This window comes from Drosophila eugracilis, unplaced genomic scaffold (genome assembly GCF_018153835.1).
Source record: "Drosophila eugracilis isolate 14026-0451.02 unplaced genomic scaffold, ASM1815383v1 contig_367, whole genome shotgun sequence".
Classification (NCBI taxonomy): Eukaryota; Metazoa; Arthropoda; class Insecta; order Diptera; family Drosophilidae; genus Drosophila; species Drosophila eugracilis.
This window is the reverse complement of record NW_024573224.1, coordinates 2,976,428-3,120,606: the sequence shown is the minus strand read 5'-3', so window position 1 is coordinate 3,120,606 and position 144,179 is coordinate 2,976,428. Positions and strand designations below refer to the sequence as shown.

At 39.8% G+C, this 144,179-nt stretch overlaps 1 protein-coding gene and 1 pseudogene across 2 annotated transcripts; both read right to left on the bottom strand.

Moving 5' to 3' along the window:
• Window positions 1-2,521: 2,521 nt before the first annotated feature.
• Window positions 2,522-3,458, bottom strand: LOC108113712 (annotated as a pseudogene).
• A 23,213-nt stretch (window positions 3,459-26,671) lies between these two features.
• LOC108113722 (homeobox protein homothorax) lies at window positions 26,672-133,849 on the bottom strand. Of its 2 annotated transcripts, none has more exons than XM_041818729.1 (14): window positions 132,378-133,849; window positions 124,188-124,468; window positions 121,871-122,012; window positions 112,558-112,608; window positions 110,250-110,300; window positions 104,669-104,854; window positions 79,724-79,847; window positions 72,344-72,346; window positions 49,767-49,862; window positions 45,166-45,189; window positions 36,569-36,717; window positions 29,589-29,665; window positions 27,095-27,153; window positions 26,672-26,893 (listed from the first exon to the last, which is right to left on the bottom strand). In XM_041818729.1, the coding sequence occupies exons 1-14, from the start codon at window positions 132,390-132,392 to the stop codon at window positions 26,733-26,735; spliced, it is 1,419 nt and encodes a 472-aa protein (XP_041674663.1). In that variant the 5' UTR covers window positions 132,393-133,849; the 3' UTR covers window positions 26,672-26,732. The 2 variants fall into 2 exon arrangements, with proteins under 2 accessions (XP_041674663.1, XP_041674661.1); XM_041818727.1 differs by lacking the exon at window positions 72,344-72,346 and adding an exon at window positions 65,850-65,897.
• Between the last annotated feature and the right edge of the window lie 10,330 nt (window positions 133,850-144,179).

The window sequence follows — 144,179 nt, the reverse complement described above, 5'->3', positions numbered from 1 at the left end:
TTATACAAAGCGTTCGCTTAATGAACCAGCCTGATCTCCGGTTCCCGCCCTAGAATGCTCTTGAAATCTGTTAGAGGAGCTTCGCTGAGAACTGGAACTCAAGGCACTTAGGAGAAATTATATCAAGAACTGATGGGTTTACTCTTAAGAAGATATATCCCTATCTTAAATGCTTTAATCATAGCAATTATTTCCTTACAAAATAATCAAAAATCTAATCAAAAGTTGCAAAAAAAACTAGTAAAGTCTTAACCTCTTTACAGAAATCACAGATTTTCTTTCCGTGTCTGATCTGGTTCAGTTAGTCTTGGGGTCTTGGTTCTCAGCTCTTGGGTCTCGGATCGCCGCTCTAATCACGATCATCAGTCAAACGGCAAATCCGCCGCCGCTCCAGCCGCTTCATTTGGGCGCCCTGACACTTTGACTCGCCTGTCTCAGAGTCGCCGCGGATGCCAGTCTTCCTGGGGTCTTGCAATGCCCAAGCCCAAAAATAGTCGCCTGGGATCGGTGGCAACAGCAACAGCAACAGCAACAGCATATCGCAAACGGCGATCGGTCACGTAGCTTTCGAGAGAGTTGGAGAGGTGTCCGTGGTACGCAAGGGGACGGGGGGAGTGCCCGCTTGAAGGTGCCAGTGGCTCAGATCCGTGGCCAAATGTAGCGCCAATTGCTACGCATTTGCGAGCAACGAGGCGCCTATAACAAATGCCAATCGTGTCGTGGACGACGCCAGCGATATTTAATTGTTTCTGCGGCGACAACTTATCGGGGAATTCCGATCGGAATTTTTAATTTCTGCAAGGTCTGCAATCCCCTGGACTCGACATCCCCATACCCATACCCATACCGATACCTCCTTCAATCCCATGATGAGTGTCACTGCAGAATGCATAAAAGGCGGCGCGATGTTGCTGCTGTGCCTGCAATATTGCTACCGCTGCTGCTTTATGCAAATATGAGAGACGGACAAAGAGCGAGGCTGGGCTTTTCTGAAAAGTTGGCCAACTGTAATTACCGGACCGCCCCTGCCCCGTCCCCTTTCCCGCTGACAACTTTTTCACACCTGTTCAAACAAGTTAATTAACAGCTCGCAAAACTACTTATTAAAACTAAAAAAAAAAAAATAATAATAATAAAAAACAGCGGGAGAGAGAAAAGAAAAGGCAACAGCAGAGCAGCGAGCAGCCTATGGGAAAGTTTCTAATTAAATGATTGTCATCTCTCGGCTGGACAGTGGACAAATGGACGCTGACCACCGAGGAGCTATGTATTTTCCGAGCTTGGAGTCGGTCTAGGCCGGGCCAACTGTTGGCTAAAACTCACCAGATTGTAGTGCAAACTTTTGTCATTATGCAGGCAAAATGCGCGAAACAAAACAAACAAAAAGGTGGCACAAAATAAAAAAATAAAAACAAAAAACTGAGGTAAAAGGAAAACATAGTAGACAAGCAGCTGAAATTATTAGCAAATATGAGGGGCAGATGGTCAGCAAAGACCAGGTTTTAACATAATCCCAACAGAGAGAGAAATGTGAAAAAAACAATAACTTAAAGATTTTTTATAACAATTTCAAGATATTAAACTTAAGTTAACGAAAATAAAAAGCTTTTTGGCTTTTAAACGCCTTAAAAAACTTAAATTAATTTGATTTTCCCATTAAATAAGCTTATTATCAAAGACTATCTCCCATCTAAGTAAATATATTTTCCCTCAGTGAACTTTGGGGTCCAGCAATGAGGTCATCAGCAGCTATATCCCATATATCATCTGCAATAAAGCGATTTCCCCAACTCCCCCACACACCAGCCATAATAACCACTCCAAAAACAGTGAGTGTGAAAAAAAAACGTGGCTTTGCCTTGGTGGTTGGTTGGCCACCAATTTGGCGACAAAAAATTAACGGATTTCTCTCGAGTTTTTTTTTCTCTGTTGCCGTGTGTTTGCCATTCAATTAATATAACTAATGAAAAAGCTGGTAACTTTGGCCAGGCAACTGGCAACTGCCAGACGAACTGCGTCTCAATTAAGCCGAATCTCTCGGATCTGCCGTGTAATGAAGTTGCTCAACCAGCAGTGGTTTTTTCTTCTTTTCCATTGGCAGTGCTGCTACTGCTGCTGCTTCTGCTCTTTAAGGATTGCCAATTTATGATGTGTGTGGGGAAAAATGTCAATCTTGTAGATGTAGATTAGCCACTCGGCCAGCTGGGAGCCTTGACCACTTCTCTTGATTGGAACAAACACCGCAAATGCCAGACGAAAAATACCTAAATGTCAACATAATTCTGTAATCTTCGAACATTGTACAAAAAAACTGTCAAAATAATAGATTTCGCTGACCTTAACGTTTGGTGTTGTGAGTTGACCTCTTGGAAGTGGGATACTAGAGAGGTTTATGGACTGAAATTAATTAAAAATCTCATTTAGATAAATCAAATGAGACTGTGACTCTGGGCTTTTGCATAGATTAACACTTTTAAGAAGCCATTTTTGTAATCAAAACAAAACAGATTTCTCAGAAACTGCCCCCTAATCTACCAAGCAAGACTTCCAATTGACCTTTATCCTTATAGCCTCTTCTCTGCTACTAGGCTTATGCAAATTCCCCAGCTCTGGAGTTCACTTTCTTTTCATTAGGATAAAAGCGTAGACCAGGAAATCAATGCATTTCGAATGGACTTGGCCGAGACTTCATTAGGCGGCCGTTCGATTGCAGTTTGCGTGCTGCAAAAGCGAAACTTTTCGAGTGGGCGGAAAGGTTGCTTCGATTTCATTTTTGGTGAAAAGTACGCAGAGGGTGGGCGGTGGAAAATCGAGAAAAACAAGCAACGGCGAGTCGAAGAGTCCCAGCGAAAAAAAAAGGTTAAAAAAGCAATAAATAAAACAAGTGGCAGCCACGGCGACAGCAACGATATTTGGTGAGTTAGGAGAATTGGAGTTGGGTGGAAGGAAGGGAAAGGGGCGGGAAAAGGGCGAGTGGAGATTCTGTGACAGGCAAATCGCCAAACGAATACCGTTGGGGATGCTGGCTTTTATCCCCAGCCCGGGCCTGCCCCCCACTTGTGTGGCATTTTCATTTTGTAAATTTGTTTTTCTTGTTCCGTTTGGCTTCATTTCCGTTTCCGCCAGCAAGTCTTCTCGTTTTCCATTTGCCAGAAAGTGAATGTCCTGCCAGGCTCCATCACTACCACCCAATCGACTCGCTGTCGATAAGAAAGTGCGTGTGAAAAGGGTTCCTTCTTCGTGGCTGCATAAATTTGAATTATAATATTGCAATCCTACGAAGCTGGGGATACGGACTCTGGTCAGGTATCCCCCGGACTCCTTGACTCCTTGGCGGCTGCAATTTGTGTGTGCGGAATATGTTCCGGCATATATTATGGAGATTTCTTTAGCTCCCCTTCCCTCCCTTCGTATCCGATCCGCTGACTTCTGCCAATGCATGATATACTCTCACATATCCGAGTGGGGATTTGCCTAAACCAAAAGTGCGTGCTCTTGAATTTATCAAAGGTGGATGGACCAGCCAGCCAGTCAAGGATTCATTCTTGGTTGGTCCTTTGGACTTTTATTTTCTACACTGATTCCCATTTTTTTCTTTGTTTGCCCCGTCTGCGGTTGCGGTCTTGTTTGTTTGGCAAGAGCCGTGATTTATGGCTCAAAGTTTTAGCAGCGCGTGCCAAGTCCCTCGGATTAGGAAAACTGCCCTGGAAAACGGCCATTAGAATCCGCACAATTTGCTACTCCAATGTTATAATACTCGAGAAGGGAGAAGAAAACTATGCTTAGGACTTAGAAAAGTGCAATACATGACACTTGGCGTTTATGTTAATCACCTGCCCGAAAGCCTGAACAGCTGCAGTCTTCTTCGAATCCCAATCCGAATGTTCTACAGCCATGTTGACAATGACAAATACGCTCACGACTCCGCAAACCATGTCCATATATAGTATATATATATATATATAGTATTCAGGAGACACATTTGCACTTTTTGGCTAGGAGGAAAAGTGCAGCTAATGAGTTGGATTGAACATCGCTCGGGAACTCATTAAACCAGCCGAAGTTGTTGTTGCCAAAGAGCTGCGAACTGTTAGCTCCGAGATAATGATGAATTTCCATAAGTCGCCGCAACAGAACGCAACTCGCCCATTAATCTTGGCCAGCTAGACATGGTATGGGTACGGCTGTGGTATAGTGTCTGGGATGCTACTCCTGCTCTTGCTTGGCTTTAGAGGATGAGGATGAGGATGCGAATGAGGATGAGGCTGCCCGCTGTTGTGTTGACATGCGTATGCGTTGTTAATTGCGAAAAAAAAAGGATTACCAAACAGACGGCGACTCTGACTCGGGGGATTACATGTCAGCGTTTAGAAAGTTTAATTTTGCCAATAGCTCTTGAGATTTGCATACGAGATGTGCGAACCGTCTGGGCTAGGTGGCCAGTGGGAAAGTCATTGAAAGATGGTCGGGGAGAAGGATTTCTAAGAGATCTTTAAAGGTAAAAGGAAAATATCTTCTAGCTTAAGTAAAAGTTTGGAAATCAAATAGGGAAATGGGTTTGTTGCTAAGACAATGCCCTATAAATCTTCCATCTTTCCAAGCAATAATTACATTTTATAAATTATTTCCGTTTATAACACTGACAGCTGGTGGAAATGTGACCTTTGGAGGACCATCACCCTCATAGTACCATCATGGGTTATGCCTTTAATTACTACCAATATGAATGGGATTATCGGTCAGTTCCCAGCAACTTTTACCGATCAACCAACCCCCCCGGCACTTACACAGCGCAACCCACATAATCCTCTGCATATTGGCCACAACGAGTGTAATCAGGTTTCGGGTAACCCTAGCCAATTCCATCGATAACACTCCAATGGACTTCTCTTCTAATCCTACCCCGAACCAACCAACGACTTGGGTTTAAATTTCCTCGAACGAGGCCAAAGCATTGCGATGGCCCGAAAAACCAAACAACCTTTTTTTTTCCTTTTCAGATAGACAGTCTGACAGTCTCGGAAGCACAAATACAATGCAGCACGCCCTGCGATAATTAGTAGACATGCCCATTTAGAGGTTGCCCTTTTTGGCAAAGTACGGGCAGGGGAAGGGAAGGGAGGAATGTGGCACTACTGCTGCGATGACCATTTCGGTCACGACATAAATCGTGCGTCGGAGCGTCGTTTGCAATTAGCAGCGTTACGTTGCCGAACTCTTAATCAAAAGTATTGAGAACCAAACACTCTGGTTCCTTTATGGCTTACACACACACACACATACGTACTTACACCCACACACAACAACAACAACAACAACAACAACAAACATGCGGATGTCCTCTGACACTTCCTGTTTTTCTTATTCACTGATTTTTATTCGCTGTTTGAGGATACGCAAATGACCCATTTGGGGGATGTTATTACAACAGCGACGGCGTCGTTGATGTTGCTTCTTGCCACCAACCTCCCCTTTGCCACGCCCCCACGCCCTTCTTCCACCATTCTTCTTTGGAAACCATTGAGCTTGAGTTTTGGGCTTGGCATAACGGCACATGCCAAATGGGCACATAAAAAGGATAAAGAAATTATTTTCACATTGAATCCAAGTTCCTTTTGGCATCCGATAAGAATGAGCGAGAGAGAGAGAGAGAGGGGAGCTATGGATAAGAAGAGAGATGGCTATATAGAAGAGGAATATCTCTGGTAAATCCATTTATGTAATTTTTACAACGGCTTCCTAACTGCTTGATGGCGCCTTTTAACATTTTTCCTCCTTTAAACAAGAATAACAGCTTATTTTTTAGATTAAATCCTTAAATTTAAATGAAAAAATAGAAGAATTGTTTTATAATTTAAGATCTTTATAGATTCTAATTAAGATTTTAAGCACCTTTTTTAATAAATTTTTTTAAAAACCCAAAAAAGTAACCAAAATTTATCTTTTTTGCTTATAAAATTTGAAATATTTTATCAAAGTACTTTCCCTTTTCTTAATTTTCTTTAAAATTTCTCTTTTTAACCTTGCCAAAGCTGTCTTCATAATGTTTATTGTTGTTCCTGGCATTGTTGCGGTCAAAGGTTGCGCATACGTCACGTGGCGCCTTGAAAGTCAAGGCGAAAAATTGCAACGCGTGCCAATAATTAAGTTGTCTTCGTCAAAGTTCTTTCACGGAGTCTGTGAAATTCAGTAGAGAAAACCCTAAAAGGGGTTCAAACCCTTTTTCAGTGGCATCAAATTGCAGGCTGGCTTGCAGTTGGTGTCCTTTTGTTAGATGACAGCCAACAACAAGGAGAAGGAGAAGGGGAAGGAGATGAAGATGAAGAAGGGGAAACGGCAAACGACCAGGTTATTCACAGAGTGTCCTTCTGGCCATTGTGAATTTAGTGGCATTGTTGTGGGTGAGGTTGTTTGCGTTAAATTTTTGGATACGCCCTTTGTTGTTGCCTGCGCTTTTGTCTGGGGCATTCTAAAAATTAAATGCACAAAAGGCGGATTTTATTTCATCAACAAAACGGGAAACGGCAGCTTCTGTTGTTTGTTAAAGCATTTCGCCCACGCAACAGCAGCAGCAGCAGCAGCAGCAGCAACAACAATGCCTGGGCAGCAGAAGCAGCAACAGCAACAAGGAGCGGCAGGAGGAGACATTTTTTTATGCTCAGTGCTCAGTGAGCAGAGCGCACCTCAACCCCAGTCCTGCAGTCTTCTCTATATCATTTGAAACACTGAAAAAGAGTTTTCTGAGATTGTTTGGTTATAAATAAAAGTTTGAGAGCTGAGAAAGTTAAGCATTTTCCTTTCTTAAACTGCCATTTAGAGATAAAAATGGCTGTTTTCTGAGTTATTTTTTTAAAAATATTTTACAGATTTTTAGTAAAATTTATCCGTTAACTTTTTCCTTTAACATTCCTCTCAGTGTCCTAGTCTTCCTGCCAACAGCCAGAGGCAGAACCGAGAACCCAGAGAACCCTGAGCCTCAACCTCCGCCTCAGCCTCTGCCACCGCTTGCAACAACAATTCTAGAAACAGACGTTCCACTCATCGCAGCTGAGTCCGTTTGCCCCCTCTCCTCTCGGCACCTCTCCCCTTAGACTTTCCCATCGACCTTTCACAAAGGTAGAGAACTGGAAACTGAAAACTGCAAAACTGAAAACTGAAAACTGAAAACAAAACTGCTGCGCTTTGCATTGTTTTCATTTCGGACCTTAGTGGCAAGGGGATTTTCCAGTGGGTTTATTTATTTTTCCTTCCCCTCGCCATCAGCCATCAGCTATAGCCTTGTGAAGTGCATTCGCTCCTTTTGTGTTATCCTGGAGGGGGAATTTGAATTCCGTTTGGGCATGCCTTTGGGCAAACATACGCTAAATGTGCCTGGACCGGTGATAAATCGCTGCTTATGCAATCGAGTGTTGGCAGATTGGCTTGAGTGGCCTAAAGAAGCTGCTTGTGGGCCACTTCTTCAAGTATTGTATTTCCGGCACCTGGTAGAGCTATTTAATATACCAAATAGTGTGAAAAATTGTTATATAATTGGATATTGTTATAAGGTTTAGATTAGAGGAGAAAGTTATTAAGTTGGAAATATCTTTGGCAATTTGACTGACAAACTGATTTAGAAACTTCTCTTCTAAATACAACTTCCTTTTAAGAATATGTTTATGATTAAAAACTATTTTCTATATCCCAAACTATATATATCCCTACGTAACCTTCCTCTATAGCCTAACCTCCTCTCAAGGCCTTCGTCCCAACTGGTACCACTTTGCCAAACTGAAACTTTCGGCTGCCGGGAGCACTTAAGTAATTGTAACTACTTGCCCTGACTGATATTGCCTATTTCACAAATTATTATGAGGCCCATTTGGAGGCACATTTACCACCGCCCCCTGTTCACTTTTCCGCCACTCGGAAAATCCCCAAAGCATTGGTGATGTTACGCCTGTTGTTTAACGGCTTGATGCCAAAAAACGACGACAACGACGGCCATGAGCCTCATCGCATTCAATTATTTCGGCATTGTGCGCCATCTCTCCGACTTTCAGTCTGTCTGTTATCCAACTTTCAGATGAAGAAGGAAAAAAAAAACAACATCCCAAACCCTCCAGGCAGAGTGGGTGTAGTGGGTGGAGTGGGTAGTAAGAGCCAAAGGTTGAATTGGTGTTTTGGTGCGTACGCCGGAGTTTAATCTTATCGGCCAGCTAAGATCGCCTGGGTACCCCCTCTAGAACTACTTCATTTGACTCTGGGATTCTCACCCCCCTCCCCCACCCTCTCTGCTCCGGCGGATATCTTTTCCCCGTGAGTGCGAGAGCGTATTGCATAATTTCACAATTTTCCATTTGATGCTCGTTTTGCGCCGCCGCCACCGCCACCGCCGTCGAGATGTTTGTCTAATCAACTGTCATTTGTTTGACGTTTCCCTCAGGGAAGACGACAACGACAACGACTACTTTGAAGAGGATGGGAAGGCTGGGAATCAGAATGGGAATGGGCATGGGAATGGTTAGGGGTACACGGTGGGAAAATGTCTTTGAGTTAAGAAAATCTTAGAAAAAGGTAAGAATAACCTAAGTTTTATGAGGATTTTTCAGTATTTTTGGTGAAAGGTTTCTGTAGAGTCAAACAGTCTGACTTATATGAGAATGTCTCTCAAATTTGTTTTAGAAATTAATTTTTAAATATTTTATCTTAAGAAACTTCCTCTTAGAAAGGTTATGATTAAGAAAGTAAGTTAAGAAAATTAAAAACAAGGTACCCTTGAAGTTAAGGAAGTAAAAAACTTGAGTTGAAGAAGTCTTCCCGCTCTTTTCTTGTTTAAAAAATATTCTTAAAATTCCAAATCATCTTAAACAAGTTCAAAGGCTTTCTTCTCAGTGCATAGCTTTTGAGGATGACTATTCGAGGATGAGTATTCCGGATGAGTCTGAGACCCAAAACGCACCAGGACGCAATGCACGGCCTGAGCCTGAGCATGAGCCTTAGCATGAGACTGAGCCTGGGCATCGGCACTCTTGTTGATTGCTGCGGGGTGAATCAAACCCCGTGCGGCGGCAAGCGGCCTTAGCTGTCGAGGGTTAAAGGGGGTGCGGCCAAAAAGGCTACAGAAACAAAAAAAACAAAAAAAGTTAAAAGCCAAATGTGTGCGCTGTGTTCGGCCTGTCCCCCTTGTGACAAGTGCCCCGCTCCAGCTTCCACAATCCACAATCCCGTGACAATGACGGCAAAACGTAAACGCAAAGCCAAATGTTGTTTTCAGTGAATTTGATGACTTTTATGTGCGCTGAGACAAGAGATCAGGCGTTTAAGATGGCCACGGGGTTGCCCATTCAGAGGTTGTTAGCTGATGTTGTTGTTGCTTTTTGTGTACCGCTTTTACTGTTTGTTTGACGACCGTTTTAGATGTGTTTGCCATTGTTTGTTTGGCTTGTTCGCTGGCCCAGGCAATTGGCTTAAGGCGCTTAAAATGATTTCTAATTAGCCGGAAGTATGCATAAAAATGGGGGAAAGTACTAGAAGGTGATTTTTAACTACTTAATAAGCTATTAGCTTATACTTTTCTTTGTAATTTTTATAAGTTATAACCCTAAGAAGACTTTTCCCCACCAAATAAATCAAAAAGCATAGCTTTCCCCATGATTATTTTACCAATTTATTGATCTCAATCAAATTTTATGTGACATTTCCACACACTTGACTTTATAAATGATATATTTTTAGCATTTACATGACGGGCATTTGTTGCTGCTCTTCACAGCGCCTCTGCTCATTAGCCGTTGGAACGTGATGAGATCTGCGTTTCGGTCCTCGAACCCCCTGCCACATAAATTCCAATTATGTCAAATGTAATATTTTAATAAACACTTTCGCGAAGGCCAAAAACAGCGAGGAAAGAGTACAGAAAAACAAGAACGAGGAGGAAAAGTGGTAGAGAACCATAAATCTCGGCGCTCTCGACGACGTCAGAACGGGCAAGCGGAGCAATTAATTAACGCCTCATTAAAACCCAACCGACCCAGACTTGCCCAAAACAAAAAAAAAAGCAAGAAAAATAAAAACCCAGAAAGAGTTTCCCTCCGAACGAATGTGGGAAAATGCTGGGCCATGAGCTTTGTTTGCCCAGCCATCCCGGACAAAATCTCTATATCTCTGCTGCCGCTCACCTGCCAGGTGGCTGGTGACTGGAACACTGGCTAATGGTAACGGCCAGATCACTCCATTTCACCAGGCCAAAACTCTGGACTTATCGATGGCTCAATCAGTCGGGCTGACTGGCTCACATAATGGCTTGATAAAGAGGAGCCCAAAGCCAACTCCCAGTAGTAACATTGAAAATCAGCTCAAATTGCCATTAAGATTTTTCGGGCTGGCAAAAGGTAGATAGTAGAGTTGAGCGGCAGGATAATGCAAAATGAAGTTGTTTGGTGCCAGGATTGGTTCACAGTTTTGGCCACCATCAAAAGGGTTGCGCTGCCAGACCCATTCCTATACCTCGGCATTCCCAGGGGCGACATTTTGCGTTTTGGTTTATGCGTCAAAGCCAAAGCCAAAGCAAAAGAAGCCGTCATTGTCTTGGGTTTCCTTTCCCCATTTGCCAGTTTTCCGCCAGTCCGCTTCTTGAAGGGTTTGTTTCCCTTCCAGTTTTGTTTTCTCTTTATATATATTTTTTTATGATTTTTTTTTTATATAAAAAATTGCATTTTTAATTATCAGCTACGCGCCCGCAGGTTAGAAAACTAATTCCAAAGCAACCCCGAGATGCGAAAGGCTGTCCTTCGGTTTGCATTATGCCAGAGATCTTGGTGGGTAAAGGAAAGGGGGTAAGGGGGTAAGGAAGGTTTCATCCGAAAAGGATGTCTGAGAAGATGGGTCCTTAATGGCGGGTTGCCTGACTTACCTGCCTGCATTGATTTGGCTTGTAGAACATCGCCAATTATTGAACTTTCAACGGGAAAATTTGCATAAAAAGGTGCTCTAATTGAATCCGCCCAGCACACAGGGATTTTGCTTTCCGCTTGCCGGTTAAAAGGAAATGCCGGAAAATTACTGAAAAAAAGAAAAAACGGGAAAATAGAAAAGCTGCTGCCTTCTCTGCCCTCGAAGATTCGGGGCTGTTTCTCCACCATAATAAGAAATTCAAATAAACCGCGCGCGCTGTCATCTTAAGCTATGCCACGCCCCCGACCAAAGCACGCCCCAAAGTGCCAACCCCTGTCGAAAGCACCCCCCTACCTCCCTCTACCACCCTTCTCCATCCAGAACCTCCTTTTCTCTCTCACCCCCAACGCCAGCATAGTTGGTTTGGCTAAACTCAAGCTTAGCTGCTTCGGCATGGCCACACTGAGAGAAAAAGTGGGGAATACTTATAAAATTTATGATTTATTGTTATTTTATAAGTTAAAGATTATAAATCTTCGGATGAAAAGGTGTTAAAAAAAGGGTTAAAAGGGTTTTCTTTTACCAAATTTAACTTTAATTTTTCTTAAAGTGCAGCCCGCATTGGTCCTGTCTCCTGGCTCCGTTCTCGTTTTCGTCCTGGTTCTGGTTGAGCTTCAGCTTTAGCTTCAGCTTCTGGTCCTGCTCTCGTCGTCCTTGCGCACTTTCCAGTCGACAGGATTTCTCAAAGATAAGGGAATTGCTCTGTCAAGTAAAGTGATATATGGTCCGAAAGGACTTCAATTTATACAATTTCTCTTATTTTTTCGCTACTTTTTGCGTTTGCTTTTTTCCCAGACCCTCCCAAGCTTCCCCCTGTTCCCTCTGTTTGTTGCCCTTTTCCCGCAGTGTTGATATTGGGTTCAGCTTGGAGAATGGAATGGTATGGAATTGGTAGTAAGCTGGATTCTGGGACCGTAGCTAAACTTCCTCGTCCTCGTCCTCGTCGTCGTCCTCTTCCTCAACTCACTCCAACTTCGACTTTTTGGGGTCTGCTGCGTGCTCGACAAAAATGCGAATTTGCGAGTTTAGTTTATTTTTCTGCTTTTAGACAATTTTCATTTATTTGTTGTTGGGTTTTCATGAGGGAGAGGGAGCGGGGTGGACGGGCTTTGAGGGGGTTAAGGAAAAGCAATACGTAAAATGGGGAAAATAGGAATTCATGACCTTCGGTGTGTGCTATAATTTAATACACTACGTCCAGCCCCAGCCAATGGTTATTCTTTTTTTCATTTTTTTTCCCCTTACAATTTTCAGCCTTGCAGGAAAATGGAAGTGGATAAAGTCTCGATTTTGGAGATTAACTGGGAAAGTGCAGCCATAAAACAAAGCCATGGAAAGTCATTAACTAGAAAAAGAGTTAGTAGTGAGGAGAAACTAGAAATTATTTCATAAAAGGATTGATGGTTGGGATTGAGTTTTGATGGTGGTTAAGGATTAATTTCTAGTTTTTTGAAAGATATCCTCTTTTTGACTTTTAATATATATTTTAGCTTATTATTTAGCCTTTAGTTAGCTTATTCATATACTCCCCTAAGTCATTTTCCGATCAACAAATTGGCAAATGAAAAACCTACACCCTCAGACCTCTTGTGCTCCTCTAATGGATGTTTACAAAAATCCTCAAAAATGACAAACAAATAAAGCCAAGCTGGCAGAACAAAAAAACCAAGCTGTCAGCCTAGGCCAATAGAACAGAAAATGCCTAAAAATATATACATATATATTTTAATTTTAATAAATAAGCAAAATGGCGACTAGCAGATTTATGCGGCTCAGCCGCCGTCGCCAATAAATGGGAGTAGACGACCATAAAGACTTTTTCCGCTGGCAAGGATGTGGGCTATGGAACCAATTTACGAAACGAAGCGTTCACAACAATCGTCGGCGGGGAAAAAAAACAAAACAACAAGTCGCGACTCGTCTGCAAATATGAACTTCAAATCGGGCGAAAAAATGAATAACTCTAGCTGACTGGCTGAGTGAATGGAAACCGGAATCCAGGGATCTGAGGCACCCATGGTCTTTCGGGCACATCCTCTCGGCGATTTTGGTGGAAAGGAAAGGATCTGTCAGCTGCAGGCCAACGAGCTTGCTAGCCTGCAATTGACGGACGCATTGTGCGGCGGACTGTTTTAGGACTCAGCCAACAAAGGCGCCAGTGCTTGCGCAACAGGGGACGCTCTGGCAAAACCCGCGCCCATAGCCAACCACCCAACCACCCAACCGAAAAACCCATACCCCCAATACGGTTAGCACAGCTCACATTCTGGGGTGGCTTATGCAGAATTTCGGCCAAACCTCAAAAGCAGTCGATTGCCTTAAACGCAAAAATAAACCAGTCAGCCATGAGGATGGGCACTTGGAGGAAAAGTGTGTGTTTAAGAAGTTGTTAAAATAAAGATTAAAACTTAAATAAAACTTAAAAATAAATCTTAAAACTGTTTTTATTAATGTTTAATGATATGAAAGGTGATAAATTTTGGTTAAAAATAACTTAAAAATTCAGAATTTTTCGTTGAAAAATATTTTTAAGCCATAAGATTTCTCCGTCCTAAACATCTTCTTTTTTCTTCACAAAAAATTAAAAATTTACCTTAAAAATATTGCCAAAAACCTTCTAAAAGTTGTTTTTAAGTAGAAAACAAAGTCCGAAGAACAATTTTCTTAGCATCTAAGACTAAAACCTTTTTCTCTCAGTGTAAAAGTATTTCGGAATCTATATATATGATGCAAAGGATATTGTCGATGGCGCAGACAACGAATTTGCGTTAAATTATAATTAGAATTTCTTTTTTATAGGCAATCATCTGCTGGTTGAGTGAATGAGAGTGTGTGTGTGTGTGGGTTGCTATGTGTGTGTGTTAGTGTGTGTGTGTGTGCCTGTTGTGTTTGTCTGCCTTTGTTGCTGTTGCTGCTGCTGCTGCTGTAATGTGTCCTTGGGGCGTCGTTTAATTGCTTTTACCAATTTGATTTTCAAGTGCCATTAAGCCGGGCACGCCCCACATGCCACGCCTCCGCCTCCGCAACCCCCACCGCATGTGGCATGCGGAAAATGAAAGCGAACACAACGTTGGAGTATGAGAAGTGAAAGTATCGCGCGTGCCTCAATTAATTGGAAAATGAATGAAGCTCTCGAATGTCTGAAGGGAAATCTCTTCCCGAAAATAGGGAAAACCCGAAAAGTGCAAAACTGAAATACCAAACAGAATGACAGTTGCAGTGCCGCTGCCGTGAAATTCCTTTAGCTGGGCATAATTAATGGCGCACGGTGGTGGGTCGCCCAAGGGGGGTGGTAGGGGGAGAGGAAAATTATTAATTGCCACAACTGGCAACTGTCGCCATGTTTGCCGAACAGCGAACTTTGGCAACCTGACGCTGTCGTCGCGTTGTATTTTCAACTGAAATCCGACAGCCGTCTGGTCTGGTCCCCCCATATATATATATATATATTCCAATTTCAAGATTCCCCAATCCTCGATCCATCTGCAATCTGCAATCCGCAATCCTCATGCCTCATGTCATAAGTCGCATGCAACACAGCGGCTAATTGTTAGCAGCTTCCTTTTGCCGCTTATTAATAGAAAATTAAAGCAATTATCAGCGCGCAGGGAAATATTTGTATGGCGAAAAAGAGATCGACTGGCATGAGTAATTCCACCAGCCACATGGGCAACACACACAGTCATACTTACAACATGCAACATACGAAATACAAATGACAAAAAGAACAGCAACAGGGGCTGGCATCGCTCCGTTGCATTTCGCATGAAATTAATTACTTTTGGCACTTTTCATTGAGCAAACACATTCTTGTTTTCTGCTCCTTCGACTGCCACTTGGCTGCTGTTGTTTCATTCAGCGCAGCGAAATGAAAAATTGTTGTAAGAATTAATTACGCGCCAAACGCAGCAGCAGCAGCAGCAGCAGCAAGCAGAAAAAACCCAAAAAAAAAAAAATTAAGGAAAAGAAAAGAAAAACTACAAGAAACTGCAATCAGAAGTCGGGGAACAAATCATCATTGGCCCGCTTCAAATGCTCGCCGAGCACTCAGGAATTCATTCATTTATCCAGTGGCACATCCATCGATATCCACATCCACCCAGTTACTTTTTTCTACACAGAGAGAAAAAGGTATAGAATACGATTTTATAGATGAAAAGTTTACAAGTTTTCTGCCTTTCTCTGAAGTTCTTCCATCATACGTACTTTTCCTATAACCTTTAAGATTCTTTTCTTTCAGTGCTTCTGACCCCCTGATTCTGACCATCTATCCTATCCATCTCAGTGCTCTGGTCGGCACTTTCAATGCCATCTCGAACGCAGGCTAATTAAAGTGGTGTCCACCCACCGAAAGCTCCAACTCCGAACAACTTGGTCAAGAGTCCAGTCCAGCGCTGCGAAGGTTTCTGTCCATCTGTCTGTCAGCGCCTGACACTAACTCTGGACCCATCGGGCCAACGGGCCATCGGGCAATGGATCTGCTGATGGTAGTGGAGATGCAGATGAATGTGGATGAGGATGAGGATGAAGACTGGGTGATGGAGCTGGCAATGACGAGTGAAGCCTTTCGCGGCGGCACTTTTGTTGCGACTGCTTTCAATTTGCGATTTTTATGCGATTTTTGTTGCCCATCTGGACTTAACAATGGCAATAGGTTTCCAAAGTGCGCTACAGTTTTTGGGGCTTTTAAAATTTTTCATTTGGATTTAAGGAAATGCTGAAGGAATAAAATTATAATCAAAATTTGAAAGTCTTAGTAAGGCATTTCTATTCTTTCCTTAAAACCAAAAAAGTTTCTTTAACTTAAGGATTCTGATCTATGGAAATTCCTTTATTAACTTGACTTAATCTCATGTTCTCTCTAATATATAATTTTATAAATATAAAAACTTATTTTTAAGCTTCTTTTGAACCCACTTCAGGGTATCTTAACTGCCTTAAGAACCCAGTTATTCCCAACTATAGTACTAACCCTATACCTTTTTAACGACTCGCGGCGGCTGACGCTTCTCATATATTTATTAAGACTTAAGGCCGCACTTGAAGACTTTCTTCCCGTTTTGTTCCCTTCAAAGTCCTCCTTCGTTTTCGTAGAGTGCAAACCCTCGTCATAATTATATTTTTGTTTTACGGCCTGCAAAAGTGACCAGCCCACCGAAAACGTCTTTGGCCGTGTTGGCCATAAAACAGAAACTGTTGCATAAATGACACCTAGGCAGGATTATGATGATGACTCTGGCGGAGGATGAGGGTATGGGTATTAAAAGCGTTTTCCGTTTTGCCGACTGTTTTGTTTTGTTTTTTTTTTTTTTGTGAATGAGTGTTGGTAGGTAGTAGTAGGGGGAGGGGAGGGAGTGTGTGGCCACAGACTGAAAGGGTGGCATATTTGGGGGCTTGGGTTCGGAAATAATTCAAATAAATTGACAGCCGCACATTACGCAATGGCCAATGGCCACGTTGCAGCAGCAGCAGTTGCAACGTTGCACTTTTCCGAATGACCACAAAAACACAATGACAACAACAGCAACACACACCCATTTTTGTGTGTGTGAAGGGGGGTGGAGAAGGGGAGAGGCGGGTGAGAGAGAGACAAAGAACGAGAGCAACATGCACTGAGAATGCAGAGACAAATCTAATTGCCGAATGCAGTCGATGCGAAAGTGCAAAATCATGTCAACAGCAATTTTCCATTGTTAACTGTGTGTTGTTTGGCGACACCGAGATATGGCCAAGAGAAAGGGAGGGCCAAGATATTGAGAGAAAGAGATGGCTAAGTGCAATGTACGCATACTTGATTATGGTTTTATTATCATCATCATCATGCCATCTCCTCTTAGCCATTTCTTTGGCTAATTTCGTTGCGAATCCCTGGCACTTAAATTTGAAAACTAAATCCAATCCCCCAAAGGGGCGACACTCAACTATCCAGCATCCTTGTGGCATATCCTTAGCAGCATCGTATCGGTGGCAAGCACAGATTGCCACGTACAACTTAATGCGGTCTAAGTGCAATAATATTACTTTACTTCATTTATTTTGCGCAAAAATATAACAAAGATGTGACAGCGCCGAAGAGGAAGAATGGGTTTTATACTACAAGAGTTTCTCTCTCTCCTTTGGTGGAGAAGGAGAAGGAGGAGGAGGAGAGGATGTGCTAGTGGATGTGGTTGTGGATGCGGATGAGGACCCAGAAAATAAGAAGACGTTGGCAAACAAGGAAGTTGCTGATGTCGATGTTGCTGCTGCTGCTGCTGTTGCTGTTTGAAACTGGAAGCTGAGTATGCCATAATGATGATGTCATTGTCAATGGTAAGGCAACAACAGCTACAACAACAACAACAACAAACAGCAGGAACAATGTCACTACGCCAAGCATAACAACAACAATGTCAAAGCAGAGCAGCTGTAACTGAATTAAGCATTAAGTGCGGATATATAAACAACCCCACCGAAAAATCCATCCATGTGTGTCTCTCTCAACTCATTCTGTGTGGGTTGATATCTTCAGTCTCCAACTATATATATAGTTCTGTATATATCTATATATCTATATAGTAGAAGGGGTTCTTTAAAAGGAAGGAAGCATAAAATAAAATACATGCCACATCTCAACATCATCATCATCATCTTTGGTTGCAGTCAAAAATATGCAAAGATTTTATGAAATTATTATTGTGACTTTTATAATATGGCTAACACACACACACAAACACTATTGTTAAAGTAAAATTTTTGGTAAATTTGTTGACATGCGCACAGTTTTTGGCCACAGACATTCGCAATTGTTGTAAAGTGTCTTGTTCTTACTCGACTGCAACATTTTCCTTAGTTTTCAATATAAATTTTATTGCAGCTACATCTGCAGTATGAAACTTTTCCATGACCGAGAACATGTTTTAGTTTTCCATGCTGGGGAAATTATACACTAACCCAAAAATGCAAAGCAAATAAACTTTAATTTAGTGGAAATTTAGAAAATTTGTTGATATTTTTAGATATTTTTTAAGGTGACTTAAAGTGGCTGATAAAGTTCTTTAGCAGAGACTTAAAAATCCAACTTAAGTTTTCATACTTTTAAGGCAACTTTGAGAGGATTTTATATATATTTTATCAAAACTTTATGAGTCTCTTATATTTATTTAATCTTAAATTAACTTAAGCTTAAGTAACTTGCTAAAAATTAATTCCCATTTTTAACATTCAAATCACAAAAGAAAACCCGTAAAAATTCCTTTCTGTGCACTTTCATTCAAATGTATTTTTCGCTTTGCCTGCCATAACCGACAGTGGGCGTGGGAGTGGGCGTGGCAGGGCGGCCCTGCATTGACAGCATTTATATAAATTCTGTTGAAAGATTTTTGTGCCAAAGCGAGAGGGAGAGAGAGAGAGAGAAAGAGAGGGAGATGGCAATTGTGTGGGCTTGCAACTTGGGGGAAATGCAAAGAACAGCCATTTTTGATTGCAGTTAAATGCATTAAACTTAATTGATTGTACATAAAAGTACTTGGCACATATGTAAAATTATTTATCAGCACATAAGTAGACTGTCTTAGCGACTAATTCTAAATTAAATTGCTTTTTGTTTGCGGGATAAAGAAAGAGAGATAGAGAGAGAAAGAGTAAATAAATAACTGATTTGCTTAGACAAAGTGAAAAGCTGACTAAATTATTAAAGGCAAAATGAAATGAAAATGAAATTTCCTTTACGAGACAGCAAATAAACTTAAATTCTACCCGCAGGCCATCCTCCACTCCAATCCAAAAACCCAAAAAGAAAAAGATCTCTCTGCAGAACTCGAGTGGTCCATAATCTGATCATTTAATCTGCATTGGAAATCATTATACGCATTAAAGTCAAGCATCCCCGTATCGAAATCGCAGACAAGCCCGCAGATGGAAGCCACCATCAGAGGCATAACCGCAGAAGCCACCGCATCGCACCACTGAGAGCTGGAGATCAGAACAGCATCAATCCAGCCTCCACATATATGGACCATAATTTATGCCCGCCGATTGTTTCGAGAGAGAGAGCACATTCGCACACTTCACAATCTGTTCGAGTTACATTTTTATTGACAAATTGCGTTGATTTTTGCGCCGGCGGATGAGGGCCCTTTTCACAGATTTTGTATCTGCCCCCCTCCCGAGAGTCCGAGAGGCATGCTCTGCCGGCATCGATGGCACTTCAAACTGCAAACGACCGGAACTAGCAATTGTCAATTTGATGATGCTCTCTCCTCCTCCTCCTCCACAGCTACCGCCTGGAAAAACCCATCCAAATATACCCAACCATCCATCGACAGCTCGACAATCAAGCAAACAAATTCAATTATGTAAATGCAGACATCAGCAGCATGAAGTGAGATACAGATACAGATACTATACCATGCCATATAGATACAACTCTCTGTCTACGAAAGATATATACAGAGATACAGGGTAAAATTATGCCAGTATAGTAAGTGGGACAAGTACACGCGACATGCCGCGATGAAAGTGCAAAGGCAATCGAGACAAAAGTCAGCTTCATGACATATTGAAGCTGTCCAGTTTTCCAGTTGTCCATGGTTCGCGTGGGCGGACAACGGACAACGGACAACAGACAACGGACTTCCCAGCATCACAGCTATAACACAGCTATCCAGCAGAGTATTTCCAACTGGCGGTGCACTAAATTTTTCATTGAATCAATTGTCAAAACAAAGTTTTTGGATTGTCGCCACATGGATCTCAGATCGGAGAATGCCAGCCAGGCGGAGGTTCGTGGTGTTACTTTCAATTGAGCTTAATTAAATTTGTAAGTGAATCTAGTGCGGGCCTGCCACGATAACGTCTGGGTTGCCGGTTGCCTGTTTGCCGGTTGCCTGTTTTGCCGACGTACCCCCACTACCACAAAATGCATTGTCTGGGGCGACAATTTACATAATTCAAGTCATTTAAATTATCCGAAAACATTTCAATTCCCATTCTTACAGCAGTTGACACCAACCAACGCCCCCGCCGCAACCAACCGACCATTGTCTGTCGTCTGAATGATTTTGCGATTATGCAAAGTGCATTAATGAGCCTCGGACTTGGTAGTTCTCCAGATCCTAGCTCCAGGCTATCATAGCTATTGAATGGACCCCATGAATGACTGAATGAATGAATGAATGAAGAGAGAGACTGTGACTGGGGGGGGGGTTTAGGGCTTTTGACAAACGCGTGTCTTGAATGGATGGCTTTAGCTGGTATATCACATTACCAGGCCAAAGACAATGGCTAATGCTGCTAAATAGATTTGGAAACGAGCTGAGCTGAGGCCAATGAATGCTAAAATTAGTGGGGCTTGGCAGGCACAAAAGGAAATCTATATCTATTGTTGAGTTGAAGCCTCTGAAAACATGATTTACCATTATCTTATTTCAAGGGAAAGATGTTTTAGAGTAACTTGAAATAATGTTTGGAATGTTTTTAGACTTTGTTAAGTGAATTTGTTAGAAAATCGATTTGTTTATGCAAACTTTAAAACTAAATAAAATCTAGTTAAAGTTCTCTTTTTATGATTAATCTCAAAACTCCTCTTTGACCCCCTTAAACTGCCTTTCTTTCCCACCCCTTGGCTGGAACTCCCCCTTAACAAAAACCAAATCGAAGTCGCAACGAACTTCTCCCCCCCTCTGTAGTCAGAAATTGCTCATAATACGCTCGCACCTGCTTTGATCTGGCCGGGCATTTAACCCAATGCCGATGCTGATCCCACTTAAACCCCCGTCTGAACCCGCACTGAGCCCGCTCTGAACCCCTGGGCTCAAATGGGTCGCACTTTCCATAGAGCGTAGATGCGACGATGATGCCATAAAGGAGATAAACCCGTCGCATAAAATGGTGTCACATATGCGCAACATTAATCTGTTTTGAAATTATAAAAGTGGCAAGAGAGAACGGATGGGGTGTGCAACAGCAGCAGCAACAGAACGGAAAAAAAAAAGAGAAACGAAATTAAAATAGCAACCACTGTGGGGAAGAGGGAGGGTTGAGATGAAGGTCTAAGGGCTGTGTGGCCATGTAAGCGGAGTTTACAATGTTTTCCCTACCAAATCATATTCATATGCAAAACGAGAGCAGCGGCACAATGGCAGTAGTAATGATGCCAACACCGAGCGTGACATTATAACACTCGGGAATGGGAATGGGATGAAGAAAACAAGGAAGAGGGCTACGCAGGAAGGGGATTCAGGAGGCAACAATAACGAGGGAATTACGAGCATCAAAATGCGCAATGAAAATAAATTAAAGTTTCAAAACGAAAAAAAAAAAGAAAAACAAGAGCCGCAAGGGCGGGAAACCCGAAATGTCTGTCCTCTGCAATTGTTAAGAGACAATTTAAAGAACTTTCTGTGTAGGTGGACATGGAATGGAAACTTTTTTTCAGGTTTTTCCAACTTGGTGGGGGGTTTATAAGAAATTTGCATAAATTGACAGAAGAAAATATTCTTTTTATACGCCACCACCGCCGCCACATAATGACCACTCGGAGCAGCTGTAAACAGCTCGTAAAAGTAATTACAGTCGCCCGTTGATGGGCCAAATGGTAAGTGGGTTGGGGAGGTCCTATTAAGAAGGGGACTGCCATGACTGCCCACTAATTATAGGCAACTTAAACGCACAACTAATTTTCACACTTGGAAAATGATTAAAACTCCATTTATCTATGTACGAGTACGAGTCTATATGCGTGCCAGTATTTGGGTATTGGCCAAGGAGCAACAGCGTGAGATTGTGAAGATCCAGCGGGAGAGCCACCAGCTCGACACCTTGGCTAATTAATATTAATTGAATTTCTTTTCGGCCAAAGCCAAAGGCACTCTCGGGGCGAGTGCGTGGAAATCCAAGCAGCTGTTGTCGGGTGCCACTCGATTGGCATTAGCAGCGCCTGCCAAAAAATAACAAACCAATGAAGTGGAGAATACCCTGGTATTTTGGAAAGGCAGTGAGAGAAAATATAGAAAATTTTGAAATAAAATAATGACAAGAAAATCTGAAGAAAAACTTTACTCTTAAATTATTTTTTAGTCCTAAAATGAATCTTTGAAAAGAGAGATAGGGCAGACCTTCAAAAGACATCAGTTTGTTTAAGTAAAATATTTTAAAATTAAGGTAGCTATAGCTTAAAATATATTTTAAGGTTTAATATGTATTTTATATCTAGTTAAAATATTAAAATATTTTTCTAATAATTTATACAGAAATTTACTTCTAAAATGTAAAAACTGAATATCAAAATTCCTCTTTTAAAATCTAAAAAAAAATCCAAAGAAAATTCTTTCGACATTCTCACTTAAAACTTATATCTTACAACATATTTAAGATTTACCTAGTATTTTTTTGAAGTGCCTTGACCCCAAGAAGTGCATTTAGTTCACACCAACTCACTAGTCGGCACTCAGCTAATGCCGCTTCTAAACGATCACGAAAGCCGGGCGGAAGTGGAGCAGATGAAGCGTGCCCTGCACGAACATTTTCGGGGCAATTATAGTTCAATTATATTGGAGAAGAGAGAGAAAAGATATAGAGGATATATATATATATATATTGGCCAGGGCACGCAATGGTCAAGAGCGGGTCGAAAGCAGGGTCAGTTGGTGCTGGACATAGGGTTAAAGGGCCAGCTAACTGACAGCTGGCAAATTGCAAGAGGACCCATGTCAGTTGTCAGAAGAGGCAGGACGACAGCCAAGAATTTTGGCTGGACTTTCCAAACAGAGGTCAAGCAGTGAACCCGTTAATATGCCAGCCAAGCCAATTTAAAAATATATTTTCGATTGGTTTTCATAATCTTTTATTTCATAATTTATTACAATTGAAAATTATGTTCAATATTTCCTCATATTTTTTTTTGTTTTTCATCCTTGTTGAGTTTTTTTTTTTGTCTTGCGATTTTTCTTTTCTTTTGGGCTTGCAACAGGAATTCAGGAATTCGTTAATTGGTTTTTTTTTTTTAGTTCTTTACATAGAAGCTTCAATTAGTTAATTAATTTAATGATACTGTTTCCTTTCAATATATTTATATTTAATTCATTCTGGCCTTTAAGTCTAGCAATTTAGTTAAATTTAATTTTTACACGCACAAACATTTATTTAATTCAATTCTCCATAGAAATATATTTATAGTTTTGACTTCATAGAGTGTGTGTTTTCTTTCTGTTCTTTTTTTATTGATTTTTTTATTTTTCGCAACTAATGAGTTAGCTCTCCCTTTCTAACTCTGGTGCTGTGCTCGCTCGCTGCTAGCTCTCTCTGTTTTTCGCTCGTCGTGTCTTTCATTCTTTTGGTTTTACTTTGATGCTGTCGCGTGGGTAAGTTGTATAAATTGTTCATCTTTTTTTCATATTTTTTCATCATTTTTCATATTTTTTATTTATTTTCTGGTGCACTTTAGTCTATGCTCAGGGTTTGAATTTCTTCGCCTAAACCTTGTCCCTTACCATTTACCGCTAGAGTCTAGCATTAGATTAGATTTAAGCTTAAAACTAAAATTAGTATTATAAACTTAAGTGTGTGTCTGTGTCGGTGATCTATGCAAATGTTGCGATTTATATTTACAGTGTAGTGTCTAGAGGGGGGGATGCTTACTAGGAAGTTATAAAAAAATTTACAATATTTATTACATACATTACAATCGAATATGTTAATTTATAATATTTATAATCGTATTTATCAATCGTAATAATCATAATCGTTTAATAATAATAATAATAATTCCTTGCTGTAGCATTTAATTAATCATATTCATAATATTTACGGCGTATACATTAAAGTTTCGAGAAAAATCACATTTGAATTTAAATTCTGACAATGGAAATGATTTCGAACGTAAAAAGCCTTTCTTTCATATACAATGCGTATCATATAAATCGTATAGCTCATTATTTGTGGATATATATTAACCACATCGATCCGATATATATATATCTATATATATTGCCATATCCCATATCAAAATCAATTTACAAGCTTAGCAGCAAAGATATCCCCCTTACACTTCTTCTCCAGCAGATACTTTAGATATCCCAAAGATCGAATATAGAATTGAGATTTATATATAAAAGAAGCTCATACAAAATACTTGAAAACTCTGCTGGGATATCATTTGCCATCGACTGCATTTTTGGTTCCCTTTTCTTAAGCCATAATCTGTATGATCTGTATATATATATATATTATATATACTATTCAAGATTTTATTATTAAAATTTAGTTAGGTATAACTAGGTATAGTTTATGTTCTGTATATAGACTCGTATACATCATTCATTCATTCAATGCTTCCACTTTGGTTTCTCATTTAAGGCGTTCTGTACAATTTGCGTTTAAACGTTTCTCAAGTCAATTTCTGTGTCGATTAATTAACTACTTTCTATATATATATATATATAGTCTAATAAATTACTAGCGATGCGTACTCGTACTCGTATATCGTATAGTTCTGGTTGTATAATTGTGAAAATGTTCATGTTTTCGCCATCAATTTTGCAATTTAATTTCAATTTCAATTACAGTTTTATTTTTTTTTTTTGTAAATAAATTTGATCGCATTAAAGGGGGATTCTTAGAGAAGTTCGTATACATTTTGAGTGATTGTTTCGAGTGTAGTCGGTAAGTAATTGTTGTTTGATGATAAGTTTCTTTTTGTAACTGCCAATTAAAGTTAGATTTTTCCCAGCAAAAGAAGCTCAAGAGCAGGCTAAACAAATCATCTTTTTGTATTTTTTTTCAAAATAGGTACTCGCTTTCCACACACCGTTTTTTCAATCTATTTAATAGTTAGTTAATAATTCACAAAACTAAATACTTAAAGTTCGATTTGTTGCCCACTGCATTTACGTATATTCGTTACCATTTTAAGATTAATCAGATTCACAAGCAATCTAAATTCAATTCAGTTCCTTAGCATGTCAGGCGTCTGCCAAAAGATCCAACAGGAATATAAAATAAATTTGTTTTTTTTTTTTTGATGAGAAAATAACACTCTTGGAGTATATATCCCTTCTCATCTCATTATAGAAATCATAGGCCCACGCTGTAAGAAAAAAGGAAAAGCCAACAAACGAAAATCAAAACACAAACAAAGGTTATTTTTTCAAATATTTTTCTCATATATGCATTTGTTGTTTTCATCAATAAATCGTCTCTCTCTTTCGTACAATTATCTTCGTTCATTTCTTGAATTAGTTAAATTTAAATCATTAATTAAGTAAATGTAATAATAATAATAATAATAATAATAATAGTTAACTAAGGATTAACGCATACAAATTAGAATACATAAATAAAAGTAAAGTAAGCATAATTTATTATTAATATTACGTATACATATTCAGAGTTATGTATATGCCTATGCCATTATTTGTATCGTATTGTTTTTGTATCTCGCATTAAATCTTTTCTCTTTATATATATATATATATATGTATATATTAAAATCTGTTCATGTGCTTCAGTTGGAAAATAATACTACAAGATCCGCACATGCAGTTTAAAGGAAAATCTAAAAACAAATTCCATTAGCAAATCATAAAAGTTTCTCTTTCGTTTTTTTTTTTTTTGTAAAAATTAAATTCCATTTCGTTTTTACTTAAGTTGTTGCAAGGCGTAAAATTAGAAAACAATTCAATTTATTTAAATTAAACGTAGGATATATATATATATAATCGTATATATATATATATATAGTAGGTTGTCTATCGCCTAAAACATAGATGTACGTCTGTAACTATTTAGTTTGTTAATCGATTTGTTTTGTATGTACATATACGTTATATATAGAAAACAAAGCGTTACTACAACTGACTTGTTACATAATAACTAAAATGAAACTAAGAACTAGCAAAGTTTTTATCCTTTCATTCCGCAAAATGATATATATACTATATATATATATATCTTCAAACTTTATCAAATTTCGTGCTGCAAATTGTTGGTTTTTTTTTCTTTTTTTTTTCTCCTCTTGATTTTCTGGTGGGGCGGGGCATTTTCTAAATTCAAACTAAAATCTATAACAATTTCGAACGAAATGTCGTTTAAATTTTGTATGTATGTATGTGTGTGTGTGTGTGTTTGTCTGTGTTTTTAAGTTTTCCTTTCTGGACAGCGCCTAAATTCATGCTTTAAAAATTTTTGTGTGTTTTCCGCAGCTTTGAACATAAAAATTTGCATTTCAAATTGTTGTTGTTGTCTGTGTCTGTGTCTGTGTGAGTGTGATTTCTGGTTTTATTTTGTTTATTTAACTTATAGCTAAGCGTTTCATTTTTGTTTATGCATAAATATCTTTTTTCTTTGTTTTTGTTTTTCCCATTTTTCTCTGGCTTTTTTTGTTGTTATTTATGTTTAAGGTATACACAAATAGTTTCTTTAAAATTTCTGGATGTTTTCCCTTTGAAGTGATTTGTTTGTTGCTGGTGCCTTTTGTTGTTGTTGTTGTTGTTGTTGTTCTGGATTCTGCAGTTGTTGTTGTTGTTGTTGTTGCTTAGCTAATATCATTTTATATAGATTTTACTACGTTTGTTGTTGTTCTTTGCTTGTTTCTTTTTTTGTTTGCTATTTACTTGACTGATATTGCCACGCGGTATGCTAGTTTTGGGATCGGATCTTTGCCTTCTCCTCTTTCTACATCTCCAGTTCATGTTGTTGTTGTTGTTCTTCTTCTTCTTGTTGTTATTATTGTGGTGGTGAAAAATTTAAGCTAGGATTTTGGCTTGATCGCTTCCGTAGAGCTCTCTGGTTTCCATTACCGGTTCCTGGCCGGTTTACGAGGATTACAAGTGCTGGCCATAATATTCAGCTGGCGGGTAATGGGGATAGCCCTGATGGAAGCCCGGATCACCGGGCGGACGATGCATCATATGCGCCTGGCTGTCCATCATATAGCCCATGGCATCATGTCCATAGCCGGAGGGACCTGGATGCGGTGTATAGACTGTTGTTAGGTCACCAAAAAAAGAAAAGCATGGAAAAAAAAAAGAAAAAAATGCACATAATTAGAAATTGCGTTATAAAAGTAAGCAAGGCGATCCTTAAACGGTTCACCGCACTTAATTCTTAACTAGATCAGCGCTCTTTCATAGTTATGGAGATTTTTTTTTGGTTTATCTTTAAGAAAAATCTAAACAATAGTTACCTGCACGATTCGATTGATCGATCATTGGCTGGACGATTCTCCGCCGCGCATTGATGAACCTGCAAGAACAAAAACAAACACAAAGATATCGTTTTAGTGGCATTCCCTTAATTAAACACAAACTTGCAACAAACAACATACAACACACACGAACACAAACACACAACCAAAATGGAGGCATGAATTATGCATGAATTGGTCAACGGATTTGCTGGTTTGGGACCATTGGTGCTTGGTGCTTTATGTGCCCAACTTAGCCATAAACCAAACCAAATCTCTGCCAGAGTCACACTTTTTGCTGCCCTCAAACACGGCCACAGATCAATGGGCATTGCCGACTTTGGTTATGATTGTCGTTTAATAAATGCAATAAGAAATAATAAGCAGTCCGGGCCATATAGCCCCGTTGATCCGAAGGATCAGTGGCGACACAAAAAGCGCAAAAAGAGCCAAATGATTAAAGCAAAAAGCCGCCGCGGCCGAGTGACAGTCACTTGGCCAAGACGATGTTACCCGCAAGCTTTGACACGGCCTCAGTAAGAGCAGAACAAAAAAAACAGCAAGAAAAAAAGGAAACCCAAACAGGGAAAACAACTGAGGAATCACTTACAGCTGCACTGAGAAAAGTTAGGGGAAAATCTTGAAAGAAGTCTCTGAAGTTAAGGTTTCTTTAAGGAAGATTTAAGTTTAAAGTTGTAAGCTTTTCTCTCAGTGCTTAGATACAGCTACTCGCATTAGCCAAAAAGCAAGTTAGCCAAGGTTAATGCACTTGGCAACTCCTCCTCAAACGGATTGAAGAAGGGAACGCTCGCCCCTTCCCTTCCCTTTGACTTTTCAATTTGCAGTTCGTTTCGCCGATCTGCCCCTGATTTTTGCTCATTTTGGGGCGGAAATTGTTGCAACGCCCTGAAATCGTTTATCAAAACGACAAAATGGAATTGAGTTCCGTTCTGCCATATAGATATTTGTTCTTATTTTTTTTCGTTATTTTTTCCCATTTCCAAGATGCAGCCAAAGATTCCACGAGTGTTGTTGTAAGCTGCAAATCGATTTGCCCGCTGGCCTCGCACTTGATTGGAATGATTGGAGTTAAGAGAGGGGAAACATATATATATATATATATATATCTTTAGGATAACTCACAGAAGTAAAGCAAACATTTGCCGAGTTATTTATGTACTTAGGCCATAATTATAACTTTTCCTTCTGCAGCTGTAACTAAGCGTTAATATTTAAAACTTGAGGCAGCAGCAGCAGCAGCAGCAGAAAAAAAAGCGAAACTTTTTCGATTACGAAAGTTACTTTTGCTGTCTGGCCATCTTATTGGGTGTTAATGGACTCTTCAGGATCTCTCCTGGTCATTTGAATGGCTTCTTATGCTGAGTTCTTTTTCCCAGCTCAAATTGCGCAAAATAAATACACATTTGCCGAGGCGGGGTGGGTGGTTAGTCTATTCCCCCAGGATTAGTGTCCTGCCTGCTTGGACCAACTTGGCTCAGCGAAAAGGTGTTGCCCGCCTGCCCATAAATAACCAAAAGTGTCAACATTTTATTTTGCTATTTTCTGCCAAGGTTTTTCTTTCTTTCTATCTTCTGTTTTCTTTTTTTTTTTCCTCCTTTCTGCCTCTTACCCATCAGGACCTTGCTTGCTACGCAGTGTTGCGTGCCTAAGCGAATCGGAAGGGCAGGGTCCTGGGGTCCTTTGGCTACTATTTGTTAATTTGCTGTGTGCTTCGGTGAGCGCGAAATTCAATTTAATTGAGCTGAGTGCCTGCCAGGCGGCCGGGCTCTCACACATTTCTCGCCGGATTTTATTGTGGCCTGTCGCAGCTTAAAAGCATTCCAAACTCTTGCCCCCCACAACCCCTCCCGCCCCTTCTATAGTGAACTGCATAAAAGATTCAGCAGCGCTTTTAACTTGGCTCTCTCTATCTCTATCTATCTATCTCTCTCTCTTTCTATGTAGCTTTTCCATCTCTTTTTTTCCACTTTTTCGCATCTTGTAGTTTTCTGCATTTTGCAATTTTCAACTTTGCCGAGTGTCAAGTTCTACCAGGCTGTCGCATAATGTGCAAAATTTGATGAAGTTGCCGTCTCCCAGAGACGTTTCCTCTGTAGCCCTCTTCTCTCTAATGCACTTTGTGAGCTCTATAGGATTTCCAGTTTTATTCCCCCCCCCCTCCCACCGCCTTCTTTCCATTCATGGCCCATAATTTTGTTTGCCACATTCCATTTTGCACCTCTTTTTGCCTGTCGGCCTGTGTGGCAGGTTCTATTTCCTTGGCGTGGGCTGCCTTATAAATTTGGTTTTAGCCAGCTATGTAGTTTTATTTTAGCCTCTGCTCTGGTTTTTGGTTTCGGGTTTAATCTTATGGCCAGGTTGGTGTGTAAAGCGTGTGAGTAATGGACAAGCCACAGCATCCTTTACCATATTATGTTGTCTTTTTTGCAATGATATCTGAGACGATCCGATCGGATCTCAAGCGGATACTTACCAATTATTCACTTGCAGTATCGTTAGGCCGGTGTCCTGGGCCAATTGTTTCTTCTGGTCCTCGGATGGGTAGGGATGCTGGAAGGAGACGAGAAAGAAACACGTTTAAGTTTATAATTTTTAAGGTTTTTAAAGTAAATTTATGAGTTTTTTGATGTAATAAAAGTATTATAACCCCCAACTTAACACCTTAGCATAACGAACAGGAGGTGGGTAAGCTGTTGCAGTGCCCAAAATTTACAATCTATCTGCCGAACTGGCCAAACAATCGATCAATCATGGCGGCAATAAAACCGAATGGGAACCTGTCAGCCCGCCTCGATGGCTGCACTTGAAAAGCGGGAATTTTCGGGTGTTTTTTTGTTTTATGTTTATCAGTGTGCCTGGGTTGCAGTGCCAATGCCTCGGTTCTTATCAGCAGTGCCACTCAAAGTGTCCTCAATTGGCCCGCTACCTCAATGGGTTAAGGGATCTAGAGGGGGTTAGGGGTTAAGGGGTGGCAGAGGAGGGCAATGCAATTGGAACGCGTGTCTAGCGCCAAATGGGCAAACAAAAAGCCAACGAATAGTCCACTTCCCATAAATCTTGCAGTCGAACCGCCGACACAGTGGCGTCAGTGGGTAAATAGTGCTAGTAAAGTGAAAGTGCCACACCCCTTTAAGGGAGTACAGCCTACCAAATGCCCAGCAGCAGCAGCGGCTAGCGGCTATTCTAATCACTTGGCCTGGCCTGGTCTGGCCTGGCGCTTATTACAATTTGTTTTATTTGCCTAGTTGTTGTGCACTTTTTGTTGATTCAATGATTTCGATCGCAGCACAAATTCACTTTATTAATGCTGGTAGAGGTGTTACACTGAGAGAAAAGTTTGGAATACTTTTAAAGGAGTCAAAATGAGAGAAAATTATGCCTTTTTGGTATATAAAAAGCTTAAAAAGTATGGAAAAAGTGAAGAAACTTTTAAGATTTCAATTTCGATTTCAACCCACTTTTCTCTGTGTAAGCATTGAATGGGTTCAACCAGTCACCTGGCGGCTGTCAAAAAATGTATTTCTAAGGATCTCCGTTCAGCGGAAGTTTCCGTCAAATGATTTTGGCTTTGTTTCGCCCTCGACAAAAATCGGGAATAAACTTGTGCGCGTGCCCCGACGAGGACGACGAAGAAGGAGTCCTTTGTGTTTTAACCCTCGGACTGGCACTGCGCCACAATCGTTTCCGGCAGCTGTGGGCGGTTCCTTCTGCTTATTTTTCTTTTTTCAGCCACTCGTCACCAGTCGATAATTGTGATTCGAGTAGATCCCTTATAGCCCCCATACCATATAAGCCAAAGTAAATGCAATTTTGTCCTTGGCTCCTGTGGCTAAGAAATTGTTTTGGCAATTTACGATGGCCAACCGAAAAATATATGAACTGTCAACCAAACACACAGTCAGAGCGAGAGGAGAGAGCACACACAGACCCGACCCGTGGGGTTAAAACCTATAAGGCGGGGCCATTGCAATCGAAATGTGCAACGCTGCACATCCTTGTCTTTGTCTGTATTTGTATAGCTGTGTGTGTGTGTGTGTGTGTGAATGTCTCGGCATGTCCTGTAATGCAATTTAGTTGCCGTTGTTGTTATCCTGCAGAGAAATAGTAGGAGAAGGACTAGTAGTTGCGGCTCCTTAAATGCATTTTCCTTATTGTTTGTGTTTAATAAATTTTACGTGTTGTCTTGCTCTGCCTGTCCCAATGTCCAAATAGGACATTGCCTGCCCGGCAGCAATAGTTGTTTGCTGTCCTGTCGAGGCCAGGACTTTCTAGCCTGACACGCCCGCACTTTGGACTAACAACAACAAACAAGAAGAAGAACAACAACAATAAGAACAAACAGCAGATACCAAATACTATATGAAATTTGCGTATTGACAAATAAACGTAGAAGCCATGTAAATACAATGGACATGCCAATGGCAATGTTAACCCATTCCAAGATGACTGCACCTCGTCTTCTCTCCTCCCCCCCTCTCTCTCTCTCTCTCTCTCACTCGTTGTCCATAACAAAATGTTCAAGAAGTCAGAAGGCATAAATTACATGCAGGTAAATTAAAACGGAATTTATAGCATACTTTGTGGCGCACATCTATTTGCCAAGAGATGGCTTTCTCAAAAGGAAATGTATGGTAGGTGTGGGTGTTGTGGGTCGGTTTTTAGATGCAGGTGGAGCCTGGTTATTGATTTGATGTTGTGGCCAACACAAGCCGAGACATCTGGCAATAGCAGGAACAACTTTGTGGTTGTCAATGAGCAAAAGGAATGGTGTCTGGCCAAAGTTACGAATAATTAAGAGAGAGAGAGTCTAAAATATATTTCGAATTTTATTACCAGCAAAAGGAATGTTTATACCTGCTAGTTTCAAGGTAAACAGCCTTAAGCAACTTGGTAGTTGGAAATTAACATTAGTTTTGAGTAAGAAAAAGAGATCATAGGAAACTCCCTTATAAGCTTTTTCTTCTCATCTAAAATCTTGCAAGAGCAGTAACAAACCCACAAAGACAAAGATTTCTTTAGCAACTATAAATACGACTGACTTGCCCTAACTGCATATAATCCTTGATATATATATATATATATAGTAACTGGCAGGTCAAGTTCGTTGACTTGGGGGATCAGAAGTGGATATAATTCATTTGCAAAAGCTTTTCTTTCAACGCCTACTCTTCAGCTATGTGTGTGTGTTTGTGTTTGTACTCCCAAGAGCTTAGTACTATCTCTCCACAACACTCTTCTGCCTCTGTCTGCTTAAGCGTTTTTCTTTCAGCTGCATTTTGTTGCACCAATTAGACTAATGAAAGCAATTATGCATTTCGCACTCACACAGAGATAGAGAAAGAGAGTGCATAACATGTCAAGTAGAAACAAAGTCCATTTGGTTTATTAATTTACCATACGACAAAATAATTAATTACTGTCACGCCTTTAAGTTGTCGCCCCAACCCAGCCTGTGCTCTGTCTTTGTCTGTCCCAGAGCTGGCCGTCTCTTTCCTTCTGATTTCTGCCTTCTGTCTGCTGTGGCAACTTAACTCGCTCCACTTTAGCTTCTCTTTTTTTGTATTTTTTACCAACATATTTTCACTTTGTTGTGTGTTTATTTAAACTTGGCAAATGAATTTAAAACAATCATCGCACACAGATGAGTCTTAGGGGTAGGGAGAAGAGTGTGCAGGGAAGGGGGAGGGCTCCCCCTGCTGACAAGTGGGGGGTTGCCCAAGGCAACCAAAGAGAGGCCCCCTTTTCATTGGACCTGGGCCCAATGATGTCAACATGACTGCAACGCCGTGACACATGGCACAACAAGCCCAAGAAGTCTGCACTCACCGCCACCAGCCCCCTTTCATGATACCCGCCCATGTCCGCCTATCCATGGCACACATGAAGCACCAACAACAGCAACAACAACAACAACGAGCAACCAAGCGATGCCGACGCCATTAACAACGCCAAATGCGACGCCATTTGTGAAACAAGCCAACGGCAATAGCAACAACTTCTGCTGCCGCTGCAACAGCAACAACAACACCAACAACAACGTTGGCTGCAAATTGCCGCGGTGAAAATTGCATTGCCACAGCGAAGAAAAGGCGACTGTTGGCCATTATGAAGATTTTTTCCAGTCTAAACAAAGCCAAATGAGTGTTTTTCCCTCGCTTTTTCCCCGCCTTTTGCGGAAAGCCCCCAATGATAAGGTTAGCTAGAAGGCCCAGCTGTAATCGCAATGTTGCCCCTTTCCCCTAACTTTGTGGGGCAAGGAAAAAAAATCATAATAATATGCAAGATGAGTGGGGGAGTAGAGGGTTATATAGTTATGAAGATGCTCTATGATTAAGAGGTCATGAAAGGGATTAGAAAATAAATAGAAAAGAGATTTTAGTTTGTTTTAAAGGGAATAAACGAGAGATTTTGTTTAAGATTTAATTAGAAAATCCTTAAAGGGGGGAATTAATAAGAAAACTTGAAAGGAATTTAGAATTCTTATAGATAGTTTTCTATAGTTTAATGCCTAATAACTTCTCTTAACTTTCCGCAGCGCATTAGAGCTTCGTTTTCAGCCGACACCTTCAGCCATGCCACACACTAAGCGCCGTTGCAACATGACTCGCTGACAACAATGCAACTCTTTCACCGCTACGGCACCTAATTCCCCTGCTTCTCGAAAGCAACCCATCGTCGTTTTGTGAAAAACCCCTTTCGACCTCCTCCTCCTCGCCCCCTCCTCCCTGTATGGCTTCCTTTGGCCATTTTGCCATGGCTTAACATTTCGCGCTCTGTGCAAATTTTTTTCTTGTTTTTTTTTTCGGGGTTGCAAGTTGCAACGGCAACGGCAACGGCAACGTCAGAACGTAGGCCCAAAAGCAGAACAGCAGAACATACAGACAGCCGGAAGAAAATTGCCGGCGAGGGAGGGTTTCGGTTTTTATTCGGTGCGGTGGGGGGCAGAAGGGGAAAATCGAGAATGGGAACGGACCTGGGGCATATGGGCAAACTGCATACACATGTGGCTAACTGCTCGAGTAGGCGGAGCACGCGAAATGAGAGTTTTTTTTTTTCGCCTGGTGTTGTTGTTGCTGTTGCTGTTGCCTTGGTATTGCTGTTGTTGTTGGCTGTCTGCAATGCGCGCCAAATGTAAACAAAATATTCGCGCGCCTGCCATAATTATGGCAACCAAGCAACAACAACAACAACAACTGCAACAGCAACTACAAATACATTTTTGCAACAACGGCAATCAGCCCATAAGCAACAACAAGGCAGCCATGCAATGCCCTCAATGTTGCTGTTGTTGCTGCCAACGTCTGCGTCTGCCTTTTGTTTTTTGGTTGGCCAGTCAGTTAACCCGGCCCCAAGCACCCCGCCCCCTCTGTTTTGTTTTTTTTGTATATATCCAGAATGCAATGCACTTCATTAGCACCATCATTGCGGTCTTATTTGGGGTCTGTCTTATACGGATTTCGATGGCTTTTCGCGGGACATCTCGGTAAGGGAGTTTGTAGTTGGCAAAAATGGGACAGTTTTTGGTTTACTAGATAAGTTATTAGTGGGAAATATTAACTATTTATGATTTTAGATTTTAGTTTTAAGTGTCAAAAACCTTTCTTTCACAGACTTCTTGTTCCAGCTTCTTTCATATTAAGCTAATTCCCAGACCTTTCAAAGCCTCTCTCCTCCCTTTAAACTTAATTATTCGAAAAGTCCAATAAATCAAATTGGCAATCATTGCATTATGCCAAATCGAACGCCTTTGAATACGAAATTAAAGTTTCAAACGCATGTCGTTGGCGTAAAAGAAAAACAATTTCCCTAATGCGTTGAAAAACTGTTAATGGCATTAAGCAGGGACGGGCCCGAGTCAGTCAAGGATGTGCAGGCTCTGGTTGAAAGTCGAGACGCTGCCGCTGCCGCTGGGCAAACATGAGTGATGCGCTGATTTAAACGGCAATTCATCAATGTCATTGAGGGTTTGGGGGGGAAATGGGGGTGGTTGGGCTAATGCTTCTTCCGTTTACTTTACTTTACGCCTTAGGGGGTGGCTGACTAGCTGGCTGGCTGGCATTTTAAAACGTTTTCATTTTCGGGGGCTACATTTTGGGCCAGAAACGCAGCCTCAACTTTAATTTCCGATTCGCTGGCTTATCGTTTTGGTCAGCTTTTGGTCGTTAACATTGGCCACACACACACTCTGCCAGTCGCTTACCAAATTCCATTAAGATTTCTATCATTTTACATACGCAGCAGCAGTGGCAGTAGCAGACTTACAAAAAATCCCCCCCCAAAAACTAATGGGCAAAAAACGTAGTTGGTACTTCCTTGACCCGCGTCCAGCATAAAATCTTATAGTTTTGTTTGGCTCTTTCTTGGCTCGACCGCATATTCAACCCTTGGCCACCTTTCCCCCTTTTTCACCCCCTTTTCTCCCCCTTTTTCTTGCTTGCTTAACATAAAGTGGCGCATAACAAATCTGTTTATTTGTATTACACATCCGTTGGCTTGGACTCTGGACTTCCGTTTGGCATCTCCGAAAGAACCGAGAAAAAGGAACTTTGAACTGCAGTTTCTGTGCTTTGAATAGTTATTGCCATTGCCATTGGCAATTTGTTTTTAGTGCCGCATTTCGAGGCCGTTTAGCCAAGCTCTTTGATGGCCCCAAAAATGGAAATCTAATTGGACTCGATGACCGGTCAAAGAAGCTCTACAAGATGATCCCAAAAAAAAAGAGAGAAAAAAGGGTAAATGGCTAAATGGTTGCTTAGGCCGAGTGAGTGGTCTGCGATTGGACTTGGCCAAGCTGATTTAAGGGGTTAGAAAGGCGGGGGAAAGCTCTTCAGTTCTGATCAAGTACAGCACACACACACGGACAATCTTGTTTGCATTTCCCACCCTAATGGCCATATAATCAAGGTTCCAAATGGCGCCTACCCTGGCTGTGCTATCGTTTACATCATCGTGCAGGCTTTCCCCCTCTTTTTGCCTTTACTTGCTAGCCTTTCCCTAACCACCCACTGTGCCTCCGCCGCCGCCGCCCATTGACGCAGGCCATTCATTGGAGCCCAGGCGGTAATCTTATCAACCTGCCACACGTTTGGAAAAAACAAACGAAAATAAAACAATAGCTGCACTGAGAGAAAGATGGGGGGAAGTTAAAGTTGTCTTTTTGCTTAAATTTCCTAAATTGTTTTTTAAATATTGAAAAAATTTGAAATTTTAAGAATTTAAGTTTAATATTTTTAGTTTTTATGCAGTTTAAACTTCAAATACTTTCCCCTTGGTGTGGCTTAACCATATTCTTATCAGACTTTTGGGGGTTTGGTTTAGTTTCTAGTGGGTGGGGCCAGGCCCACAGCCAGTCAGAGAGATTTCCATTGAGATCGCGATAACATCTCTGACGTGCCGTTAAGCTATTGGCCAGAAATCTGAGGTGGAAAACGGTAAGGTAATGCTGCTACTCACCGTTAAATGCTGAAACAGCCACGCTCTCAAAATGTTGGTTGCTACTTTTGGGAAAATGCCACGTTTCTTTTGGTTCTTTTTGCCGCTCGCATCGTCGTCCTCCTCGCCGGTGCCCTCACCACTTCCTATGCTGGCATTGCTGGCATCACCTGGAAAATTATAAAAAGAGATGGTTAGGTTAGAAGAGTGTGTGGTAAAAGGGGGGTAGGGGGTAAGGGGGTTTATTTCTACTTCTTCCTAGGCCTATGTCAATATTATCATACACTATCCTATGTAGCTGCTAGCCCCCAAAGACTGCCACTACTACTACTGCTCGAAGACAAGACTTCTGTGTTTGCTGTTCTGGTTTATGGCTGTTTGTGAAGTGGGCATAAAATTACTCAGCTCCGGTCGTAACGACGATAATCATATGGATGACATTGTTTGTGACTGCAGGTCAGTAGACTGGGTTCTCTCTCTCTTTAGGCTCTATGGCAAGTACTTGTTTATAAACAAAATTAATATTTGTCAGAGGCTGTGGCTCTGGCTGCTTTGGTAATGTTCCTGCATAATTTTTGGTTAATTTAAACTCCCCCCAGAAATGGCTTTTATCTTTTGTGTTTGCCTTGTTGGCCCCAAAAATCTTTTGGCCAGGCATTTCCTGTGTGTATGCTTTCCTTTTCATCATTATAATCATCATCATCATCATCATCATCTAGATGACTGGATCTCTCTCTCTCTACCCCTAGTCTTATGTATATTTTTGTTTAATATTAAGTATGTTATTTGTGTGTTTACTTAAAGTTTTAGTTACACTTAAGTAACTCAAATGCCAGCAAACAGGAAGCCCCCAAACGCTGCGCACATGCAAACAAAATAAACCAGACCAACCGACGGACCCCTCTAACCTCAAGAAAAACCATCCATGGATTGCATAATTTCACGCTCCTTCCTCAATGATGATGATTTTTTGGTAGAGTGGAGGAGAGTGAAGGAAGATAGAGAGAGGGGGGGCGGGGCAATAAACCAAAACAAATATTGGCCAACAAGCAAAGGCAGGCAAATGTCTAACTTGGTAGCCTTCGCTTAATTCCTTCATAAATTTTCCATGCTTTATCTTTTGCACAACACCTTTGGCATTTGCTTTCGCTCCACCTTCACTTTGGCTGCTTTTCATTAATTTTTCAGTTAACTCATTCATTAATTTTCACAAACACCCAAACACACACATAGCCACACCTTAAATCCAAAACACTCAAACATTTCAATGGGGTGGCAGACTTCACGCCATTTTGCGTAAACCGGAAGTTCGTTTTGATTAATTTAGTCGCCGATGGAGACGTTCGCTTGTCGAGTGGTCAGAAAAGTGCAGAGGTAGAGGGCTTTCGTTTCCAAATAGGCCATAAAACAAAACCCGATGGCAGCAGACCAAATAAAAAACATAAAAAAACCAAACAGAAAACTGGCCTTCTCTTTGAGTGAGAAAAGGCAGACCTAGCTATACCCTCTTTGGAGATAGGGGAAATCTGGGAAATGAAGAACTTTACATTTTGTTTAGTTTATATTTACAAATTATTATAATTTTATAACTTAATATTCAATAGGGAAAAACCTAAGGAAAACCAAGGCCCTTCCAATCAAGAAAAGCAGAAAATTGTTAGCTACAAAAACAGAGTCACTAACCAAATCAGTGGAGCCCCACAAGCCGGAAAAGTTATAAAATTAATTTACCAGAAAGAAGAAGAAGAAAAAACCAAAAAAAAAACAAAGGAAAAGCCGAAAAACGTAAACAAAAGAAGTTTCCCAAAAAAAAAACAATCACTTGTTGGAACCTTTCTAGCGCCTTTCGCCCACGTCCATTGTTTGCATAATTTAGCAATTATGGAAATGGAAATGCGTTTCAGCCTGGTCTATATAGTAAGAGTGTGTTTATATATATATACATATATATATATATAGTAAGAGATTCCAACGGAATCTGGCCAAATGAGTGGGGAGAGGCCAAGAAGAAGGCGACGTCCATTACACAAAGCTTATCGAGCACTGTGAGCTGCACTTTAGTTGCCAAGAGCCGAGCAGAAAGCTAGCTGCTGGCACTTAACAACTTCATTAAAAGTTGTTTATGATCCTCGAAATTGATTATTCCACTCATTTGGTTGTAGGGAGGGGGCGGTGGGTAAAGGGGGTGCATCACCAAAACCCCGCACACCTCTCAAAGAGTTGGTGGGGCACTCAAATCGCGACGGGCGCGCGCTTAAGAAAACATGAAATTGATTAATGCATTTGCCTGCAACATGGGATGGTCAGGAGTTGGAGATGCAGATGGGTCGTCGTCGTCGTCGTCTGGCGGGGATCTGGCCTGGCCCTGGCTGTGGCCCTGGCTCTGGCCTGGGTATCTGTTGGTGATATGTAAATTCCTTCAAGTGGATTGCACTTTACGCCGACTGCAAGTTCGGTTTGCGGTGTTTGGTGTATGTGCTCCCATTTCCATTTTCTTTACTTGGTTTTTTACCCCTACCCCCTCTTTTTCCCTCTCTTTTTACCCCCTTTTTCCCCCCTTTTTCCCTTTTTTTCTCTTTACTTTTTCTGAGAGACTGAAACACAATTAATCTTTGGCCAGAGCCGCATCTTCTGGCTCGCTTATTATTGTTATAATAACGATGTGCAAAAGCACTTGTGCCACTTGAAAGGGCACTCGTGTTCTCAAGAGGTATGGATGGGGGGGTGAGTAGGGAGGGAGGGGGAAAACCGATTAGGACGCGGTGCGTTTTCGTAGCTTTTTCCCAAAGTGCTTTTCGCTGTAGAGCGATAAAGGCGCTTGCATTTTTGCTTTTAATTGAATTGTTAAGCGCAGCGCAAAACTTAATTAATTTTCACTATAACTTTGTGGACTTTATGGTGCCCGCTCAATACCCAATAAGTTTGCTTTTGCTAGGAAGAGAGGGAAAGGCTAAAGAGGAGGGAAATAAATTTGATGGCAGGGCAATTTTCGTGGGTGGCTAACAAACACAAACACAAACTTACACACACACACGCTGAACTCCAGCTTCTGCAAGCATTTTTATTTATTATTGGCTTAAAGGACGAAGGATGCAGGAGCCAAAGACGCAAAAGCAGACAGATATATATATATATATATGTATATATATATATATATAGACGATGTGTGTGTTGTTATTATGGCAAAAAAAAAAAGTTGCCAAAAAAAAAGAAGGAAACTACAGTTGGTCTGCCTTGCTGGCCACATTTTCATGTTTGTTTTTGGTACGCTCTCGTTTTTTCTCTTTTTTTCCTGCCTTCTACAATTGCGCAAAATTCCAATTTGCAGTAAATTTTGCGATTTTTCCTTTATACGGGCATACAAAACATTTTTAGTTTCCTGCTGGCTTTTCCTTTTCCTTTTCCTTCCGTCTTGCCACCCCACAGAATGCAATTATAGAGTAAAGCTGACAAAAACCCAAATGCTACGAGATGCGACTTGCGGAAACTTGGCCCGATTGATTAAGATTTTAGCAGAGACCAGCAGACTCCAATAAATTCCACTTTTCTGTGACTAGTTTTGGTGTTAAAAAACTAAAAGAAAGTAAGGATTAAACAGGCTCCTTTAAGCTAGAATATTTCCATAGAAAAGTTTCCTTTTTTCTTTTTGGGTTTGTACAAAATTCTAAAATTCTATTTGAATAAAGACCAGCACAGGAATGGCATTTCTTGTATAGCCTGCATAAAATTCAATAACAAAATGCACTTTTCCACCCGTCAAGTTGCAGCAGGAAAAACAAACAAAATTGCTTTTTCTCCTAGCAGACAAGAAGCGAATGGAGAAAGACAGTGAGGGCTATAGATATTTTCCCTCTCTAGCTGGCTGGCTGGCTGGCTGGCTGGCTGGCAAAATATTTCCAAACTACTTGACTGGGGTAGGTGGTGGGGGTGGGTGAAAATCGTAGCAGTTTTCAATTAGTTTTTAAATAAACTTTTCCACCGCACCAACTGAGAAACGCCAAATGCTACCGCAGAAGAAAACTTTCCATTTTCCAATTGGCGTTGGCGATGGGTGTAGAGCCAGCAGAGCCAGCAGAGCTCTGGCAGAGTTTTTTCCAAGTTTGTTTATACAAATCCATGCCAATCGTCTGTCAATCATTTTCCAATGGGAACGAGGTACGAGTTTAACATGGCGGAAGTCTGCTTAAGCTCATCGGCTTGTAGAGTATTTTGTGTTTTTCTTTTCTCCACCCCCTATACTCCTCCGCCTTCTCCAACCTCCAACCTCCTCCCTCTTCTTCTCCTTCATCTCCTAGCTAACTAATTGAGTTTGGCCCGAAATGATAATAAACAGCATCGGCGGTCTAGGCCCGGTTAATTGAATTCAAAACATGTCAGAAAGAAATCAGCCATTCAGCAGCCGCCTGGGTGGCCAAAAAGAGACGCCCTTAAGCGGCATTTTTGTCATCAGCTGCAGCTTGGCAAACACACACACACACACACATATACACTCTACCAAAACCCTGGCTCAAGTGTTGGCCAAGAAGCTGTGCTTGAGCCAAGTACTTCAAAAGAAGAAAAAGAAGAAGTAAAAACAGAAGCGCCTGACAAAAGCCCTGGAAAGGGCGTCATCATCATCACGTTCATCTTGTTTATGCCTTGTCAAGTGGGTGGCAGCGGCTATGTACAGTAAACACTCGAGTTCTGGGCAAACCAAAATGATGAGTGAATGAGACCTCCGAGGTGTTAGCCGCCCGCTTATTAGCCAACTTGATGCCAGAGATTTATGGCCTGGCATTTATTGTTTATGAAACGCGTTATTGAATCTCCAACGAACCCAGTGATAAACATGGCCAATTCATTTTGGTTTAGACATTGACCAGTTAAGTGATATGCATACGATCGGCAAATTAATAAGGCTTAAGTGCCAATGGCAAATGGCTTAATTAAACATGCCATAGTTTGGCTTTGCTTGGTTTGGCAATCGCCTATGAGTTATGGTTAGTGGTAGAGGGGGGAAAAACTGGGAAATTAATGGAAAATTTTTGAGACTCTTTAAAGAGGGAAAGCTGACTCTATAGTTAAGAAGTTAAAATATTTTCTTTAACTAGGAAAATAGAAGTCTTTTCTTCCTTTTTTCATAATCACTTTTAAGTTCTAGATTAGGAAATCCCTTTCCCATTTCCCTTGCAATTTTCATAGGCCATTGCCAAAGGGGGAAAGAACTGCAAATTATCGGAGCCCGCAAAATGATGATGGATCACCCAATCGCGCAACGCCATAAAACGGCAACAAGTCAATAAGAACATCGACCAGAGCTCAGGCATATGGCAGGCCAGACTCCAAAGTCAATACCAATTTTTGTGGCCATTTTTTGTCAGATTTTTTTCGTTGTGTTTGTTGTTCTCAGGCGCAGGCATACAAAAAACAGTTTGAAGTATTAACACAAAAGCCGCTTTAGCTTTTGGCTTTGCCAACCAAACACACACTCCAATAAACATATATATATATAGCTATAGAGCTATAGAGAAGCAGGCTTTTTATGGAGGATTTGTGTGATCCGCTGCAATATTTTGAGCTGGCCAGCAACAAGCAACAACCATCATCATTGTCGGCTTTTGTTGCATTGTTTTTGGCCAGCAAACAAACCAGCAGTGAGGGTGGGGAGGGGGTTTGGGGGACTATAATAATAATAAAAATAATAATAATAATGTTGCAAAGGGGGAAAAAAAGAAGTCTGGCGATGCTGCAACATGTTCATGCCTCATTATTTTCGTACGGATTTTTGCGGTTCGCCTTGGACTCTTTGGATATTTGGTTCTCAGGCCGATGCGCTGCATGGCGTGGAGTTCATTCAATAGGCTTAAAGAAAACGAACGAAAAAAAAACAAAAAACTCAATGGCTGGCAGAAAAGTTTATTAAAATTCCAGACCAAAAGCCAACACATGTTTTCACGCCTACGAAGAGAAAAAGCGCGCAGTGCGGCTAAAGAAAAAGAAATGAAGGAAAAAGCTGACAGAGCACCGCCTTATATGCAGATTAGCCGTGACTCGACTCGACTCTCCTCCCCACATATGCAAAATCAAATTATTCAAATTCAATTATTGTCAATTTTATTTATTATTAATGCGCATAATTGTCAAATTTGCCAAATTTATGGACCCCCTCTCTCTCTCTCTCTCTTGCCTGTTTTGCTGTTTCTTTTTTTTTTTGTTAAGCTTTCGTATGCAAATGGCGGCAAGACAAGATTTTAGCGCTCGAATTTATGAGACATGTTGAAATGCATCTCACCTTGCCGGGACTGGGCTGTCTTGGAACTGAGTCCCAAAATAAGACTCAGAAGAAATGCCAGACAGGAACAGAGCCTGAGCTCTGGTCTGTTGATCTGCCACCAAGGGAGTTGGCCGGGAAGATTAATGGCAGCGTTTTTAATTTGTTTTTGGTCCCCATTTCAGGTATTCATTACTCTTTATGCACTCGCATTGACACCTTTTCTTGTTTTATTTTTTTTTGTATTTCAAAGGCAAATGGCAAATGGGGGGGCCCCACAGGTGAGTGACTGGAATTTGATTTGGTTTTTTATTCTATTTTTTTCGTATTTACATGATATTAAGCCATTCATAAGCGTGTAATTTCGTTTAGCACACGAAGTGGGCATAAAAAAACTGATTTTTTCCTGACATCATAATTGCAGTTGCGCCAAATTCAAGGCGGTCCCAGACATTCTGCTTCCTTTTCCCTGCCTTTTGCCTTGTTTTTTCCTACTTTTTCTTGTTTTTTCCTACTTTTTCTTGTTTTTTCTTTTTAATAATAACACACACAGAAAATGCTTTTTAAACAGCCTGAAAATTATAACGCATCAGTCACGAAAACAACGAAGACAACGAGACTTTGGCTGCATATTTTTATTTCCTCTTTTTTTTTGCTGTTATTTCCTGTTGGGGTTTTCCCTTCCCCTCCTCCTCCGCTGACCTGTGAAAATCTTGGTTTTTTCTCTCTCTGTATGTTGTTACCCCATTTTGTGCAGCTTTGTCGGCCATATTGGAGGGGAAAAGTCTGGGCCCAGAAAGAGTGTGCGAAAGAGAGGTTTAATGCAAGGAAAGAAAGAGAAAGAAAACAGGGAGCAAAGTGCAAAAACTTGAGAGGGCGAGGGAACTACCGCCGCACAAAATGGTTTATTAGATTGAAAAACGAGAGAAAAGAAAAACTGGAATCTTGGCTTGGGGGAATATGCAAATCAAGTTAAGTAACCGACGGCATAAATTAAAAATAAACAGAAAAAAGAATCTAAATGCGAGATGGGAGATCAGATGGAATGAATCTCCGTCGAGCCGCTCGGCAACTGTCCAATAATAATGAAATATTTCCAACTCTAAAACCGCCAAAAAACTAGACAAAAACCAAGCACACACTTTGTATGGCCCAAGAGTGTGCGTGTGTGTGTGGTGTTATTTATGTTCTCCCTACTAATTTTGAATTTGAATCTGTTTCTGTTTGTTAGCTGTGACCTTTGGGGCCTATATCGATATGTATTTTTTCTTAATTTTTGAAAGCGTATTAAATTACGAAACGTGGAAAGGGGGGAGGGCCCCCATCCGCCAGAACCGAAATTGAAACAAGAATTTCAAGTATGTTTAACCCAAAACACACATTGAGAAGAAGGAGAGAGAAGAGAAAGAAAAACAAGAACCAAAAACCAAAACCAAAACCAAAACCGAAACAGAATCAAAATCCGAATCCGAATCCGAATCAGAGTGGAGTGAAGTTTCTCGTTGTTGGAGGAGAGTTTGGCGCGGCTCTGGAGGCTTAAAGTATTTCACAGGAAATCTTCGGAAACGCAAAACCCAAACAGCAACAATATGTTCTACACATTTCTTTCGGCCCCTACCCCGCTCTTTCTGCTTGCTCCTCTCTCCTCCTCCCCCCACTCACTGTGAGAGAAATCGAAATCCCAAAAACTAAATCCTATAATGCCTGCGCGAGGGGCGCACACACAACGCATACCCATCGAAGAAAACAAAAAAAATAAAATCGACAAAAATCCGACCCGCACTCACGCACGGCTACATTTTGAAATATCTCATCGTGTGTGAGTATTCAGCTTGGTATTTCTTTTTTCTTCATACAAAGATATATATATATATTTATATATATTGCCTTTTTGTTTCACATCCCCAACCAGGTCCAAGTCCCTGCCCCCTTCACAGAGCGTACGCTCAACTCTATAATAATGATAAGATGGCTCTTAATCACAAAATTTATATGTGCCCCGGCATTTAGTTGTTCCTTCTCTGCAGCAGCACCAGTAAAGGCCAGAAATCAAAGGGATCTGTAAACTGAAAACAGAAATCAGAGAAAACTCAAAACCTGGGCCCCAGACCGTAGCTGAAACTGAACTGATGATGGGTTATGCGCGTTTATAATTATGGGTCCTGTCATTCTTCAGCTCAAAGTCTACAATTTTCAGTTTAGTGCAGGACAGAGATAGCCCCCTGACATCATCTTCTCTCTCTCTCTCTCTCTTTCATTGACTGCTGCAGCCAACCCAAAACTCTGAAAAGTCAGAGGCGTGGTCGACAGGCTTGGCCCACTTGATTTTGGTAATCAAAATTATAAGAATTATAAGGAGAAAGCTTACCGCTTGCACTCGTTCCGAAGTTGTCTGCAAGTAGAGTTAAAAAAAAGAATACAAAAATTAGTTTAATTATTTGTTAAGTTTATTAGTTGGTTGTTAAAAAAGAAATCAAAACAATAACTTAAAACATTTCTCAAAACCTAAACATAATAAATCTTCTTTCCAGAAACCAAAACACAAAAATGTTGAGGAAAAAATTGAAATATTTCCTGCAGACTTCTTCTGACCGCAAACTGTTGTTGGATTTCACTGGCTATAAAGTATGAAATATATATATATTCACACGCTGAAGGGTCAAGCTAGGGGTGGGGGGCGTTGGGCAATCAATCAAAACTATGAGAAAATATTTGGAGCAAATCAAATGCAGCCTCGCAAAGAAAACAAAAGATGAAGCCAACTTTTTTTTCGGTTCCAAAATTTGATTTTATTACCTCTTTTTTTTGTATTTCTAGAGCTTGGCCATAACTTTGTTTGGCTTTTTCGCACGCAAATCATTTTTGTTGTTAGCCAAATTGGGTTTTTTTTGGGAGGTTTTTTATGATTTTTGGCCAAAAGGCATTATGCAAATCTCTGCTTGCCGGTTTTAAGATATCTAAAAACATAATACCCGATCGGTGAGAGATCTTCTGCCTGGGTTTTGTTAAGGATTGGGAACAGCTCTTCTTTTCTATAATCTTTCATAAGCTGTGAACCAGAAAGTATGGCTAATAAAGCAAACAACCAGCTTTTGTCTTTTAGTGGATTTTTTCCCCCCCTTGACTTTTCGATATTTCCCTTCTACCTTTTTTTTGATTTTTTCCTCCTACCTTTGCCATATCATTGGGTGTCATTTAGTCAGTTTGTAATGACATGGCTAAGAGTATTTTGTGAACTTGGCTTTTGAGGTTGGCCAGCCATCCAGCCAGCTCAATTGCAGCCTTGGCATCCCGCAATGGACGCGTTCTTCTTGTCATTTAAGTCATCGAACACGCATTGGTACATTGTACACAGTGTCGGTGTCGGGTTTGTTGTCCCCATCTCTGTTTCTCTATCTCTTTCTGATCAGCAACTCCTTCTCTCTCTCTCTCTCTCTCTGTCGCTCTGAATGTCAGTGTCCTGGAACGGCCATCAGACCAGACCAAGTTACCAAGTTACCAAGAGTTCCATAGGAGGATACCCAGCCCCATGCCCCCGAAGCAGTTCATAAATAATCGTCTTAAGTTGATGGCAATGCGGTGACTGTCGACGATTGCTGGGTGGCACTCGTTGCAGTTGATGGTACACCGAAAGAAATAAAGTTTTTAAAGCTAAAATATATCTAGAAATTGTAGAACCAAAAGCTTAGTTTGAGATATATCCTAGGGAAAAGCTTTTCCTTAGATTTCTAATACTTTCCTTAACTTTTCCTTACTTTCTACCCATACCCTTTTTCTTTCTGTGCAGCTTTTCGGCTTGGCTTTTTGGATTTAAGCCCGGGTGCTTAACATTGCAGTTCGAAAATGAAAAGGCTCGGGAATTTATCAGCGCTGCTGCAGAAAGAAAGCAAAGGCTGCTTGGGAAACGTTCAGAAATTCCAAAAACGTTTCAATGAATGTCAGCAACGCATTGCTTCAATTTTGTTCTCAACTTTTCTTGTTTTTTTTTTTGTTAACCCCCCCTCTCCCCTCTCCATCTCACTACATACAGACTTGCCTGTCGTGTCTGATCCCATTTTAATATTCTAGATACTTAAATAAAGTACGTGTCTGGCCTGGGCAACAAACGTTTATTGTTTGTTAATTGATTTCGCAGCCCAAAGTTCTGGTTAAAATGCAAAGTGCAGCTTTTTTTTTCCTGAGTTCAGCGGAGAGTGAGACAGAGACACAGGGAGAGAGAGAGAGAGAGGGGTAAATAACAAAACGAAAAGGCAAAACTTTGGCATGGCACATTTGGTATGCAAAATTTGTTTGCCTTTCGGGCCAGGCCAAGATCGCTTTGCTGGCTCGCTCGCTTCCTCTTGAGCTCTTCTCTCTTCTCGCGCCGTCTTTTTTGGCCGCAATTAATTTGCAGACAGTGAATCAGCCTTGAGGCTTCTTTAAGCAGTTGACAATTGTCAAGGACTGCGACAACTTGGCGGCACAACTTGTCTCGTTGTTGGTTGTTCATTGCTGTTGTTGTTGTTGTTGTTTTCTACCTTGCAACCTGACAGCTGACAGTTGCGAGAGACTTTGCCTCGGACTTGGGTCATTTAACGGTAATTACCAAAATGCTGGCCGAACAAAAAGCTTTCCGCGAACGTTGGAAAACGCTAGGAAATGTTTTTTTTTCCTAGTTTTAGCCGACTTTCGGAAGAGCAGCAAGAGCTGGACTGGCTGGCTGAAAGAGCAGCTCAAGTGCCGACAAAGCCAAAGCGGCCAAGTGAAGCATAAAAATGAAGCACCCAAAACGAAGAAAAACCTCAAAAAATGGCAGAGCCACAAATAGAAGTAGAAGTTTGTATACACTAAGAAAGATTGGGATTAAGAATAATGGGGTTAACCCAAAAAATAAGCAAATCATATAGAATTAAGCCCCAGAAATGGTTAAGAAGTCATGACTTCTTTCAGGAATATCCCCAAAAATCTTTCTTCTTACAACTTTTTAGAGCCTTTACCCTATAAACTAGCCTACATAATCCTTGTTTTCTTTAAGCATCAACCAATACTGTGTTTTTTTCCAGTGTAGTTACCCTGGCACACGATTTTCCATTTGGCCAGAGCCGAGCTGCGCGAGACTCTCGAGCGCGACTCACAGTCTATTTATGTGACTATTGAAGTGGGCTTTCTGTTCACTTTCTGGGGCCTCCTCTTCAGCGGATTCAGAGTTGGAGATGGAGTTGGAGTTGGAAGTTCGAGTCCATACTCCATAATACTACAGAACCTGAAGAGCAGCAGCGGCGGCGGCGGCGGCTTGGGCTTTGATTTTTGCTTGATTTCTTTCAAAATCGGCTGCAGCTAAAATAGAGATGCAGAGCAGGGCTCCCTCCTCCGGACCCGAGAATCTTTGGGCCTCCAAAGTTGATATGAGGCTCGAGTGGAGTTTGCCTTTTTTCTTTTTGTATTTCTTGTTGCCCCTTTTTGTTGCATGTGCAGTGACTGTGACGCCATTTTCAGGCAGGCAAAGGCGTATGCAAAAAAGAGAGAGAAAAGCCGAGATGAGGTTGGGAGAACATGTCCAAAGGCAAACCGCCAAAAGGATAATCAGCAACAATTTAGTATTATTACACCACGTTTCGAAGCCATCGAAAAAGGGGTTTGGGGCAGAGGTTCAGGGTTTTCTGTGGTCGGTAACGGGGTGTGTGGGGAGGGGCCAAAAGTTGGAGCAGCACACAAAGTTGTCTGTCAGAAGAGGCTCGGCTGGGCCCCACTTTTAAGCCTGGCTGACTGGCTGGCTGGCTGGCTTAGCTCTCGAGTATGCATTTCAAAGAAAATCATTATTATCGATGCGGCAAGACGATGGCAAGAGGATGAAAAAAAAAGGCAGCTTTGGAGTGGAGGATGAAGACCCCGAAGCCGTGTGCCTTTCGGTATTTTCACGTAGCTCGTCGTAGATTGAGTTTCAATGGAAAAATGATTTGCAAATTGACTTTAACGAATTGCCAGAGCCAGAGAACGAGCAGGTTGGCTTTTGGGCATGTTATGGAATTTTGATTACAGCATTTGCTATTAGAAGAAAGCTCCAACCGCATGTAATTGGCACGCATTTTGGTCTCAGTCTATGGGGATCTATGAAATAGCCAACTTAAAGAGCCACCTCTGGGGATCTTTGGCCATTGAGAAGACAATCGAAGGCGTTCAAAGAGCTGGGGCTCAAGTCGATGCCATTTTGATGGTCGTTTCATTGGCATTGGCCAGGCTGAAAAGTCTGAAAGTCTGGCTAAAACTGAGACTGAGACTGAGACTGAGAAACTCAAGATACAACTTGAGGCCGCAGGCGGGACGTCTGATCTGATCCATGGCCACCGATCAGGCGCTCTCTCTAAAAGGAGATCACTGGGAGAAAAGTTGTCTTGAAAGGAAGAAAATAACTTGAAGTTTGTGGTTTTAAAAAGTTAACTTAATCTGAAAGATATATTAATGGAAACGTCAAGGAAACATTCCCAAAACTTGCTATCTTTAGATACTTCTTAGCTTTCTCTCTTTTTCTCTCTGTGTTCGATTGCAACTTGAACTGGGACTCCATTGCGGAGGAGCCTTTGCCCGTTGGGCGATGCCAGTTCGTATATCATTATAGAAATTACCTACTCTCGGCAGCAGCCATTGTTAGTATTTTGCCATTAACGTTAACTCTCTGGCACAATCTGAGCTGCCTGATCTCTGGCAAACTTTTGCAGCTTTACCAGCAGCAGAAGCATGCCTCATCGATGGGAGGGGGGCAGCAGAAATTAAAAAAGAAAACTTAACCAACCAACTAAAATTTATCAAGCGGCAAGGCAAGGGTAAAAAAGTAGATGTTGTAAATTATTAAAATCTAATGGAAACGTTGACGTCAGTTTGGTCTTGTGATGATAGCTGGAAGTTGGTTGATAAGACAGCCTATCAGTTAACCAGACAGATAGTTGGGTAGCAGAGTTTTATATAACTAGGAAAATGTATAATATGACTTACCAGGACTACCGAGGAAGACTGAGGAATACAATCGCCGGGAGGCGTCTGCATTGCGAGCATCGGCAGGTGAGGACCATTCTCTTCGACACCATCGACCTGTAAGAGATAGAAAAGCCAATGGTTAGTTAACTCTTTATCTTTACTATAAAGAAAACTTAGTTTATAAAATGAAAATAATGAAAAAATGATTAGAAAAACAAATAAGTTCAAAAATCTATTACTTAGCTTAGGTCTTAATCTATATCTTATATTTTGAAGTGATGGGAAAGCAAAAGTTTCTTTAAATATAAAAAAAAAACCTTGTACTTAGTGAAAAAGCTAAAGCCTGTATATAATTATTAATTCAATTCTCCACATTCATAAGCCTTTTGGCTAAAAACGAACTGAAACTCATTTCCAGTTAAGGCAACGCGCCGCAGCGGCATTAAGATCTTGAGCCACTCTAAGCCATCGACTGACTGACACAATTCGCAACACTTGTCAAGTTAATGCCTTTCAAACCGATATTGACAGGGCGCTGAATATGTTAAGCCCCAGCATATATCTTATGATATCTGTTCAGGGTTTTCAGTGGGCTTTCGTCAAAATTTTCATAGAATGACAGGTGATTCAGTTGGCTACCCCCCTCCCTCCCAAAACTAATCTCTGTCTGAATGAAAAGGTCGCATTGGGCAAAAGCAAGAACCCTCAAGTCAAGGAAAATGGCCCACAAAATGTATATAAACTTAAGAACCTCAATGGACACTTTAAGCTTATAAAACTTTAAATGAAAAACGTAGTGTTAAGAAGAAAAACCAAGAAAAAACGAGAGGAAAATGGCGCTAATAATAATTTGGTTTATGGGCTTTAAAGCACAATGAAGGCGGTTATGGTCGAGTGAGGGGGCGTGACGCGGCGGACAACAACAACAGCAACAGCAGCAACCCTCGGCCAATCTCCCGGGCAATTTCTATTATTTTTTTAAGCACTTTCTTGAGCTCAACGACGGGGGCACAGACAACCAACGCACCTTTATTTAAATTTTCTTTTCTTTTTTCTTTGCCTTCCCTTCTTCTTCTTTCTATTCTGGTCAGATGGTTAGGGGTAGGGGTTGGGGGTTAAGGGGGGCCGCCAGACTACGCTTCGTTTTCTTCTTAATGGGCAATTTTCTTGGTAGTAAATGGGCACGTTTTATGAACGCTTTTGTGGGGTGTTTATGGGGTGGTGCTGATGCCCAACCTTCCATTCCACCCACCTTACAAGCGACATCCCCTTATATCTGCCACGCCCCTTATGGGCTAAACGAATGCAAGTCTTGGTGGTTTTTTTTTCTGTCCAAAATGGAATATTAAATTGCCACTGAAACTGCACCTGGCCAATTAAAAGGTAACATAATATGGTCGAAAATAAATTGGTAACAAAATAAAATAGCAAACAGTGGAAAAATCTCAATTTAATTGAAAGGTTTTCCCATTTTTGTTGGCAAATCAATTTGGATTTTGATGTATGGCTCGGTTTGGGGGGGGTTATTTTTAAAGCGATTAAAATTAATTACGATAGAAATTGATTATTTAAAGAAATTTAATATGTAAAAAATAAAATAAATAATAATTTAAGGCGTGATTAATATTTAGAAGAGATTTTATGACAAATAAAATGATTTTTATGGATAAATGGAGTGATTATTAAAGTACAAAAATAATAATAAAAAATGGGATATTTCCCAGATTATAAAATTAAGGTTTTAAGGTCTTAAAATGGATTTTTATAAACTTTAAAACTAAAAAGGAATGCAAAATAAGAAATAAGATCTTAAATTTTTCATAATTATTCATAAAAGCCTAAAATAATTACCAAAAAATCAGACATTTCTCACTTAATAAAATTAACCCCCCAACAGCCAATCCAAAATCAATAATATAATTAATATAGAAATCTGACTGCCAACAACAACAACAACAGCAGCAACAACAACTACAATGAGTAGCCGAAAAAAAAACCAAATTGTTCGCACATAAATCTTTGCACTAAAAAATTTTATTGTCGTTTTTATTGTAAGGAAATAAAATAAAAAAAGAAGCCAAAAGCAAAACAAAGACACAACAATAGCAGCAACAGCAAACACACACAAAGAGACAGAGCCAAACAGTCTGCTGATTTTGGCTCTCCCAAACACACACACACACTAACACACCCGCAGCAACTGTAAAAAAACTAGCATCGCCCCCTCTCTTTCGCTCTTTTGATGGCCGCGTATATTTCCCCTGGCGAGATTATCGTACCGTAAGTTAGCTGCTTAAATATCGTAAGAAGGCAGCGCCATTTGCCTCGCAGCTGGTCTGCTCTCGTTTGATAAGTTAGAGCGAGACAAAGCTAGTGAAGACATAAAAATGCGGCGAATTCAGTTGCTCGTGTTTTACTTTGTTTTTTTTTTGTGTTATTATTTTTCTGCCAAGTTAATGATTTTCGATTTTTGTGACTTGACTAATTTGGTTTTTTTTTATTTTGAAGACCCTCAGCTCTGCTTCTTCTTGTTTTCTATTAACTTATGCAATGTAAAATCAAAAAAAGCGAACAAAGCCAATTCGCTGCGCTTTTAAAGCTTAAAAATGGGGGAAAAAAATGCCAACAAATTTGAAATTTCTTTGTTTATGAGGCTTTTAAATGTCACAACTCTCGATTCCTGAGAATGTGCTAAAACATTTATGGCCCGCCTGTCTCAAAATGTATTTTAAATTATTTTTGGTTTTTCTTTATTTTTGTTTGCTTTTTTTCTTTGTTCAATTTTCCTACAATTTTCCTATGAAAATATATTTGAAATTATATTTCTGGTTTCGTTGGTTGTTCTATTTTTTCATGTCTTTTGGCCTAAATGTTTCGAAATGTTTCTCAAATTAAATTAGGCTCTGTTAATTATCGTTTTTTTTTCAGGCAAATTTTAGCTTGTTAAATGTTTGTTTTTTCTTTTTGATTTTTCTTGATTTTCTATATATTTTCATTTGTGTTTTCTTTTGTTGCTTTGCCTGATTTGCTTTTTTGGCCTTTTGTCGGTTGAACGCAAAACGAATGATTTTCTATTTTTAGTGGCACTATTTTGGTGGCGACCCCATTCGATTTTCAGCCTCTAGCTAAGTGTGTTCTTAACCCCCCACCCCCCTCTCCACTTTCCTTTTTCCCCAAAAAATGTTCCCTGATTTTTCCTCTAACAATTTCCCTCGAACTTTGTGAAGTGCCCAGGGGCCTGATAAATGGCGCTTAGGCATTGATTAGATGCCCCACAGCTACGAAATGCATTTGCCTTATCACCCAAATGCACTCCTCACACACACATACACATACTCTGCCACACATTATAAACTAACACCCATTAGAATTCCCCTTCCCCTTTCCTTTAGACAAGCGGCAAAAGCCGAAAAAAGAAAAATAACAGACGCAATGAAACGAATTTTCCATTTTCCATAGAGTTCACTTCACCCCAATGCCAAAGTCTCTTCGATTCCGTTCAGTGCAGAGAGAGAAAGTTGGTGGAAAATATTTAGAAAATTCAGAATTAATGTAGAATCTTTATTTAAGATTATAAATCTTCTATTTTTGCATTCTAAAACTAAGCTATTTTCCAAAAATGAAGTTTCAGTTTTCAATTTTCATGTTCCCCTTTGACTTTCTTAACATCTTAAAATGTCAAAAATGATTAAATTATATGTTTAAAATAAATAAGAAGAGATTTTAACCTGAAATCATTTTTATTACTGCATAAAAGTAGGCAATAAAATATGCTGCCATGTTATTTCTATGAAAAATAAGACATAAACTCACTAAAAACTAAAACTAAACATTTTTAGTAGCTCTTAAAAGCCAAAAAAAAACATTTTTCCTAAGAACTTTCTTCTCAGTGCATTTGTGTCTGTCTCGCTGTGTGCCTGTGTGCGTGTCCCTCCTGTCTCTGTGTCTGTGTTTAGATAAAATTGTGTTTCGAAAGTGACAGTTGAAATGATTTATCACTTGCCAGCGACTGCAAGGCGCAAACGCCAACGCTGCCCCGCCTCCGCGAACGCCTCCCTCTCACCTCCCCCCCTCTCTTTTACCAACCAACTTTGGCTGTCGTCAAAGTTTTTAGCACAAGCTCCCTTTGGCCCCCCAAAAATTTTCTACTTCTCAGCCCCAGAATGTTTGGCATTTTTGTGTAGAAAAATTGAAAATTGCTTTTTTCGTCAGCAGCCCCTCTTGGAAAGCACTCTCTTCGCCCCGCCCCCCTCGAGCAGCCTCCCTCCTCTTTGTCCTGCTATCTCAGGCAACTTCATCTTTCCAATTTTCTACTATTTGGCTTTGTTCCCCCCTTTTCCTCGCGTGGCCTCTCTTGTATTGTTGTTGTTGTTATCTGTGAGTTTTTCATATGAAAATTTAATTCCGCTCAAAGCCCCCAACCCCCGCCCCCGCTACCACACCCACTCACCCTGGCATTTCCCATGCGAGCTAATTTAAAAATTTTTGTAATTTTTTCGCTTTGCTCTTTTGGAATTTTTGCAATGCGCGACAAAATGATTTATGTCGCTGCCTGGGCGAAATTAAAAATATTACAAAAAGCCGCAACACCAACAACAATGTGAACACATTTAAATAACATAAAAAAATACATATATACATATATATATCTCTGTATCTGTACAGTATGTATATATTTATGGTGTCACTTGAAGCTTTAAAATGAAATTGTTGCCGTGTGGAAATTTACGCTGGCTTTTGCTCAGTTTTTATGCCCAACAATTGCAGGGCAACTGCAGTAGGGAATGCAAAAAAAAAAAGATATATATATCTATATATATATATATCTACATATATATATATTTAAAATAAAATACATAAACCGCAACAATTTTTCAACATTTTGCACGTGTAAATTTTCCAATTGGTTGAACGCGCCAAATGAATGAAAAAGGGGGAGAAAAAGCATTGCAAAAATGTGTGGGAAAAAGAGCAGAAGAAGTGTAGGGGGGTAGAGGCGAAATGTGTGGGCGTTTGGTTTTGAGAGGGCGTGTCCTTCTCCTTCTCCTTTTTGTATGTTAAAGTTCCAGCTGATGGATTCATTTAGACAATTCTTGGGGTCAGGTAAGCAAGTTTCAAGTTTTCGTTTTTGTTTTTCTGCTTTTTTGCATAAAATAATAATGATGGTGGAAAATTATGGCGGAATATGAAATTTGCATGGGCTATGGGGGAAAGCCTTTGGGGTGGCCCTGAAAACGAGTTAGGAAAACAGGTATTCTAGTTGTCTCAGTCTTTGGGTTAAAGTTTTCTCTTTTTTTTGAAATGAATATTTTTTGCAAAGCCGTCGGCAGTTTTTTATCAAACAAAATAAGGTTTTTTTTAAAGGGAATTGCAAATAAATTTAAGTTTAATTTAGATAAGTTAAAATACTCCAAAAAAAATTGATAAAAAAGAAGCTTAGAACATTTTTTATGACGTTAAAAAAACAGGAAATATCAAAAATCACTTTCAAGTTACAAAAAAACTCATTCATGAGTGACAGATTTTAGATTTTAAAACTAAAAATAAACTAAAAAAATTCTAAGAAATTACCTTCTGACGTCAACGGCTTGACGAACTTTAAAACTTGAACGAACTTGAATGAAATTCGCCAAATGATAAGGTCTTATTACGTCAACGTAAATATATTTTAAGATTTCTTAAAACTTGTAAAATTCCCAAATTTCTTGTGAATGAATTTTGAATTTCTCACTTAAGATTAATCCCCGCGAAGATAAGCAAACATTTGATAAGATTTATTTCTTGCTTAGTGATAGGAAAAATAATCTTTTATAGGCCTATAAATGATTTCCAGTCATTTCTTTCAATTCGATTTGGAAAAATTAAAGCTGGCCAAAAGGAAAACAAAAACGAAAAAACTGTTAACCCAAATTGCATTGGCATTTCATCTCTGCAATCTTTCATTTGGCTTGCAGCCTTCCTCTCTACCTCCCTCTCTAGTTTTTCCTTGGCTTTTTGTGTAATTATTCACATGCAGCGAATGAATTTTCATGTTTTTTTTTTTGCCCGATTTTTAGTTTGCCATGATGGCCGGAAGGTGGCGCTGCTGCTGCAGCTGCTTTACGAGGGGAAAAACAACAAAAAAAACGAAAAAACAAGAGCAGTTATCTATTTTGTTTTTGTAGTTTGCCTGGCATTTTCCGCTGCCGTTTTCACAGCATTTTCCAGTTCTCTATTTTTCTCTAGCTGCATTTTTTGCCGCCCAGGAATTTTCGTTGCTGTTGTTGTTGTTGTTGTTTGCTTTTGTTTTAATTTAAATGAAAAAGCTTTTCGCGCATAGTTATGAAAATAATGGCTGGCATAAAGGGGGGGCAATATATATATCACTCTGGCTATGCCATATAAGGCCAGTTCTAATGCATTAAAGCCAGCACTAAGTGGTTTTCAGTTTTGGTAAGAACTTAAAGTGAGTCTCTCTCTCTGGTTTTTTTAATAAAAATCAAGGGCCACACCTTCGAACATGACTTGTAACTTAAGTCAGTTCCTTTTGGCCTGTGTCATCAGTTTTGGCGACATCCTTGCCGCATCCGACGGGGCATATCGCTTTACACTTGAAGCAAATTTGAAAGTCTGGTTCGGTCCGCTCGTAACTCTTCTGGTTACCGCCCCCTGTCCCTGCCTGCCTGCCTGCCTGCTTGCCTTCTGACTGCCCACACAAGCTCTTCTCATTGGTATTTGTTGCTGTTTCTGTTTCTTATTTTTTTTTTTTTTTATCTGGCCCGCGACTAATATAAACGTACAATGGACCAACTTAAGCTGAAATGACAGTTGCGACATGTTTGCGTAGGCGTGTGCGATCTCCCGGACGGACTAACAGACGGACAACGACCCAAGATCGTACCAGACCATATCCATACCATCCATACGAAGACGACCAGCAAATGTTTTGGTATTAATTTTTCTTGTTGTTGTTGTTGTTGTTGCTGTTCTGGTCCCCTCAATCTTTGGTCCCCCTAACCCCCCTAACCTCCTAACCATTTTGGATACAAAGCCAACTGACAATAAACTTTATCGCATTCATGTGAATGCACTTTATGACACCTAACCAGGCAACACACACAACGGCCAGTGAAGGTGGAGAAACTTGTTTACCTGCCCGCTATTTCCACGGGGACGAACAAAGAATTTTTGTTGCGAATTTCGAGGCAATTCTTGCACGACTGATTTGAATTGAAAGACTTTGATGAGGTCTACATGTGGTTAAAGGATAGTAATATAGATGCAGAGAGAGAAAAAATGTGCTTCCTGATGGATGTTTCTTGCATTTTTAACTTTGTTTTTGTATTTTTTTGATATTTCTTCTAAGAAACAGTTAGCCTAGCCTCTTATAACCCCAATTAAAACCCAATCTATATACCAACCAAAGACAATAAGAATATTATTATGCTTTTTTTTGCGCCGTGTGGCATTGGGTATTTCTGTGGTCGTCTGGCTGACTCGTGACTCGTGCGATTTCAGTCGTCCGTTTGACGGTCACGTGACCCTAATAAATCACAGAATTAATGTTACGTAAAATGGAGTTGGCTTGGCCAGAGAGAGAGAGTGCGAGTCCTCTGCAGTCCAGAGCTCAGAACGTTGTACTTCTTCTTCGGTTGGAAAAGCCACCACCGTTGAGTTGGTTAAACTATGCCGGCCGGAAATTGAAAAACGTTTGCGGCATTTCTGATAAGCCAGCCAGCCCAAAGGGAAAGCCGCATTCGAAATGTAACTTAAAGATCAGTTGGTTAATATAGAGGAAAATTTAAAAAATATTTTACACATTTTTAAACTGCATTTTCGCACACACACAGAGAGAGAGAGAGAGAGAGAGAGAGAGAGCGACAGCATTACGGCCATTAAAAATACCCAAAACGACAACGACAATTTCCTCATTATCGTAAAATTTATTCAAGCAAAATAAATTCATTGGTCGTTAACCTTGACACTGGTTTTTCTTTTATTTTCCCCCGGCTGTATGAGTGTGTGTGAGTGTGTGAGTGCGCATAAAACTCATGCTATGACGCGTGTTAAATAGTCGCCTGTCAACTCTGGGGAAAACTTTGGCCCGCCAGCTGTAAAATGATTTTCCCAGACAACGACAACCGACGACGAAACAGCTCCATATCACCCGGCAAGTTCGACTACATTTAAGTGCTGTGTAGGCTCAGACAAACAAATTGTGATTACAGGCAGAAGCGAAAGAAAGTTGGTTAAAAAAGAAAAGGAGAAGGAAAACAGAGGCTTAAGGAATCCGAAAATCAAGCATGACTTTCATTATTTTCTTTGTCTGGTAACCGAAACTACCGAAAATAAATAAAATGGAATGACGCCCGTAAGTATGCTACAATAATCGATACGACTGTGTGTGTGTGAGTGTGTGTGTGCTTGTTGTTTTTACTGCTTGACTGCGTTTTCCACACAAACACACACACACACACACATACATACACCGACAGGCTGAAAAGAGAGCGATTTGTCATGAGGTTGCCGCGAGTTTTCGGGAGTTTTTCCAACGCCGCACCCTGCAGGGCCCCCTGTGCTCGGCTGTGGCTTAAAGTGTTAATGTATCAGCCTGGCATTGTTTTTCCCAGAATTTATGCACTGCGAACTTGTTGAATACCCTGCGGATTTATGGCCAACTTAAAGACTTACATACATATATGGCGCCCAACTAAATTTAATTTTCTAACCAATTCACATGTAAAATAGCTACTTCTAGCTACTTCTGCTAGTACAGCATAGACAAATCAAATTTATAGCCATGACAAAGGACAAAGCCAGAAATAGTAGCTAAAGGATAAATAAAAAAAAAGGAAAGAATAGAATAGAAAAAAAGGGGAAGAAAACTTAAATGAAGAAAAGCTTTTTTCATCCCAAAAAGCTAGCTGCCTTGTGTGGCAGCTGTCTGTGTGCGTATTGGCGAAAACTCCGACCAACTCCGACTGCCTTTCCCTACATTTCCACCCAATTCTCCTCCTTATTTTCCTCTCAAGCTGTCGTCGTCATTTCGTTCTTTATATAAAACCCGAGTGGTAGCCAAGGAAAATGCTCACACACACACACACACACATACACACTCATAGATTTTATATATTTTTTTTCTGTGTGTTTTTTCCTTTTGCTTTTTTTCTAGTATTTTTCTACATTTCTTTTATTTCCAGTCAGCAGAAAAAATTCTTATACACAAGCGTTGCGTTTTCTACAAGTGTATAAGTGTGTGTTTGTGTGTGTGTGCTGGGAAAAGCTTTGCTCTCATGTGTGTGTGTGTGTTTGTGTGTGTGTGCGAGCTGGAGCAGTCAGCTCAGTTTTCTTTTGAATGATTCGATGATTTTAAGCGCCTGCGTTATATGAAAACCAATCGCATCAAAGCACCCCATTAAATTTCATCGTCAGGCATATATCCTTGCCGCACTCACACACACACACTCATACACTCTACTCTATAGGGGGCCAGAGGACACAGCTGCTGCTGCTGCTGCTTGCTACTAGCTAGCTAGCTGATATCCTTGGCTCTTGGCCACGTCTGCATCTATTCTATGGAACGTATTCGTCTGTCTAAGCCCAAGGCAAACGTTTTTGCTGCTGTATTCTGTATGGCATTCTCTGTGTGTTTGCTATGTGCCGGGGAAATCCGTCAGAAAAGCGCAGCCGCTGCAGCTGCTGCCTGCTGCCTGCTCCTTCAGACTCCTCTGTGCCATCAACTTTCCACCCAAGTCAGCTCCTCCCACTCCATCATTATGTGCTGACGGCGTAAATGGCTCTATCAGCACATTGTGCCTTTGGTGCCTCTGACATGTGAGCCAAGCCGAGCCTTCGAATCTCTCAGCCTTTCAGGCTTTAAAGTTTTCCACCGTATTCGAGCGCATTTTGAGGTAAATTTAAAGTGCTGCTAATGGCTTTATAGGAGCCACCAAATATGTATAAATTGCAAGTCATATTGGGAAAGGGGGGGTGGTCTAACAGTCAGCATTGTTAAAGGTAAACTTTAAGGTTATTAAAAAGTGATTTTATGGTTTTTAAAACCAAAATAAAGTTTAAATATGAGATTTTTCTATGATAATTATCAGCTTAAAAGTGTTTTTCTTATTAAAGGGAAATATTTTTTAGGTTTAAGAACTTGTATTAAGTTTTCTTTAAAGTTTTTATCGAAAATTTATAAAATGTCTGTCAGCGGAAGAAGCTTTCTGCTTTGTAGGCTAAAAATGGCACCTTTTAGGCTACTTTTTAAGCCTATTTCAGCTGGCCTAAAAAGTAAGACTTTAGTTCTTTATTAGAGAGGTAAGACTGTAGTTCTTGGACATGTACAATATAGCTGGTATATGCACATAGTCGCACAGTCTATCACTGGCAAGCGCCGCCATCTTCTGGCGCTCGTCGTTTGCTTTATTTGCAGTTCCTGCTACTCCATCTCTTATTTCGCCTCCTTGCCCCCCCACCATCTTCTTCTGGCTTTCATTCTTTTATACTCCTTCCCCCTTTCCTTCTTCTCTTTCCCTCTCCCTCTCCCTCTCTCTCTATATATATATATATATATATGTTTTTTTTTTGATGGCAAACATTTAATGGGTTTTTCAGAAAATTGCATTTTCTTCTTTGGCACTCTTTAGCCTTTTTGTTTAGCTGCTACTTTAGTTTGGAAAGGTGGGGGCGGTTTGGGGTGGAGGAGTAGGTGGGTGGTTAGTCCCAGTTGTTGTTGCTGCTGCTGCTGCTACCGCCGCCTCCGCTGCTGCTGCTCATGACCATGGCTGCCATATTAGATTTTGAATGCATTTCCGCTTTTTGCCGCAGCGAGCAAAACTTTTGTTCGCCATGTTGGCTCTGCTTTTTCCCAGCTTTCTATCCTGCTCTATATACCTCTCTCACTCTATCCTGCATACCCTCTATCTCTCTTTCGTACGTTGGGTTGGGGAAATATTTTCCACTGACTGACAGCTGTGCAAATGGGCGGCAACAAGGACGAGGAGGCGGCATACTGCAAGTTTGTCTATCTTCAACTTGTTTTTGTTTTTGTTGTGTTGCCAAAAGTGGGTGGCTGAAAGGAGTGGGCTGGCCTGGCCTGGGCTGGTTGCATTAAAAGTTTGTTTCATTTTCCTCGTATTTTTCGTTTTTGCTTTTGCTTTTGTTTGATGAAAAAGTCCAAGTTGTTGCGCAAAAGTTTTTATGCAAGTTTTGCTATTTTGGCAAATGGATATCCTTCTGCTACTCCAACTTGGCTTCTTCTCCCTTCGATTATGCTGTGTGGGCGAGCTATCTATGTTACTTATATGAAAGTTGGTCAGACATATATACTCCTGCCACTATATATATCTATATCTATATGTACTTACGAGTACAGCTTGCTATTGGCAAGAAGTTTAATCAAAGTTTTCTCCTTGAATTTGGGGGAGGCAAAACTAAATTGAATAAGAAATTAATGCAGAGAGAGAAAGAGCCTTTAAGTGATGGATTTTTTACTTCCAAGATAGATCAAAAAACTATAAAAAACATAAAAATTGTTTAGTAACCTTTCATAGGTTGGAAATTCTTTAAGTTTTTGTATGTTTCAGCATGAAATTCCCCACTGAACACACCTTCAAGGTATTTGCTTGTGGAAAGGCAACAAAAACCGCTGCATATTTCAGGGCGCAGGCTGCATATGCAAATGAAAAACATTCCACACATTCTCCCCCCCTAAAGGCAAAAGGCCATTAAATGTCAAACCCGCAGACACAAAAAAACAAACAAACAAACAAACACAACGAACATTTTCCCAACCCGTTTTCGTTGACCAAATTAAAAAGCCATTTGGGCCTACCAAAGCCAACAACCGACTTTTGTGCCAAGTTACCTTTTTGGCCAGCGGCTTTTTTATAATATATAAGATGCCTACCTACCTATGCTATACTCTACTATAATATTTGAGTTAAAAGATACAACCGGTTGATGGAGTTGATGGGTTTTATGAGTGCCAATCAAAGTTCATCGATTATGCGACAGCATTTCGTCTTTTGTTTCAGTTTTCGTTTCGGATTCAGTTCTGATATGTGTATATATGGCATATCTTTAACGATTCTCAACGGCACTAAATCTTCAAGGACAGGGAGCTGAAGTGAGTTAATCATGAATGATTTAACGAGTCGTAGACCATTTAATTGCCATTCAACTCGGACATGACAGCAATCGGTGATTAAAGCCAAACGAGAGACACCAAATTGTGTTCGCTTTTAACGACTTGACAAAGTCATTTAAGGAATTTCTTTTTTGTTTTTTTTTGACAATTTTGATCAAAGTTTCCTCTTCAGATGGCCACCTGTAAGCGAGAGAGAGAGAGGGGCCTGGCAGCACGCGCCATTTCGTTGGAAATTGAAAACGTGTCCAACATCGAGACATCAATTTTTAAACAGAAGTAATCACTTTGTAAACGCTGAGCGGAGAGGTTAAGGCAGAAAAAAGAAAAATAAATATTCGAGGATATCCTTTGGGGGGTTGACTTCAGGCTAAGCCAGCAACCAGGGAGTAAAGTGAAGTCCTGCTGGTCCTTGGCTGGCTGGCTGGCTTGCCTTGTTTGCCTTTTCCTCGTATTTACCCTCGACAAGTGCTCCTCAAAAATGTTCTGAGGGTTTCGCTTGATTTCCAAATTTCTGCACGTAACAACGTAAAGTTGCAGAAATTTTTATACAATTTGTTGCATGCATAATTCACGAGGATAAGAGGGAGGTTAAGGAGGAGGAGGAGGGCAGTGGACCTTTTGTGGATTTATGTGGGTTGTGTCTGGCTAAAGAACTTTCGGTGACTGTCGAGGAATTATGATGAGAGCCAAGGCCCAGAGCCCAGAGCATCAAAGAAAGTGACTTAAACGATTGGCTTGGTATTCAATTTACAAGGGAAAGTAATGGTCTCAGCAATTTGTATTTACAGAGAGAAAAAAACTAACGATATTATTACCTATTTAGTTAATATTTACCATTAAACTTGAGTTTTAAGTTTCAGCGTTTTAAAGCAAAGCAAATTATGGCTAATTGATGGGTAAAGCAAATAAAATCGAAAATAAAGAAAAACAAAAGCCGAGCGACCATCAAACAACATTAAGACCCGCCGTTAATCCATCGAAACGAGCGCCAATCCATATACCATTTGTCTAATGCCGTTCAACGAACACTATACTACACACACAAACTTTTAATTGCCGCACTAAAAACTGAAAACTGAAAAGGCGGGGGGGAGGAGAAATGATAGAAGAAAAAAATAAAAACCAAATAAGCTAAAAATTTATTAAATTCTCATTTATCAAATGCCATAAATCACGAACGACGACGACGCGTCTGCTTTGTATTTTATTTCAAATGATCTATCAACAGTTGCCATTCCGCTGGCAAATTCCCTCACTTTTGGACGCTTTTATGACTGGCTAATTTGGTTTGTTTTTGATTTTGATTTGTCAGTTTATTGGCAATGATTCTCGCCTGCTCTTCTCGCTCAATGAACTAACTTTTACTACTACTATATAGAAAAACTAATGCTTGTTTCGCTAACTGTGCTCCTGACAACTGAATGAAAGGCCGAATGATGATGTCAATCTATCAAATATACACTCCCCCTTTTAGTTTTTTTTCTGACCGCGCCGAACGTTGGCAAACACCTCTAGGCCTGTCAACTTTTACTTTCTGTATGACCTTTGCTAAACTGTCAAAATTTGTTGTCAAAATGTGTGGTGAGTGAGCTGGGGGGAGGAGGAAGGGGCTGCTGCTGCTGTGTATTTGCATTTGACAGCTGCTGTCGGACGTTCGCTGCCCTCACACACACACACACACACACACACTCACACATATATACTACATATATTTTTCGCACTTTTGCAGCAGACGCAAAACGCGGCTTTGAACTACTAAATCATTTTTGACAGTTGGCAGCGAAGCCGGGGAAAGCCCTCAGTTGCTGTCTCTTTCGTTCATGACCTTGAGAACCGTTACAAACAGGCAGACACACACACACACACACACACTCACACATTTTTATTCCAATGGCGTAGCCTTTGTTTATGCAATAAATTAAAAGCAATAATTTTTCATCTTGAGCCAGCAGCAGCAGCAGCAGCAACAGTTGAAAGTTCGCCCGCTGCGGCGCAACAACATTAATTTTACACACACACACACACACACTATTACATGGCGAAAGAGAGGGCTATATGTGGTGGCGAAAGAGACGGGGACATTTTGATAAAGTACCGCCATGGCAATGGCATTGTTTTTAACTCGCTGCGACTGCGCTAAAAGCAAAAACAAAAAAGAAGGTGGGGGGGGGGAGGAGAAACTCCCAAAAACAATAATTCAAGTTGTGCTCCATATTTAAGACACAAATACCAAGGCAGGATTGCAGGTTCAATGGACGCTTTGCGCCTGCGCAGGGTTAAACAAATTGCAGCCATCTCGCCCTCTCTTTCTATGAAGTGAAGTCGCCCTCTCTCTCTCTCTCTCTCTTGCACTGTGCCTGTGCCCATTAATTCTAGCGCTTGCCGGCTTGTTTGACAGTTCTGACAGACGATTATTTAAAGTTGTGCTTAAACGCTAGCCGTGTCTTTCTCTTTGTGTTCTTGGCCATGGCCCACGGCTGTCTGCCATCCGCCAACGCTATGCGGCACGCCCCTTTGCCCATTTCAACCGCCCTAGGAAATAATACAAATTACACTTTTGGCATATTGTTCGGCGGTTGGTCTCCTTTTTGGCCAGCCTAAAATAAAAACTCGGCTTTCTAGGTTACTGGGTCTCGCGAACTTGGCTTCATGTAGAGAAAAACTTGAAGCAGAAGTTGGGACCTTCTTTGGGGGTTAGTTAGAGGTATTAAAAGAAGGTTTAGAAAAGGTTTTAGTGCTAGTTTAAGTAAGGGAAGAAGCTAATGATGAAGAAGAAAGAATGGAAAGACAAAACTTTCTCCTATAAAGTTGATTACTAAACTTCAATTTTCTTTAAGTTTGGCCAATATTTTACCTTAACGAAGTAATTTTCCAATATAAACTAAGTAAATACCAACTTTTTTTTGCAGTGCATTTGGAAAAACAATCGAATGTGAGTTGCATTTAAGCTGTCCTACACTTGCCTTTTAACGATTTAAATGCTCTGGCACGCCATTCCTCAATTTAACGCATCATAAAGAGGGGAAAACTGCATCCTGAGCTGGGGATTTTATGACCCAGAGGAGGCTGCTTAGCCAAGGAAAGCAAAATGAAAAAAAAATTGTAGAATACAGAACACAGCGAAAGAAAAGCCCCACATGGAGGGCCGCTGGCCGCTGGCTTGCCGCTTGCCGATCATAAATCAAATTTCAATTCACGTGCCGGTCGTCCGTCCATCCATCCGTCCGTCCGTCCGTTCGTTTCTGCCTCATGTTCATTAATGAAAGCGAAATGCGCTTATATAATGCCATAACGCTGGGGACTATCGGCCCTCGGACATCATCAAAACTGCCACTGATTTTCGCAGAGCGCAAAAATTGGCACAAGTTCATCATCATCATCATCGTCGTCGTCATCTGTGGGATGTAGCTTTTTTTTTATACTATATATGGGCGTGGCCCTTATGCACGTTGAAAGCTCCAGAGACCGCGGCGAAGTTCAATTTATGAGCCGCAGACAGTATTTCGTCCCTATCTCTGCCCCTGTCCATTAATCGATTGTAGTTTTTAATTAAAATTTAACTTTATAATGATTTTTTATCAGCTGTCTCTTGTTTAAGTCTAAATTAAAAAGAAATTTCTCATTTCTGTAGGAGATCGGGCGTACAAGCAGAAACAGGAAGCCGCCGCCGTGAGCAAAGTGGGCGTGTACACTGCCAGGCTGGGACGTGATCGGGAACAGGATTAGTGACAGACAGACAGACAGACAGACATCAAAGACCAGGGGGTATACTCAACCGATCTATATCGTTGCTATACCCTTCTTGGCCAGCCAAAAACCCCAAAAGAAACTTTGATTGATGTGCGAACTTAAGAAGCGGCACGTGTTTTCCGTCTTAAACTTATCAGTTTACTCTAGATATATATATTGATATATTCTTATAGGATATTTAAGATATAGATGTGTTAAATGACTTAATGTGGAATGCGACTTACCATCATATGTTAGTTCTGAAGGATTGAGTGATGATAAGAACTTACCATCTGCAAAGAAAAGAAAAGTTGGGAAAAATCAAATTAATTTTAATTAAAATAATGTTAATAATTGTTAATTAACTGTTATTCTGGCTAATTGTTATAGAATAGTTATAGCTGTTAAACTTTCTTATTAGTTTCCAATCTAAACTTTACCCCTTAGAACCCTTTTGCTTGCCTTTAAAAGCTAACCAAAATCTGTAAACTAAATCCAAAAATAAAACAAATATAAAACTCTAATTTTCAGGTATTAAAAATGCAGATATTTCCCTGTACATGTTCATGTTTTTCCCCAACCATTTTTCCCCATAAATGAAGCATTAAAACGCTTAATTACATGCCATATCGAACGTTATAGTTTTTGTCCGGGTTTTTGTTTGGCTTTTGTTAGGCAAACCTTTTGCTGTAATTTTTGGTTTTCCTGCCACGCTTTTCTCTTTTTTCTTTCTGCTTTTTTTTTTTTGGTGCTTGATTAATTTTATTATTGTGCAGCATTTAATTTAATACGCATTGCGGCGCATAATGTACAATAATTATTTTAAATTCACTTTGACAAGCCAACACACACAGAGAGAGAGAGAGATCTTTCGCCCACGCTAACCGCGCTTTCATTTCCCTGTTAATGTTAATTTAATATTTTTACATTGTGCTCGTGTTTTAATTTTTGCCTGCGGTCTGCCATGTTTGTTCCTGCTGAAATTGTTCAATTTTTTTCGGTTTTATTTATATATTTTTTTTCTTTTTTTTTTTGCTTTTGTTATCATAAAACAAAAATGCAAATTAACGCAGAATCCTCGACTGCTGCTGCTGCTTCATCTCTTTTTGGTATTGTTAATTATTTATGGCTGTCATTGGCGATTTTTTCTTTTAATTTTTCCATGTTTTATCTTTTTTTTTCTTTGCCGCATTTTATTTCAATAAATTATTAATATTTTTTTCGCTTAATTTCCTTTTTTTTCCTCTCCCCCCAAAGTGTCACATTTTATGGAGATTTTAAGACCTTTCGTATAATTATTAGTTAAAACAATTTAATCCTGATATTGAAACGACTTCTTGGCCATATCCGTTTTGTGGTTAAATGACCTCTGTGTTTAAGTTTTATTTTAATTTGATTTTTTACTACCCAGCTGGAGTTTTTGTTGTTGTAAATAAATCAACGATAATTAACCTTCTGCAGCGCGTAGAAATAATTTTACTGTCAATGTTGTCAACACTGACAGTCGAACATCTTAAATCATTTGTGTTGTTGTGGCTCAGTATCTTGTTTTTATTGTTGTTGTTGTTGTTTTTTTGTGTTGATCAGAAAACGAAATTAAAAAGCGCAACAGAGACGGACACTAAACACGGCTAAATGATCAACGCGTCCCGAAAATGCCAAATGCGCCAAATGAAATGCCAATTCGCACTCAATTCAGAGGTTGCATTGGCTGGACTGGCGACAAAACACCTTTAAGAAGAACCTGCCTTTGTTTCTTTCTCTTTCTTTTAGTGTGTTGCTGTCTCTTTTGTTAGGCCAAGTTGAGTAGAAAAAAGAAACTATAAGAGTTTCAAGGCAGGGAAATAAAGAAGAGGATATCTCTGAGGATGTTCCTAACTTTCCTCTAAAAGCTTAAAATTCCCTAAAAATGTTCTAAAAAATATATATTAATAGTAAAGCTTATAAGTTTCTCTGACTAAAAGTAGTCTGTATTATAAGAAAAACTAAGTTTTTATTAAAAAAACGAGATGGTTTTTCAGATTAAAAACTATTCACTGGAAAACTCAAACATTTTCCTATAAACCTTGGTTTTCCTTTCACTTAAAGTTCAATCTCTCTCTATAAACCCTACTTTTCAAAATATAATTAATTAACTTTAACATCTCCCCAAACTTTTCTCTCTGTGTTTCCCTTTTTCCTGTTGCGTTTACGTCAAAATGCCGCCGTGGCAATTAAATGCCTTCAACGCTCATTGCCAACGCCTCAGTCAGTCGAATTGGACTTTGACTTGCCAAGTCGAAACTTTAGTAGCTGCTTCCTCTGCCTCTTTTCCCTTGCTTTGGGTTTACTACCCAACTCTGTTCTGTCCTGCAGCAGAAGGCAGTCCACCCTTTTGTCCACCTGGAGATGGTTTGCTGGAGAGTTGGGCCACAAATAACGCCCAAATATGGCGCAATTTCATTCGCAACGCAACGAATCGATTGCCGAGATGCCACCGCTGCTGCTGTTGCCGCTGCTCACTGCTGCTGCTTTCAATTCGTTGCGTTTCGATTTATTTATCACCTGTCGTTGAAAATTGAAATTGCATTCGCCTCGAGTCGTTGCCTCTTTTTGCTGCCTTAGTTTCATTTCGATTCGTTTCGTCTTTGTCTTTGTCTTTCGGGTTTCTTTTTTAGTTTTTAACTTCTTGCTGAGCTCGTCCAGGTAATCATTGTCAACAATTAATGAACAGCCATTGGTGGGCGTGGCAGTCGTTTAATGAACAAAGCCACCAAAGAGGCGTTCGAGATTTTCCCTTTTTTTCTTTCCCTTCCTCTCTCTCTCTCTCTCTCTCTCTCTTTCAGATATATATTTATAAATTAGCCGAGGCCTTTTCCTATTAGAATGGCCAAAAAAAAACTCATCAGCATAATGTAAGATGTTGCTGTTGCTTGGGGCGATAATGAGCCATAATGGCGTTGTTGGCCAAGGCAAGGAGTTGGGCCAGAGGAAGAGGGTTCATAAAAAAAAAAAAAACTGGTTCGAAGCTGCTCTTAAGAGCTCTTAATGCCAACGTATGGGTATATATATATATTTTGTACCTCTCCTTTTTTGCATATATTTAAAAGCTTGATTCCGTTCAGACCGAACATTGATCGACTAATCAGCAAATGGTCAAGAAAGGGGGAAGGGGGTGCTGCGGGTTGCACTCCTTATCAATGCACTTTGCCGTGCTACACGTAAACTTACTTTAAACGCGCCAAACTTTTCATTGCCGATAAGCAGGGGTAACCTCCGCCGAATCCTTCAGCCTTCAGACTGATAGTGTTACAGTGAGCGAAAAGGGAGGGTAAGTATTGGGTGATATATAGCTCATATTCTAAGATATCTTCTAAGATTTAGCTTTGCTATATAGTAACTTATATTGGAATGTAATTTGACTTTGATTACCACATTTCTCGCAGTGCCAGCCATTGATTTGCATCATTGTTTATGTACTTTGCATGCGCCTCGGAAAAGTTGCACTTGATTGGCAGGGAGTTTGGCAGGCTGACTGCCTGGCTGACTGTGGCACTCAGGAGCGGAGTCATTAGAGCGGCAATTGGCCAGGGCCAAAAAGGCCACTGAGCGTGTTCGTGCCGCCGGCGCGCGCTTCAACACTTTAGTCTTGGCTTCATCCATTCTCCGTTTCATATTGCCTATAGTCTATAGAGGAAGGAGTCCATGGTCTGGTCTTGTGGCATGCGGACTTTTGTAGCAGACAAAATTGTCGACAAATAGTTTACACAGGCATGAAATTTTCCTGCCCCAGCGAGCAACAAAAGAATGTTGTTGGTCTTGCAGGAATGTTGCAGTTAGCAGAGTTAGCAGCCAGCAGCTAGCAGACAGCATGCAACATGCCGAGTTGCTAGCTAGAAAGGCAAATATCTTGTGGATAGAGACAAGTGCAACATGATAGCCCACCTAGCAACCAACCAACCCACCCACCCACCTGCCACAAAATGTTTAATTAAATTATGTGAGCAGAGCGATATGCTGCTGCCCCAGGATTATGCATTGTATGCGGTCATTAATTCATATCAAAAGGGTAATTGAAAACCGCATAAATTAAACAACAGCACAAATACAAATGCAAAAAGGAAAAAAATGAGTGGAAAAAGAGGAAAAAGCAGAGCAATCAGTTTTTTATTCAAATTTCTTATCCGCTGGGGGAATGTGCAATTCTGCAACGCGCGCGCTCGGCTTTGACATTTGGCTGCATTATAGTTTAATCTTATTAAAATATTTATTTTATTAAAATATGCATGCAATTTGTTAATTTAACTGCTGCGTTTGCTGTTTTTCCAAACCCCCACCCTACCCCAATGCAGTTTTCTCTGTGTGATACCCTGGAAAGTGATGGGAATTTCAGATTATGTGAGGGAAAATGTTTAAAAAACTTTAATTTTTAAGCTACAAAGTTAAGAAGGTTAACTTTTCTAGTTTCTTAATAGAATTTTAGTTTATTTTTCATTCTTTAACTAACTATTATTAAACCCTAGACCTAACTAGGGTATCTTAGCTACCTATAACTCTTCACTTTCTGCTCTTCATATATTTTTTTTTAGTTGGTCATCACTGATTTCGTGCTTTTATTGTGGCAGCCACTGCGCTTAATTGCATTTTGTATATGAATTAATGAATTTTTTATCAGCAACAATGCACCTACACACACACAAACACACACTCACACACACACAGAGAGAGAGACAGATGTGCCATATAAGCCGCCTCTCTACATGAATGTTTTATTTATTTGTTGCTGTTTTTTCTTGTCATGGCGCCTGATAATGCAATGAAAACAACAAATGCGCCAACCGCAGAGCCTCCTATTTTTTTTTAATGCATTTTCTCATCTTTTTTTTGGTTTTTTTGCGAATATTTAATTTCATTTGTGGTTGCCCAACCAAACGGGGGGGGGACATAGACATAGTGTCATAGGCTGGTTAATCTTTTTAATAACAATATTATTCCGCTGTGGCAAAACCTCCCGAGGACTTCTATAGCTAGCATTTACCATATCATTAACAGCTCTTAGGCCTGTATCGGTGCATTAGGATCTCTTGAATATAGATCTAGATTCCGTAGAAATGTAAAAATAAAGGGTTTCGCCCGAAGGCCTAGGCTCCGTTGTTTCATTAAAATGCAATTAATATAGGCCTTTCAGCACATTCTGACGACTTTGGGGACCACAAATGATAGCCGGACTAGCCAGCAAATTAGGGTGCGCCTATAATTAATAACAGTTTCATTGAAGATAAGTGAGAGGGGGGGGGAGGGGAGGGGTGATAGTGAAGCATTTCATTAACTTCCCATTACATATTATACAAGCCAAAGACCCAAAAGGCCGCTGCAATTGTCCCGAAAAACTCGGCCAATGGACACGTGTAAGTCCAATGCATACAGAAGTGCACGCAAGATTACACTGAAAACAAAAGGGGGAAGATAGCTTAAGGCTTTCTATGACTAGATTTGATAGAAAAAAGGAAACAAAAGAGGTTTTCATTGCCATTTTCTATCAAAAATCTTTTTTAACTTAGAAAAAGTCATCTCTCCTTTAGTTTTCCCTTTTTTAAAGATTTTTTCTCTGTGCAGAGACAGAGAGAGTGCTTTGTATGAGTCAATCCATTAACGTTTTGATAAAAGATCTTTATGACGACACTCGAAGCGACGCCGGCAATCATCATCATCAGCCGAAGAGCCACAGAAATGGCTTTGGTACGTGTTGGCCCGGCCAGCAGTCGTCGAAAGGCACCAACAAACGCACACATGTTGGGTGAAAAGTAATTGCGTTTAAATGCCTTTACATTAGGGCCCAAAAAAAACATCTCTCTTACTATATATATATATATCTATCTATATAATGCAATGGAAGTCGACCTAATTGCAGAGAGACCGCTGCCCTGCCTTCGTGATGATGACCAAGGACAATTATTACATTACACTTGTAATGACATTATTAATGCTCTGCTTTCGGTCCGATTGTTTTTACGCCATTTCCCAGGCGATAAGCCAGAAATAAATCTCCATTGGCGACTTTACGACAGCCAAAGGGGGGGAGAAAAAGTGTAAAAAGAAAATGAACCAGCACACACCCCCTTCATAGTTTTTCTTTTTACGACTTTTTAATAGTTCTCACATAGATTTTATAGATCTGAAGGCCTGAAGCTTTGATGGGGCCCCCACAATATTTGTTGTTCTTACTTCTGGCCAAAGCGCATAAAATTGATTTCCTTTTTCCTGGGGTTTTCCCTCAGCTTTCCCCGCCCTTACCCATTCGGGCGTTTACTACTTTCTTGGCTGTCATAAAATTTATGTTTATGTCGTAAAATTTAGTTCGATTTTTTTCTTTTTTTTTGCCCTTTGAGCAACAGCAATCAATGTGCGTGTTTTTTGGTGTTTTTTTTCCTTTTTCTTTTCTGGACCACACCAGGTGTTTGCAAAGGGTTTTCCTTTTCCAGTCTGCAGAAAGAAAGAAGAAAAAATATAATACGCAACTTTTCCGGGCAAGAAATTGCCGCCTCTGCTTTGATATAAACAAACGACAGACATTTATTTTTATTACACACCTTTTGTGGGGCGGGGGAGGAATTCCTCTGTTTTTTTTTTCTGTCCCTTCTACCCAGGGTGACACTTTGGTAGTAGATTCTAGTTATTCTAATGCACATTTCATAGGCAATTCCAAATTAGGCAATGTTTGGCAAATGTACTTGGAAGAAGCACCCAAACAACAGTCAACCATCTAACCACCCTCAAACATCAAGGTGTGTCGTCCGCCTTGTGGGTGGTTTACTTTCCCTTTTTCGCCCAAGTTTTCGTTCTTATAAAAAAAGTAATTTTCTCATTCAAGGCTTTTTGTATATTAGAAGAAATGGCTTTATTTATTTCTTATTTCTGGGCGTACAAGTGCGAAATGAGGAAAACTTTGCCAGCTTTCACTTCAGTTCTACTCTCCACTCTCCAATCTCCACTCTCTTCTTCAGTTTTCTTTTATTTTACTTGAAGTTATATGGTTGGGCGCCCGTTAAATTGGCAAGTTTGTTGTGCTAAGTTTTTCGGGGTCTCCGGCTCCGGCACTCGGAGCCCATAAATTAGACGCACAAATTAGAAATTATGTGCGCATTTAAATGTGAAGAGGAGCTCCGGTTCGCCACCCCATTTCTCCTGGCTCTGCTCTGCTCAGCTCCATATGGCTTTTTGGACCAACTTCGCCGAGCTAATGAAATGGCAGTGGGTCTTTGCCTTTTAGTCAAACTCAATGAATATTTGAAGAGCCAGCAAAACGAATGGTTTTTCGCAAAACAAGAAAAAGAAAAGTAAAACAGCAAAAAGGAAAACAAAAGTAGGAAAAACGAAATGGAACTTTTGTGCCACGGCGCCATTTGGCGCTACAAAAGATATTTTTCCATTGAAAGCGTTATATGGCCGAGCGAAAAAGTTGTTTAAATTTAGCACAAGACACACATGTGTGTATATATGCACATTGGGTGAGTGGGTGGAGAGGGGGGAGGAGGACTCTTACAAGTCCCAGAAATTCCGCATTTCACATTTCTTTGTGCTGATTCTTGGACTGCAGACTGGAGACTGCAGACTGGAGACAATTGCTCAGAGAAATGACTCAAAATTGCAGACAGTTCAATGATCATCTTTCGTTCTTTGCCCTCTCCTGACTTTTATCAGTCCATTTGCATCTGACCCTCCCTCCCTCAAGTTGTGTTTCCTCCCTCCCCCCCTTTCAGTTTTGCTAATGTCGTTTATCATTAGAGGAAGGCTAACCTACAATTTCCCTACCTTTTCGGCCACAAAATGTATAAATAAATATATACAAGTTTATACCTATGTTTACCACAATTTTCTACACAATTTTCTCGGTTCGAATTTTCCTCCTGTTGATGCTAGATAATTTCTTTCGTTGGCTGTGGAGGAACGCATTACAAAATGTCAAAATTTCCTCACAACAACGCCCTCGACACGCTCCAAACCAGGTGGGCGGTTTATTTTTTTTTTCTTTTTCTTGGTAGCTGTCGGAGAGGGAGGGGTGGTGGTGGTGGTTCGTTAGTTAAGTTAAGTTAGTAGGTGGCATAACAAAACAAAACGAAAACAAAACCGAGAGGCAAAGTTGGTCAGGTGAACGCAAACAGAACCACCGACCGACCGAACGACCGACCGACCTACCACGCCCATCACTCAGCCACCAGGCGCATAATTTGTCATTGAATTTGTTTGCCTAGGCTGGGCATGGAGGCGGGGGGTGATTTGGGGGAGGTGCTCTTGCCACGCCCTATGCGGTTAGTGGGCGCAGGCCAAGGTGGTCTACACAGGAATAGGAAGAATAAAATGTTTTAAGAAAGTAATTTAAGTTTTGATTTTAAACTTAAGTTTAGTAGAGTGAACTTGTGAAAGGGACTTTGAGATATTTAAGTAACTATTTTTTAAGTTTTTCTTTATTTTTTAAAATTTTATTTTATTTTTTTTAGGACATTTTCTCTCCCTGTAATATCTTAGTTCTGGTTGAGACTTTGCCTTTGTTTTCCAAGCGAAACAAAACGGCAACAAGGTCTCTTTAAGGGAGCAGCGTATAATGCTCGTAGTGGGCGTGGCTGGTCGAGAGGTTGTTGTCCAAAAAAAAAACGTGAGCTGCTTAATTTGCCTGGCTGGGCATTTAAAAAGCATTTAGCTTACAGTAGAGTCCCCGAAAAGTAAGTCTACTAAAAAAGGGATATTTTTGGGGGAAATTTGAAGGGAAATTTTTAAGATTTTTGGTTTTTGGAGGGAAACTCCAACACTAAGGAGAGGTAAATCTTGTTTTGGGTTAAAAATATTTTTATTTTTAAATTTCAAAATATATTTATAATATTTCTGATCTACAGGGTGGCCCATGTAGCGTTTGCTCTTTGAACTAACCATAATTTGACTTTGACTTGTCGAATGTATTTTGTCAATGTATCAAATATTTAGAAGAAGGTTTGCGGTTTTCGAAAGTTAAGTTAAGTTTACGCTGGAAGAAAATTGGAAAATAGCAATCTTAAAATGCAAATCTTCCGTGGGCCAACCTATAAAATATTTCTTTTTTGAAGAAAATCAACAAAATTGAAATACATTTTCCTGCCTTGAAGCCTCTCAAATTCAATCTCTAAAAGACTTTTACGAATCTTAAAGATGATCTGCTTTTCTCTGCGTGTTCCCGTCCAAGACAACGTTGCTATCTCCGGCGTAGTCATTGATTCTGGTTTCAGCGAAAATGAGAGGTCGTCAGGGCTCACAGCCCAGGCACACATACTCGAACGTTGAAGAGAGAGCCGTATAATTATAATTGCTGATAAATGCCTCATACTAATAAACACTTGGCAGCAGCAGCAGCAGCAGCAGAAGGAGCAGAGGGAGAGAGGGTACATATATGTCAGATCGGGATTGGGATCGGGACGTGTGACGCTAATGACACTTGGCTTCGTCGGGGCAAAAATGAAATGATTTGTGTGAGAGATTGCATGCCGCGCAGTGATTTGTGATTTGTGTGTTGAGAAATGCAGTTTTAAACTGCAAAACTGCAAAACTGGCAGCTTGATAAGCTCCGCCACTGTCATCAGCAGCAGTACGGCACTTGATAGCTCTATTAATGGCACGCCATCGTGTCATCTCTTTTTTGCACATTTAGCGCCCTACCTACAGCCATCTCTTTCTCAGATGCAATTCAAAGAAAGAAGAAGAAGAAAGAAGACAAGACAATCACCGAAATGAATGCGAAAATAATGAATAATAAAAGTCGGGGAGTACATGGTTTTTAATGTTTCCTTGAGAATGAATAGCACTGAGGTTAAGAAATTAAAAACACTTATCTCTATACCCTCTGTCTAGCTGTCTCTTTCTGTTATTGCCATCCCTTTTTTTTGGCAAGCTTATCACTTGATGGCCTGAGTGTTCGTCCGGCTGTGTCTAATTTATGCAACCGCCAGTGTGGCAGATCCATAACTATATTACGACGATAAGTGTAAAGTTAGACAAATTTCAAGTCAAAAGCGACCACCCATGAAACGTGATTCCCAGCGAATGGGATGGCTATATATAAGGGGTGTGCGAAAGAGATGGCACGGAAGCTTGCATTTTGTTTTTAGGAGTTTTTTTTTAAAGAGCAACCCTCAAAGACTTCGTTGCTTGTTTGTCAATAACCGGCGACCTTCCGCCTCATCCTCCCTAGGAATATATACAAAAAATTTCTGGTGTTGATGATTCCGTTGATGGAGAAGGCAGGGGAAAAGAGATCCCGGGGAAATTCGATGCGCATTCTATTCATTGGCGTGTCGGCCTAGAAATATGATAATGCGTACCCGAAAAAAAGCAACAGTCAGTTCGTAAATTTTCATTGTAAAATAAGAACAAGTCCCGTCGTCTGTCGTTCAGAGTTGCTTTTTTGTTAGGGGATGAAGATGTATTGCCTTTTGTGCCGTTTGACGTAATGTTACATAAGCTCTGTTTGGTCCTTGCTGTGTTATATTTTCCCCTTCTCTCCCTTCCACACTCCTCATTATGAAACATCGCATTTGTGTTTCAATTTTTAAGAGTACGAGAGTCCGAATCCACCCGAGCGGAATCCCAAAACGTGCAGCAGCTGGTCTGGCACGTTTTCCCCTTAGATTCTAGGGGGTTCCTTTCCTCTACCGAATCCTATTCCTATACCCAAAAAAAAGATAACCCCGAACAGATATGGGCAATCTCTGACAGCCCTTTCAAAAACGTTCCTTTTCTTCGTTTTCGTTAATGCGTAAAATTTTAATTTAATTTTTTTTTTTCGTTTTTGATTTCATACTTCTGGGAAATTCGTGTCAGCATTTTGACAAAAGAGTTAAAAAGTTGTGGGAAAAATATGAAGATGAATAGGGAAATGATGGCGAAGTGTGAATTATGATTGGGATGTCATAAAGATAGAAGTCTTATCATTAAGTTAGTTAATCTAATTTGCTATCCATCGATCTTTAAGTTAGAAAATTCCTTAGGAATTAGCATAATAGAACCACAGCCCGCTTACTTCCTTTCCCAAAACCAAAAGAAAAGACAATTAAAAGTGGCAGAAGGAGGGGGAAGTGAACCTAGTAAAGCCGGTAAAATGCTTTCACATAGCAAAAGACAGAGCGAAAATTCCCAGCTACGGTGAAATGCCTGAGAAAAACTGTCAACGCTGGGAGAGGGGCATTGAAGGAAAACCCAAATGGAAATGGAAATTGTCTAATTGTGCGTGGTAAGATAACAAAGGCAGAGTTAGAGCTTCCTGTTATTGTTGTTACTTTCTGTTGTTGTTGTTGTTTGTTGCCCCTAAAACATACCCATCATCATACCATCAATGTAAATAAGCCAGAACAACAGAGAGAACAGAGAGCAGCGGCCAAAGATAATCGCCTTAGTTGGCCCACAGAAAAGTGCACTTCACACAAGGTTCCCCCTTTTGGGTAGGATTTAAATGCCCGCCGGCGTAGTGACAAAAACAAGCTGCCACATCCCTATCCTGTGAGACAAGGATATGTTTTAAAACTGTAACAATTGGCAATTGTGTGGGTCTTGCGGCTTGACGAACTTCCCAAGCGGAAAGGATAACACGCACTTTTCACCGAGCCCAACCCCCATGAAAGTTAATTTACGTCACGCAGCATTTTCAATCAATGTCAGTGGTGGTGGCCGATGAGGGTTTTACAGCAAAAGGGGTGGCCTCCTCGACCGCCCGCCGTTTCTGTTTATTTTCATTTCCAATTTTATTTCCCTGACCTGACCTGATCTCGTTTTGATTTGCATTTAAGCGCGACACTTGACGAGCTGCTGAGCTGGCGAACTGCCGATTTGCCGTGTAAATAAACAGATTGCTCTCTCACAAAAATTTGTGTATCTTTACAGCTCTTTAACGCCGCATTAGCTCGTCAGCCAGGAATTTATGTTTTTTAATTGAAGTCCAAAGTCTGAAGTTGATGAGGGTGATGGCTGATAGCTGATGGGTGATGGGTGATGGGTGTGTGTGTGTGTGTGTGTATAATTACAGGGTCTGCGGCTGTCAGTTTTAAGTTGCCACGTTTTTATAGGGAAATCTATAGCTGAGTTGAGTGTTTTTCTGGCCATAAACCTATAATTATATATATTAGAAAAGTATCTTTAAGGTCTTAAGAGAGAGAGAGAGAGAGAGATTTTTCTACCTTAAGGACTGTCTTTAATTTTCCTCAAACCTTCCCTTTTTGCTACACCCGACTGGGGCATGAAATTCCTGTCAAAATTGATAAAAATCACATTTTCCATTTGAATAACATTTTACGAATTCGTGCATAAAATTACGACAGAAAAATATTCCCTTTCCTCGCATCTTTTTGCACTGGAATTTCTGCAGCTTCAGATATATATATATATATAGTATATTCTTTGGCAACCGCATTCCGCCCTGCCGGTTGCCTTGTCTACTTAAAATGTGGAAAATATCTATTTGCTACGCCCGAAATACGCGACGTAAAATTTCCCACCACAGACAGTAGTAGAGCTGGGGGAAAATTTGTTAGAGGGAACCTTTGCCATTTTCTTATCGCTTGGAAAACAAGAAGAGAAGAAGAAGAAGCTGGGCGCTCCTCAGAATTAACATGGAAATTTTGCGCTCTGCTAGAAATTATTCAACCGTAGATAATTTCTATTGAGTGCTTCGAAGTGCAAAACTCGAACTATGCCGAAATTTAATTTGTCTACAAAGTCAAGCGACGTGTAGATAAATCAATCAAAATGGCGCGCACATACGACCACATAAAAAAAAAAGATATATATATATATATATATATCTAAACACATCGGCGAAACTCGCACACAATCGTTAAAGTTGCTGTTCGGTGCGCTTTAAAGTTTTTTTTCGAATTTGACGTCAACGTCAATGGATTGGCTGCGGAACGCCTTCTACTCTTCAGAGCTCTCTTCAAACCACTGCCCCTTTCTTTTACACAGAGAAAAATAATTGAAATTCTAAGAAAGTTAATCAGAAATTAGATTTTATAACTAAAAAATATCAATAATTTAGGTTTGAATGAGATTTAAGAACTTTTTAACTTTGTTTTCTCATTTTCCTTTTCCTTTGCTTGGCGGAAATATTTTTCTCACTGCACAAATTCTTCTAGCAGTGAAACTGCATTATCACCTTGGGCTCCCCCACTCAATTTATGTTTTTAAAATATTTTTTTTATTTTTCTCCTCCGAGAGCAGACAACGAGTGGCCCCAGAGTGTCTTTTTCGAGTGCTGTTTTGGCCAGGGCTTTTGTTTTTTTCGCTGCCGCCGTTCAAACAAAGGGGAAAACAACGCACTCTCCGAGGAAATAATAATAAAAAATATACAGAAACAAAATATTATTTTTGCCTATCACCATAAATAATTCACCTGACTTCCCCTCCCTGCTGCCCAGGCCGCGAGATCTTCAAAAAGAAGCGCCCAAGTGCAAAGTCAGTCGCACTCGAAAAAATATTGAAAAAGCAACAGGCAGGGTGGGCAGGGTGAAGGGTGAAGAGAGAGGGGAGTACTAAAAAAATACACATAAAACTCTTTTGCAGGCTGAAGTGGAGCTTGGAGTGGAGTGGAGTCCACAGAGCGAGCTCCAAGTTCCAAGCTCCAAGTTCCGATCACCAAGACAGGCAGTCTAGGGTTGTCCCTAGGAAAAGTTGTTGTAGGTTTTGATGTTGTTGTTGTTGTTTCATCAGTAGACTTGTTGTTGTTGTTGTTACTCTTTTGTCAAGTTGTTGTACGATTACGCTGCGAACTTGTTGTGTCTTCGAAAAGCTTTGGCTTTGGCGGCACTTCAAGTTGAGGCAAACAACATAATCAAAAGTGGAAGACAGCGGCCTCAAGAGGTGTGAAGTGTGTAACACATTCAATAGGGATTAAGACTGATCGAGAAACTGGCTAAAATCAGCTTAAGTTAAGGCTTAAAAAACTTCAAAGGAATTCGAATGGAAAGGCTTACAAAAAAAAAAAAGAGAATGGAAAGCTATAAAGTTAGGAACTACCATTTTTATTTTTATTCTTAGAGGAAACTGTTCTTAGACATTCAAATTGCAGATATACTCTTTAGACTTTCTTAAGTTATAAAGTTTAGTATAGAATTTAAAAGGCACTTACCAGGGTCTGATGTATCTAGGGCAGGTGGCTGCTGTGACAGTGGACCGGGAGTACTACCAGCGCCCGGCGATCGGGCATCATCGTTCATTGCGCCGCCGTAGGACAGTGATGAGCTCGGCGGCCGCTGAAAAATCAAAATCAAAATTACAAATATAAAAAATGTTTAATAAATATAATAAAAAATAGAGAGTAGGAGTGGGGAGAGGGTAGGCATGCTGATTGTTAGAATTGATTACAAATTGGTTATAAATGTCGCTTTAAATTGACACGCCTGGCCATTAAATGAGCCAGACGCTATGGCCATGGCCAATGCCAAAAGGCAGACATTGTCTTCTTCCGTCTCCTATCCTGACTATAAAACTTTACCACCCCCTCCGGCACACCCTTTAAGGCCCCAGCAAACTGTCTGCACGACTGTCAAGTTGTCAAAAGTGCCATGGCCTGGCCATATTGTGGACAAACAAATGTTCAAGATTGTCGTGGCCTAGGCCTAGAGCAAAATACAAAACCAAACCGAAACGAGACAAGCCAGCAGACAACATCGTGTGCAGAAATAAATATAGCTAGTAGATATATATATATATATATAAGTTATCAAATTAATATGCAGCGACTGGCTCTGGCGATCTGGCCGTCTTCTAACTAGGAGTAGAATCAACTCGTCTCCATCTCCATCTCCATCATCACCAACATCAGCAGCAGCAGCAACATCGTCATCGGCAATGGACAACAGGCCAGCGACAACGATGGCATATTAAACGTTGTTTAAGTAAAAAAAAAACAAAAACAGGGGAAAAACTTATGCAGAAACCAAAAATGTCAATGTCCCGGGTATATAGCAACGATCGAAATCGATCGAAGACCAATTTAAATTCTGCTAATAACAAAAATATACAAAACGACGATTCTCGCATTAATTTCGTTCACGTGCAAGCTACAATTTTTAGCCATAAAATTATTATTTTCCCAAGCTCATAAAAATTCTTGACTTTCGAATACAATAAAATATATATATATATATATATATAACCCTCTTTCACATTCAGGTCACATCGGGCATGTGTTTTCGTTAAATATTTGTTAAATCGCATATTAATAGCGCCCTGCTATAGACAATTTGTGGCCAGTTATGATTGAAATTTTGATTTGTTAGAAAGAGCTTAGAAAGAGGAGCAATGAACTTTGGTTTGCTTAGCATTAGATAAACTACGTTTAGCTTAAATAGACTTAGCCAAGTTCCTGGGCTTCCCTCTTTTTTTTTTTTCCTTACTTTCCATTTCAAACACACTCGCGGCCGCAAATCTATTAATAATTAGACAACGCCGTCTGCATTTTAAGCACTCCAAACCCATACCTCCACTTTATTAGCCATAAGGTGTCTCTTGATAGTCGCATAAACAATTTCCACCATAAACGGTACGCGATAAAGCCGGCCCCGTGAGCCACCACCTGCAATTGTAGCAATTGCCGTTGGTCGTTGCCTTTATGGCTTATAAAGCAAAGACAAAGCACAGCGACTTTAGACCATTGGCCGACGGCTAAAATGAAACTATTTAATTAGCTAGCCGAAATCAAATAAAATGTCTATAAACCTGGCTAAGACAGAGCAACAACAACAACTTTACCAAAGAGCCGGTGAAATTTGATAGGCTTGACGGTGGGTCAAGTCTGGGCCGCGTCGTCTTCTTACTGGACTTGTTCGCATCTTTCACACTTGCCGCACACTTTGCCAGGGTTCTGTTTCATTTTTTTTTTGCCTTAATATTTGTCGGCCTTTGAGCCCTGTGAAGGTGTCTCCAATTACTGGGAGCTGAGTGAGTGTCCGAGTGTTGGCCAAAAAGGCGGCCTGGCGTGCTCCTTGAACAGGATCCATCCTACTCCCAGCCAACGATGCGTGCCTTAATTACATTTTCAATTAGCCAACGGCCCACCGACACGACCGCTCCACTAAATTAAGCTATCGAATTCCTTTTGCATGTCCTGCGACAATTATTAACAAATATCGGTTTTTATTCAAATGATGAGCGTCGTTGGGGACTGCTTTTAATATTAATGAAAGTGAAACGAGAGAGAGGGGGTAAGGGGACAAGCTGAACCCCACCTCTAACCCCAATTCCATTTCCACGTCACGTAATGCTTCCTCATCGTGAAAACTTTTTCTGCCCGCTTTTGGGCGGGAGCGGCCCTTTGGGTGCATTAAAATGATCAAGAAACAATTTTCGTTTACCTGCCTTAGCTAAATTATTTATTTAATGCCCTCTACGCCTGCCCCCAACCACCTCTTCTTGCTAAATTTTTGATGATTTCTGGAGTGGAGCAGCGACAATTGGGTGAGCGGGAAAAGTGGAAGGGCGGCGTGGGACAGCAACCGCAAATTTCTAGGGCCAAGTGAGTCATAAAAAAAGTTACGACCCAAGTCCAGGAACACTGAAAAGAAGTTTGGCTTTTGTTTTGCTTACTAAATCCGATTGGTCTCACTGTTTAAGCCAGCAAAGCTCAGTGTGACCATGCAGTCTAACCAAAGTCAGGTTTTTCGTAATGAGATGTAGTTTTAAGTTGTAAGATATTTCCCCCACTGTAATACATCACACAAATTGCTAAAGTATAGAAGATCTTTTGCTCAATTGTTTTCGTTTTCGCTCACTTCATTACGCTGGCGAGAAGTTTGACTTGCGGTCAGTCTGAGAACTTTCCAAGTGACTTGACTAAGTCGGCTCAGCTGCGGGAGATAATTGCTAGTGAGAAAGATGGGGCGTAGCCAGTGCAGGCAGCGTCGCCATCCTCGTCGAACACAAAATATCGACGCGTGTCGTTCTGTGCGTTCCACCCAAAAGTCAAAACATGCAATTTTCATAGAGCCCTGTAATTTGGTAAAAATCTCTGTCACAGCTCCTGGCCGGTTAATCACTACAATCAACAGCTCTCTCGAACTTAAGTTCTCTCCCTTCCCCCTGGAAAAACTAAAGCAAAACAATCAAATTACGGTTCGTAATTCTGTTTTCTGTTGCGTGGGAAGTTTTTATTTTTCCCCCTTTTCACAAAATAGGCGTGGCACTAGAGCAGAGATTTCTCTCCCTTTTCCTGTAATTGCCCGGCGGCGTTAATCCTGCTTTTGACATTCGACAGAGAGAGAGGGAGAGGGTTCCTAAGGGTAAGTAGTCCGAGCCTAACCCGCGGCTAAATTCCAATCCGAATCTGAGTTTGAGTCCGGGATTAGGCCTACGCTTCGGGCTGATTTCACAATTAAAAATACAAACTACAGAGCTAAGCTGGGAAAAGGTATTAGTTGAAAAAATAAGCAAAAATTCATAAACTGAAAAGAAAATTTCATACGAAAAGAAATGCTGCTTGCTTTAACCAGCTGACCACACTGTTTCGCAATGTGGCCTTACAGCTTGCAGGGAGCTTAGCTAAGCCATAAAATTCTTTCAACAAATCAAAGTTGAACCAATATTTTCCCTCTGTGTAGCTTTTCCTGCTATTTGGTTTGATTTCTGTTTACCAAAACGCCCTGCCAAGTGGACGTGAAGCATATTTTTTCTATTTGTCAGCAAACACACTCAGGAACAAATTCTCTACCCCATTTGATGAGCATATCCTTAGAGCAAATAATTAAATCCTTTTTACACGGCCGCTGCGAATGAAAGTTTAGCCATGCGGTTTCTGGTTTCGCCGGATTTTTTCGGCAGAGGGATGTGGAAAAGTGAATGGCAGCGAGTGGAAGTTGAGACCAGGCCCAAGCTCCCCATCGCAATCCTCGGAACAATCCCTCCTGGCTGTTTGTTTTGATGGATTTGCGCTGTTGTTGTTGTTATTGTTGTTGGTGTGTTCTGGGACAACACACACACACACAAAAGCTTTTGTTTGTCTGTTTGTGTCATGTTTGTTGTTGTTGTTTTTGGTTTTTGGTTTAGGTTTTGGTTTTAGCCACAAGGGCCCTCCGGCCGGAATTCTCTCTGTGCGAGTCTGAAGACTCTTTTGGCATTGGATTTCTGTTAGCAGGCTGCTTAATTAACGGTATATAACAACAACCCCCCTCCAACTCTGAGAGTGTGTAAGTGTTTGCCACTTGAGCAGCAGCTGCTCCACCCTTTTTCCCTTGGTTTTTACCCCACACAGACACCCAGCTACTAGAATTTACTCCCACATTTTGCTGTTGCCACCTTTTGTGTATTTAATTGCGCGCATGGCATTTAATTGTTTTTCAAATTTGCTCAAGCTGTGGCAGAATGTGTGTTCATGTGTGTAAGCCATTTTGTTCGCCAAAAGCGGGCGGGAAGGGGTGGTTGAATTTTTAATTAAAGGAGGTGTTGGAGGTGCAAAGGACTCCTGGCAGAACGTTTCAATATGGCTGACTGCCCGCCCTTTGCTAGAACCATCACTTTTGGCAGGCAAATTGCTTTACTAAGAATTTTCCACCTATGAAGGAGTGTGTTAATGAGAGTGTGCATGCGTGTGTGTGTCTGTGTGAGGTATAATTTCAATCAAATGGCAAGTTAATTACACACAATTATTGTGTGGAAGACAGACAGGCAGACAGACAGAATGAAGGCTTAAAGTTGAGTTCAAGTTTCAGGGAAACTCTAAAGTTGTTAAGCGGGAAAATCTTAAAGTTAGCTAACATAAATCAGTGAACTAAGTCAGCAACTAACTGCTAAGGCCTATCAGTATTTTAATTAAACACCAATAATTACCACAAAATTTCTGCCTGGCCTTATCATATCTAAAGAATTCGACACTCGACGGATGACAAATTCATTTAACCCACCCAACTTTCCAGCTTGGAGTGCCAACAACATTTTAATTTCATGTCGAAACACTTGACATAATTAAACTAAAACCAAAAGACTAGACCCAAACTATTTTAGATACAACAAATTACTCATACGCCCCGGGTTGCAGTACCCTTGTGACCATTATCTAACCAACCAAAAAAAAAAAATCTTTGTCCACCTATGCTAAGCGCTATCAGCAGCCGCCAACCCAAAACCAAGAATAACAATAAAACATAAGCAGGTCTGTGATTAAATATTTATAGTCCGATAAGAGGCTAAAAAATTGAAGTAGAGGCAGTAAGAAGAAAATTTGGAAATCTTAGGCAAACAATGAAATTAGTATTTTGATAATAAAAAAAACAAATTCAGAAGCTAACTGTGTAAAACCACTACTACAACCCACCAGAATCTGGCAAACAAGGTAAGGTAAAATAATAATAATAAATAGATAAGGCCACAAAAATGGGGGGGAAGGGAGAAACGGTGGCGCGCAATTCTGACTCTATCAAACTTATCATTTGTTTGCCTTTTGCTATTATGTTACACAAACAGTGGAAACGTTGCAGGAAAGAAATATAAATAAAAAAATCCAAAATAAACACAGGAAAACATGAGAAAAGATGGGAAAAGATCCCCCCCCAGCAAGGTTAGAAAGGAAAAGAACTCTCTCTAAGCAACGGAAATGAAGCAAATGGAGCTGCACGCGATTTATCATTTCGCAGAGATCGGATTTATCTGCTCCACAAATCTCGTAGCTATCAATTTGAACTTTTCACTCGCACAGATTATACCAACCAGCCGGCGGAGAAAAGTTCTACTAGAACTTTGGACTCTAGTTTGTAGTTTTACTTGATTTTTGTTTTTGTTTTTTTCCTCTCTTTTTTTTAATTTGCACTTGAGTGCATTTCTTACGCTGCGGCTGCCATGCAAATAAGATAATTATTCAAATGGCATGTTTCACACAATTCCAACACAAATTCCAGCGGGATAAAAACAAGGAGGGGAGGGGGTTAAGGGGGGCGGCCTCAAAAGGAAATCACGAAAGGCAATGGAATCATTTTCTTTTGCCGGCATAAGATATCAAGATAGCAACATGCAAATGCTGCAATGATCGCGAGAAATAGATTTGCATAAGACTGGCTGGCAGGCAGACTGGCTTGCATGTGAGAACATTAATCGTGTAATTAATTTGATGCATGTGTATGCAAAGTAATTTCATGTAAACTGTCACCCTCCTCCCCCTTATCCCCCACCCAATTTTTTTCGTGGCGTGCTAAAAAGTCTCCCAAGAAAAAAAAAAGAAAAGAAATCCAGCGGAAAGACAACAACCGAACCCAAGACACTCCACAGACAGTGTCAAATAGATTCCGCTGGCCGATAGAGACGACAACCAGGACCAGAGATTAGCCAAAGACATCGAGGGGCCAGTCAGGATCCCCGATACCGATTCCCTGATTCCCTGATTCCCCGTTCCCAAATCGGACATTTCGTGGACGTTTCCCTGTCAGCGAACTAACGCAAATCCCTCCTTAAAAACGAACGAAAAACCCGAAAAACATTTTCATTTCGCAAGCGCAAAAGATTTCATAGATTGCATTTTGCCACAGAGACCGAAGGTGTTGGCCAACTTATCGCCTTGCCGCAACTCGGCTGGTTGTTCCTTTCTTGGCCTCCGGTAGATAAGCTGACAGCTGAAATTAGCCCGACTAGAGGAAACATGCCCAGAGACGAGGCATTACAAGGATTTGTCGCTGTCTGGCGAGTCATGCCTCAAAAAAAAAAAAGAAGGAAAACAACAACACAAATACCATTCCGTAGGTTAGGATGGGGTTTACTGTGGCACTTTGGTTGGGCCAAAAAATGTCGAGTCACGGCACCAGGCAGCATAATACGAAATTCATACAGTATTATTGATATGAACACACTGATAAATGGCCCAGAGTGACTCAAATGTAGATCAAAGATTCGCGCGAGCTACGCATTCCAAATAAACTCCACCCCCCTTGCCCTATTCGCCTGTTTAATAGTAAGGTTTATGCACTGAAAAAAGTTTGTAGGATGTTTGAAATGTCATTTGAAGTGGGTAAAAATTGAAGAAGTTTAAAGAGACTTTAATCTGAAAGGAAGAAGTTTCAAGGAAGAAGTTTCAAGTTTCAGGTTCAAGAAGTCTATAGTCGTGCTATCCTTGAAGTATCTATAAAAGTATCTTTAAAATACTCCCTAAATCCAGATAAACCTAAGATAAAACTTAGTTCTGTGAACTATTTTTATGATTTAAATATTAATAAAGCAAACCTAAAAGTCCATGAAAGTACTTTAAGGACTCATTTTAACCTTTAACAAGTTTATGATTTCTGTTTTTCCCTTCATAAAAATCTCTATAAATTCCTATTTAATTACATTTTCTATATAGAAATAATAACAGCAAAATCCTATAACCAAACTTTTCCCTTCAGTGTCTCTGAAATCCTCATCTGAATGCGTTCCGAACACTCTTGTTTTGAGTTTTAGCCTCGTCATCATTGCCGCGAACTTCAGCACGGCGCTTTTGAGTTCTGTGTATTATTCTTTTTTTTTCCCCCCTTTGAGATAGTCTTTTGAATAGAGGGGCGGTCGGACGACTCTTTAAAAGCCTGGTCGGAAAAAGTGTCCCATCATGGCCAGTGCGAGCAGCAGACTGGAAGACGACGTCGCCATGGCCATGACAAGGCACAAGTTCCGCCCCTCGACTCCCAAGTTAACATTCATATTTCCCATTTCTCATTCCCAACCAAAACCCACTATATTCCCCCGAAAAGCCTCTCCAGTAAAAGAGTACTTAAAGGTTGAATCATGCCGGCCACTGCCAAATCAATTAGACCTGGTCGTGAGCCTCACTTTTTGGCCATTACTCGCCGTTTGCCAGCTCCGCAGAGGGGCCATAAAAATTAGAAAATTTGATTATTGCAACACGAAACGCTGCCCGAGATTCACTTTAGTTCGCTAGAAGTAATTTTTTTTGGTTTTGAAGAGAGTTTCGGGGGAGTAGAAGGCGTTTGCTTCTGGTAGGAGGACGTCCCACTGGGCAGGGCCATTTGCATATTATCATTTCGGGGGGCGCAAAAAGATGCTCTAACAAAAATTTCATTACCCAAACCCAAGGAAAAGCCGACGAAAAACAAAAAAGAGCAACGGTAGCGATGAGTTTAAATGAGTTTATTACATCTTTTGGCGCCTTTTACAGCATTTAGCCGGGGAATGTGTTTTTCGAAAATAAAAGTTTTACCAACCGAGAAAAAAAAGGGGTGTGCGATAATGAAATTTCCATAGATTTGCATAAAACGAGAGCAGCCCCAAAAGCAGCCCCTCACTCGACTCGAGTCAGTCAACAGAGTCAGCCAAGTCAGCCAAGTCAGCAGTCAGGCAGAGTCAGAGGAGATGCCCTAAATTAGATAATGTCTAAATTGGATTTAAAACACGCATTTTGCGGGTTTCTAACGGCAACAGCAGCACAAGCAGCAGCACCCAAACACCCATCGAAGACCCATCGAGACAACATCAAAATATCATTAGAAGGCTGTGCTTTTTTTCACTGCTGGTGTCTGGGCATTTGAAGGGTTGCTCTATGGCTTTTCATTCTCTGATTTGTATGCAAATGTTTTGGCTGCCTGGTTGGCTGCCTGGCATGAAATTTGATTTAACATTTTTTGTGGAAAACAGGTGCCAGACATTGGCTTTTTCATTCTGCCGTTAAGCCGATTATGAAACGTAATTAAATTAGGCTGGAAAAGCAGAGAGAACTTCGTTGTTTGAATTATTTAAATGGTTTTATGAGAGTTGCAGGTTTTTAATTTTGAATTTATAAAGTTAAAATAAGTTAATAAGAACTTTAGAAAGAAACCTCTTCAAGATGTCTAGCATTTCCTTTCATTTTCTTGAGTTTATACTCTTTGCTTTTCTCTTTAAATACCAAAAATTATTTTCCTGACTGCCTTTAATATTATTTATCACTAAACTCTAGCCAAGTTAATAAATCTTCGAGCTGCCCACATTGTCATTACGTCATTTGCATGCCCGTTTAATGCCAAGTCATTGGTGCGGCCATTACACTTGGACAAGTTCATAAACTTTCACGTTTCATTCTGGCCCAAAAGGTCTGGCCATGTTTGTTGTTTTTACCTTTACCTTTGTTGTTATTTTGTGAAGATTGCGTGGCATTTTTCGCATATTTCTGCTGCACATTTCGTGCAAAACTTAATTATATTAACTGAGTTATTTGCGGCATTTGGCGCGCTCTGCCACTACCAGCTCTACCAGGCCCTCCGAGAGTATGGCTTATACACACGTATGTGTATGCTGCTGCAGGTGTTGGTTGAACGACAAAAATTATGACAACTTAACTTGACTAACTGGTGTTGGGTTGTGTTTGTGGTGTGTGGAAAGGAGAGAGAGACAGCAGCTAGTTGTTCGCACCTAAATGGCCAGAATGACGGGCCAAGAAGGAGGGATTGACAGACGGACGGGCAATCAACAACATAATTAAGGACAACAAATGCCCATGTCTCCGGATCTTTTATATTACGTTTTGTTTTTTTTTTTAGTTGTTTCGCCTCCTTTGCTGGCTTTGGTATGCAACGAGTTGCAATTAAAAATCAATAAAATGCGTGATTTTTGCAATTTCTGCGCTTGCCATTGCAATTTGTAATTGCCATAATTAAAATGTTGGCCCAGACTAAAGGAGAACGAAGGAGAGATCCCCTCTTTACCTTTCTCTTAATCAAATTTTCACCTACCAAAACGAGATGAAAACTGGCCAGGGAGTCAGAGTCAGCGACAGAGTCACATCATCCCAATGAGATGCAATTAAATGCGTTTTCAAACAATTTCACTTGGAACTGCTGGCTAGTCTGAGGGTTGTGTGTGTGTTTCTGGGCTGGGGTAAACCAACCCCGAAAACCCTGACAAAATCAGGCAATCAATCACAGGACCGCCGCATAACTCACCCTTGTCTATGGACTCTTTGGTTAGGGGGCGCAACAAATCGGATTAACTCCGCCAGACTGTACCGAAATCTACGCAGGCGCATTCCCGAAAAAGGATGCCCAGCATGTTTCTGATTCTGAGTTCTCAGCTCTGATTCCTCAACTCTATATACCTAACAGGGTGGTAGCTTATATAGAGACTGGCATATATAACAATTAACTTTTTCTGAGTTGAGGTTTTTTCACTGTTTCAAGGGGCGTGTCAGGCCATCCCTAAAAAAAATCAAAAACTAGAATTTCTCAAAAAACGAGCAATCAACTGAGAAAGATCTCTCGTTTCCAGCTGCGTTTGTTGATCGTTTGCCAACACTGGGCTTAGTCAGGGGAAAAAAAGGAGAAGGGAGGGAGATCGCGTGGTCTTGTCAGTTGGCTGTCAAAATAATCATTATCGATGGTCCACCGCCGATAAGGAAGAGATCATGATGCCTAGAGATCGCTGTGGGTTGGCGATTGCTGCTGCCATTAGATTGAGGTGGCAAAGGTTGGCAGACAGAGATTTGACTTTGGACGGGTTCTAAAACTGAACTTGCACTTAGAGAAGTGGAAAATATGGTTAGAAATCTTAGATTTAGATTGAAGATCAGGCTGGGTTAAGTGGTTGGGAGAAGAAGTTAAGGGAGAGACTTGCAGAGACTTTTTGGTTTTGGAATTTTAAGCTTTGAGATGCCTTTTTTTTAAGATTTTCTTCTTAATATAAAACATATATTATATTTAAGTATTAATTTAAAGTAAGAGGTGTTAGAAAGCTTGTATATTTAAGGGAAAATATTTTCATTTAGGGTTCTATCATCTGATCTTCTCCCTATCTAAGCTTTGATTTCCTACAACTTTTTAGCCCAGTGTAAGTGGATCTTTCTATTGCCTATCTGCCTCCCTCTTGCTGCCCACAGTCAATTGAAATTCTACGCATTCCAACAAACAACAAACAAATGCAGGCACACACACAGTTACACACACAAACACAAACACACACACACATAGTTCCACATACAGACAGTTGCATATATAGAATTCTCAATTGCTTTCGCATCATTACGTCTGCGAACAATTTATTTTTATAAAAGCGAAGCGACCGCCGCCGTTAGTCGGCGTCATCATCATCATCATCATGATGATCGTCGTTTTCCTTGCATTTCCCTGCATTTTCCCGCTTCATCCTCCAATTCTCAGCGAAGCGTTGTTCACGTTCAAAAGTGCAGAAGTAGAAGTGCCTGCCGCCTAGCAGAATGAGAGGGGAGATGGAAAATTGAAGGAAAATACTGAGGCATGAAAGCGGCGTAAAGAAATCAAATAAATTTTATTGTATAAAAGCAGCAACAAGCCCAAGCAAAACAATCATTGAGCCAGCCAGGCTGTAAATAGTTTACAGTTCTCCTCTCTGCGGTTCCTCACACTTTTCGTTACCCGCCGCTGCAATCGATCGCAAAATTTCCCCCACTTTTCTTTGGTTTTCCCCTCCTTCCCTTCGTTTTTCTTTTTCAATTTTTCTTCTCGTTTTTTTTTTTGTAGTTGTATTGTAAACAATTCTGTTGGCGGCTGGCGGCCACATCATCATCATCATCAACAGCCAGGCGGCCTAGCTAAATGGGTGTTGAGTGCAAAGTGTTTGTATTGCCACAGATTCCCTTGCCACCCCTCTCTCTTTATATATATATATATCCCCCGATATATATATTGCCCGCCATATAGCCACATCGATCCCCATTCTCTGGCGAATGCAATATGGTTGATCGCTGAACTGATTCTGCATCTGCAACTGAATTTGTTTCGGAATCTGGGAATCTGGGAATCTGCTTGCCACGACCGTGTTAAATGCTCGATCATTTTCGTGTGGCATGCCTCTTAGTTTGGGGCAGCAGTTGTCTCTTTATTTTTTGAAGTATTTTAAGTTGGTTTTCAGGCAAAGTGCTTTTCTTTGAGTTTTATTTGGCTTTCTTTTTGGCAGCATGTTGTTGTCTTTCTTTCTTTTTCTCTTAGCTCTTAATTTATAGCTTAATATTAATTTTTTTTTAAGCATTTGCCTTATAATTTCATCGTAAATTTGTGCATATTTTTAAGTAACATTTCAAATTGCTTGTCTAATGATCTTTGCTTTATTTTCTTTATTATTTTAAAAGTCCCATTAAAAGCTGTTTGATAACCAATTTATTTTTTGGCCGTTTTATTTTCTGTTTAATTATTGCTTAAATTATTTTTGTATATTTTTTTGTTTTATTTAAAATTTGTGAGTTTGTTGGTGGCAGACTTTTGTTTCGTTTTTACGTTAAATTTCGGTTCCTTATTTTATTATTATTATTTTTCGATTCTTTTCGGGTCGCAGCGGGAGATGCATCTTTTGTGTTGATGCTGCTGCGCCTGCTGCTGCGCCTGCTGCTGCTGCTTCTTGATCGCTTTGTGTGTCTTTTTAATTTTATGTCTGGCCTTGTGCCTGGCAGGGGAGTTAAGCGGAGGGGAGGAGGAGGTTGGGGTTACGAAACGGAGTTTTTGGAGCTGACACTAAAAATACAATTTTAAAATACGAAAAATTCGAAATCGAAGTGAAGCCGCCAGAAAGAAATCATACAAAGGCCATGGCCAAAAGCCAAAGAAACAAAAATACAAAAAAAAATCCAAAAAAACCTTAAAGAAGTCAGCTTGCTTGCTTGGTCTTTTTGAGATTTTTCATAATTTTTGCGCTGACCACAAAAAGGCTGCAACAACATACTATATAGCAACGACCACCATGTTAACGACTTTCGGCTCAGACTCTGGCCTCATCATCATCATCATCATCTTGGTTTTGGGGCTGGGGCTGGGACTGGGCACCCCTCTATACCGCTCTGTTACCCCTCTTTTCTGCCCTCACTCTACATTGTGTGCCGGATCGTTTCCTTAACTTAACGTTAAAGTTTCATTTTCGTTGCCTTCGCAATGATACCAAAAGGCAGAACCGAACCGAAATGAGACTTTGTCCAAGCCCCTCGAACCTCGCCGAAGCTGCAACAAATGAGTTTCTTTTTTTGCTCTGTTTTTTTTTTTTTGCTGCACCCCTCTCTCTGATGATTTTTGAATTGATTTGTGTTGTTAAATATTAAATTCTTATAAGTCATTTGCACTCGGAGCTTGGGTCTTTTGGTGCCCGGATCTGGGAGCTCGGGTCTGGGAGCTTTTGTGTGGCTCCAAAATGACAGACAAGACGGTCCGGATGGTTGCCCTTCCCTTGTACGTCCCTCTGATATGCCCCCACATATATATCATTTACACTCGGCCAAGTTGGCCAACAGGCCAAAAGCTGGCAATTGGAAACGGAATCGAATTCGAATCCAAGAGCCACGGACCGGACTCAGTCAGACATTCAGTCAGTTCACAGCGGTCGGTCGGCCAAAAATGGCAACGGGGCAGCACATGTCAGATATATAGTCGTTCCTACATATATTTTTTTTTGGTTGGGGGTTAGGGGTGAAGGTAGGGAGGGGGCTGCTAGGTGGGGAGCCTGCTGGCTCAAACAGAAATTATATTTTTCAAGGTGTTCTCTGGCACATGGCTGGGTGCCTTAATTTTCTCGTATTTTTATAATTTTAATTAACATTGCTGGGGCGCTTAAAGATTGCAATTCGATTTTAACACACAGCGTTGGAGGGTTAAGTACAGTGATGTTTCGTTATGATGAACTCTTTGATTTTGATATTTTCTTTGTAGTTAAAGAGGAGAGATTTGAAACTTTAAAATATTTCTTAAATCTTTATTAATCTGTTTTAAAGGAAGCTTGACTGTAGTTAGGTTTTTTGACTCTTTTCATGCCTCTGATTTCATATGTATGAAGCTGCAGTTTTATTGCCATTTTATGGCATTTTATTAATATTTCCCGAAGCCAGGAGACAGACTTTCTTCTTCAGTTTGGAAAGGGGGCTGGGGCCTCGAAGGAAAAAAATTAAAAAAAAAAAACATTCAATAAACACTCACGCAGTGCACAAAATGGACTTTAAACAAGTGCCACATGAAGTCTGGAAATTTATATGGAGAGCTTTAAGTAAGTCTCCAGCTGCCGCTGTGGCTGCTGTTGCCGCTGCCTCTCCTTCTTTCTTCTGCAAGTTGGGATCTTTCTTCTGGTTCCTCGGCAGCTCGTTTCGGTTGCATTCATTACAAGCGAGCCAAAGGTTAACATGCAACGAACGAACGAACGAACGAACGAACGGCAACAACTGCAACATAGCAACAGCAACAACAGCAACATCAACAACATCAACAACAACAACAACTGCTAAAAAGCTTAAATTTCACAACACGCTTCGAGAGACAGACAAACACACAGCATCAACGTTCGTCGTCGTTGTCTTGGTCGTCGTCTCTCAACTTTTGCGTTTGAGCATTTAAGTGCCAATTAATAACAATTTTTATGAACCGAAGAAATAGTTGACAACACGGCATGGCTTCTCTTCTCGTTTCGTCTCTGTTGCATGCAACAAGCAACATGCAACATGAGAGCGCGTCTTCGTCTGCCCAGTCAGCCAGCCAAACCTCATTTGAAAACACATAATATTGTACACTTTATGAACAATTATTATATAAGTTTTATTAGCCAAGCGAAGAGAGATGAAGACGAAGCAGCCGAAGAACCGACCCGCGGGACTCTTTAATTAATTTGTGATTTTTTACTCTGCTGCCAAGAACTGGCTGCCTGTTCTAGGCTTAGAAGCTGCCACATTAGCCACTTTTACAGGTAACAGCAACAGCAGCAGCAGCAGCAGCAGCAGCAGCAGCATTAATAAGCCAAGCTAAGCTGCTAAGCCAGCTGCTTTGACAAGAAATATGGCTTAAACTGTATCGGAAATTGTAAACTGGATAAATAACCGCTAAGTTTGCCAATAACTGAAGAGTTTTAAAGAAGATTCTTATATCAATAACTTCAACATACTGCTGTTAAGAAGTGATAATAATGAGGGATAAAATAGTTTTCTTTAAGGGCAATAAATAACTCCCTTTAAGAACTTTTTCATTTAAGAAAATAATTAAAATACAAAAAATATATAAGCACAAAGTCAGCCATTACCAGCAGCAACCACCATTCGACTTGGCCCATTGCATTAGAGGCCATTTATGCTGGCTTATTGACAGGATGAAAAGTCCTTCCAAGGCTAACCAATAAGCATACGAAAGCAGAGCGCGGGACAGGCTGACTTTGAAACATTTGGCGACATTAATATGATTTAATGCGTTAATTAGCGCCCCGGCAAGCAACAACAGCAGTGGCAGTGGCAGTGGCAAGAACAGCCATTGCAGAGGGTGCGAAACCAGCAACTTGAGAGCCATCTGACGCAAAGTGTTTCACCCAGAAAAGTATGCTATGCCGGGCCCTGTGTTCTTCTCCCTTGAATTCCCCAAATCCCCGAAGCGGATTAGTAAAAGCAGTGGCATCCGTGGAAAAGCATAGGAAAAGCTGGTGTCTGACTGGTACAGGCCAGTGAGGGGGAGGGAGGAAATATTCAACGCCCCGTGTGTGCATTGCGTAATTGACGTCAATTTTGTTTTCGCACCGCGCATACCAAAAAAGCAACAGCCAAAAAAAAAAAAGAAGAGAACACCTAAGAGGGTTTCGAGTGGGTGGTTTTTCACCCCCTGCGCCCGGGGGAAATCCAATACTCGACCGAGAAAATAATTTGCCAAAATTTATATACATAAAGAAATTGTGTCGCCTTGCAGAAATATGCAGAAGAAGATATTGAAAACTTGAGGTTTGGCTACGACAATATCCAATGGGGGGAGTCGGAGGTTGCGGGTGTTGGCATCATATTTCATTTATTAGCAGCCAGCAGCGAGCGAGCGTGGCAGGCATTTTTATTTATGCCCCCTTATAATGCCGGGCATATGTGGCCCAAATGGGAATTGCCTTTGCCGGATAAGCAGCCCAGAGACAGCCACTCAGAGAACTCTCACAGAGAGAGAGAGAGAGAGCTGGGTAAGAGAATTCTCAGCTCTGAGTGCTGTTTGGCAAGTAAAAGTAGCTTAGAGATTTATGCGGCATTTGTTCCATTGAATTTTCCATCCGTTAAGCTGCACTTAGCAGCTCTCGCAAACTTTTTGGTTAATTAAAAGTTGAAGTTGGGGAAAATGGCAAGAGTTTTACAAGGAGTTTAAAGAGAGGGAGGTGGTGTAAAAAAGACTTTATATTATTTATAGATTTCATTTTTAAAAATCTTAAAAAAAAGAAGCATAAAATTAGGTCAATTTCTCAAACATTTCTGTAGATAAAAAACTCAAAGAAAAAGACGTAAAGGAGTAAGGGCAGGCCTGGCACGTGCGCTATTATTTATGCAATAAATTATTTTTGGCTAGTTGGCAGCATCCCCCCCACCACCCCTACCTCTGGCTACTGCGGAATTTGCTAAGCTGCCTGCAAATTATAGAAAATCCCCCCGAAAAGACGCCATAGATGTGGGGGATAAAGAAGAAAAAAAAAGCCAATGTAAGCAATAAGCAGGAACACCATTATCTAATGCTCGGCGCGCCATTCAGGCATAAAGCCTATGACCCCCGCCGCCCTCTACCAGGATTTCCTTGTGGAAAACTTCTTAGGCCCGAAAATAGTGCGCTGGAAATAAAGCACAAAAAGGCAATAAAAATAGCTTGGGCCCCATCCACAACACAGAAATAACTTTGGGCCTAGAGACTATTTTGTAGATGTTGGCCGCACAGTTTCCGGGCCAATAGAAATGCCAGCACAAAGGGCCGCCACCCTTCCGCATATAAGCCAAAATCCAGGACTCTGGCCCTAATGGCCAAGGCAAACACAGGCAGACACACAGACAATCAGACAGATAGACGGAATAATACAGATAGAAAACGGAGACGTCGCCAGCAGCGGACTTAAGTGCAAGTGATTTATGTCCTTAGAGATGTGGGCGAAAATCATTGGACTGAGTCAGAGCCAAAAAATTAGCCAAAGAAGATCCAGAGTCAATCAAAAGTTCAATGGCAAAAATAAGGAGTACTTGAAAGTGCATATTCCACTTTTACCCTGTTTAAAAAGCCCAACATTGGTCGGGTTAAAAGCCTTGAGCCAAACTCAATTAGCAGCGGTCAGTGGCTGCCCTTTTTGATATTTGAATCATAGGAAATAGATTCCCTTCAAGCGGGATTCGATTACACATTACAAGTGGTCAATACAGGCTAAGCGGACTTATGGGCTCCCCAACTCTGGTCCTCTGTGGTCAGTTGCGTGTTGGTAATTGAAAAGCACTCAATGGGGTCAAGAAAGGGTTTCAGAAATAAAGGGGTTTGTGCCTGATCCGTTGATAGGATCAACTGCTGGCTAATCGAGTTTAAAACAAGCGTAAATTGTCCTGGCCTTTCCTTTTGATATTCGAGCGGACTTCAGTGGCGTTATTTTGCGGTGCCAAGTGCAGCGAATACGCCGGGTAATTAATGGTAATTGTCCACAGCTCAGCTCAGCTCCCACATAGGGCTTCCCTCAGGTGAACATGGATATAAAAAAAAATGACCAAGAGAGGTGCTGCCTGCCTGCATTTGCCTAATGACACAAAAGTAAACCGTCGAGCGGGAACTTTGTATAATTTCCCTCGCCTTTTCGTTAAGCTCTTAAACCGATTTGCAGCTTAGTTGAATGGCCCCAGCGATAGGGAAGGAACAGCTCGAGGTGGAGTGCAAAAATATTTCACAAAGCCAAACCAAAATCGCTAAAAATGAAACCGAAACTGTGTTCATTGGAAAAAATGTTTCAACTTCAAGACAAAGACCTGCGTCTTGTGGCATTTTTACGGCATAAATTTCCATTGAATTGATACTTTTTGGGCCATGGTCTGTAGCTCTCTTCCCGCCCCCTCTCTCTCTCTCTGTTAATCATGGCAAAAACTTAAGCAACAACAATAAAAAAAAGGGTTGACACAATCAGGTAGAGTATTTCCTCCTGTCGGCCGCCGTCCTTTGAAGGCTTCGAACACTTGAGCAGCGAAAATTTCATTAAGATTTCAAAAATATTTTTTGCTTCTACGATTTCCTGGAATTAATCTAAAAAGACAACACAGTTAAGACTGAAAAGAGAGAGAGAGAGGAAGTTATTCTATAAAAAATCTTTACGACTAGATATTAACTTTGTGGGCAAAAGTTTTCATTAGGTTTTCGTATGCTTCCCTGCGATAGTCATAAAATTGTTTAGCCGTCAGTTTGGCATGTCTTTTCACGCCACCCGAGTCAGTTCTTTGGTGACCCAAAAGGTATCGCATTCAACACGCTTTCCGTCCCAGCAATTCCCCAATGGCAAAACCAACAAAATTCTGATCAAAAAATTTTGCTGTCAAAAAAGAGAGCTAACAGAAATCAGAAAGACGAACACATCTCAGATCAGCCGCAGACGAAATCTTGTGGCAACTGCATTGAAACATTAGCAGTGATGACATTTTTGCGGTCACCCCATCCCCTCCCCCTCACCCTCGCTTAGGCTGCCCCACCAAAAAACCGTCTGTGGATCGTCTGCTTTTGTTGGTTTTGTTTGTGCGGCAGAGAAATTCCTACCAACGCGACACTTCATACATAATAACAAAAGATCGACTGATGGATCACAAGGGCCAGAACGTCAAGCAGGCATGAGTTTGGGCTTTGCTAGATACCCTGTATTTTAAGGGGGTATGCTAGCTTATAACTTAACTTGAAAGTTGAAAAGGAAACTTAAGTATTTTCTTAATGTGTTAATAATCTTCTTAAATAATCTTTTTAAAAACTCCCACGAGGGTATCCAAAACCTCGTTTCTTCTTCTAAAAAAAACCTTTCAAACTTTCTGGTTATTTTTTGGGCATTTGTATGGCTTTTTGCGGCCTGTTGGCTTATTAATTGTAGCCTTGGACTTGGCAACTTGGCCCGTCTTTGTTTCACAAATGAATGCACAAATTTCGGGACAAGTCGGCTCTGCGGTTTCGTTTGTGCCACAAAACGCAGACAGTATGACGACGCCGAAAGCCGCAAAAAACAAACAAAAACAACCAAAAAAACAAAAAAAACAACACATAAAAGTAAATTATAAGAAAGAAATCCTTTTTGGCTAACTCGTATTTCGGACCAAAAGTCTCTTGAGGTGAGACTGCGGCTAATGAGCCAAAGCCAAAGCCCCAAAACCCTCGAATCCTTTGGATATGTTTTTCTCGAGACTTTTTCATCGCACTTAAAGTCTTCGATTTCAAAACCAGTTGGAGAGTTAGGGAAAGGGAATGGGACTGGGACTGGGATTGACTTAATGCCACTAAAATTATAGGTTACTATGCGCGTTTGCGCTGCTTGGAAAATCGGTCTTCGGTTTGTTTTTCGGGGCGTTGCTCGAGAAATTAATACAAAAATTGAGGCAACACGAAAGAGCATTTTCTTCGGTGGAAATGCCTTGGAATTGGTTTGACTTTGAAGAGCCCACAAACACGCCTCGGGCAATCACGCAAAATGCCAAATTACATGTAGCCACCATTAAGCGAACGAAACTCATCTAACACGCACCCAAAAAAAAAAAAATACAACAAAAATTAAACCCGGTTAAAAAAAAGAGTCATTTAAGGTGTTTTACACACACGTTCTGGCCCTGTGTGGCAGCAGCAGCAGCAGCTGGCCGATACGATCGGGTTCACTGCTCGAATTTCAGAGATCTGGCGCACTTATCCAGAGGATCACCCTGCTGGTGCTGCTGCTGCTGCACCCCCAAAATTTCTGGAACATAAACCTCCCTCTGCACTTTAAGCGGCTTACACGTGCCGCCGGTTTTTGTCTTTCGACTGGATCTCAAGTAATACGAGCCGAACTCCTCTCAACTTACACCCGCTGTTAATGGAACAGGAGCTGGAAATATGTCCAGTTTTTAGTTCCTGAAGAGGGTGAAATTGGGAGGGAGATGGGTCAGTTATTAAGAAGAATATGAGTTGAGTTTGAGAGATATTTTGAGTTAGTTTTTAAGATTTTTCAATAATTTTTTGGGATTACTTTAAGTTTATGTTTAAGTTTAATAAATAAACCCTAAACAGCGTTGAAAGTCACAAAATTCTTTAGCTTTTAAGTTCACTTAGCACTTTAAGAACTCAATCCAAGCTATATGGTAAGACTTTCTTGAGGTGATTTCAAAAACCGATAACTTCGTTTCGATTTTTTCTGAAAACCTAAAGAAGGTAAAACCATTGCCTGGAAATCAGTTAGAAAGACGTTCCAAACGCGGCTGAAAGATAGAAAATTCCCTAAGCGATACAAATAAGTCCAAAGTAGGTTTTCCGGAGGCTGAAGATCTGAAAAGGCCAGCTAAAAAAATGGCGAAAAAGTCCTTAAAAATTGGTCATCCTTCTTTGACTGCCAGAATATCCTTTGATGATCTTCAAACGGTTGGGGGTTGGCTTCTTAAAAAAATCCATTCATGGCTTAAAAACTAAGTAAGTAGTCATTAAAAAAACATATTTCATTTTGTTTTTATACTTTTCAAATATATTTTGGTTTTTTTTTTTTTGTTTTTGTTTCTTTGTTTGTTTCATATATTTATTGGCTAACTCTTTAAACTTTACTCTGTAGTTCTTTTTTGTTTTTACTTAATTCTTCTGGGTTTTTGTTTGTTTTTCCTTGTTTTTAATTATATTATTAGTATACATATAAATAATTAAAAATATTACATTAAAATGTATTCGTATATCGTATAGAAGTTGCTGGTTGTTGGATTTTCTTTTCATCATTTTCTTACTTTCTTCTCCTTCTTTCATCTCCCTCTCTTAATTTTTGATTGCGTTTTTCTCTCCCTTCGTTTCTTAATAACATTTACCTTTCATTTTACAATTTTGCTAAAAACTAAATAAAATGTTTTGTTTGTAAAAACAATAATAATAATAATAATTATTAAAAAATGTATGCTCAAATTATTGTTAATTGATTTATTATTTTTTTGTTTTGTTTTTAAATATTTTAAAAATTGGTAAAAAGCAAAAAAGCGCCTTCTTTTGATTTTTAAAACATATTTACGTATATAGTTTGCATCATTTTTTAATTTTCATGTTTTTATTATTATTTTTTTTACTTGTGTTATATTTTTATAAAATATCACCTAAAGCAATTACGTATTTCAGTTTCAGTATTTTTTGTGTGTGTGTTTTTTTTTTTGTATTTTAAGTTTATTTTTTACAATGCAACAATAAAAAATTTTGCTTCGTTTTTTTGTTTGTAATTTTTGTATTTTTTTTTTGGTAGCAAAACATTTAATACAAAAATCATTAAAAATAATATTTAACGAAAATGCAAAAAGCTCACACTAAAATCATAGGAAACAAAGTGTATTTTCTCTCCCTTTTTTGCAACAGTTTTTTATGTTTTTTTTTTAGGTTTTTGTTTTTAACTAAAAAGCGGCGAATTATGCTAACAGAAAGATTATTACATAATTACAGCGATCTTTTAAGTTTAATTTTAGTTTCTTACATACAAGTTTTTATTTTTATTTTTCTGGTTTTGAGACAAAGTACAACAACTATTTGAATTTCCTTTTTTTTTTATATTTATATTTATAATTTTGCAAGAAAGTTTTTGTTTTGAAAAAATAGTACAAAAGCTTTTCACGTTGTTGTTGGTTTTTTTTTTGTAGTTTTTGTTTTTGTTTTTAAGTTTTTTTAGTTGGCTATAATAAACCGCTGGGAATCGGTTCGACTATAGTCTAAGTATACAAATGACTGCCCATATAGCTGATGAACTGCGATCGACTGTTCGCAGTTCGTTTTAAGTACATTTTTGTTGGTTTAGTAGTAGGTCTACAACTCAAAATAGTAGTAGAAATTAGCAGTAGAAAGTGTTGTTGTTGGTTGTTGGTTGGTTTTGGTAGCTAGAAGAAGGGACTTTTTTCGCTTTGCTAACTTTTCGTATCTTTGAGTTTCGATTGCAAGTTTAGGGGGGCGGTGAAGGGGGGCCTGACTAAGAACTATATAACGTACGCTATAGTATACAATTCTGGGGAGGGGAGCGAGGGGTCTCTAAGTTTCTCGACTGCTCTCTCTCTAAATCAATTAAATTACATTAGCTTTCTCTCTTAGCTTTTTCCTTTTCTTTCTCTTTTTAATATTTATTTAATAATAATAGTATCGCGTAGTTTTTCGATTTGCTTTAGTAAATGCTTAAAGTTTGTTTTAGTTTTTCTTGTTTTTGTTTTTAGTTTAGTTTAGTTTAGTTTAGTTGCTGTTGATTTACGTATATCATTGTTCTTGAAAGTTAATCGGTTCATTTAAAATGTCGTTCGTATAGGCCCATTGCAATCCTCAATTAATTAAATTAACTTTAAGTTGTTTTTTGTTTTTTTTTTTGTTGTTTTCCTTAGTTTTTTGTTTTTTATTTTTAATAAACAATAAAGTTTTATTCGTATACTTTGCATTTGAACTCAGGTTTTTGGGGTTTCTTTTCTGGTATCTCTTTTTACGTATATGCGTTGCATGGTTGTTGTTTTTTTTTCTTCTTCTTGAGAGTTGAACAAAAAAGATCAACGAAAATATGTCTATATATATATTTTCATTTTAAGTAGTATTCGTTTTTTCTTTTCGTTTCACTTTTCATTTAGCATTTAGTTATTATTTGGCAAGTTCGCTTCGGTGTTGTAAAACACGCGAAGGGAAAAAGGACGTTTTGTTTTTGAAAAATCGTATACACGTTTGCTAAAGTGAAAAATTCCCGAAAAAAAAAATCAAAATCAATTTTTAAAAAAACAAAAAATTTATAATTGAAAACTAAGCATAGAAAATCTGTTTTAGAAAGTTTCTAGTTATTAACTATACTCTTAGCGTTCTTTCTTCTCTCCTCTCACTTTCGTTTTTCACTTGCGAGTGAAGTTTTAAGCGCAGCCTAGACTTGATTTTAGTTACAAACTACATGGCTAAGCGTTATCTCTATATTAGATAGTATATATATTTATAGAGAACTGTATTGGGGTTGGGGGGGGCGGTACAGGACAGGGTAGGGCTTTTAAAAAGGGTAACTCGAGACTATTAGACTAAAAGTCCGCCTCGTGTTTGATGCGATAACTGGCATAGGTCTCCTCCAGCGGTGAAAAGTCTTGGGTGCTGGGCTGTGATCATTTTCCAAGTAATTGGCACAGATTTAGGTAAGAATTTTTCGTAATATAGATATATAGAGAGAGATTTTTAGAAAGAATGTTTTTCGGGGGATACTCTGGTATTTTTCTGGTATTTTTTTTTGTATGTGAGCTATGTCAGTGTCTGCTGTGGCTGTGGCTGTTGCTGTTGTTTTTGCTGTTGTTGTTCAGAGATGGGGTGACGGGCGGGGGTTGTTGTCAAGTATTTACAAGTTTACAAACTCAAAAGAAGAAAACACCGATAGGCACAAACCTAACGATCCCAATCTGCCTAACTGACTGTACCCGAGATGCGGAAATCAGGGCAGAAAAGTCAGGCCAGCTCTCTCGTATATCATATCATATCAGAGTACATATATAATATATATGCATATTTTTGGGTATTTATATATATATATATATATAGTTTCTATATAGAACTCTATATAGAGTTATGTGCATATGTAAAATTGTTAAAAATTGGTTAGTTTTTTCTTTTTACGGGGCGGGGGAGGTTAGTAAACTTTCTCATAATATAAGTTTCATTACTTCTTTGTTTGTTTTTTTGGGGGGGGCAGGGGGTGTTGAGTGTGGTTTAAGGTAAAGAAAAAATAATCAAAAATAGTAGATTAATGGTGTGTTTTGGTGAGTGTTTAAGGGGGTGGGGGTTTTAATTTTTGTTAATAATAATTAATAATATATTGGCGAGCTATATGGGCCTCTTGCAAAAACGAAGTTCTGGAACATTGTTGTAATTTAGTTCTCAATTACTTTATGCTTTTCTCTTAACTGGCTTTTGTTTTTGTTTTTGTTTTTTGTTTTTGTTTTTCTTTAGTTGTTGGTACTTTTTACAAATTAAGCGAAATTGTTGTTGTTGTTGTTGCTCTAATTATTGTTGCTCAGTTGCTTTTGTTTAATGTCTGTTTTTTAGCTTTATCATTTACAATCTGCTTGAGATATATAAACTGATGTTGTGTTTACGAGTGTAACTGTGTTTATTGTTGTTGTTGTTTTGAGAGACAAAAATTGAGATAAACCTGTGGAAGGCACGCGGTACAGGTGCACAAAAAGTGTACTCACTTTTCGGCACTGGCCGCGGCTGTCCTCAGTATTGTATTGGAAACTTAAATTTATGGCATTTACTGTACACAGAGAGGAGAGCAAACAAATTTTTTTTGGGCCGTGGCAGCGCAATAGCAATAGCAACATTAAACGTTATCCATGAGATATATTCTCGTTGTGATTCGTTCGGTCGTTCGTCGTGTTTGTTGTTTGTTGTTGTTGTTTTTGTTGTTATTGGTTTTTTTTTTCAGTTTTCAGTTCGGATTTGTGGCCGAAGCCTCTTGGAAGCTCGTTTGTCGCTGGTTAGTCACTCATGTCGGTTACTGTCCTCGGCTTAAGCGTCTGCTGGCCCGACGATGTTTGCTGCCGTTTGCCGCATGTTGCTGCCGCCGTTGATGTTGCTGCTGCCGTTGCTGTTGCTGTTGCTGTTGCTGTTGCTGCTGTTGGCTCCTTGGCTAGGAAATTCCTCTGCTCTCCTTTTCGCTTGTATTTCTGTATAGTTCTGAATTTATTAATATTTTTATTATAAAGTTCTTCGATTTTCTTCGCTTTTTTTTTTTGTAATTTCTTCTCTGATTTCGGACTAATTTACAATGTGTTTGTGTTTGTGTGTGTGTTCTTTTGGGGGTGTTTTTGGGTGTTTCGTGTGTGTTCATAATGACGTACAACTTCTTCTGCGTTCGGATTTGGATTTGAATTCATCAATATTAATATTAATATTATGTTTTGTATTCGCACAAAGTGAATTAATTTTACTTAATTTGCTTATACAATGTGCAGCAACATTTTTGCTTATTTTTTTCTTTTTTTTTTTTGTATTTTATATTCTTGTGGTTATTCGCTCGATTGGCTCTTTATAGGTTTCGTATTGATTGATCGCAATTATTATTATTATTATTGATTCATTTAATCCCAGGGCATTGTGAGCACCCGCTTCGTTTTTGCAAGAAGGTCGTTATCGTACTACGAACATGGGTGCACCACCGCATTGTAGCTCGCCAATATAGGACCATGTGCTCCCGCGAAGGGGGTACTCACAACGTCTGGTGTACTAGCTCCATCGGTGTGCGATGTGGAGTCGGCATTGCTGCGACCTTCTCCGTTCGCCGATCCCAGTTCCGGTGGTTTGGTGGTGTCCCGTTCGTCGATCACTAAATCTATTGGCATTTTACCCTTTAAACACGATATATATCGATGACAGAAGTTATCGCATAATTCGTGTACCTGCAACGAGAGACAACCCCGCAAAAATGGCAGAGAAGAGGGAAGAGAGAGAGAGAGAGAGATCATCAGTTTTTTGTTCGTTTTCTTTTCAGGGGGGTTTACGTGGGGGGGGTGCAATGGGTGTACTCTCTAGTAGGAGGGTGCTCAATATCAAATTAGGATATTGCTTTCAGGGGGAGGTCTTATATCTATAAGTATTAGCTAAGGGAATGTATTATAAAATAGTAACTAAAGTAGATGATTGAAAAGATTATTAGCTTAAATAAATCATCATTTACTTTCTCATTTCAATCATCTACTTTGTGTTTAACAAATATCTTTTATCTACTCTCGAAGCCAGCTTAAACATTGCCATACTAAGCGCCATCGCATTCTTGCCTTAACCAGAAACCTGCTCATCCAAGTTGCCACCAACAAAACCCCCTTCGGATGCCCCTTTTGCAAATGGCATGCAAATTGCTTTTGATGCGTTACCTGAAAACACCAACAACTCCAACACTGTGGACTCCATCGCTTGAGAAGACCCATGACCATGATGATGGCACTCAAAAATGGCTGAGACTGAGGCAGAGGCAGCTTTACCGCCTTACCAAAGGTCCATAAATATGCATAGAGGTACGAAATAATGCACTGGCCGAAAAGGAAGTGGCCGGCTGAAAGAGGCAGGCAGCTTAGCCCCGGGGCACACTTTCAGCCAAATAACCAAGCCGGGCCAACCAGCAACAGCAACAGCAACAGCAACAACAACAACATGAGACAGCAGCACGTGCAACACTCGCATTAGCAACATGGAGAGAAGATCGCTGGCGTCATCGTTCAGCGTGGAAAAAGGCCCATGGAGTCTTGGCCCAAACAGAATGCGTTTTTAAGGCTATGTTGGTGTTGCTCTTGCCTTGTGTATGTGTGTGTGTGCGTGTGTGTGTGATAAAACAAATGCGATAAGGCCAAAGTGAGTGTGAGTCAGGCATATATGCAAATATGCAGCAACAAAGAGAGGAATGCAGCCGCCGACACGGCTAAAAAGAAATTAATTGCACTGGGCCATGGCTGGCAGACACAACAGCAACATCAGCAACATTGGCAACACCAACAGCAACAACAACACTAACAACAACAACAGGGTGCTCCATTTAACCGGGGCCAGGCATTTAATTTACGAAAAAGTGCGCGTTGCTTATGCAAATTGTTTGCTGTTGCTGCTGCTGTGTTGCTGCCGCTGCTGCTGCTTCTTTTCCTTTTTTTTTTTGGCCTGCGAAAGCTGCAACCGCCAGGCTATTAACTTGTTGCCCATTGCCAAAACTTGTCAAACTCGTTTGCAGGCTGCTTTCAATGTTATTGTCACCGAAAAAATACACGCAAAAAGCCAAAAACCAAAAAAAAAAAAAAAAAAGCCAACTGGTTTATGACAGGACAATGTCAAATTTGTCGCCGTTGCTGATAAGCCTCGGCTGTGGCAGCAACATGTTGCTGGCGAAGGAGTCTCAATTTTATGATTGCATTTGTAGCTGTCAAAGTGACCATAACAATATCCATAAAGCGTGCAATTAGCACGCCAGCAACATGTTGCCGCTGTGACCGTGCACATGCAACATGAGTGCGCCCACCAAATTGATATGTTTATGCGATGCTGCTTCTGCTGCTGCTCCTGCTGCTGCTGCTGCTGCTGCTACTGCAACTTGGGCCCTTCAGAGACTGTCGGACTTTCGATGCCGGCTGGCTGATAACTTTTGATTAATTTGTCAGCATTGTATGTGACATTTTCGAACGGCTCATTGCGATATTTATGACTGCCAGTGGCCCCCATGTTGATGTTGCACATTGCTGTTGCTGTGCCTGGTTCCTGTTGCTCTTGCCGTTGCACATTGGGTGGGCCCATGAGCAAGCAACAAGGGCGACAGGCGGACACAGGCGGACAGCAGCAACGGCAGCAACCAGAGGGCGTTGCTTGTAAATGCTGACGCTCATTTGTACATCCTGTTAAGCAAAACTTTTCACAGCAGCAGCAGCATTGGATTTTTCCCGGCCGTTTAAAACCTCCTCCTCCTCCTCCTCCTCCTCGCCCCCTCCCTGGCAGCTTCCTCTGTGTTCTAATCTCAATGCAAATCGCTCCAATCTGCGCAGTGGTAATTCTCGATTTCCGCTCATAGATAGCTCTAACTATACGAGTATTCCCCTCCCCCCATTCCTAGACATTTCTAAAGTCTCGGCACGCAACCTCCAACACACAGTCTGTCTAACAAGTTTACGGCACTCTCTCTATCCCTCTGACATTTAAATGCAGGCCAATTAATTGTAATTTCTATTGCATAAGTGCCGGTAATGGTTTATCAACTTTGCTACGAGACAATATGATCCTTACTGACTTTTAATATCAAATCTTAAGTCCAACTCATTAGGAATCTTTTTTTTTCTTACATTTTCTACTTCATTTTAGTAAACTTAGCTAGCAAAAATGCCAAAGAATACCTACAGCTTGCATCATCGGTCAAAAGCAAAAGTATACAGCTGTCGTTGGTGATGTTGCTGGTGCTGGAAAAAGAGAGATCCCGAAACGATCTTGGCCAAGCCATCAAAACAAGGCCCCCAAATCGCTGGTGGTGATGTTGTTGCTGGTTCTGTTCTGTTATGCCCCCATGCCGGCATTAACCCAACCGATTCCGATTCCGATTCCCCGATTCGATACTCCATACTCCCATACCCTCTCCATACCCATATATCTACCCCCTGCCGGCCAAGAAGCGTGTGCAACTGACCCAACGTGTTGTGTCTCCGGCTGGCTCGGTTTGTCTGTTTGTCCCACTGTCCATCAGTCGGTTAGTCCCACCGTCCCACTGTCTGTTTGTCAATTGCAATGCCTGCCTGCCTGCCTGTATATTTTTTTTTGTTGCTGTTTTTTTATTTTTTATTTTTACTTTTTTTGCATGTGACTCTGTGACGAGAATGTGCTGGGGAGCTAAAAAACTGGAGACTGGGTATTGGGGCCCCAAAGCCTGGAGCTTCGAGACTGAGACTGAGACTGAGACACAGGCAAACCAGTTTTTGACAGACACAAGTCTTGAAAACGTCTTTTTAACTGATTCTGTTCGCTGTTGTTGTTTTTAGCAGCGGCAACAAATATGCACAGATACAGATATACATTTACTCGCTTCCATATAGATGTTGTATGTTTTTTTTTCTGTTTTCTGTTTTTTTGCAAGTCAACCCGCACATTTTATTTAAGTATATTTTGTATTTCTTTGCAGTTTTTTTCGTTGTTTTTGTTCTTTTGCATTTATATATTTATTTTATACACCAAAAAATCGACCGCTGCATTTTGTTGGCTGCATATAAATGAATGTATTTTTTGAAGCCTTTTTTTTGTTCGATTTTAGGACTCTTTTTTTTGTACAAGTTGCTACAGTTCTTTGTTGGTTTCGTGTGTGTCGCAAGCTGTGTGAGTGACAAATGACAAAACAAAAACCTGTCGTGGTCTCCACGCCGCCGTCGCCGCTGCTGTTGCTGTTGCTGTTGCTGTGATGTTGATAAAGATCTTGACTGTTTATTTTTCTTGACTTTTCTGGCTTTCTATATAGTACAGCAGTACAGGGTGCAACAAATTGCAGCTGGCCAACTGACTAACTGACTAACTGACTAACTGACTAACTGACTGACTGACTAACCTAGCTTACTGCACTAGTTTTGTTTTTGTTTTGCGAACTTAGAAAGCTTTTTCAGTGATTAAACACTAATTGCAACTTGATTGACTCCTCTTCTTCTACAATCGATCTTTCCTTTTCACTGTCATTAGCCTATATCTGGGCAGAAAAAAAGAAAAGAAATACTACTAACCACATTCCAAGGCAAATGACTTTGGGTCTAGCAAAAGGGCTAAGATAGTGAGGCTAGAGAAAATCAGTAGCTAAGAGACTTTTAAGCCCTAACTTTAATCGATACTTTTTGTGTGTTTCTTTAACATTTATTTATTTAAATGATGTTGCCCAGATCTACTCTACTATATATTCCCTGAACGTTTTGTCTTGTTCTTTTTCGTTTTATTTATATTTTTTGTTGGTTTTTGTTTTTCGGTTCGTGTAGAATGTTTTGCATAATTTCTTACTTAAGACTTAATTGAAAATAAAGAACCAAAAACAAAAAAAAAAAACAGAGTGAAGAGCGTCTCTTTGGACGGGTTTGGACTGCTTGGCCGGCTTGGCTTAGCTCTCGGCCAGCTTTAAACTCCGGCTCTGGGGTTTCGGTTTCAGTTTCGGTTTCGGTTTAGGTTCGCTCCACGCTTCGTTGCGCATTTGCCTAATTAATTTTCTCAGCACAGCAGCAGCAGCAGCAGCAGCAGCAGCAGGGTAGAGAGGGAGTTAGCCGGCATTAATTACGACCACGTTTGAGGAACAACTTCCATTAAGTCAGAGAACGAGAGGGCGAGAGACACGCACCCGAAGCCGCTTGCATATTATTATTTGAAATTAAAACAAATTAGGCAACCTGTAATTTTTCCATTTAGACAATAAAGTGTCTAATAATCAAGTAGGTGTTGTATTGTAGAACCCTCTCTACTTCTCAGTATAAACACCCACCCTAACGAAAAATAAATTTATGTGCCAGCGTTATCTAGGAATTATGTTAGAAAATCTACGAAATTCTGCAGTCATCACACCTCATGTATCAACAACAAAAGAGATGCCGAAACCTGAATGCATTCCATTGTTCTTACCAAATTGTTTTCCTTTTTTTTGTTTTTATCTTACGCATGAAACTGTAACTGAACTAGAAAAAACACCTGCCGCTGGCCAAATATTTGTGGTCTAAGCCACATCCTGTTCCCCTCCCTGTTCTCAACCTAACAAATATTTCACTTTGATTGGCAATTAATTCAATTTTCAGCTGCATTTTTTTCCTTTTGGTTTGGTTTTGCCTTTAATTTAGACATTTTGCAAGTGTATTAGACTGCAGACTGTATATGACCGCCTGCTGTGGGACTCTATGGTCCCTCTTGGACACCCCTTCAGACTCCCCTTCAGGCACCCAAAACATGGCTCAATAAAATGTCAACACAAATGTTGGTAATTGAAATGCGCGCCCGTTGGCAACTATTTTGCCTGGTTTTTCTAGCCGAGTTTTATTTATGGGCCTGACGGCTGGAGACTGTGTTTTTGGGGTCCTGGGTTCCTGGTTAAACATTTTGGGTGGTCTTTTTTGGGGCGTTGATAAATGATTGCCGACGACTGGCTGGCTGGTTGGCTACTTGGCCTGGCTCTCTGGCTTTTCAGTTAATTGCAATGACTAAACAAATGCTGGTTTTTCCAGACTTTGGCTTTGATGAGTTGGCACAAATCGGCAATGTTTAAGCTGGCTTTATAGAGGTACTTATGATTAGGGAAATTACGGGAAAAGCGTTACTTACTTTTTCTAATTCTAAAAGGTGAAACCGAAGTACTTGTATTGCTTGCACCATCTGTAAAGGAAAGAAGAATCAGAGTTAGTTAAGTTATTGCAAAAATTGAAACATTTTCCTAGCATAGACTGGTCACACTTTATTCAAAAATAAATCTAAAGAAATTCTTTTCACTTTCCTAAATCCTAAACGTTTTACAAATTTCTTAATAAAACTTTTTATTGATTCTACAAAACATTCGCTTGCATACTCATAAAACACACACACACACTCACTCATATAGATTTGGTTTTGGTGCTGGTGTGACCAGACCGCTAATTAAAACATCACTTTGACATTTGACATTTTTACGATGCTGCTAACTGCTGCTGTGTGGCCTGTTTGGTTTTGGTTATTGTTGCAGCTACTGCCTGGAATTTCATTTTAAACCCAAGACATGCCATAAACATTTTTATAGCAAGGGGTTTCTTTTTATTTCTGCCTCTTCCTTTAAGTGAGTGTTACTAAATGCACTTTTAAATGTTCAAACACGATAGCGGATAGCGGATAGCGGATAAAAGGGGCGGCCAGACCAGACCAGCAGGGCGGGGGGAGTGGCAACCACAGAGTGGCATGCCAAAATGATTTATGGCCAAAGTACGCAGACGCAAGCAGGCCCAAAAGACAGATAGACAGACATACACGGCCATGGCCAAGACGATCTATGGTTGAGGGATATATATGTAAGTCATGTGGAGTAGAGGGGGGAAGGGAGGGTGTGTTATTTTTTTCAGTGATTTTGTACTACAACTAATAAACTAATCTGCAAGTGCATAAAATTAGGGCCACCAGAGGAAACTCCGCCGTGAGTGAGTGGGTAAGTGAGTGACACATTTACGACTGCCGGCAATTAAAATTAGTTTTGCCCATAATCTCTTTATACCCAGCCAGACTCTCAGCTATATATACGCATATATATATATATATATATATATATATATACATCTGGATTTTTCATCTGGCTTTAGCTTAGCTTCTGCTAGCCAATTGCATGGCTCGTTTTGCACTTTTTGCACGCGGCATTTCCGTCTTGATTTACATTCAGCTGGATGCTGATCTCTTTTTGGCCCCCCTCCGCCCCGCCACACGTTTCTCTCTCAACCATGCCCATAAAAATTGTTATGACTCGTCGGTTTGAGGAATGCCAAGGAAGGAAATGAGCAGGAGAAGCTGCTAAGCCGCTAGTATTGATGTTTGAAGTTGGTCAAAAGTTCTTTTCAGAGGAGGTTTCAGTGGAGGATTTTCTAGATTTAAGTAAGGAATATATATTATGATATTATATAGATTCCTTTTCCTTATTTTCCAGTGCATTAACTGACTCATTTGGTTTACTCATTTCAAACTGAACGCCACTGAAATGTCTGGCGGCTGCTGCTGCTGCTCTTTTAACGATCATTTCCTTTTGGCAGGCAGATTAGCATGAGTTCCGTTCCCCTAAACTATAATAATGCTCCTCTCGAAGATCTCAGCTCATCATGATCATGATCGCGCCAAGGTTGTGCTGCTGCTGCTGCTGCTGGCATTTGCCTTGGATTGGAGGAGGCAACCCCCCCCTGACTTGCTTGGTCCAAGATTGCGAATGCATATTCTACTAAAGTCAAGACGTTGGCTTCATTGTATGGTTTTTTTTTTCTTCTTTTTTGCATTTTTTACTTGTGTTGTTGTTGTTGTTTTTTTCTTTGCACACCCAAGGCTGGCAGGCAGGCAGGCAGCCCATTTAGAGAGTGCAAAAATGTCATATGCATCATTAAATCGTTCTGCTTCATATTGTCGTTCGCATGGGTTCGCGCTCGCTGCGCGTCTACTCCCCCCCTCTATATATATATGTATGCATGTATATATCCCCTCCAAAGACTATATATCCCCCTTGAGAGCTGGCAAAAATCAAGAGCGAAAAGTATGGCAACGCTGTCCAATAAAATGACTAAACAACTCAGTTCACTCTGACGAACGGTACGGCATTTTGCTCATAAATTGCGTTCGTCGTTGGCTTTGTGTTGCCTTTTGCTAAATTCACTGTGATTTATTCTAAATAAAAGAAAATTATTCAATTGTCGTCGTTGTTTTGGGTCAAGGTGATACTACACATACACACACAAACACACACACACACACACTAACTTAAAGAGAATGAAAGAAAAAATAAAAAAAGAAATAGCCATGATCTTTGGCTTTGGCAACTTGCTGCCAAGAAGGAGGCTGTGGCAACTTTGTTGCCAGCTTTGGTTTCATGATTTTTGTTTTAGTTTTTTTTTTTTTTGGGATTTTTGTTACTTACCAGTGAGTCGACTTCGGGATCTGCGGTATAATAGGGTTTCTGTGATCTTATCTGCAAGGAAAAAAAAAGGAAAAAAGGACAATGGTTAGAGAGTGTTAAACATACTCAGAGAAAAGTGTTTCTAATTTAATTGCAAACTTATATTTCCCCCTCTCTATATTAGATACTAACAGCAGCTGTTCTAAAAGCCAACGACTCTTTTTTTGCCATTTTATGATGGCCTGGCCGTTGATAAGCTCATGCCAAACCAAAATATTGTACACATTATAAAACTACAACAGCAAACATAAGCAAATCGGTTCCACGGCAATGGCCTGGGCATGGGAAACGCAACATTTGTGCTCATCAGCTCATCAGCTCATCATCAGTACCATCGGGCACATCAGCCAGACCCAAAGCCAAAAACCCAGGCCAGACCAGACCAGAGACCCCGACGAAGAGGTGACGATGCGACTCGCTGTGACCATAAAAGAGATTCTCGCTTTTATAGCAATCCCGAACACACCGAGCTAGTCATATACATATATATATAAAAATAAACCACACACTTAGATAAAGATCACAAAGGCAATATCTGACTAGATAAAATGCCACACAGACTGACGGATCGACCGAACGAGAGAAGGTCATCAAAAAAAAAAAATAAAATGCTGTGCGAATTATTCGTAAATCTCTTGTCGAATTCAGAGCTGGTGGCTTGGTTTTTTGGTTTTTTTTGGTTTCTTGATTTTTTGGCTCTCACGGAACTGAGCCACAATAAATGGCCAAGACGAGGGGAGTCTTCTGGGGTCTTCTTTCTTAGATAAACAGATATCGCCGACACACACACCCGCTGCGATAACTTATATAACGGTCGATGGACCTGACCTTGTACAAAATGCGTACGAAAATGGGTTTTGTGGTTTTTTTTTGTGTGTGCAAAGTTGTTGTTAGATGACCGACCACCCAGCAATGTGCAACAAGGTTGCCCTGCCAGGCGGGGGGTCTAAAGAGAGGGTTGATTTTATGGTCTTAGGGATAGAAGGCATGACCCTGAAAGGAGTTAAGGGGATTACTGATCTTTGAATGTGATAGGAAGGTCTGCTGGCTAAGTAAGAGAACTTTGTTTTGGTATGGACTAAGGTCACACTTTTCGTGAATTGGATGCACTGCATGGTCACACTAAGCTTTCTGATGGTATTTTGACAAGTCTTAAGTTAAACTTTGGTCATCCCTGAGGCAGAATACCCACTTAGAACCTCTTCTACAGCTAGAACTACGATCTCCTGGCACTTTGGCCAACCCACACAGTCTCTAGTTCGAGTTGGAGTTCGAGTCCAGCGGTCCAAGGCAGTAACGGCAATTTGAAATCAACTGAGGCATGTGCAGCTAATAATTACACACTTTGCTCAGGGTGGAAGGCCAGGCGAGGCGAGGCGGGTGAGGCTTGTATCTAGATATGTGGGCACTTCCATGCCATTGTATGAGAAAAACGCCCCATTGTAAGAGTACCAAACACCATGCCACACAACACTCCATGCTCCATGCTGCCTACAATAATAACAAACACAAAGCACGGCCATTGAAGAGTCGCGATCGAAAAATGATGATGGTGGGGTAGGTAGGTAGATGCGGGGGGTTGGTGGCGTTGAGGCCAAGTTGCGTGTTGGGTATTTTGCAAAAGTTGTTGCCTGTTTGGCTTTTATGTTGCATTTTCAAATGCTGGTTGGCTGGATGTTGGGTGTTGCACACACACAGATACAGATACAAAAACAAAAACAAAAAAAAAGAAAAATGGGAACTTGCCAAACTGGTTTCGCTATGCAGGCTCGCGCTTTTGGCTTTAACTGATATGAAAAGCAGAAAGGCAGTCGGCCAAAGTAGAAGTGGCCGGGCTTATAATGCACGCACTTTGCCGGAGGTTGGCTTGATCTTTAAGAAACTTACATATAAGAAAAAGATGTATATAAAATGGCTGCCCCAAAACCTTAAGGTTCATCCTAATTGAAGTAAAAAAAAGAAAAGCGAAAGAGACGGAGACGGAGATGATTTTAAAAATATATAAATCATGCGGCCAACTACTAAAATGCACAGCATGAGACAAGTCTATAAATACACGAATGTTCAGCAGTTGGGGCGTGAAAATGAAATGGAAATGGGAATAAAAATGAATGTGATTTTCCTTCTACTCCTCGTGTATGCTTTTCCCAAAAAAAACAAAAAAAAACATGCCGCTGCTTGCGTGGGCGTCCCTGCAGCTGACAATTTTGTATTTATAGTTCAGTTTTATTTCGAATCTAAACTCAAATCGACTCATTGCGGAAATCGTCACGCGCCTCACCAATTCGGAACCTGAGAACTTAAATGCGAGCCTCGTAATCAGTTTCACATGAGCACCTCATAAATTTCTATTTCTGTTTTTTGTTCGCTTTTTGTTAGTTTTTTTTTATTTTTTGCGACAATGGGGACGGCAAAAGAAATCACTACTGTTTAGATACTACTATATACTGCTCTTCAAAGCGCCTTTTTTATGATGCCAATAAATGCAATTATACAACCGGCAAAAAGGTTTACAATGTCGCGTCTCCAAATCGCTGGCCTCAAAGATACAAAACGGGAAAATAAAATATTAAAAAAAAAATCGAAACTCAGTCCCCATCGTAGGTGTAGGTGGTCATAAATTTCCCGCGCTAGCGATTATACGAGGGGAATTTTGAAATCAGTACAATTTCAGCAACCACGTGCTATCATTCCCTGTCATAAAAAACTATATAAATATATATATTATAGGAAAGAGAGAGAGGTATAGAGAGAGGGGGAGGTAATCTTATGATTCAATCAAAAAGTTTTCTTAGACAATTATCAAAGAAAGCGAAAACTGAAAGAAAAACTAAATCTGTGTTCATAAAAAGACAGAAAATAAAAGCATTCATTCTAGGCAAACCGAACTATATACGTTTTATAATGCCAATACACACGGTTGGGCATGATTTTATGGCCAGGTCGGGGCGGTGTTTTGGCTTGGCTATAAAATCATTCCGAGCCAAGCGAGGAGATAGCCCCCGTACTAGGGACAATAGTACGGCTATTTTATACACATTTTTGTTGGTCTCTCTCCTACTCGGCCACAGGCACTTGAGTAATGTGGTGTTGGCCATAAAGTCGTCCCCCCACCCAATCCAGTCAGTCAGTGGTTTTTGAGACTACTAAGGCCTAGGTACTACTGGGCGGCCATAAAGCAATTTATGCACCGCCACACCAACGCCCCGGACACGGACGGACTTTTGGAATCAGAATCAGCGCACAGTAGCCAGGTTGTTGTCGTCGTCGTCTGCCTGTCGATCGCAATTGAGCCTCCGAGCCACTTGAGAAAACAGTGCAGTGATAACAGTGATAACGTAGTATCAAGAAAAAAAAGGGCTGGTAGAAGGAAAAAGATTCGCAAAAAGTACACAAAAAGTGGGAAAAGCCCAGCAAGTCATTGAGGCTATAAATGAGTTAGAAAGTGAGTTAGAAACCTGCCTAGAACCTAGAAGACCACCAAAGTTCAAAGTTCGAGTTGGAGCGAGTATGGTTTTTCCCTAGAGAATCCCGCCCTGTTATTAGTTGATCTAATTGCGGATTCAAAAGCCAGCGGGGTAGATGAAAAGCGAGGCGCCTAAATTGCAGCACGTAGCCGCATTATATTATTTTCATTTCCATGTTGCGTGCCACGGCGCCAGCCGCATGCGGGTTTTCCCTGCCCCTTTTTTTCCCCCCTCCAATCTTCTTTTTTCAACATTATAAACAAACAGAAAAGAGCAACAAAATATATATATTTTTGGGAAAGAGATAGGCAGGCGACTGGCGAGTGTCTGTGGCTATGTTATCAAGATTCTTGGGCCGAGTGGCCCGAAGGAAAAACCAACCAAAAATTAAACTAACAACCGAAGATGTAGATAGAATTCAGACCAGAAAGCTTTGAGACATAATATTATTTGCTGTTTTTCGTTTTGGGAAATGAAAATCTTGTAACCGCAGGAAAAACATAAGAAGAACTTTGTTCAGTCACTGCAAAATTGCAGTTACCTCAAAGCAGCGAAACGGATACTAAAACTCAACCCAACTCGAAACGAGACAAAACCATATCGGGTTTCTCACACCTACACAATGGGGGGGAAAATGGAACCACGCTTAGGTGCCTAAAAGCTTGCACAATAAACCAGAAAGCAGGGGCTAAGGTTTCAGGGGGTTAAGCTAAAGGGGGAGAAGTGATTTTCACAAAAAGCAAAATTGAATAAATATTAGCAAAGATCACAGAAACTATAACCATTTAAGTTACTATCTTTTCACCCCCTTTGAATTGTTTTTAAAGGCCGCCCTTGTACTATGCAACCCACTCATAAAAATAACAATAATTTCGTTGTAATACAAAACCAAAATCCAGCAGAGAGAACTTTATTTGCCTATGCGATGACGACGATGATGTTGGACTTGTTTAATGTCGTTGATTACTTTTTCCCCCGGCATCATCAGCAAACACAAATAGAACAAAAACAATAATAACCCAAAAACATTCTAGTTGTTGTTGTTGTTGTTATTTTTATCTATATCTTTATAATGGACTCACAATATCGGTAGTAAAACAGCCGCAATTGAGGTGACACAAGCAGAAAAGTAGAAACAAAACCAGAGTACAGAGACGACGACGACGTCGACCCCCACCCAGAACGACCAACACCACGTTTCTGTTTTTTTTTTTTTTTTATAACCTCATGTTGTATGGGTTATGATGGGGTCCCCGGGAGATACTCCACTTCAGATACTTTAGTTTATGACCCAAAAGTAAACTCACTCACTGGGCCAGCGCTACCGCTCGCTCAGCTAGCTAAACCAACATCTAACGCGTATTTTCCCTCTGTGTAGCAAGTAAACACACAGCAGACGAGTGCTGTGCAGCTCTCTGCAGGGCATAATGTTAATATTTGCATTGGCCAAGAGATTTTCTGGGCTGCCTCATACCTGAACTAGAGAGATAATTCTAATGTTGCCACTAAACATCCGGTCTTTAACTGATAATCTTGTAAATAGCAAGAAAATCTTTTAATAAAGACAGAGAGAGAGACAGACAGAGAGAGAGAGACTCTGTCTGAAATTATCATAGAAAGATGGTTGACAAGTTGGCCTGTCAATTGTGGGGACAATTTGTCATTTTACAGCTTTTGGCTTTTAATTGAGAACGTTTAGCAGACATCTCGTCTCGAGAGCCCAAGGCCCATAAATCATTTTGGGTTAGCTTCTATGAGAGAGAGCGTAAGGGGGTATAAGTTCTTTCCCCCATAAGTAACGCCACATAAATAAAAAGTCGCAGCGAAAGAGTGAAATATATTTCCCCAAGAACGAGATTCATTTTTCCATTTAGAAAAAGTAACAGGAAAAATGTTAATAAATTCATATTGATCTGATGTCTAGCTAGTAGTTTCGTTATCACTTTGTGGCTCTATTTCTTTAATGGGTTAACACACATATTATGTATCTAGCAGATACACAGATTCTATACCCTATACCCTCCTTCTCTCCTGGCATATATAGAGCTGTTAAAAAGGGTCAAACTACAGAACAAATATTGAAAGTCAGCAGCAGCAGCAGCAGCGGCAGCTCGAAAATGTTGCCATAATCCAAACACAAACTGAGTGAAAGAGAGATGGTCATAGGGCATAGTGTAAAAGAGAGAGAGAGAGAGAGAGCTATACATGGCTGGCAGTTAACTAAATAATCACATTTAAAAGGCGCCAAGTGGTTCCATAAACAAATATTTGAGGGAATTTGGAACGCATCTCGTCTGCTGGCTGCTAATGGATTGTGGCTCGTATGCAACTGTTAAGTAAATAATCTTGGAAAATCCACCCTGCGTTCGATAACCCACCCAACCCCCTTCTTCCTCTCCTTGGAAACTTTTCTTAGGTCTGTGCCAAATCAATTCACGCTGTGCAATTGCGGCAATCAAAATCAACATCAACCACAGATGCAACGCAATTTCCAAACTATTAAAACTCCCCTTGATTTTTGTTCTTTTTTTTTGGGTTTCCTTTTTTTGGAAACAGTTGCGTCTGCGCAGTTTTGCTCATTTCGCAGTTTGGCTAACGAAATTAAAATATAAAAAAGGCAAGAATAAAAAATAAAAAAAAATAACAGAGGGATTCCTTTGTTCTGGCTAAGAAATTCAAAACCCTCTAAGGGTTGCGATCGCACAAAAACTAAAAAAAAAAAGAACAATGCTTTGATAATAAGGCTAGAAAGAGGGAGGTAGAGGCTCACCGAGTGAGCGAGAGAGGGAGATTAAAAAGGTACCAAATTCCAAATAAAAAGGTAAAGGTTTCTGTATATTCTCTTTTTTTTTTATCATTAAAAGAACAAAACAGAGGAGAGTCGAAGAGCAGGGAATATTGCACAAAAGAGATTAAGTTCCTTTTTCTTTCTTTTTCTTTTTTTGGTTTTCTTGGACCCCGAGAAACGGAGAAACGCAAATGCGTAGAGGAGAAAGGAGAATTGGGACGACGAGCTGAGATATCTCTCCTACAGAGATCCCTCGGCAAAGTGAACATTCCAATGATCACAGCCGTCCGTGCTCCTGCTGACAATACAAAACCAAATGCTAAGCGTAACCTTTCATACCTGATTATGAACTTCTCCTTCTCCTCCTCCTCCTCCTTCTTCTTCTTGTTCGTTTCGGTTGAAATCAGAAAATGCAATTTACGAAACAAAAAAAATCAGGGAAATGGTATGAGAAAAAGGTAAGCCAAGGTAAATTGCCTTTTGTAGGGAAAACCCAACCAAAGGGACATACTAATGCAGCCAAAGAGAGAGAGAGAAAAACCCAAAACATTGATTGGCATTAGAAGGGCGGCTTAACCTGTTCGGTTACGGTTACCTGCTTTTTCTTCTTAACATTTTCCTGGTCAGTTTTGAAATGTTGTGACAGTTGTTAGGCAGCCAGACAAATGTCAAGGACAGACAGCTAAAGGCACTTCATTAATCATCAACCAGATTTAACCCCCCTAACCCCATACCCCCTGCACTACCCTGCAACACAAATCAACTCATCGCATGTCCAAACTATTAGCGAAAATGTCAAGAAACGAGATGATATTCATTAAAGGAGATTACTTCGAAATGAAAATGCATATAAAATGATTTGCTTTTGTCTCACTTTTCGTTGGCTGCGGCAACAAAGAAGAAACGATCAGACAACGAACTTTTCCCGTTGAGAGATTTTATTTTTATATTTACTTAATTTTTCTTATATTTTTTGTCTTTATTTTTTGTTCCTCATTTGCTGGTTTTTAAAGAGAAATTATAAAGCGTTTCCTTAGCTGCATCATTAGCAGCGCCAACACCAAAAGTAGCCTAACTATGTATGGCCCCGTCATCCAGAGCAGAGATATATATCAGAAAGAGGGGCATATCTGAGGAATGAGTCTCTCTGAATCTGAATATAAGGAAAACATCAACCTAAAGCTGCTGGCGTTGGCGTGGTGGCGCAGTTTTACGCAGTTCCTTAGTCCAAATTAAAGTGAATATATATATATATATAGCATAGCGGGAGAGTGCCAACGAAGAGATATATCTATGCAATCTATCTATATAAAATGCATCGGCATCAGCATCATCATCATCATGATCAGTAGAAACAGCAGCAGCAACCACAACTACAACGAGTAAAAAAGTGCCAATGTGCTGTATTTTTAGCCTTATTTCTTCTGGGGCGACGATCTTTTCTCCTCCGGCTGCTCGTTTGTTAAAATTCGATGGGCGAATGACATTTTTGAGTTATTTTTGTCAGTCCGACAACGACGACGAAAAACAAACCAAGAACTCAGCCAAAAAGCTGCCTGCATATACTGAACGGAACGAACTGACTGACTCAATTCGAGAAGAAGAGAAGATACAGCAAGGCGAGGCAAGTTGAAAACCAAATGCAAGCGACAACTTAGTTGTTGACGTTCCGTTCGTTGAATGATCAACAAATGTCAGCCGAAAGATGCGATCATTGAAGATCGTTTTCGAAGATACTTTAACTTTGAGTCTTTGGATTTTTTGTAACTATATAATATTTATGTATAAACTAACCCCAAGTTTCTTATGTACTTCCACATTTTCCCATCATTTTATTATATTTTTATGATCTCTCAACTTCCGTCCCCTAATTAGCTTGAAGGCGTTGCCATCTCCAACTTTTATGTGACATTTCATTGACAATCTGACAAAAGTCTATCAAAATCTCACCCAGCCAAAGACCGACCACGAATGATCTTGATAAATGTGACTCGACTCTGAGTTGGTGTTGCTGTTTTATGTTGTTCTTGTGGCTGCTTCTCGTTTTATTGCCCATAGCAGGGGCCTGTCAAAATTCCAAATGGACCATAAATAAGAACATCATTTTTATAATATTCAACCGGGGGCGTCGCTTGTTTGCTGTTTGCTGTTTGTTGTTTGTTGTTTGTTGTTTGCCAAAAAAAAAGTGTCACAAGAATGGAGTCATAAGTTGTTCTTCTTCTGGGTGTCTACTGTTTCTCAAATGCGATCTTCACTGACTCATAAAAATAGGCTGGAGGGCAGGATGTGGAGCAGCAGCAGCAGCAGCAGCCGCAACAGCAACAGCTACTTGCAACATTATAATTTGTATGTTAAAACATCGTAAATTATCGAAATGACAGTGTGTGGCAGAGTATCTTTGGTATGGTTTTATGAACTCTAAAAAGGGGGCGCTAAAGAAGGCGTGGATGTGGCAAGAAGGAGAAGAAGGAGTAAGATCATGAGGAAGTGTCAAGTGTGGGCAGCGCCATTCTGGAGTCACATCGCATATTTCTGACATATGGCATCAAGACATTGTTGATCTTGTCAACCAGAAGGAGGGGGAGGAAGAAGATGTTGCTCTTTGCCAGCGGGGACTGTAATTAAGTGCAGGCTGCTGGCTGGTCCGCTCATTTGAGATGAAGAACCGAAGAATCGATCCTCAACGATCCTCGGGGCAATGTAATCCGATCATTTAGCGGCTTGCTTCGTTAAGTTCGTGTGCCGCGATTTTGCTGCTGTCGTTGCTTCTCTGCCACTGCCACTGCTGTTGTTGTTGTTGTTTTTATTATTTTTATTTATATTTATTTAGTGGCCACATGTGGGCCATATGTGTTCCCATCTTAAGCCATTGCCAGGCCATCCCAGGCCAGGCCATGCCATGCCATGCTATACCCCCAACCCCAACCCCAAACCTTAGTCTTCTTCTCACTCAAAAAGCAAAAATCGTCTCCAATTACCGAATTGGAAACGAAACGAAAGCTGTGGCCATTATTCTTACCTGTTTACTGAACATTGCAATATCCTCGTTGAACGATTCCGACGAACAGACATCGCCACCTTGCACCCCGGGCTCCCTCGGCGTACATGTGGCCAATTCGCACTTCTCAAAGATCAGCGCCAAGAGCGGGAATAGCGGATGTCTGTGAAATGAAATAAAAAAATATAATAAATAAATAAATAAATAAAACATTAGTTGGTTAAGTTAAAGGACATTTCCTGCCTGCCTTTGCTACAATATGCTAATTACCAGCTGGCATTCCCCGATCTTTATCTTTTTTTTATATCGTTTTTGGTGTTGGCAAATAAAAATCATGATACTAGTGTTAAAAGAGCATTTGTGGGTTAAGTTAGCTTTGGTAAACTAGTTAACTTAAGATCTCTTAATCATAACTTTAACTATTTTTAAGTTTAAATTTACTAAAAAGAAACCCAAAACCCTAAAACCCTGACGAAGGACACTTCCTGTCCAACGGAAATGCAAATGAGCAGCTGCCTTTTCTCCATCTGCAACTGTATTTGTTTCTATATCTGTTTCAGTATCTTAGCCTTTATACACACACTCACACACACACACACACACACTCTTACTACGACAGAAATAATCCCCCTCTTCATGCTGACGGATTAGTTCAACAACTCAACATGATTTGACCATTTTTTTTTTTTGTTCTCCACACTCGGAGGAGTTTGGTAGTTTTTCCCCTGACCAATTTCTCAATTTCTGTACAAATTGCACCTGAACAAAATTAGGCGGGACCCTTGACCAGAAAAAGAGAACCCATTAGATGGCTCAAACAAGGAAACCAGACCGAAAAGAGGGGGTGTCGACCTGCGCTTAACAAACTATTAATAAGAGACCGCCGAGTTGTAGTCAGCAGCCTTTTACAGTTGAGTGCGTTTTTCGGCCTGGGATCATCAGGAGCAGAAAAGGCTAAAAAATAAAACCGACTGACACTCATTTACGATGACCAGGCAGAAAAGAGCAGCTGAAGTTTGGCTGCCAAGAAGGTGTTAAGCAGCGAGCTCTTTTTCCCTTTGTCTTCCTCCTGCCTTTTCCACAATTTCAATTTGAATTTCAATAAAAAAAAAAGAAGGTGCCAAAAAAAAACGAAGGAGAAAAATAATACAAATAATAATCATAATGGCAGGTGCTCAATGAAGTCATAATCATCATCGACGTGTTTGAGCCGACACTCGAGACAGGGAGAGCGACAGGGACAATCATCAAACAGTCATCAAACATAAGTCATTCATGAAATTCCCTTTCAAACCAAATATTTGCACAAAAAAAATATGAGAAAATATGCAAAAGAAAAAGAGGAACCTCTTGTGGTGGCACTCAGACAGCTGGCAAAACAGTTGCAACACAAGAAAATTGCCAGGACACGCAATGACATAAAAACCCTAACAGATCGGGTTAGAAAAAGAAACTATAAACGGGGGAAAAAACAAAAAACCATCTCGAAGACATTAAAAGAAACCACAATTTTGGCAAATTAACACTCGAACCGCAGAGCCAGAAACTGCACCTCATTTTCAATGGTCGACTGGTTGACTGGGTTTCAGTTTTCGGTTTCGGTTTTTGGACTCCCTAATGCCTAAGCACGTTCATGTTCCGTGTCCGTCACTAAACACCTGACACACCCCCAAGATAGAATTGGAAAACGGACATTTTTGTTACGATTCGCTCGAGCCGCCAAAGGCAAACCCATAATTTTGTATTTTGCTCAAAAGGCAAGAGGATCACGCCCCTTTCTTTGCCACTCTCTCTCTCTGTATATCTCCCTCTGTTTCTGTCTTTAAAAAAAAGGATCATTTTTTTAGAGTTACGCGTGCTTTGAAGGTGAAAACAGGTGGCAAATTGGGTTGGATCAATGGGGGCATGCCAAAAATTATAAATCGATAAAGGGCAAGGGTATTGGCAAGGGTTTTCAGATTGATTGAAAAATGTTTAGCTGGGAGTTGTTGATCTTTTAAAACGATTAATTATGATTTATAATTTAGAATTTAATGAATATTTTTCCTTTTTTTTAATCTATATTATTCACCCAACTTGAATGATCTTCAAATGGCTAGAAATCTGAACTATTTTTCTGTTTTTAATCAATAACAAACTTGACAGCTAGTTTCATGGAATCCATTTCCCACATTTCTCATTCATTAGTTGGGGCCCTAATCTCTGTAACTAAGCTAAATTTGACAAACAACACAAGATCATCTTGGGTCATTGGAACAGAGTTTCCACCTCACTCAAAACTGAGACTTTTCCATTTTTGCCATATAACATACTAGCACTATATATACTATATACTCACTCATAAATCGCATCCTTATCACGTTTGTGTACTTCGGGTATTGCGCCCATTAGGTGATTACCGACCGGCGATACATGACTAGGTGTTCCATGACCCCCGGCACCCGAATGGTAGCCGTGCATGCCCACTGTGGCCGCCGCCGCCGCTGCGTGCGTCATGTGCGGAGAGTGGTGCGAGGGTAGGCCCTGCAGTCCGGGCGGCCGGTGTCCGGCGTGTGGATCATACATGGCCGCTGCGGCGGCACCGGAGTCCATGCCGTAGCCGTGTAGGCCATCGTCATACTAAAAAATATTGAAAATTTAAAGAAAAATTTAGTTAAGTTTTTTAGTTAGAGGGTTTACTGAAAGGGTTTGCTCTTAGGCAGAGCTTAGAGATCCTGAGAGTGTTGTTTCCCATTTTTATCTTTTCTTTTTTACTTCTTTTAATCGCCTTCTTAACTAACCATTTCTTTCTCTAAGTGCAGCCAAATTAGCGGCAACATGAAATCTTTTTTAAGCACACAAAAATTTAAATAAATTTTCTAAATTGAAGACTCTTAGCCAGCACAAAAAAAAAGAAGAACAAAAAAACATACAACTGACGACCTTGTGATTACTTTGCCGCTGCTTCGACATTATATAGATATATATATCTGTATATATAGCTATGACTTGTTACCTTACTTTTGTCTTTCAACGCTTTTTGCATATTAATTAAGCGCCAAAAGCAGCAAACAATTTTGAATATTATCAGTTAATCTGTCCAGGCATTTTTTCACTTTTCTGATTTCAGTTTTGAGTTTTAGTTTTGTTTTTTGTTTTTGGTTCTCTAAAAGTTGTACAACATTTTGTGAAGCCGAGCAATTGCAAACAGGTTTGTGTGCAACAAAAATAATAATAACACCAAAAATGATTTTTCTTTGCTTTTTTTTGGTCTCCTCTTCCTCTTTTTTTCCCCCCCAACAAAAGTTCAGCTCGCTGTGTGTGAGATTTTTATCATTTGTACTCAAGTGGCGTCGCCTGCCTGGAGAGATACACTTCTCCTTCTCGCTTCACACTGCATAATTTGAGGCAACACGAAGAAGAAGGAGAAGTTGACAAAAAGATTTTTGTGCAGCGACAAGAGATGATGGTTGGTTGGTTGCCCCCCTCTTCCCACCTCTTGGAAAAACAAGTTGAGGTTGATTTTTTATCAGCCTGGAAAAATCTTTGACACTAAATGAGCAATTGACTTGCTGTTGAGTGAGAAAGAGAAGAGTTTGGAGTGTGCAAAAATTGTGGGGCGAAGAGGAAAATGTCAAGGATTTGCAGCTGTTAAGGAAGAAGCTACTATATCTTTGTATCTATATAAAAATATATATATATATATCTACAAAATAGTGCAATCTTTGAGGCAGCTGTTCTTGCAGGTGGCTTTAAGCTTCTGCAAAGACGATTGTCAACCTTTGAGGTTGGCAATCCTTGAGATACAAACCAGAGATTAGTTTAGTGAGACGGTCGTGCTGCCTCCGTTTCTTTTTCTTTCTTCTTCTTTTTGTGTGCACATGCATGAGATACAAACTCATAGATACCTACGACTAATACTACTACAAAAACCTAGCGTCTTGTCCGGGTTTTTAGTTTAGTTCGCTTTGGCTTGGCGTTTTTCGGTTTTTCGCGCTGGTTCGTTCAGTTCATGGCTGTTAAACTATAAAGTTGTTATGCTAATTTTAGTGTTGGTGGCAGCAACTCTTTTTTTTTTTTCATTTTATTTTTCTACTCCTTACCGCCCGTTTCGATTTCTTTGGGCGTTCGTTTGGCTGGGTTCGTTTAGAAATGAGGAAATTGTGGGGCAGCAACAAAGAGATCTTGAAAATTACCACAATTTGTACTTGTACATAAGTAATGTGGGAATTTGAGTCGCCACAGCCAAGCAGATGAAGAAGAACAAGAGGAGCTCAACATACAACAACAACAACAAAAACACAATGAAGAGTAAAAATCGAACAGGCAAATACACTTAAGTTTTCTCTGTTTTTGTTACCCGAACCACCATTTGGGCCAACTTTGATTGATGATCTCTGAACGTTTTTGGGTCTATCTCTCTATCTCTTTCTCTCTCTTCCGCTGTCCCTGTATTATTTTTCAGCATTTTTCTCTCTGTTATTTAGTGACCAAGCCATTGACCTTGTTGAATGGAAAAGCTCTTGGCCAAGCGGATCAATATAAGCCAAAGCCAAAAACAAACCACCAGCAACCACCAAAACAGTCGAGGCCCATGGTCTGATTTTGACAAGTTCAGCGTCGAAAATCCTTCAAAAATTTATGACGACCCTTTCACCCCCGCCAAAACATCAGCTAGTGGGTGCGGTGGGTGGCGGTGCTCAAAACTGTCAGTGACAGGCGCTGAAGGAGCTACGATTTTGTTTTTATTTTCATAGCAGGGAGTTTTCCTGCGTTTTTCCCGCTACTCTTGTGTCCCACTTGCTGTTTGTCGCTGTCTCTCTGTATGTTTGTGTGTGTTTTTGGTATGTTTTTGCCGTGTTTGAGCCACATTAAGTCATTGCTAAAAGCCAGCCTACCAGCCTACCAGCTAACTAAAACAGCAACAACTCAATTGAACTCTTCAGGCACAGCTTTAATATTCAGATTTCTGGTTAAGTTTTGTAGTTTAACTAGGGCTTAACTAGAATTGCAGGAAGTTTTCTGGGTTTTAGTTTGTTAAAGAAGTTTGTTTGTTAAGGTGAAATCAATATTAAGCAGCTATGAATGAGGGAAATACAAAGTTTACCTACTCTTAAAGCAGATCTAAGGTTCTATTCCTCTGTAAAATGTTAAGTTTTAGCTTGTAGTTAGTTCCAAACTTCGTTTATTTGCTAAAAAATAGCTTAAATTTGAAGTCAGGTAACTTTTAAACTTTAAACTTAGCACTCAAAAAACCTGCGTGAACTTGAAACTATTGCAAAAGCTGCCTTTCCACCAAAAACCCATGGAAGAGAGGAACCGGAAATAGCCGCACAGCAAGGACACATTTTAGCCCGACTAGTAAGGGGTTTACCCCCTTTGTGGGTGGGTTTTATCTAGCGGCGCCTAAAACTGACCAAAAACCCGATGCCAACGGCAGAAGAGTTATGAGTGCAAAAATGCAGCCAGACCAGAAAATGCGAGACAGCGATAGAAATGGTTCTATGTGTGTTTGAGAGTGTTCTAACTTTTTGGCCAAAATGGTGACAATGGCCGCCATTATACCTAGTCATATGGCCATCATATAGACCACCCACTTTCCCCGGCCATAAGCCAGTCAATATGTTTATCGATTTCTGCCCTGCCGCTGCCCCTTCAACACTTTTGCTTTTCTGATGTTTTCTATTTATTGGATTTTTAGTATTTTTGTGGTGTTTTTTTTGTGGATTTTTTTGTGTGTTTTTTTGTCTTTTTTTGTGTTTTTTTGTTTTTTTTTTTTGGTTTTTTCTTACCCCTTAAAAAAGAATTAAATAAAAAACCTTCTTAATTGCGCTGGCGCGGTCGAAGGCCTAATCAAAATTAATTGTTTTTCATGTTGTATTTGAATTTCTTTCCCTTTCTCCATCTCTCTCTCCCTCTCTCTCTCTCTGTCTCTATAATTCTTTCCCTTTTCTACTGAGTCTTTGACTTGGCTTAATTAGCAGACGAGCCGCTGTTGTAGGTGTGTCCCTCTGGCACGCCTCCTTCCCCCGATGAGCAAAGTCACGCCTAGCTTTTTCTTTATATTTTTCTTATTTTTTTGGCCTCAAAAGTTTTATTTGGTGTTAGGCAATTAATTTTTGTTGCGTGCCCGAAGAGCGTTATTTTAATTTACAGTTGCAGCCAAAACTTCGAAATTATTAACTTTTATTAACTTTTTATTGGTTATAATAACAATATTATCGAAGGCAAACGAAAAACATCAAACGCTATGCCCGCGAAGGTTTGACATTACACCAAAATGTGCTTTTCACTTTTTAGTTAATTTATTTCTAAAAACAAAAATAAATATCGAAAATATATGCATAAATTTAAAGGCTAAAGAATTAGATGGTCGGTAGCTAAAAGTTGAAAAAAATATAATATAAATTGAAATGAATTCTTTGGCGTTTTAACATTTATCAAAAATCAACAACAAATGACGTCAGACCATGGCATTTATTAAATTAAAATGAGCCCCAAACTGGCAGACACAAAAAACTGGCAGATGATTAACAAAAAGCCAGCCAGCCAGCCAACACCAACAAAAATTTGTCCAAAAAGGTAAATTCAAATATTTGCGTTTTCAGAAAAGCAGAAAAAAAAAAGAAACAGAACATAAAAATATTGAATTGAAAATAAAACGAAAAGGAGAAGAAATTTAAAATAATATTTTTAGCTGGTTTTCTGGGAATTTAAATGGCCGCGAAAGCCAAGACAATTTAATGGTGAAAATTTAAGGAAAAATTTGGAAAAATATGCAGTAAAATGGAGAAATTAAACAAAGAATTTAATTTATTTTTAAAATATATATAAATGTTAAATGTTTTAATTAAAAAGCCAGGACTTGGCCAACTTTCCTAATAAAAACAAAGTCTCTTTTTCTTTGGAGTTTCTGGCCTTTTTAGCCAGCTCTTCTGCCCTTTTTTTGAGGCCAAAAGTTACTCAAAAATACGAAAATAAATTGCGTGCTGATGGCTCATTTAATTTAATGAGCGGCGTGCAACTTGTCTAAATGATTTTTCCTCAACTGGCATTTTTTCTTAGCTCTCTTCGAGGCCCCTATAAAGGCAGTTTCTGCTTCTCCTCTTCAGTAGGTAGTTGAATTTACCAAATAACAAGTCATTTTATTTTATTCGATGAATATTAGCGAAACACTTTGACTTAATGTTCAGGGGAAATCACAATAAAATTAAGAGAGAGAAACAAAAAAGATATTTAAAAAACTTTTAAGCTTAAATGCTAAAAGAAATGAAAACTATAATGAAAACACTTTCAACGGCAGCTAGCGGCGACCTCGTCAAACTCTTGGCAACTAAGTATAGTAAAGAAAAAAAAAAGAAAATACTACTCTATAGGCTATAGTAAAACAAAAGCAAAAACTATATAGCACCAGCAGGCACCGACCCAAGAATCAGGCACGCAATTTGATCATTAAACATGAAGCTCTTTAGCACACGAAAAACAACATCGGTTTGGAGATGGGCGAAGGCGAACTAGAGGCCCCATATAGAGACTTATACTGCCCCCCTCTTACTAACCACCCCCCTACCCCCTTGCAGAAATATGCATATGTAATTTGTTTATAAATATTCCTCTCAGCCTGACGCTTACTCGCTCCATTCTAGCCTTTGGCATGTGAAGCCTCTGCCTAGAGAATTCTCAACAAAAAAACCGAAAAGATATATCTGAAATCTTTAGATAGGAAGCACTCTCTTCTGCTTGGAGCTCTGAATGACTCATAAGAGGAGGCTGGCAAGACTGGAGAATTGCTCACTTAATTAGAAAAGAATTTGCAGCGAAGGTTTAAAAAGATTACAAATTCTGCAAGATGATAAGGCTGCTGCAGGGCGGGAAAAACAAAAGCTGACGCTGAATTTATTTTTAAAAACCCAAAAATTATTAGAAAGGAAATTCCCAGAATAAAATTATATTCTAAAGAAGTTATTTAAATTCTGAATCAGCTTAAATAATAAATAAGAAGACTTAAAAATGTTTTTTAGGATAATTTTTCTTTGATTTTTGGCTCTTATTTTCTGCTTTTTGAAAGTTTTTTCTGCCTAAATTAAATGAAAATTCTTTGTTAAATATTATAAAACATTTTCCAACTTATTTCTAATATATTTTCCCTTGAAAACTATATCTTTCTGCCTTCAACTAACCCAAACTGCCCACGTTTTCATTAACTTTTTTAAATGCTTTTTGGCCACTAAAGTAAACCACAGCGAAAACTGCGAACTGTGGCATTTTCCGCTGCTCCACTCTCCTTGATCTTTTCTATTTTGATTTTGTTTCTACAAAAAAAAAACGAGAAAAAAAGAGAAAAACACAAACAGAGAAACGAACTCGCCACACGTTAGACGAATTATATTTTATGCCACAAATTACGCTGCGGTTAACCTTTAAATTAAAATAACACCAAAACAATTTTTGTGCCGCATTTTGCAGGCGTTTGAAATGGCACACGAACTGAAAAAGATTTGCTGCAGTGGGGGGAAAACTGCAGCAGCTGCAATGCACATTTTTATACAAATTGCAATTGCATTTTGAATACGTTCCTTGCTGATTCTTACTCTCTCTCTTTCCTGCTCTCAGTCTCTGCACTTTTCGATGGCATAAAATAATCAAATTAAATTTATATATAAAAGAGAAGAGAAGAAGAGAAGAGAGAAAATTGCTTCCCGCCATTTTTCGCAAATTATAGCAGTGTAAAGTCATGGAAAATGGGTAAAATGGGAAAAATGGGTAAAAATAAAATTGTAAATAATAAAACCGCGAACTGAATGGATCGCTTTCGGGCCCGCTGGCAATGTGCAAAATGTGCAATAAAATTATATGCATCAAATGCACACACAAACAGGCAAACGGACGGACGGGCAGACAGACGACAGCCAGAATACCCCTATATATATATATATCTATCTGTACATCTGTATATATCTTCCACCGAGTTGAAAAATTCATTTGATGGAATTGAAATGGCGCGATTCGGGAAAAGAGCCGCAGGAGTATTACGAAAAAAGGGGGGGTTTTCGGCTGGGTATTAAACCACAAGCGTAAATTTATTCGGCCATATAAAACACACACCGCTGGCATTTTCCTTTGCTTTACTTTTTTAATACTCCCAAAGAGCAAGGCCCACCTTTTTGGTAACACACTTGCTAATTGGTAACACAAACAACCACTCTGAGAGAGACAAGTCTCTTTGCTACGTTTAACAAAAATCAAGTTCACTTGGCATGTTTATGATAATCAATTGATAAAGTCTAACTGCGATTTGGTAATAATATTATTTGAGAGAGGCTAAGAGGGCGGAGACTGACGGTCACCTGATTAGCATATAATTTATGATCCAGATGGATTATAAAAAAAAAAAAATTATTATTATTATGACTTTGCGGCGTTTAAACTGAAGGCGAGAATTTATGCCATATAAACGTGATGGAAAATGGTGGAAACATCGGGAGATCTACAGCGGGGGGCTCACTCTCTCTCTCTCTGGAGGTGAAGGTCCCGCATTCAATGTTTATATAACAACAAAAACAGCAACAACACTAAATCTAATAAATATTTATAGTGCGAAAAGTAAGTAGTCTTTGGTTAAGAGATGATAGTTCTTAAGCACGTGAACTAAATCAATTTTCTTGACCTTTGTTGGGGTTTCTTTTAGAGAAATAATATTTTTAAAAATTCTTAGGAATTATTAGAAATGATTTTTGACGTGTAAAAGCCAGAAAATATTTTAGTTTTTGTTAAACAAAATTGTTTTTAATTTTTGTTTTAACTTAAAAGATTTTTTCTTGGGTGAGAAAAGCTTTTAAGTCATTTCTAAAAGCATTTCTTTCACTTTTTTATACTAAACATCACTTTTCCTGAGTTCTTTTTGTAAAATAGATTTCCCAAATGAACTCAAAATAAAATGGTTGGCCTATAGATTCGGTTAATTATATAAACTTGTACGAGAAAATGACCCGCATAAATCAAAAGCGATTTCCTTCCTTCTCCAGCAAACTCAAACACAAACTCAAATTCTGGGTTTAAATTCATTTTGATAGGGCTCTATTAATAAATAAGAGCTGTATAGGCCATTGAATTGATTAAAATGGGTTAAATTAGGAGGGTTTTGTGGGTTGTATATAAGGAAATATAGAAAGTTATAGAGGAAAAAATTTTTGGAAGAAGGAAACTTAAGAAGGTAGAAAAGAAGTCCTGAATGGAGAAGAAAACTTAGAACTTCTTCATTTTCACTTTAGTGCCTAACCAACTATTTGATAGCTAAAAATCCAAAGAATTTTTAGTTTCTTAGTTTCTCTAATGATATAGAAACTATATAAAAACTGATCTACCTAATCTTTATAAACCAAAAACCTGCCGTCGGCCTTTTTAGACCTCTCAACTCTTTCCAAAAACACAAACTAAACTTCCTTCTTACTCAGCCGTCGCTACTTTTTCCTTTGGATAACAACACTCTCTAAAAGGATATATCCTTCTATAGGATATATAGATTATATAGTTTCATGATTTAACTTACCCTGGGCTGAGCCATTAATGCTCTGGGAGCGACGTCTAACCCGATTTGTGCCACTTTTTACAGTAGGAACAACAAATGGGGGCGCAACACACTGACCGACGTCCCACTTCCCGCCGCTGCTTCAACTGCTGCTGCTGCTGCTGCTGCTTGGCTCTTCGGGGAAGCTCTACTGTACTGGCTTTTGGCCCGTTTTGGAGTCCTTTTTCTTTGTCTTAGTTTTTGTAATTTGAATTTGTTTTTTATGTATTTTCGTTTTTTTTGCACTTTTTTACATTTATTTTGGAAGCTTCTGCTTTTTGAATGCTTTGCTTCTGGATTTTTGCTTTCCTTTCTTCTTATTTATTTCTTCTTCTTTTCTTTTAACACAGGCACATTTGTTTAGATTTTATGTATTATTATTACGTTTGTATACTTGTTGTATTGTTGCTGTTGCTGTTGTTGTTGTTACGCGCGCGTTAGTTGTTGTTTTTTAGAGCGGGAGATCTGTTTTTTTTCGAATGTTTCCTTTTTGTTTTTTTCTTTTTTGAGTTATAATAATTATTTACATAGAATTTGTTTGGTTTATAAAAATCGTATACAATTTGTTGTTAGTTGCCGTTGCAGTTGTTGTTGTTGTTGTTGTTCTTGGTATACTCGTGTATTGTTGTTGCTGCAACATCATTTGTTATTAAGTTGCATTTGTTGTTGTCATAAATCCATGGCGTTTTCCTCAAACTTCCTCTCTCTCTTTCTCTGTGGATTTCTTGTTTGCCTTTTCCTTGGTTTATGCAATTTTTTAAATATTTTTTTAGAATAGTAGTAGTTGTTGTGGTTGCTTTTTGTTGTTTGTTTTCTTTTTTTCGTATACTCTTTTTGCTTTTTTTTCGTATAATATGCGCACTATTTATCACAGCTGCTTCTACATACTACGTTACTAGAGATGAACAAATTATATTGTTAATAATAATCTATAGTATTTATTTTTGTGTTTTTGCGACGGCAATTTGCTGGTAGTTTTGGGGTTTGATTTGCTTGTTTGCGGGGGGATCGGCGGGATCCCCTCGTTTAAAGAAATTCCCTCCGCGGCCCTCGAATAATTGTTAATTATTTGGGCCTTTCGTGAAATGGTTAATTTTCCCAATCTTTTGGTATCAAAAAACACACAAGTATATTAATAACGTATAACTGTTGGCGCGAATGGAAAAACGCGCGCGATTTCCAAGTGTTTTTGTGGTTTTTTGTTTTTAATTAATTTGATTTTATTTCTTCTTATTAATATTTATTTGTTTGTGATTGATGGCAAAACGCGCGATTGGTAACGGCAATAATAATAATAATAATAATAATAATAATAATAAACTTCACCGACGGCAACGCTTTTTCGCTTTTCTTCTCTTTTCTTTTTTTTATGTTATTCGAACGCAACGCAACACAGACACACGTCGTACGCGGTTCGCAGTCAAAAATACACTGTGCGGATGAAAGATATTTCATCGAAAAACCAACCCGCCAATTAACGTTAACAGATGGACGTGTTTGTGGCCTAACATTGCTGTTAGCTAACATAGCAGAGAGCGGAGAGCAACAGTTCAACAGTAAACGCTATGAGAGTGAACAGTACAGCATGGTTGTCAATCATCAAGCTGCCCTGCTCGACCGCTCTCTCTGGTTCAGATGCAACAATTGTGCCATTAACTCGCTCATGGCCATAACTCAGCGAGTGCAAGCGAGAGGAATATATATATAAAACGAATATACGATATTGTTTATGCGCACGCTCCGGCGAATTGCGGGCGGTGGCGAGAGAGCGCAGGCGCTCTCACATCTTTGGGCGACGATGACTGATTTGTTGGTACGCCTCTTCTGTCATGCACACACTTGTCATTCACATGCATTTCACATATATATATATATATAGTCTCTCTCTCTCTGTTTCGCTTTTCGCCTCTTTTTGCGCAACGTTTCGCCGCGTTTGAAATTTATTTGGCTTTGGCCAAAAGGAGACGGCTTATGGGTTTTTCGCCTCTGCCGGCTTCGGCGTTGAAAATCAGCAAAAACCAATCCCATTTGTTATTTTCGCTTGAGTGAGTGGCAGTTGGCAGCTTGGCTCTCTTTCGCCGCACCTTTACTTTGCACACAGGTTGAAAAACGCACACACAGCTAGAGAGTGTGAGAGCGAGAGAGTGGGGGCGCTTTTCAGTTGTCCATCAGCTTTCGCTCACTTTTCGCTCTCTTTTGGCACACTCGTCTTTACACACGCAAACACACACACACTTGCATGCGAATAGGCAACGCCTTCGAAGAAAAGCGGCAAAAAAAAATAGAAGAACACCAGAGGAGAAGAAACTCTAAGGAGAAGAAGAAGAAGAAGAAGAAACGGCGACGACAAAAACAAACTTTTCGCTGCAGTTTTGTTGTTTCGCTTTTTTGTTTTGTAACGGTGATCTGGCCACTTTGAAAGGATATGTGATCCTGACAACAACAAACAGCTGTTTGCCTATACCCCTCTCCTTCTCGGTCGCCCTCTGTCTCTTTCGCCTTCTTCGCGGGACAACAACAAATGGCACGGCGATAAATTGCCAAAAACATTCGCTGAAAATTGCATATCCTGCAGGTCATTCTGCGCTCCTGTCTGGCGACTCGTCTTTTTTTACTTTTGGTTTTTTAATACCCTACAAGGGGAGTTTTTTAACTTTGATGGAAAATAAGTTTATGAAACATAAAAAATCAGGTAAAAGTGTTAGGAAAATAAGATTGATTAGGCACGTTAAGAGGCCCTTCTATGCCTTAAATTTAATTCAAAAACTTAAAATAAACTTCAGATTAAAAACATAGAATATTTTTAAGCAAATATTTTTTCAGAAAAGACAAAGTTTAAGTCCTTAAAAATTAACTAAGGTCAAAATGTATAACTTAAAAATGATTTAAGTCAAAATTTAATCGCTCTTTCCTTCACTTTATAAACTAAAGAACCCGCAAAGTTTATCCTTTAACTATTCCCGATCCCCTTCTCTCTATCCCTTAAAATCCAGGGTATTCAGACCTTCGTATACCCTGCAAAGTCCTGTCTATTGTTGGTGTTATTGTTGCTGTCGTGTCGTCGTCCTCGTGGCAGTTTAAAAAGCAGTTAACACATATTCCCAGGCAATTTTTCACCAGCGTATTTTTGGCTTGGCGCTGCAGTTGCCATTACGACGAAAGAGATGGGAATATTTGGGGTGCGGCGGGGGGTGTTGGATATGAAAGAGACGGGGCGATTTGGCCGGCGTTTTTAGGAAAATGAAAAATAGCCTTGTTTGTTTTCCGACGCTCGCCAAAAGGATTTCCCGTGTCTGTTTTCGCTGGTCAAAAAGATGATGTTGCACTTAATCTGGTTGCCATTTCATCTCGAAATCTTCCCAACCCCCCCTCAAAATTCTTTGGGGGGGAACTCTATATGTATGATATAGGGGTTTCCTTCTGTGTCTTGTCAACACTTTGACAAATTTATGAGACTTTGATTGATTTGCGGTTGTCTTTTCATTTCGGCTTGGGCTTTGCTTTCTTTTTAACCTTCTCTCTCCTTTTGGCCGGCAGACTTTTGTGTGGCTTCTCGAGTAATTTATGTGAATCGAAAAGCACATAAAATCGAATCAATTAAATGCAATAAATTAGCCCAAAGCTTTAGTGTGGGAACTAGTCGGTTTGATGACCAAATTAAAAGCGAAAAAAATAAAACAAATTGATCGTTGAAGGTGGCAAAGGTCAAGGATCTTAAGTTTATTTCTTGGGGAAACTTATTGGGTGACTAAGATTTTGATAAGAGGCTCTTAATAAGCATCAAATTTCGCAGAATTGAACTTTCTGTTCTTCCAATGAAAGTTGATAAGAAGAGATAGTGCCAAATTTTCAAAGAAAATAAATATTTTTCTAGAATAATGCAAAATCTGTCAGCTTCAAAATCACGCGGACTGCGAGATAAGTTTATCTGCAAAACAAAAAGCTAAACTAACTAAATTCCTAACTAACTAAATTCCTGGAATTAAAATAACAATTAGCTTGCAGTTTTCGTTAAACTTTAAAATAAAATATAAATAAAGCCCTAATTGTCTTTTTTTAATGATTAACTTAAAATAAGCATCCCAAAGTTTAACCCCAAAAATAGGGAAAAATCCAAGACAGACTCAGACCATGAAAATCTCAAGAATTTTCTCAACTGAAAAAGGAATTTAATTTAATATTTAGAACTTTGCCAAATTGAAGGGACCATGAAATTTAAATCACCAAAAAAAAAGGAAAATAATCAAGAGGAGAAGAGTGAAAGAGAGAGAGAGGAGGGGCAACTCAAGAGGGGAAGAGAGCGAATTTAGGGGGCTGGGTCTCCACCCACCGAGAGCACGAAAACAAAAAAAAAAAAAGCAAAGAAGAAAAGCCGAAAAGGAATCGACTCGGGAAAACCTCAAGGAAAATTGCATTTGGAAACTTCCAATCCCAGACGAGCGAAAGAGAGGGTAGAAGAAAGGCAGAATGAGTGAGAGGTGGGTTGGAGAGTGCGAAGGGAAAGCTCACACACATACACTCACACCAATTGGGGGGCAGCCAATATGATTTAAACACTAAGGCACGCACACACTCAGGCACTCTGGCTGACTTACAAAACACCGACAGTGATGTTAACGCTGGCAGCACAGTCAACGTCGACGACGACGACGCCGGCCGAGAAGTGTGTGTTGTGTGCATGACAATTCATCTCTTTCTTATAAACGCAATTTATCAAACGCAAACGACGAGCGACAGCAAAAGATGAAGACGACGACACGATATCAACTTGATGTGGCGCCATCTCGCTCGCTCGCACTCACTCACTCAAGCAAAAAACAGAAACGGCAAGCCAAAAACAACCGAGACCAAAAATTAAATAAAAAAAAAATGGCACATGAAGAAAAATAGGAGTTGCCGTCGGCGCTCTTCTTCTACTTCAACGCCGTCGCTGCGAAAATAAAAAGGAAAACCAACAAAAACAAAAAAAAAAAAGAACACTGAGAAACAGCAACAAAGTGACTGAAACCGCCATAATCTTGACAGACAAGTGCACGGGCTCTCTTCGCCGCACTTTTAATGGTTTGTTTTTGTTCGAATTCGCCGGAGAGTGGAGGGCCAGAGCGAGAGAGAGTGCCGCCGGCGTATCAGAAGGAGATGGCCTGCGTTGCATTGCGTTGGAACGAGAAGCACTATATATTTTATGGCAAAGCGTTTTACAGCTGTTTTACAGTTGCAGAGTCATTGCTTAGATAGGTATGTTAAGTAGTTATGGAGTCACTGGAGTTTCAGGATCTTCATTATTTTTAGTTTTAAGTTTGTTCTTGTTTTTATTTGTAAATTAAAGAGTTTTTAAAGTTTTTGAGTTTGGGGTTTTTATTTTAAAAAGTAATATATTCTGTTTGCCTTTATTGTTTAATTTTATTTTTCAAGTTTTTGGTTTAAAAATGAGTTTAAGAACGCGAGAATCACTTTAAATATTTTGAATTTTGTTTTGACATCGATTTTATGTCTACAAATTGCACATTTCACTTAGTATCTCAGTTCGGTTCGAAACAAATTGCATTTGAAAGACGGCAGTTCACGGGTTTACCTGCATATTTACCTGTTTTGTCAGCTTCTTCCGTGAATCTTCCTTTTGCCTACTAATTTTTTTTTTGTGACTTTCAACGCTTGAGAAGGCTCATAAAAGGCTTAGGACACTTGTACATAAATCTACCTGATCTATTGCAACTCACACCCTCTACACAGAAAGAAATTAGTAGGCAGTAGTGGGATTATTCTATCAAAAAAACTTGCCAATAAAGTAAAGATACCTTTAAGGGATCTAAATATTATTTCTTTCTGTGCATTGGAAGGTCCTTTTGAAATTTTATTTAGTTTTCCTTCGAGTCATCGCGTTCAGCCTACTTTAACTGACCCGAAGAAAAATCGATGGCAAATTTGCTGGTTAAACAAATGTGCCGGGTCATCCAGGACGATGTCCTTTTGGCATTTTGGGCTCTGTTTAGCTCTGCTTTTGACAGCCGCCGACAAAAGTGTCAATTCCATTTCGGCCAGCCGTCGGGCCTGTCAACAAACATGGCCCAAAACACCCGCCCACTATCAGCCCGCTAATCTCAAGGACACACCGTCGGTGTTTCTAATAATATTTGCCTTTAAATTTTGCTGTCTTTTTTCGGTGATTTTTTATGGTTTTATCAGAGGATATTTAAGATTTTTTATTTTTATAATTTAATTCAATAAATTTACTCTTTCAATCGTTTTTTTTTTGGTTTCAAAACTTTTGCCACAAAGTTAATTTCAAGGTGATTAAAAAGGTTTCCCAACTCACTTACCTGCTCCGAGGTTTTGATCATACTTTACCTGCAAAGAGAGAGAAAAATGAGGAAAATAGAATTAGTCAAAGGCAAGGATAGTCCAATGAAGTTGATCTGAGGAAAAGTCAGCAAAAGGGAAAACATTTGGGAAATGCAAATGGGCGGAAGGCATGGGATTAAGATGCACCGAGTCTTTTGTCCATCCGCCTGCCTGTGACCACATGTGTGCTGCGAGCTGTTCCCCTCTACAAAAATGAAAATCCTCCAAAATACAAAATCGAAAATCGAAAATCCATAATAAAAATTTGAAAATCCTCCTGCCTGTGCTCCCAAGTGACTCATCCCCTCATCTCAGGATAGACCGGGAACGGACGGTGAACGGTGATCTTTTCCTGGCACATTTTGTCGGGAAATGTTTTCCTTCTAGCTCTGCCTTTTTTGATTGATTGCCCTGGAAAACCACTTGAAACTGTCAAGGGCGCAATAGGAATATGGGAATGGGTATGGGGGGGGAGCTGGTTTGCCTGGGGAGTGAGCCCATCGAAATGAAGTGAAAATCACTTTTACACAGATGTAGGAAATCGTTTTTCCTATGAAAAACTACTTAGCGCAAAAAGTAGGCGGGGCTGCCGAACAGAAGATGCATCAACTTAATAACTAAATTAAGGAATGAGATACCATTTCTGGGGATTACAAAAGCATTTGCTAAATGGTCATCGATTGGGGAAAGTCAAGTTGGGAAAGGGAAATGAATTGAATTTGAATTTTCATGTAGTTGGCAGCTTTTAAATATCTAATTATTATCTTATTTCTTACTCTTAAACTAATGTTGAATGAAAAATCAAGACAAAGACTGCTATTAAATGGAAACTTATTTTGAGAATGTCAAGAAAATCTAATTGAGTAGCCGCAGAATGAGGAAAGCCGGCGAAGGAAAACTCCGACAAAAGAACAACAAGAAAACGCACAAAATAAATAAATTTATGTGCATTTCCGTTATTTTTTTTGGGAGTTCTCTTTGTTGTTGTTGTTTCTTTTTTCCTGGCTTTTCCTTCCGCCAAAGTAAATAACAAATATTATTATCGCATGACCAACAGCAGCAGCAGCAGCAGCAGCAGAAGCGAAGGAAAAGCAGCCAAAAACATGGGTCATTTTCCAAAGGGAGAGGGAGAGGGTTGGGGGTAGGGAGGCAAAAACAGTGGTCATTGGGGGGTTTAGATTTTCCAAGGCGTGGCCTTTTCGTTGCAATCTGCAAGTGCCAAAAAAATTCTCAATAGGAAATTGAAAGAAGCGAATGGAGGAAGAATGTTTGGCAGAGTTATAGGACAAGGAAAAATGTAATAAAAAATATTTAAAAAATATATATTTTTAAAGAAATTTAATAAAAATTTAAGTAATAAATATTATAAATTTTATAAAGAATTTTATGGATATTTTTAAGGCTTGTTTTGTCCTTCTTTTAAGTGATTTAAATTTAAAGTTGAGAAAATTCCAAAATAAAACCTAAAATCGAAGTAAACTTTGAAGGCCTTAAAAAACACAAATATTCTACTTGATCTTCATAATTTCCTTAATTATTAACCAACAATTTAAAAGCAGAAATTGATGTTTAGAATGTGTGAAGTTTCTTAGTTCTTAGTACTAAAAAAAATAAACAAAAATCAAAGACATGGAAGTTAAAAAGCCAAAAAAAGAGTCGAAAAGCAGCAAAGTTCTTCCAGAAAGGGGAAAGGGCACCAAAAAACGGAAGCCGCCGCAGTGTTGATGTTGCTGTTGCATGTTGCTGCTGTTATGCAAACAAAAAACAAAAACAAAAACAAAAAACAGAAGAAAAACAAACACAGAGAGAGCCACCATATCGACTCAATGAAATTATTAATGGTCAGAAAACAAAAATGCAGTTCGGCCAAGGAAAACAAGAGCAGCACAAGCAACGTGCAACCAAGCACACACAGAAGTTGCAACATACAGAAGCAACATCATGAGGAAGCAGCAACATGAGCCTGAACTTCGATGTGGGAAGAAGGAGCCAGCCACTGGCCAGCCTGTCCAGCCTGCCCAGCTTGGCCAACAAATAAATAAATAAACAACAAACTCTAATTAAACGCTGTTACCACACCCCCCGCCTTTCGATAAGGCAACGTTACCAATTACTCTTAGCCTGTTCTGGCCTGGCCCTCGATTCTCTTGGTCTTTTGCGGGGCTTACTCCCCCCCTCCCCATCTTATCGTTTGGGTCACAGCTTTGTGGACTTTCAGCCTCGGAGACCTTTTTTGCAAAGTCCTTTGGCTTTCTGAGGGCTTGTTAAAAACTTTTTGCCAAAAATTCAATCTGTTTTGGTGGGAGCAGCAAGGCAGTACAAGGGAAGTACAGAAAAGTGCAACAATTTTTGGGAAAATTCAAGGTCGGTTTGGGTAAGCTGAGGAGGCTTTCTGGAAAATCTCTCTAAGTTGGAGAGACTTTCTGTCATTTTGGCTAAAATAATCTTAAAGAAGAAACTAAAACCTCTTAAATTAAGTTAAATAAATAAGGAAAAAATACACAATTTGACCCACTTCCCCCTGAATATTCACTAAATTTAAAACTCGATTTACTAAATTTATATAAATTTTATTAGAATTCCAATAAAATCAAGCCATCGCTAAAATTTAATATCCAGTCCAATTAGTCAAAAAAATAAAAAAATATATGCCTGACCCCGGTGACCTTTTTAATCATTTAGCTAAACATTTTTGGTTCACATTTGGCCAGCAACTGGATTTTCGAACTGTTATGCTCTTAAATCTTGCAAAATGCCATAAAATACCAAAAACCAAGGAAATGCTGCCAAACCGGCTGACTAAGCTGGCCAAAAATAATATAAAACATGCCTTGTTCTTGCCCTCACGCCGACGTATTTGCATAACAAAAACAACAAAAATTCAAATCAGAAAACAACCTCAAAGATTAAAAACCGAATGAAACGAAATTTATAAATTGATTTCAAGCGCGACTAAAAATAAAAACCTCGAAAGCCGCATTTCGAGTGACGGGAAAAAGCTGTTGGCGGGGCTCAGGAATCGGAAATCAGGATTTTTTCGACTTCAGCACGACTCTGCTGTTTCAGCAGAATTATTGCATTCTGAATATTGGCATTTACGTCAAATTAAATTTAATTGTCAGGGCAGCTTTAGTTCTGGTTCGAAAAATAAGGTAAAAAGGGAAAAAGGCGGTTTGGTTTTTGTAAAAGGAAGTCCGTTTTTTAATGCTCTTTATAGGAAATATGCAGGGTTTTAAAAATATGTGTTTTTTAGTTTAAGAAAGATTAAAATGGGGAAAGAAAAAGTTAAAAATTTCATCTTTTTTTTTATTATTTTAAGTATTTTTTTTTATTATTTTAAGAGATTGTAAAGTTTGGAAACTTTATTTTTCAATTTTGCCTTAAAAAGTTTGCAATTTTAAGCTTCATTTTGAGATGACTTTTTATATTAATAAATTCATTATTTCTTCAATCAAATATTATTTAAGACTTAACTATTTTCTATTTTTAAAAATATTTCTATATATTTGAAAAAATATACCTTTAAAATCAGTAATTTGATATTCCCAAAAAGGACTTACAAAGTTTACTAACTTTTTCCTCAATCTCATAAATGTTTGTTTTTAGTTTTTCCTTAAAATAAACTATATTTTTGTCATAACTAGCAATATCTATATAATAAAAAATACCTTAAATATCCTTATTTCGTTTAAAAAGTACAAAATTAACATCTTAAAGCAGTGAAGATAAGCCAGCCCTTCTCCACCGTCAAGACGACAGAGAACTTACATTAACTCGAAAATAAAAAGTCACCTTTTGGGTTTCCAAAAACAGCAAGGGGTAAGGATGACGTTGTTTTTGCTTCTTTTTTTTACATTTTAACTTGTTAATCGCATTTCCTAATTATCAAAACTCATAAATTTCGATTAATGCCCCGATCGAAAGCCTCCGCCTTTCCCCTCTTTTCAGCTGCACTTCTCTTTACGCTGTCTTTGCCATAAAAATCGAGGGGAAAATTGCCCCAAGCCGGCCAAGTGAAAGAAAGACAGAGAGAGAGCGAGAGAGAGCAAGCTAGGCATTTCCCCTTTCGGGCTTTACAAGTTGTTTTTTTTGGTGGAAAAGCCCCTGTTGTCTCGCTCTCACACATTGGCCTGCCTGGACGAGGGGTGGTCTCATTTTGAACCCGCCACCATTATGCCATTATGGAAAGTGAAATGGATATATCGCTAATGCGCCTGCACATAACAAGGTCGGCAATAAATCAAAAAAGCTCGGATTCTGTGGCGGTTTCGGGAAAACTGAAGGGGAAATATCAGACAGCCACGCCGCTTGACAAAAATCAAATCAAAATGCCATAAAATACCCCGCCAATCCGCCATCTCTTTCTGTTACATTTTGTTGTTGTTGTTGTTGTTGTTTTTTTTTTGGCCAAATGAATTATTTGCAATTAATTGAGCGCAAATTTGCAAAATACTTTCGTATGTCTGGGCGTTTGTGTGATGTCTGTGTGATGATGGATATGTTGGGAGAGTGTATGGGTGGATCGATCTCCTTGATTGCGTATACGCCCTGAGTGCGTTATGGGAGAAAAATAGTCCACAAAAAATCCACAAAAAAAATCCACAAAAATTAATAACATGCAAGATTCGTTTCAACTTATTGAGCAATTGAGTGAAAAACCATTTTCTCTAAGGAAAAATCTTGATTTACAGCTCAGAATTGATTTTACTGGCCTGCGTTTGTCGTTTTTTTGGGATTTTTGGGCTACTTTTGGGTTACTTTTTGTAAGTATAAGTTAGATTAACCTATAACCTATGTGACTTACCTATGAATATTAATAGGATTTGATTTTAAGGTTTATATTTTTAGACTTCGACTTTTAGTTATTACTAAAGGAATGAAGGAAAAGTCAAAGGCGATGTTCAATCTTTGCAATGTTTCGTTAGAACTTTTTCATTTGTCAACTTAACACTTAATTTTTATTCATTCTTTATGAATTCAACTTGAATTTTAGTTACCTATTTGGCTTATTCAAAGACCTTTTTAGAGCTGTTTAATTTTTTAAATATTTTAAAACGAAACCTTAAGTGGAATATCTCCTTAGGCGTAGGTTAAGTTAGTTTAAGAAGCTTTTATGTAGAAATTCATAAACTACAAACTAAAATCAAGTACTAAGAACTCTTTTTTATGACATTTAACTTATCTTTAAACAAATACTAAACGCTTTGATCAAGCTGATTAAAAAGGGGACCACCAATTAGCAGCTCCCTTTTCTGGGAAAACCTCCCACAAGGCCAGCACAAACTTTTTTACGACTCATGAAATGGACAATTTTTGGTGATTTGATGAGTGCGAGGAAGTCTATAAATTGAATGAACTCGGCCAGAAACAATTTGTGATGTCAATTCCTGATGTTTACACTCACAAAACCCCTCAAAACACCCCCCTCCCCCACCCATCAAACAG

Bases quoted from the DNA above. Each gene is read 5' to 3' on its own strand.
- LOC108113722 (XM_041818727.1), bottom strand. The intron at 79,848-104,668 runs GTGAGTACCCCC...TTGATTTTTCAG, and splicing joins GAGCTAGTACACCAGACGTT to CGGCCGCCGAGCTCATCACT. The intron at 26,894-27,094 runs GTAACTATTGTT...ACCTAACAACAG, and splicing joins CGATCAATCGAATCGTGCAG to TCTATACACCGCATCCAGGT.